The following is a 108,048-nucleotide window of genomic DNA, read 5'->3' as shown; positions in this document are numbered from 1 at the left end:
TGCTCCTAACCGCAGCTTGTTACCTGTATAAAAGACACCTGTCCACAGAAGCAATCAATCAGATTCCAAACTCTCCACCATGGCCAAGACCAAAGAGCTCTCCAAGGATGTCAGGGACAAGATTGTAGACCTACACAAGGCTGGAATGGGCTACAAGACCATCGCCAAGCAGCTTGGTGAGAAGGTGACAACATTTGGTGTGATTATTCGCAAATGGAAGAAACACAAAAGAACTGTCAATATCCCGTGGCCTGGGGCTCCATGCAAGATCTCACCTCGTGGAGTTGCAATGATCATGAGAACAGTGAGGAATCAGCCCAGACCTATACGAGAGGATCTTGTCAATGATCTCAAGGAAGCTGGGACCATAGTCACCAAGAAAACAATTGGTAACACACTACGCCGTGAAGGACTGAAATCCTGCAGCGCCCACACGGTCCCCCTGCTCAAGAATACATATAGATTCCCATCTGAAGTTTGCCAATGAACATCTGAATGATTCAGAGGACAACTGGGTGAAAGTGTTGTGGTCAGATGAGACCAAAATGGAGCTCTTTGGCATCAACTCAACTCGCCGTGTTTGGAGGAGGAGGAATGCTGCCTATGACCCCAAGAACACCATCTCCACCGTCAAACATGGAGGTGGAAACATTATGCTTTGGGTGTGTTTTTCTGCTAAGGGGACAGGACAACTTCACCGCATCAAAGGGACGATGGACGGGGCCATGTACCGTCAAATCTAGGGTGAGAACCTCCTTCCCTTAGCCAGGGCATTGAAAATGGGTCATGGATGGGTATTCCAGCATGACAATGACCCAAAACACACGGCCAAGGCAACAAAGGAGTGGCTCAAGAAGAAGCACATTAAGGTCCTGGAGTGGCCTACCCAGTCTCCAGACCTTAATCCCATAGAAAATCTGTGGAGGGAGCTGAAGGTTCGAGTTGCCAAACGTCAGCCTCGAAACCTTAATGTCTTGGAGAAGATCTGCAAAGAGGAGTGGGACAAAATCCCTCCTGAGATGTGTGCAAACCTGGTGGCCAACTACAAGAAACGTCTGACCTCTGTGATTGCCAACAAGGGTTTTGCCACCAAGTACTAAGTCATATTTTGCAGAGGGGTCAAATATTTATTTCCCTCATTAAAATGCAAATCATTTTATAACATTTGACATGCGTTTTTCTGGATATTTTTGTTGTTATTCTGTCTCTCACTGTTCAAATAAACCTACCATTAAAATTATAGACTGATCATTTCTTTGTAAGGTGGCAAACGTACAAAATCAGCAGGGGATCAAATACTTTTTTCCCCCACTGTAGGACTGAGTAGTACACTAGCACTAATATACTGTATATTGTATCACTTACTAGGACTGAGTAGTATCCTTCAGTATGTGTGACATGCTAGTGGACTAATCAGTACTGTAAAGTAGGCATATTCTACACTTACTAAATCTATCTGTCTCACTGTCTGTCTGTCTCACTGTTTGTCTATTTATCTGTTTTGTGCGTTTTATTTTTTTGTCTGTTTATTTTCATGGATTTGAGCTTTGATCCTTCGGACCGTGACGTGTACTGTGTATGCTGCGAGCATGGGTTTGAGCTGTGATGATTCGGGGCGTGACGTGCTGTGATCCTTCGGGCCGTGACATGTACTGTGTATGCTGCGAGCATGGGTTTGAATCTGACCCACTGCTCTAGCACTATCTCTCCTCCTATCTACTTCTCTCTCTCCAATCCAATAAACACAAAAACTGTGAAAGGAGTCGGCCTTAGCCACTAAGCGACCACTTAGGGCCCCAGGCCTGCTAGGGAGCCCCTGACCAATTTTCAAATATATATTTGTTGAGGAGCTCCGTCATGGTCTCAACTTACTGTTGATAGTTAGAAATGGTAGAATACACAAGGTGGAATTTAGAAATTTGGTCGTGCATCAGCAGTTTTTCTCATTATGTAACCTACCCTCTCCACTTTATCAGCGAACTGTTGTCTAAAGAGCATGCGCCTTTGTCGAAAGAGGATGAGCACATCGGCGTCGTTTGTGATGGGAGCCAAAGATGCACAGTGTGCAGCAGTGGAGGCTGCTGGGGGAGGACGGCTCATAATAATGGCTGGAACGCAGCAAATGGAATGGCATCAAACGCATAGAAACCATGTTTGATGTATTTCATACCATTCCACCTATTCAGCTCCAGCCATTACCATGAGCCCGTCCTCCCCAATTAAGATGTCACCAACCTCCTGTGGTGTGCAGAACAAGCAAGGAGGTAGGCAGAGTCAAGCACAAGATAGCGAGTTCCTATTCACAGGTTTTTGCATATTTCTGTTAGGGAACCACTACTGCAGCGTTTCCCAAAAATGGGGTCGCGAGAGAAACTCTGGAAAAAATGAAAATGGTTCATAGAACCGTGGTTATGTAAGTAACCTCCGAAATCCGCTAAATGCGGTTGTGACAAACAGCTGTTTTCTTCCAACAAATGTGTCTAACTTTTGAACGGTTGGAGTTCTAAGCTATTATGACCCTGTTCCTGAAAGTCAAGACTCTCAGGACTCGTTAGAATAGAGTGTACAGGACTAGGCATCAAATCAGACTGGGGGAAAATGAATATCATCATTGAAAGCAATAATGGTGTTATTTCCTACACATAAGATAATGCACAGTTATTGGATGCTAATCTTCTGAAATTCCCAATACCTTTCTGATGCATTTCAGTCACTTCAAACCATACTGTCTTCAGATTGACAAACTGTCAAAAGTACTGTCAGACTGATTTGTAATAGACTGTTCATAGCCCAACATTGGCTGTTGATTACATCAATAATTTTTTTCAAAATGTGGTCACGGGTCAAAAGCGTTTGCCAACCCCTGGCCTAATGTCTTGCACTCCTAAACAACACAATGTTTAGAACATTTGGCAAAGGGTCAGGTAGACAAAACTTTGTAGAAGTAACAGATTTTAGTTAGGGAACCGAAAACTATTGCGATGGGATGTTTCGTATATGAGAACTAGCAGAACGTCTATTTCATCTTGCTCCATCTATGCCTGCAACTAGACATCCTCTCATCACCATATTTGGTGGTGAGTGGAAGTACCAACTAGATGCTTCTGGTTTTCACCCCATGTGACCCATCTGGATTTCCCCTTTCATCTGTGTTGTAGCCTGATACATTCTACTAGATAGCACTAATGAGCAGGAATTAACCCTGGAGTATATTTGAGCCCTGTTGGTATCTTGCGAGTGTCTGAAAACTAGATGTCAAATCCTTGCCTCCTCTGTCCTTGTTTCTTCCATTCCTTGCCTCTCTTTTTGCTTCTTTTTTTTCCTTGCCTCTCTTTTTGCTTCTTTTTTTTCCTTGCCTCTCTTTTTGCTTCTTTTTTTTCCTTGCCTCTCTTTTTTTGATGTTTCATTCCATTGCTGGTCACACACGGATTGGACAGATGTAAGCTGGACACACCCACAGCACCCTGTCAGGCTGATAGTGCAGCGGGGGAGTTCTGGTTCCGCCTCAGTATGGTTGTGAATAGCTTGAGACTGTAAACAGTGAAAGGATATTTACATGTATAGTATTCACACACTTCCCTCAGTCCAGCTAGTTAGATGTGCAACCACTGACTAACTATAGCTAGGGGTATGTCTCTAGTAATAAATACTGTTGTTTTGGCTGTATGGCATCATTGAATAAGATTACCAATGCTTAGCTAGGTAGCTAGGATATAATTTAGCTAGCCATTTACAGTAACAGCAGTTCATTAATAAGTCAATACACACTATCATTGTTGTGGCTAGCTTAAAAAGTTCAGCTTAAATCTAAAGCAGAAATGTTGAAAGCCCAGCTTATCTTGGCACTGCGACACGGTATGGGCAGCAATTAATAGAACGGAGTTAGAAGGGTGAACAGTTATTTTGAAGGGACAGGAAGTGTTGTCATTTGGCCAATGACAGGAATTCCACATTTAACCCTAGCCACACCAGAAAATAGATCTATCAAGTTGTTTTTTGGGTTTTTAAAAACACCTAGTAAAGTCTGTTTTTCTATTTCTATCCCAAAATTATATCTTTTTTTGCTGTTTTCTTGTTCCCTATTGCTCCGTTTTAACTCGGGAAAATAAAACGGTTAAAACTTTATTTCAATATACAATCAGTTTACTAAGTTGACAAAATGATTATGACTTTACTATTGTAACATACAGTGATGAGAATTCTATTCTCTGGCAGGAGCCTGGGCTTTTGCGGTAGATGGTGGAGTTCTCATCTCTGGACCGCAGGATCGTACATTGGTGACCAGGGTGGGATCCTTTGGATACCTCTATGGGCCATAGGGCACGTGAATGCTCCTAGATAGGCATCAGAGCAAGATGTATAATACTGTACATCACAAGACGTACGTTACTAAACGTCCTCAAATTCGTATGATATTGTAAGACTTATTTCATTGGTAACATTATGTAACATATCATACTAAATGGAGGGATACCAAAGAAACATCCCAAATTATACAAATTGCCCTGAGGTCAGGTTGGACAAGGAGGAAGGGAGGTATAGTATTACTAGGAAACATCATCAAGAGACTTGTTGTTACTCTTGGCCATCTGCTCACCTATTACCACTAAAACAACCATTTCCCCCTGAAAATGCTTACTGTCTGGCCTGTTTGCCCAGTAACTCGATCACTAGCGATCACTAGCCCCTTGTAAACTGATAACATGTTAGCAAATCGCCCCGTCTGTGTCTGCACTAACAAGTGTTCTAGATGGCCAGGGACCATGCTCTTTCCACTGGTCCTGAGAAGGCAGAAAGAAGAGTAGGGAAAGCTGGGACTTCTCCTGAGGCAATTTAAGGAGCGGCAGGTAGCCTAGTGGTTAGAGCATTGGACTAGTAACCAAAAGGTTGCAAGATCGAATCCCCGAGCTGACAAAGTAAAAATGTAATTCTGCCATTGAACAAGGCAGTTAACCCACTGTTCCTAGGCCGTCATTGAAAATAAGAATTTGTTCTTAACTGACTTGCCTAGTTAAATAAAGGTAAAGTAAAAAAATGTGACAGAGATGGAGCCTGTATGTTACACTCCTGCAACTGATAACTCTGCAGAGGCAGACAGGAAGGATGGTGGGTCTCAGTGTTCTCCACCGTTTGAAGAATTCACCTCAGAACACGTGAGGAAGAAGGTAAAGACAGTGGGGTTGAAGGCCACCAAAGAATCACTTTATTCTAATGAAAAAATCTGATTCAGAGTTCCACTTACTGCACTACATATGGAGGGGATGTCAATTATATTATTTGAAATAATATCGTCTCTGTCACTTCTTCTACTGAACATTGCCCTACAGTATATTGCATGACCCTGGGTCTGACTGTGGAAGCTAGGTTGAGCGTTAATACACACAGCCTGTCTTTTCTGTCCCCTGGACAAAGCAGGTGTTGTTTTAATGCGATGCCCCCAGACTTGTTAGTTTGGTGAGGGCAGGGCAGGCCTGCTAATGACTGCCCAGGGGTTCCGGGGGTTACCTGACTGTGCCCACACACAAACACTCGAGTAAGGCGTTGTGAGACTGACAGCTGAACCCAAGGAAGGCCGCTCACAGTGGAAGCCGTGAAGACACAACACCAGAAAACCAACTACGCCATCGACAGACTGCGGGCAATTTGGTAAGAATGTGGGGTGGGTTTTTTAGGCTTATGCCTCCCTGTCCTCAACTCTGAAAGCATCAACACTGCCAGAACTAGAGTAAATAAAGATAATCTAAATCGTGACATATACAGTTAACCTGAACTAGAAGCTGGTGTCTACCATTTACACTGATGTGCTAGATACAAAAAAAGTTGGTATTTTTTACCCCTTTTCCTCAAATTGGTAGTTACAGTCTTGTCCCATCGCTGCAACTAACATACGGACTCGGGAGAGGTGAAGGTCGAGAGTCATGTGTCTTCCAAAACACGACCCTGCCAAGATGCATTGCTTCTTGACACACTGCTCGCTTGTCAACTCAATTGGAAATGTCTACTCGATTGGAAATGTCTACTCGATTGGAAATGTCTACTCGATTGGAAATGTCTACTCAATTGGAAATTACCTTTAAATGTCAATTGCGCTATAACACGAATCTTCTCCAGTCCTGATTGAACCTAAGCCAATGGCTTGATGCCGAAAAGGTTTGTGTTTTGTTCTTTCATTATGATGTCCCAATAAATCAGCTCAAATTAAAAAAAATAAAGCTTCAGTTTAGGATTTTTCCTCATTTTTGACAGTTTGAGGGGTCTCCATTTCTCTTGAGTATTCTTATTTTGTAACCTACACACCTATAACAGACACTATTTGATATAAAGGGCCTTTAAAGAGCGCAGACGACCATCCAGTTCAATAATGACATAAAGGGCCTTTAAAGAGCGCAGACGGCCATCCAGTTCAATAATGATATAAAGGGCCTTTAAAGAGCGCAGACGGCCATCCAGTTCAATAATGATATAAAGGGCCTTTAAAGAGCGCAGACGGCCATCCAGTTCAATAATGATATAAAGGGCCTTTAAAGAGCGCAGACGGCCATCCAGTTCAATAATGATATAAAGGGCCTTTAAAGAGCGCAGACGGCCATCCAGTTCAATAATGATATAAAGGGCCTTTAAAGAGCGCAGACGGCCATCCAGTTCAATAATGATATAAAGGGCCTTTAAAGAGCGCAGACGGCCATCCAGTTCAATAATGATATAAAGGGCCTTTAAAGAGCGCAGACGGCCATCCAGTTCAATAATGATATAAAGGGCCTTTAAAGAGCGCAGACGACCATCCAGTTCAATAATGATATAAAGGGCCTTTAAAGAGCGCAGACGGCCATCCAGTTCAATAATGATATAAAGGGCCTTTAAAGAGCGCAGACGGCCATCCAGTTCAATAATGATATAAAGGGCCTTTAAAGAGCGCAGACGGCCATCCAGTTCAATAATGATATAAAGGGCCTTTAAAGAGCGCAGACGGCCATCCAGTTCAATAATGATATAAAGGGCCTTTAAAGAGCGCAGACGACCATCCAGTTCAATAATGATATAAAGGGCCTTTAAAGAGCGCAGACGGCCATCCAGTTCAATAATGATATAAAGGGCCTTTAAAGAGCGCAGACGACCATCCAGTTCAATAATGATATAAAGGGCCTTTAAAGAGCGCAGACGACCATCCAGTTCAATAATGATATAAAGGGCCTTTAAAGAGCGCAGACGGCCATCCAGTTCAATAATGTTGCAAAAAGAGGTGAAGGTAGTTGTGCTAGACATTCTGTATATAACAGAGGAGGCTGGTGGGAGGAGCTGTAGGAGGACGGGCTCATTGTAATGGCTGGAATGGAATCAATTGAACGGTGTCAAACACCACGTTTCATTTAGTCAAACACCTTGTTCCATTTATTATTTTCCAGCCATTACAATGAGCCCGTCCTTCTATATCTCCTCCCACCAGATTTTAAAATGTGTTCATGCTTTTCTCCTTTGAGAAAACAGCTGTTTCTAAGGGTGTGTGGCTGATTTCAAAACGTTCCCACGATAGGATACACCTGAGCATCCTCTGCTGGAGTAGGCAATCGAGGAGAGAAGCAAACTCCTTTTCACTTATTACCAAAATTGGCACTCCTACATATGGTGACCAAATATTTGTTTCCGTGTCACGGAGGAGAGGACAGAGGAATTGAGGAGAGGAGGTACTTTTGCCAATTGAGAAAAGACCTAAGTGTTTTACTTTCCCAAAGTCTGCCTTCTTCCGTCTCTACTCCACAGATGCAACCTTTGGTAATTTTCTAAACATTAAATTTATTAACCCTACAAATGTTGTTTCAAGCACCTACTTGTTAATTATTTTTTTTATTGGTACACTGTGTGATGTGAAAAATGAACATCAGTCCATAAAAGGTGTCTCTCATGCACCAGATATCCTTGAAGTGATCTGTTTGTGGTGCAAATAGCATAAGCGATTCTTGTCCACACTCCAGTGTGGAATGAATCCAGTGATCCAACACCACCATGAACATGACTGAATCTTTGAGTGTGTTTAACAGTGGTGTAAGGTACTTAAGTTAAAATATTTAGAATACTTAGGTAGTTTTTGGGGTATCTGTACTTTACTATTTATATTTTTGACAACTTTTACTTCACTACATTCCTAAATAAAATGTACTTTTTACTCCATACATTTTCCCTGACACCCAAAAGTACTCGTTACATATTGAATGCTTAACAGGGCAGGAAAATGGTACAATTCACACACTTATCAAGAGAACATCCCTGGTCATCCGTATTGCCTCTGATCTAGCGGATTCACTAAACCCAAATGCTTCCTTTGTAAATTATGTCAAGTGTTGGAGTGTGCCCGACTATCTGTAAAATAAAATTGTGCTTTCTGCTTTGCCTAATATAAGGAATTTGAAATGATTTATACATTTACTTTTGATACTTAAGTATATTTAAAATCAAATACTTTTAGACTTTTACTCAAGTAGCATTTTACTGGGTGACTTTTACTTTTACTTGAGTGACTTTCTATTAAGGCATCTTTACTTTTACTCAAGTATGGCAGTTGGGTACTTTTTCCAACACTGGTGATTAATTTGTTAAGTATTTGAGATTTTAGAACACTAACACCTCATAATTCATAACCGTTTGGACAACCCTCCCCGGCATAGGATAATGAACAATGTGTTTTTCATAAAAATTCTTTATTTTGTCACTGGAGCAAAGGACATTGTTGTTTACATTCAGAACACTGGGGCAGAACATGCTGCGGAGTGGGGCAGGTGTTGGTGCTCTCAGATAGTAATTTGCTCTGGAAGTTTATGGGTTGCAGAGGCTGTCGAGTCCTCCTGGCTGTTATCCACGCCCTGTGTGCAGCCTTTATCATTTGACGGTGTGTTGTCTTTCACGCCATTGGGAGTGTTGGAGTAGGTTGCATCTACACTCTCGTAGGGCTCTGAAGTCCACTGGAAAAACATTGAAAATAATGTATTACTACAATCTGAAATCTGATACATTATACCAGCTAAAAAGCACATTTTTGTAGAGGTTCTGGCCCATGTCTGATTGTGTCCTCAACAACTGTTGACATTAAACGCCTACATAGATAACCACAACATTGTTAAATGGTAATATAATTTCAAGAATTAAGCTTAATAAATGCTACTAAATATATTCTGGGGCGGGAGCTCTGGCTTCTACCTGTGTGGCTCTGCTGGTGGACCGGCAGGAGGGTCCACCCATGGAGGGTCCACCCATGGCGATGTTGACGCTGCTGGACGACTGCGTGTCCGTGGTGTTACCACCCTCGGCTGCTGACAGGCCAGAGATGACAAGGCCACTGGAGAAGCTCCTCTTGCCGAACTGCAGACTGAGGGTGGAGCTGGAGGAGGACACCTGGCTTGAGCGGTGGTGGGCTGCAGCCTGGAGCTGGGAGCTCAGCTGGCCCCCGGCCGTGGAGAGTCGTGGAACCTGGGAGAAGACAGAGGCGATGGAGGTGTTGAAGGACAGCTGGCTGTTGGAGAGGCGCTGCACCAGGCCATTGGCCGAAGCTGACACCTGCTGACTGTCCAGGATGGGTCCTGACTGGCTGGTGACTGGAGGCCGCTGGCTCTGGGGCTGCACTGAGCGGCTCCGGTACTCTCTCCTCCCTGGATGGATGCACATACAGATAAAACGGCCCAGTCTGTGTCAGAACCTAACATGGCAGAACCGTGAACATAGCTGTCAGAACCTAACATAGCAGAACCGTGAACATAGCTGTCAGAACCTAACATAGCAGAACCGTGAACATAGCTGTCAGAACCTAACATGGCAGAACCATGAACAAAGCTACGCAAGGCTCTACTTGAAGTGTAATTCTATCCTGGTAAGGAAACCAATTTAATGTTGTAACTTGGGTGAACTATCCCTTTAAATGTATCATGTGTGCCTCTCCTGTAGAGGACCAAACCTGCAGTGTGCTGCCTATTGGCCTGAGAGGTCCTGTTGGGCCTGGCCTGGTACAGACTCAGGCTCTGGGAGGTGATGGAGTTTGGGTTGTGGCTCAGAGAAGAGCCGCCCCCTGCACAGTCCACATCCTCCATGTTCACACCACTGTTACAGCTGGTCAGGTTATCCTTCCGCACCCTACAACACAAACACCCAGTAGGCCTATGTTACCTTTCTAAACACCTTGACAGCTTTATTAAAATGGAGTTAAAACATTGAACTATAACTGAAGGGCAATGAATCTGGATAAAAAAAAAATCTAAATCTGATCTCAAATGAAAACATGTCCCTATAAGTGGTTTACAGTGCAGGCCACGCCTCACACTAAACATAAAAAGGCCCATAAGCCTAACAGTAGATGGCAGGTATTCAAATGCACTGGATGCAGCTGAACATGTCGCAGCACTTTAGCCCTATATGGTTTGGGAAGTGGTGCTGTCACAGCAGGAAAGGCCCTGGTTGGATTCCATCCATAGGGGAGCAGAGCACAGGCAGACTGACTGATAAAGAAGACCCTCTGTTTCCCCTTGGCCTGCCTCCGGCAGCCAGAACTCACCGCAGCCACTTGGACAAGAGCCAGGTCTTGATGCCGTCCAGGCTGAGAGGGCCGCCCCAGATGCTCCTCAGCTGCTTGTGGGTGCCCATGTAGGAGGTGGTGAGGGGGGACACGTACATGGGGTAGCCCAGCGGCTGGTCGCATGACGAGTTGATCATGTTTCGGAGGGCCTGCTTGGAGTTCTGGATGCTGCCGCGCTCTGGGTTGCGGTTGCGTAAGAACACCAGCTCCTGCTGCTGGCCGGCCCACAGGCCCCTTACACACTCCTTATTGATCTAGAAGAGAGGAGAGGATGAAGAGGGTAGTATTACTGACATCTGAATACACATAACACACCGTCCAACTCCACATTTCTTTACTCTGATTAAATCACCATTTTAATCAACTGGATATGGAAGAACCATTTGGATCAAGTTTCTTTATGTATTAATCAAACCAACAACTCATCCACCCCACACTTCTCATGCTAAACTCTATCAATATGTAGAGTTGATCAGAGTAACTTCATCTCATGTTCCAGACAGCTTGAACTGACAACAATGCTGAATAATTCCAGTTTGACCTATAGTAACATAGCCCCTTCTGTAGATCTGAGATGACTGGATAGATGCAAGAAATATGGTAATAACTTCCGGATAGATGTAATAACATCATATTTATCCAATCCTCTCAGATCTACAGAGGTTGCTACGGAGTAGGGGCTTGGAATTCAGCATGTGTTCAGCACAACTGTACAGGTCTAGGATCAGGTTCCCCTTCCCCAATCCTAAGCTTAAACATTGGTGGGGGGAAATGCAAAACTGACCCAAGATCAGTGTCTAGGGGCAACTTCACCCTATACCATTCATCTCACATGCACCTTGATGACCTTGAAGCTGAGGTGGCGTTTGTAGAGCATGATGATCTTGTACTCGTCCGTACCATCGTCCACCATGTGTCTCAGTGTGAGCAGAGTGTCCCGGCTGGACAGAAACGCCTTCCTCCAGGCTGGGTCACTCTCATGGCAGATCACCAGACTGGTCTTGTAGTTACTAATGGCCTCGTACAAGATGGCTGGCTCCTCTTTCTCCTCCAGACATGTAAAGTGGTCCTGAGAGCAACCAAGGAACAAGAGCAGTAAATATATCACCGTGAGTAAAAGCTTTATTACAGGGATTAACTGAACCACTTTAAGGATGTGATTCAATTAAAGGAGCATTGTCGACAACTTATTGACCTTTAGAATGTAATTTACACTTGAGCCTTTATCCGCAGCATTTACAGCACAGGTGGCGCCTTAATAATGAGAGGACCGGAATAGAATAATAGCTGGAATGACATAAATGGAACAGTATCAAACACAGTTTCCATGTGCTTGATACTATTCCATTACAGCCATAAATATAATCAGTCCTCCCCTCACCAGCCTCCTGCGGTTTACAGTGAATTGCACCTTTTAAAAGCAATTTTTCCAAACAATGTGCCATTGATTGCCACCTGGCTTATATTTGCAGCTCCACTGTACATCAAGGTACACGTGCAGTCCACTGAGAAAGCACAGGAAGAGCTCAAGGTTAAATGTACAGTTACCTACAGTGGGGGAAAAAAGTATTTGATCCCCTGCTGATTTTGTACGTTTGCCCACTTACAAAGAAATGATCAGTCTATAATTTTAATAGTAGGTTTATTTGAAAAGTGAGAGACAGAATAACAAAAAACATCCAGAAAAACACATGCCAAAAATGTTAGAAAATGATTTGCATTTTAATGAGGGAAATAAGTATTTGACCCCTCTGCAAAACATGACTTAGTACTTGGTGGCAAAACCCTTGTTGGCAATCACAGAGGTCAGACGTTTCTTGTAGTTGGTCACCAGGTTTGCACACATCTCAGAAGGGATTTTGTCCCACTCCTCTTTGCAGATCTTCTCCAAGTCATTAAGGTTTCGAGGCTGACGTTTGGCAACTCGAACCTTCAGCTCCCTCCACAGATTTTCTATGGGATTAAGGTCTGGAGACTGGCTAGGCCACTCCAGGACCTTAATGTGCTTCTTCTTGAGCCACTCCTTTGTTGCCTTGGCCGTGTGTTTTGGGTCATTGTCATGCTGGAATACCCATCCACGACCCATTTTCAATGCCCTGGCTGAGGGAAGGAGGTTCTCACCCAAGATTTAACGGTGCATGGCCCCGTCCATAGTCCCTTTGATGCGGTGAAGTTGACCTGTCCCCTTAGCAGAAAAACACCCCCAAAGCATAATGTTTCCACCTCCATGTTTGACGGTGGAGATGGTGTTCTTGGGGTCATAGGCAGCATTCCTCCTCCTCCCAACACGGCGAGTTGAGTTGATGTCAAAGAGCTTCAGATGGGCCTGTATATGTATTCTTGTGCAGGGGGACCTTGCAGGATTTCAGTCCTTCACGGCGTAGTATGTTACCAATTGTTTTCTTGGTGACTATGGTCCCAGCTGCCTTGAGATCATTGACAAGATCCTCCCGTGTAGTTCTGGGCTGATTCCTCACCGTTCTCATGATCATTGCAACTCCACGAGGTGAGATCTTGCATGGAGCCCCAGGCCGAGGGATATTGACAGTTCTTTTGTGTTTCTTCCATTTGCGAATAATCACACCAAATGTTGTCACCTTCTCACCAAGCTGCTTGGCGATGGTCTTGTAGCCCATTCCAGCCTTGTGTAGGTCTACAATCTTGTCCCTGACATCCTTGGAGAGCTCTTTGCTCTTGTCCATGGTGGAGAGTTTGGAATGTGATTGATTGATTGCTTCTGTGGACAGGTGTCTTTTATACAGGTAACAAGCTGCAGTTAGGAGCACTCCCTTTAAGAGTGTGCTCCTAATCTCAGCTCGTTACCTGTATAAAAGACACCTGGGAGCCAGAAATCTTTCTGATTAAGAGGGGGTCAAATACTTATTTCCCACATTAAAATGCAAATCAATTTATAACATTTTTGACATGCGTTTTTGTGGATTTTTTTGTTGTTATTCTGTCTCTCACTGTTCAAATAAACCTACCATTAAAATTATAGACTGATCATTTCTTTGTCAGTGGGCAAACGTACAAAATCAGCAGGGGATCAAATAATTTTTTCCCTCACTGTACATATTCTACTTCAATAAGGGAGAAAGTGAGAAAATGCTATTGTCTTCAAGGTAGAATATTGTGAATACCTGATGGAGCTTAACCTGTTACATCTAGGGGGCAGTAATTTCACGGCTGGATAAAAAACGTACCCGATTTAATCTGATTATTAGTCCTGCCCAGAAACTGGAATATGCATATAATTATTAGCTTTGGAGAGAAAACACTCCAAAGTTTCTGAAACTGTTTGAATGGTGTCTGTGAGTATAACAGAACTCCTATGGCAGGCAAAAACCTGAGATGCTTCTGTTCAGGAAGTACCCTGTCTGAACATTTCTTGCCCTTCTTTATTATCTCTGTCGTTTACAAAGGATCTCTGCTCTTACGTGACACTTCTCACGTCAACAATGGAGTCTCACAGCCCGGGAAAAACAGGAATGATGTCATTCAAAGCCCTGGCTGAAGCACACGAGAGCAAATGCTGAGTGGTCAGTCAATGAACTAAGCCTTAGGCGCGTGACACGCCCCGCCCCCGGCTTTCGGTTTTTTCCTCAGTTTACAGACAGGCAGATTCCCGGTCGGAATATTATCGCTTCTCTACGAGATAAATTGCATAAATATTGGTTTTAAACAGCGGTTGACATGCTTCGAAGTACGGTAATGGAATATTTCGAAATTTTTTGTCATATTTTGCGTCATGCTCGTGGCCGAGATTTAGCGTTGGGATAGTGTCTAGAACGCACGAACAAAACGTCGCTGTTTGGATATAACGATGGATTATTTGGGACCAAACCTACATTTGTTATTGAAGTAGAAGTCCTGGCAGTGTATTCTGATGAAGAACAAGCAAGGTAAGAACATTTTTCTTATAGGAAATGTGATTTTGGTGAAGGCTACACTGGGTGGGTGTCTAAATAGCTAGCCCTGTAACGCCGGGCTATGTACTTACATTATTGCAAAATGTGCTTCATCCGAAAAGCTATTTTAAAATCGGACATATCGAGTGCATAGAGGAGTTCTGTATCTATAATTCTTAAAATAATTGTTATGCTTTTTGTGAACGTTTATCGTGAGTAATTTAGTAAAATCACCGGAAGTGTTCGGTGGGAATGCTAGTTCTGAACGTCACATGCTAATGTAAAAAGCTGGTTTTTGATATAAATATGAACTTGATTGAACAGACATGCATGTATTGTATAACACAATGTCCTAGGTGTGTCATCTGATGAAGATCATCAAAGGTTAGTGCTGCATTTAGATATGGTTTGGGTTTATGTGACATGATATGCTAGCTTGAAAAATGGCTGTGTGATTATTCCTGGCTGGGTACTCTGCTGACATAATCTAATGTTTTGCTTTCGCTGTAAAGCCTTTTTGAAATCGGACAGTTTGGTTAGATAAAGGAGAGTCTTGTCTTTAAATAGCTGTAACATAGTCATATGTTTGAAAAGTGTAAGTTTTCGGATTTAGAGGAGTTTGAATTTCGCGCCCCGCCCATCATTGGATATTGGAGCAGACGTTCCGCTAGCGGAACGTGTAGATGTAAGATTAAGACTCATCCTCACGCCTGGGACCACCACTTTCTGCAGCAGATCCATGTCTGTGAACACCCACTCATCTTTAGTAGCGATACGGAAGTCTCCTTTGAACAGAGTGTTGAACCCATACAAGAAGGACTCCAAACTGAATTAGAGACACAGAGAAAGGGAGCATTGTCAACGTTTTTATCACATTACAGCAACAGAGGGGTAGAGACTCACATCACGTATCACTGTGATACAACAGAGAGCATTAGCTGCCCCCTTCTGGAAAATCAAGGAAACTACAGCTCATTATTACCCTCCTGGAGGGTAATAAAACCCCATAATAAACACAATACAACATCCCTGGAGGGTAGTAAAACCCCATATATAAACACAACACCCCTGAAGGGTAGTAAAACCCCATATATAACACAACATCCCTGGAGGGTAATAAAACCCCATATATAAACACAACACCCCTGAAGGGTAATAAAACCCCATATGTAACACAACAACACAACATCCCTGGAGGGTAATAAAACCCCATATATAAACACAATACAACATCCCTGGAGGGTAATAAAACCCCATATATAACACAATACAACATCCCTGGAGGGTAATAAAACCCCATATATAACACAATACAACATCCCTGGAGGGTAATAAAACCCCATATATAACATCCCTGGAGGGTAATAAAACCCCATATATAACATCCCTGGAGGGTAATAAAACCCCATATATAACATCCCTGGAGGGTAATAAAACCCCATATATATATATATAACACAATACAACATCCCATAGTATATATATATAACACAATACAACATCCTGGAGGGTAATAAAACCCCATATATAACACAACATCCCTGGAGGGTAATAAAACCCCATATATAACACAACATCCCTGGAGGGTAATAAAACCCCATATATATAACAACATCCCTGGAGGGTAATAAAACCCCATATATATAACAACATCCCTGGAGGGTAATAAAACCCCATATATATAACATCCCTGGAGGGTAATAAAACCCCATATATAACATCCCTGGAGGGTAATAAAACCCCATATATAACACAACACAATATCCCTGGAGGGTAATAAAACCCCATATATATAACACAACACAACATCCCTGGAGGGTAATAAAACCCCATATATAACACAACATCCTTGGAGGGTAATAAAACCCCATATATAACACAATACAACATTCCTGGAGGGTAATAAAACCCCATATATAACATCCCTGGAGGGTAATAAAACCCCATATATAACATCCCTGAAGGGTAATAAAACCCCATATATATATATATATATAACACAATACAACATCCCTGGAGGGTAATAAAACCCCATATATAACACAACATCCCGGAGGGTAATAAAACCCCATATTTAACACAACATCCCTGGAGGGTAATAAAACCCCATATATAACACAATACAACATCCCTGGAGGGTAATAAAACCCCATATATAACACAACATCCCTGGAGGGTAATAAAACCCCATATATAACACAACATCCCTGGAGGGTAATAAAACCCCATATATAACACAATACAACATCCCTGGAGGGTAATAAAACCTCATATACAATACAACATCCCTGGAGGGTAATAAAACCCCATATATATAACACAATACAACATCCCTGGAGGGTAATAAAACCTCATATACAATACAACATCCCTGGAGGGTAATAAAACCCCATATATAACACAATACAACATCCCTGGAGGGTAATAAAACCCCATATATAACACAATACAACATCCCTGGAGGGTAATAAAACCCCATATATAACACAATACAACATCCCTGGAGGGTAATAAAACTTCATATACAATACAACATCCCTGGAGGGTAATAAAACCCCATATATAACACAATACAACATCCCTGGAGGGTAATAAAACCCCATATATAACACAATACAACATCCCTGGAGGGTAATAAAACCCCATATATAACACAATACAACATCCCTGGAGGGTAATAAAACCCCATATATAACACAATACAACATCCCTGGAGGGTAATAAAACCCCATATATAACACAATACAACATCCCTGGAGGGTAATAAAACCTCATATACAATACAACATCCCTGGAGGGTAATAAAACCCCATATATAACACAATACAACATCCCTGGAGGGTAATAAAACCCCATATATAACACAATACAACATCCCTGGAGGGTAATAAAACCCCATATATAACACAATACAACATCCCTGGAGGGTAATAAAACCCCATATATAACACAACATCCCTGGAGGGTAATAAAACCCCATATATAACACAATACAACATCCCTGGAGGGTAATAAAACCCCATATATAACACAACATCCCTGGAGGGTAATAAAACCCCATATATAACACAACATCCCTGGAGGGTAATAAAACCCCATATATAACACAATACAACATCCCTGGAGGGTAATAAAACCTCATAACATGAAAGGAATGAATATTTGACAGTTATGGAAGGTTCACCTGTTGGACATGTTATGAGATGCTGTCCCCAAGGATCTCCTGCCCAGCACAGACAAGGCATAGCACAGAGTGATCAGAGGGGAGTCCTCGTCACAGTCCACAGGCTGGCAAAACACAAGGGTCAAAGGTCATCAGTGTTCACATCCTCTGAAATGACCAGCAGCAAAGAAACCAAACGGTACAACATGGGGTCATCAAGACTGCACGTCTTGATAGGGCCCTGTTTTTTCCATGACCTTATCAGGAAGAATAAACTAGTTGCTAGAGTTTTCCTGACCATGAAAAATAAACTAGACTTGGGCATGGAGTTTTCCTTTCTACATGCATGATTGTACTGTTCATTGCAATCTCACATCTCCACTCACCTCCTCCAGTTTGTTGGCACAGTACTGGATCCACTCCAGATAGACGTTACAGAAGCTGGCCCTGGTGACACCCTGGAGGCAGTGGACGTAGTCCTCGTCTGTCTTAACGCTGAACACGGCCGGGTCTCTCTCGATGTGGTGCCACTTGGTGTAGGACACCAGAGCCTTGGTGATAGAGGGATCCTTTATCCACGTCTGCAGCTTCAGGGACTGGATCAGGTAGTAGATTATGCTCTAGAGGTGAAACAAGAGGGAATAAGGATTGATGATGAAATATATATTTTTATGGCCTACTCCTTGCTTGCAAAGGTTTTGAAGCTCAGCAGTTAAGCTCAGACTTAATTGCTTTTCAAATAAAAGCAGTAATGAATTACAAAGATGTTAAAAGTATAAAACTACATGAATATTAAACTGCTTAGATCATAGGTTAAACTCAAGTCTTTATTGTCCGTTACATTTCCATAAGAAGTCAAAAGGTATACAACCTTCAGATAGTAGCTGATAAGCAGTTTGCGCAGGTCGTACACCTGAAGCATGGCGGCAGCGTTGTTCTCGCTGATGCTGTAGCCCTCCAGCAGATACTTGGTGGTGGTGACCTCCCAGGCCAGCCATCGCAGGTTGAAGGCCGCATTGCAGGACAGGACGTGTGGCAGGTGGCCCGGCTCACAACAGCAACAGGAATCGTCCTCCTCCACCCCCTCAGTGATGGCCTCTACCTCCCTCTGCTGGCAGTATGTACCTGGGGAGGAGAAGGGAAAAGGAGATACCTAGTCAGTAGCACAACTGAATACATTCAACCGAAAGGTGTTTTCCACATTTAACCCAACCCCTCTGAATCCGAAGGAGAAGGACCACAGACCATGTTAATGGTGATTGTACATCTGTGGTCGAGATGTAGGGCTTATGATTATTAGAAAACAACTTCAAAGAAAATTTGAATATATATGTTTTTTTTTTAAGAAACTTGTAACATTCAACACAGTCAAGATATTTCCCATATCAGTAGAGTCATCATAGCCACAGTCCCTGCCAGAGCATACAGTACTATGGTCACAAAGGGCTGTGGAGAGAAAGGGAGAGAATGAGAAAGAGGGGGAATGAGAGAGAAAGAGAGAAAGTGGGTGAGAAAGAGAGAGAGAGGAAGTGAGAGGGAGAGATAGAGAGAGGGGGGAAAGAGGGAGAGACAGGCGGAGAGGGAGCGAGAGAGAGAAACATAAATGGGGAGAGCAAGGGAGAGAGGGAGAGAAAGAGAGGGGGAGACGGAGAGAAGAGAGAGGGAGCGAGAGAGATGAGGAGAGAGAAAGGGAGAGAGAGAAGAGAGAGAGGGGAGAGAGAGGAGAAAAAGAGGGAGAGAGAAACATAAATGGGGAGAGCAAGGGAGAGGGAGAGAAAGAGAGAGAGGAAGCGAGAGGGAAATAGAGAGAGGGGGAGATAGAGAGAGGGAGCGAGCAAGAGAAAAGAGAGAGAGGGGAGAGAGAGAGGCGGAGAGAGAGAGAGGAGAGAAAGGGGAGAAAAAGAGGGAGAAATAAATGGGGAGAGAGGGGGAGAGGGAAGAGAGAGGAAGCGAGAGGGAGCAAAAGAGGGGGGAGAGAGGGAGAGAAGGAGAGAGAGGAAGCGAGAGGAAGGGAGAGAGAGATAGAGGGGGAGAGAAAGGGGAAGAGAGGGAGAGAGAGATAGAGGGGGGTGAAAGGGGGAGAGAGAGGCAGAGCGAGAGAGAGGGGAGAGAAAGGGGGAGAGAGGGAGAGAGAGATGGAGGAGAGAGAGGGAGAGGAGGAGAGAGAGGGAGAGAAGGAGCGCCAGAGAAAACAACTTCAAAGAAAATTTGAATATATATGTTTTTTTTTTAAGAAACTTGTAACATTCAACACAGTCAAGATATTTCCCATATCAGTAGAGTCATCATAGCCACAGAGTACCTACAGGTATATACAGTGCAACTGGAAAATATTCAGACCCCTTGACTTTTTCCACATTTTGTTAGGTTACAGCCTTATTCTACAATGTATGAAATTGTTTTTCCCCCCTCATTAATATACACACAATACCCCATAACGACCAAGCCAAAAAAGTTTGAGAAATGTTTGCTAATTTATTTAAAAAAAAATGAAATATCACATTTACATAAGTATTCAGACCCTTTACCCAGTACTTTGTTGAAGCATTTTTGACAGCGATTACAGCCTCAAGTTCTCTTGGGTACAACGCTACAAGTTTGGCACACCTGTAATTGGGAAGTTTCTCCCATTCTTCTATCCAGATGCTCTCAAGCGCTGTCAGTTTGTATTGGGAGCATTGCTGCACAGCTATTTCCAGGTCTCTCCACAGATGTTCCAGCTCTGGCTGGGCCACTCAAAGGCATTCAGAGACTTGTCCCAAAACCACTCCTGCGTTGTCTTGGTTGTGTGCTTATGGTTGTTGTACATTGCTCCGTTCATCTTTCCCTCGATCCTGAGGAGTCTCCCAGTCCTTGCCGGAACTCTAGAGCTCTGTCAGAATGACCATCGGGTTCTTGGTCACCTCCCTGACCAAGGCCCTCCTCCGATTGCTCAGTTTGGCCAGGCAGCCAGCTCTAGGAAAAGTCTTGGTGGTTCCAAAGTCTTGGTACCCTTCCCCAGATCAGTCCTCGGCAAACAATCCAGTCTTGGAGCTCTACGGACAATTCCTTCGACCTCATGGCTTGGTTTTTGCTCTGACATGCACTGTCAACTGTGGGACCTTATATAGACAGGTGTGTGCCTTTCTTAATCATGTCCAATCAATTGAATTTACCACAGGTGGACTCCAATCAAGTTGTAGAAACATCTCAAGGATGATCAATGGAAACAGGATGTACCTTGAGCTCATAGCAAAGGGTCTGAATACTTATGTAAATAATAAATTATATTTGTAATACATTTGCAAAAATTTTGAAAAACCTGTTTGCACTTCGTCATTATATTGTATTGTGTGTAGATTGCTGAGGATTTTTTAAAAATGTTATCCATTTTGTTACGTAACAAAATGTAACACTCAAGGGGTCTGAATACTTTCCGAAGGCAGTATAGGTGTATATGGCTCTGGGTGTGGTATAGTGCTCCTCATTGTGTATTAGTCAGTATCTGACCTCTGAACTCCAAGCCTCGGAGCTGGAAAGTGACCAGGCCATTGCCGATCTCGATGAGGTGAACGAAGGCGTTGAGGTAGTCAGAGGCCAGGATGAAGCAGTCCCCAGAGCTGTAGTTCCCCCAGCGGCCCAGCATCAGGTCACCACACAGAGAGTGCTGCAGAGAGCGCGTCAGATACTCATAGAAGATGGAGTTCAGGTTGTTGTCGTCACATCCTGGAGGAATAAAAGTTTATGTAAAATACACTGATTGACATGACCAACAAAACAACATGTATTAACCATGAGAAGATCATTGTCGAGTTGAGAAATTCGAAATCAGCTTCTCTGGTTAATGTTAATTAGGGAGGACAGCATGATCATATTTATTAAATAAATGTTATATTTTACCTGTCTCTTTATCAACCTGAGATACCAGTCTGCTATTGGAGTTGTCAATACGTTTGGTGCTGCAAAATGGTACCAAACCAAGATTAGGGAGACAGTACATTCATTTACATACAACAAACAAAGTCTAACATACGAGATAATTCTGGTTTCTTCTTAGGACCTGTGTTAGTTATATAAATCCTCAACAATAACTCAGTGACTGGAGTAGAGGTGCTAAACTCTATGTGGCTACGCCTAGACCACTTCGCTGTCAGCTGAGTGTATGACATCATCTCTGAGACGGAAATGTCCTTATAGGGATGTCAACAGGGGCTCTAGGAGGCCACTTGCATATTTTCTGAGTAGATTAGAAACGGACTAACAATTAATTATTGACAGTGACCTCACTCAATGGTTTGGTCATGGACAAACTGATTTGGACGTCCCTCATCCCCCTCTTTATTGATAATGGACTTTCCCTTGTCCCACTTCTGAGGCTGGATAGATGGGGGGCCGTCGACATACTGTGGTGGTTTAGGGGCATATTGTGAGATTCAGACAATAAGCCGTTTTTCTACTTACCCAGTGTCAGATAAACTAATTTGCTACCGTACCTGTAGACTTTCAGTCATTGCTCTAAAACTAGTTAGCATTTTCTAGTGAAACTACCTTTAACTTCCTTCATACTGCATGAAGAAACATAAAAATGGTATCCACAGGTTCATCTGACTCTGGAGAAGTAGATAATCTTACAGTATCCCTTTAAAGTAAGTGCTTTAAAGGGCTTAATGGTGCTTTCTCTCATGCTGCGGGCGATGAAAGGTCATTACTTGTAGTTCCTCTCCCAGAACTTGACAGGCCGTGGGTAGGAGGTGATGAAGATAGCGCTGCCCAGGAAGGGGCTGAGAGGGGTGTAGAACAGAGTTGTGATGAACGTCTGCAGCAGCAACATGGCTGAGTCTGAGCTGCATCATGAAGGAGAACCCCCACAACCAAGGAACAACCATCAGGTATCAACAGGTTTACCATACTCACATACGCTGTCACAGTTTCAGCCAGAGCAACGTCAAAACATGTGGAAGCATGTGTAGTTCATACACACGTCAAAACCAAAGGATACGGGGCACAGCGAAGGGCTGAGCGAATGCGTGGAAGGCACTGCCCCATGCGATCTGCCACGGTGCGATGTAAACCATGATGAAGTTGAGCTTGTGAAGAAGATCGCTGAGCTGTAGAGGAACAAACACCTGCTGTGAGTCACTGACAGACAACAAAGACAGTTCTATTTTAGATTCTAAAAATAAATCCAAGATAATCAAAAGAAAGGCCACTCTACATACGGAGCAGCTGTGTCCGCTGCTTCACAGACCCCGAATAATACTACTGTACATGTTTTTAATCAATTGTAGGAAGTTTGGGAACTGCAAACATAGTGAGTTGCATTCATTTCCTTATTTTATGGTATTCAGAGGTCTATTATTGGGAGAGTGTGTACCAGTCTCTAGTCACATCACAGACTGACCTTGTGGAAGACAATGGACATAATAAAAAAGTCCAGCAGAAAGGTTTCAGAGGCTCTGCTGCAGTCAAACTCGAAGAAGACGATAGTGAAGATGAGAGTGAGGAACTGGAAGCTGGGATTGCAGAAGGAGGCGCGGAGGAGCTTCATCCCAGCAACTGTCATCAACAAGACATCACAGCTGGAGCGAGACACAGAGACCTGAGCAACTCAGGCGCACAGACGGGACACAGCGGAGCAAAGCAAAGGGGTGACATGGAGGGGGAGGGAGGCAGGGGAAACAAATGCACCAATACTAGCTAATACTGTATATACATCACACTTTCTTCCCTAGCAAAGGTCATGCATAGTGGCTGACAAAGTGATATTTCTTTGATTGATGAAGGTACTCAGGGTTTTGTTGCACCTCCAACATGCACAGAGGGGAGTGGTGGAGACCAAGGTTATTATAGTAAATGGAAACTGACACTAAAATGAAAACGAATCATGAAAAAACTCATTTTATCAACGGAAATAAAATCATTAACAAACCTGTTTGAAAAACTAAAATGATACTGAAACTATTATCTTTGACTCGAAAACTACCTCAAATTAAATAAAACCATCATGAATTATTTCCTTTTTTTATTTTTTTACTTTGGGCAAAAATGTAATGGGTTTTTCAAGCTTATTTCTAATGGGGTTTTTAAGCCTCTGAATCTGGCAGAAAAAAGCTGCCAGTAGGTGGCGATGTTTCAAATAGGCCAAGCATCACTATCTATCACTAGTTAACAGGGAAGACATCTGCCACTTTCTAAACACTAAAACTGAAACTAAATAATATCAAAACAAAATCGCTTTTAATCCAACTCAAATTAAGTAAAAACTAGTAAATCAGGATGAAAGAATAAGAGAAATAAAAATGAATAAAAAAACACAAAACTATAATAACCTTGGTGAAGACTATATAGAATAAACCTATGTGGAACTGTGTTTCTGTAAAATGGTTTCCCCAGGTGCTACAGTACATGAAGTTTGGCATTTTAAGTTAATCAAAAAAGTGGGACGGAGGCAAGTTTAAAGTATTTCACACTGTCTATCTGGAAAAACATTAACTCTACATTCTAAACTGAATGTTAGACAGATTGTCTAAACAAACTGGTTTTAAACTGAAAATGGTTCTTAGAAGACCTGGGTCAAATATTTGATTTAGTCTCAGTACAATGGAACCACTGGAATAGTTCCAAAAGTGGAAACCCCAAGCTAAACCCAGAGCACCTCAAAAACTGGATTTGTTCTGACATTTGTGATTTATTGTTTCTAGTGTTTGATTATTATAATATATGTTTGACATTTTTTATGCACTGTAGGAGCAAGTAACACAATCATTTCGCTGCACCCTCATCTGCCAAACCATGTATGAAACCAATAAACCCACTGTAACATCTGCCAAACTGTGTACGTCACCAATAAACCCACTGTAACATCTGCCAAACTGTGTACGTCACCAATAAACCCACTGTAACATCTGCCAAACTGTGTACGTGACCAATAAACCCTCTGTAACACCTGCCAAACTGTGTATGTCACCAATAAACCCTCTAACATCTGCCAAACTGTACGTGATCAATAATCCCTCTGTAATACCTGCCAAACTGTGTATGTGACCAATAAACCCTCTAACATCTGCCAAACTGTGTATGTGACCAATAAATCCTCTAACATCTGCCAAACTGTACGTGATCAATAATCCCTCTGTAACACCTGCCAAACTGTGTATGTGACCAATAAACCCTCTAACATCTGCCAAACTGTGTATGTGACCAATAAATCCTCTAACATCTGCCAAACTGTACGTGATCAATAATCCCTCTGTAACACCTGCCAAGCTGTGCATGTGACCAATAAACTTTGATTTGGATTTGTTTTACTTTCAGTTTGACCCAGGTCTGGGTCTTGGTGTCAGGCAAAGGAGGGAGTGTGTGTTGAATTTGACCCAGGTCTGGGTCTTGGTGAAAGGAGGGAGTGTGTGTTGAATTTGACCCAGGTCTGGGTCTTGGTGAAAGGAGGGAGTGTGTGTTGAATTTGACCCAGGTCTGGGTCTTGGTGAAAGGAGGGAGTGTGTGTTGAATTTGACCCAGGTCTGGGTCTTGGTGAAAGGAGGGAGTGTGTGTTGAATTTGACCCAGGTCTGGGTCTTGGTGAAAGGAGGGAGTGTGTGTTGAATTTGACCCAGGTCTGGGTCTTGGTGAAAGGAGGGAGTGTGTGTTGAATTTGACCCAGGTCTGGGTCTTGGTGAAAGGAGGGAGTGTGTGTTGAATTTGACCCAGGTCTGGGTGTCATGGACAGGGACAGGAGGCAGTATGTGTATAGGAGAAAGGAACTCACTGGATGCCTAGCTTCTTGCGGTGACTGAGTAAGAAGCCATCATTGGTGAGAGCACTCAGAATGATGGCTGGGTAAACAACGTATTTCTCAAAACACAGCAGGCCAACGTACAGACGCTCAAACCACATCAACTGAGCATTGTCTGGAAAATGAAATCAACTTTAATCACAAAACGTAAGAGCTGTTCATTATATTTGCAGCATTTGACACATCTTTATAGTCCTTCTTGGCATGTGAATATGGATCAATGACTACACTGCATGCCTTAGTTTTGGATTTTAAGAGGGGGAATTAAAACTGATATAAATGGGAAATAACCTAAAGGCAACCTTATACAAAGATGAAGGCACAGGGAGGAGGTGGCCCAAATAACTGGGCCCACATATGTGTATAAAACTATAGGCTATTAAATGTAGTGTTTCATCAAATGTTCTATAAAATATGCTAGAGAGACATATGCTAGAGAGACACAAAAGGCCTACTGTAAGAAAGACCACATTGTGTCAGAAAACATTTCAAACATCCAATAAATAAGGCAGGACTGACCTCTGGGCTCATACTGGGAGAACTCATTGCTCTTTAGTACTGGGTGAGAGATCCAGAACCAAGGGTGATGCTTCCGTAACTGAGGTATGAGATAGTGGGTGACAAAGCCCACAGTCCCTGCCAGAGCATACAGTACTATGGTCACAAAGGGCTGTGGAGAGAAAGGGAGAGAATGAGAAAGAGGGGGAATGAGAGAGAAAGAGAGAAAGTGGGTGAGAAAGAGAGAGAGAGGAAGTGAGAGGGAGAGATAGAGAGAGGGGGGAAAGAGGGAGAGACAGGCGGAGAGGGAGCGAGAGAGAGAAACATAAATGGGGAGAGCAAGGGAGAGAGGGAGAGAAAGAGAGGGGGAGACGGAGAGAAGAGAGAGGGAGCGAGAGAGATGAGGAGAGAGAAAGGGAGAGAGAGAAGAGAGAGAGGGGAGAGAGAGAAGAGAGAGAGGGGAGAGAGAGGAGAAAAAGAGGGAGAGAGAAACATAAATGGGGAGAGCAAGGGAGAGGGAGAGAAAGAGAGAGAGGAAGCGAGAGGGAAATAGAGAGAGGGGGAGATAGAGAGAGGGAGCGAGCAAGAGAAAAGAGAGAGAGGGGAGAGAGAGAGGCGGAGAGAGAGAGAGGAGAGAAAGGGGAGAAAAAGAGGGAGAAATAAATGGGGAGAGAGGGGGAGAGGGAAGAGAGAGGAAGCGAGAGGGAGCGAAAGAGGGGGGAGAGAGGGAGAGAAGGAGAGAGAGGAAGCGAGAGGAAGGGAGAGAGAGATAGAGGGGGAGAGAAAGGGGAAGAGAGGGAGAGAGAGATAGAGGGGGGTGAAAGGGGGAGAGAGAGGCAGAGCGAGAGAGAGGGGAGAGAAAGGGGGAGAGAGGGAGAGAGAGATGGAGAGAGAGAGATAGAGGAGAGAGAGGGAGAGGAGGAGAGAGAGGGAGAGAAGGAGCGCCAGGGTGGTTGACTGAATACCAAACCGATGCAAAAACATTTTATTTACGACAGCACAGTAATTATTTCCTGATGAAACAACATTGTTTTATGACGCAAGACATTTATGACACATAGTTTAGGGATGGTGTTTGGCAGTAGGAAACCCACCTTTAGGGACAGGAAGACAGTGCTTGAAGTAATAGCAAAGGTTAAAATGTAGGCAATGGAGCAGACCACAAGATCCGAAAGAAGAATCTCCTTCTGCAAAAGCCAAATCAAATCATCCAATATCACAACAGAATGTAATAGTGTGTTAAAGTCAAACTAAAACGGGGGACAGCGTTTGAGTGGAACAAATCCATTTAGAAGTATAGGAGACAATGCAAGCCTCTTGACTTACCACTGAATTTATGAGCTTCTCAGGAAGAGGGTCCTTGATGTCTTCTGAGTCTTCCTCACTGTCCACAAGAGTGGGCATGAGTTTGGACTTGATCAGAGACCTGTCGTGGTCAACAAAAGAGAATGTCTTTGCACTACCAGCTCTCATGTCAGCATGTTAGCAGGCATTACATTAGGAGGAGGATTAGGCAGCTTACATCAGTACAGTCGGGTCGCTGTTCTGCCCACTCAGATGGTAGGAGAGAACCACCAGCAAGCCACAGAACCCAGAGAACAAGGCTGGGGTGTGCTGTTCATCCCAGGGCTCCTTCAGAATAGAATAGAATCAAATAGAAATTATGATAATGGCACCTAGGCAGAACATCTATTTAAAAATGTTGATGGCCAACCATCCTCCATAAAAACAGAGAACCGCAAATGGTTTCCTCATTCAGGCCTAATATTTGTAAGGATGAATATGGACACATTGCTTTCCTGCAGGCATAGTGGCATACCTTTTCCCATCAGAGAGCCTTCTTAAGGCTATTTACAATGTTTGACTTAAACCCGTCTTACCAGCAGTTTGGAATACTAAATCATCACCCAAGCAGAACAGTGCTTTCACTAGCCTGGAGGAAGAGAGAGCTGCTACCCAAAAAGCTATTTGATTTCTCATGCTTGACTTAGCTGCCTCTGCAGTAAGAAACTGTTCTGTCGCAGTGCAAAGCATATCCTTCACGTAATCATATACACACACACACACACGTCTTTACTCAACAATGAATTCAATCCTACCTTCAGAGCTCCAAAACAGAACCCGTACAGCAAAGATAACGCCGTCAGACTACGGAATATGCTGTACACTGCTGAGTGGAGTCCAGTTGCAGCTGACACAGGAAGTGGATACACAGGCATCAGGTTGAGACGTAAGACTTTGGTGGTACAGTATGCATTAGTTCATGATATTATGAAGATCAACATTAACAGAGAAGAGAGTGCTACTCACCTGTTCCACCAAAGAAATGAATGTCTATTTGTTCTAGCAGGTAAATCATAAAAGTGTTGATTTGTGGGAACAGGCCAAGGACAAATGTGATAGGAAAGCAGAAGGTGAGGCCTGTGGAACATGAAACAGACAGGACTTTACAACTAAGTGTAAGGTTCGTCGTATTAATGGGACCAAAACACAGCGTGAATGTTTATACTCAGCTTCTTTTATTGAGAAGGACCGTGAACACTGAACAAAATAACAAATACCGACGAAGACAGTCCCGTAAGGCTAAACACTATACACGGAACAACTACCCACAAACACAGTGACAAAAACCCCTTACTAAAATATGGCCTCCAATTAAAAGCAACGAAGAACAGCTGCTTCCAATTGACGGCCAAACCAAAAAACCCTGAACATAGAAATAGATTAAATAGACACAGACATAGAAATATACTAACATAGAACATAGCCCCCCCCCCAAAAAAAAACACACTAAACAAACACCCCCTGCCACGCCCTGACCAAACTACAATAACAAACAGCCCCTTTTACTGGTCAGGACGTGACACTAAGATTTTATCATGAAAAAATAAAACACCTCATCTAAAATAATTTCCTTGAGATGACTGGAAATGGTCATAGAAAGGATTTACTGTATGTGACTTACCCACTAAAATGTCTCTCAGGAATTTGAGAGCATCTGCTAATACTATCGGAATGCCATATACAGTGGACACAGGCAGGTCCTTCCTTCTTAACATCTGTTCCAGAATCCAAATAAGGCCACAGAAAATACAGAAATAAGCTGCCCGGCTGTAGGCAACAATCTGATTGTGTCCCTGGAAAACACAAGAGGGGACAGAAATGAAACCTTGAACCGTCTACTTGGAAAAAACGTGGACACTAAACAACCACAAAAAATGTATCTTCACACTTTTAGAATACAGTATGTTCCACTTAAACTCACATGTGTTGGCGAGGCTGCATCAGGTTGCACACTCTGTAAGACAAACAGTTTGTTCCAAGCGTTATTAATGTGACTAACTGATACAGTCAATGACTGACAGAGAAACGTTTCCATCAGTAATGTGTCAGATAAGAAGTACTTAGCTAAAGTGAAATGGGTGGGGCAGTGAAATGGGCGGGGCAGTGAAATGGGTGGGGCAGTGAAATGGGCGGGGCAGTGAAATGGGTGGGGCAGTGACAATGGCATAGTATTATCACACCCTATCACCAATCTGAATTCTGTCAACACAGATAAGCAATGATTACGGTTGATTAGGCCTTATCCCTTGTTACAAAAATAGATACCTTCCTTACCTTTAACAACGAGTACTGGCAGCTAGCAATGACCACGCAGAACTGGAAAACCCAGATGTCTTTGAAGCAGCCGTGGTTGAGCAGGATAAACCCCAGGAAGGCCACCAGGAAGGCCAGGAACACAGCCACTATGTTCTCCACCACATCCTGGTTCCTAAGGGCAAAATCTAAGTAAAGTCTCTGTCAACCAGTTGATCAATCGCTGAGAGATGGAAAAGGAAAGATAAAATTCTATCTTACCTGTCCAATAGCGCCAACAAGGTCAGCCGGTCATACAAGATGTTCACCCACTTCCCAGGAAAAAGCTTAAGCTTGTAGTACAGCTTAGGAGAGGGCTTTTCCTGTGTGGAGGTCTCTGACGACTCATTGATCGAGTCCTCCTCCTGTCAGAGGTGCAATTCAGGTTGCAGTGTAAAAGCAATCTCAATAACACTTGAATTTAATCTTTAGTCATAAGGGTTACATAACATTGACATAATAGATGAAACTGTCATGACTGTTGGTTTCAGCTTATGACAACTGACTACACACTGTCAAGGCACAGATCATGTTTAGATCAGTTCTCATACAGCTACAACATTTCAGTAATAATCATCAGTGCATTTCACCCAGTGTATTTCCTGTCCATCAATCAACTTCCAGCCATGTGCAGCTGGCATTATATCCCTTAACGGCCATCCGATAACTCAAACATGGTGTGTGTGTGTGTGTGTGTGTGTGTGTGTGTGTGTGTGTGTGTGTGTGTGTGTGTGTGTGTGTGTGTGTGTGTGTTTGCGTGTGTGAATTAGCTGCTGAGAGGGACGGTGAGCTATGTGATGTCTGAGCCAGGCAGACAGACACTGTTCAGCTCACAGAGTCACTACAGTGTAGGATCCCCCAACTGGTGGCCCGCAGGTTTGAAGCAAGGTTTGAAATGATCATGTTTTAGTAAAATATTATATCTGTTTGGACTTCTTGCGGTCAATTTGCAGTCTACAAATGATTTGTAATTATGTTCCGGCCCGCTGACCATCTGCTCAAGAAACAATAAGCCCGTGGCTGAATCCCTGCTATAGTGTGATGAATGGCCAGCACTCTGATTTGCAGTGCTGATTCAGACCACTGCTTGGCCTTGGCTGTCTGCGCCCACTGTCTGGGACGAATACTGGTTTATGGGTGGAGTGGGAAGGAGAGGGGAAGGGGGGGGGTGAAGGGGTGGAGGATGGGTAACGTCACTTGGAAGATTTTGTGAGGGGGAAGGGGAGGAGGAATGGGTGGAGGGCAAGAAGGGAGGGGAGAAAGGGGTGTGCTCACCTGAAAGATTTCGGGGTGCGTTCTCCGAGGCCGGAGCCTGTGTGCAGGGATGATGCGGCGCTGGAAGGGGCAGTCTGTGTGTGGGCCCGCCAGCTCGTCCTGGTACTCCGAGGTGGAGGAAGTGGACAGGAGATCACTGGGTACATGACAAGGACGACATGTAAAGGTACCTGAAGTTTTAAAATACTAAAATGTCAAATATGGATAGAACACAACAAGAACTTTATACAAATATTACATATCAAATAAAAAAATTCACCACATGTTGCCTGTGATAAGTTCAGCTCCCAGGGGTAGGTTTAGTGCTCTCTCAGCATACAGCTTACGAGGTCTGTCTCCTTGAATAGAGAACAGACAGAACTTCAAGTTTAAAACACCTACCTGATGTGACATAAGTCATATACACTATGTTATACAATAGCTGGGCAATAATAGCACAGACAATTCACTACTACATTATCCAGGGTTTGTAACGAGTTTGTAGTCTTCAGTGAATTTACGTCACACCACAACATTTTGCACTTACTGTGGACTGTATGGAAGGTATAGGTGTCCTCCTTGTTAGCGGCCTCTGGTCTGCATATGACCTGGAGCATGGAGCTCTCTGACTGAGATGTTTGGGAGGGCAGGAAGTCGTAGTCTGGCTCTTTATCCTGGTCTGTCTGGGGACTGAGAGTAGAGGACAAACTGTACAACGATCAAAACATTTATTAATTTACAATAAAGATCAGATTAAAGAACAAAAGAATGTCAATTGTGATGATGGCCTTAAAATCTAAGAGACATTTGACAAGGTTTACCTGTCTGGAGACACAATGGGGATCTGTGTTTCAGGGATGGTGTGGAGGGTTTCTGTTGTGGCCAGAGTTTTGGGAGGGATTGGATGCTCCTGCTGGCTCTCTGTCTCTGTGTTAGCGTCAGTGACGTCCTCTGAAAAAACAACTTCCCTTTTCAATTTTACCAGTAAAGAATGATTAAAACACAACAGAGACAATAGCTTCTCTGATAAAATGTTATTTACATTTTAGCAGACACTCTTATCCAGAGCCACTTACAGAAAAAACAGAAATACCTTATTTACATAAGTATTCAGACCCTTTGCTATGAGACTCGAAATTGGGCTCAGGTGCATCCTGTTTCCATTGATCATCCTTGGGATGTTTCTACAATTTGATTGGAGTATACCTGTGGCAAATTTGATTAATTGGACATGATTTGGAAAGGCCACACCTGTCTATATAAGGTCACATAGTTGACAGTGCATGTCAGAGGAAAAACCAAGCCATGAGGTCGAAGGAATTGTCCGTAGAGCTCCAGGACAGGATTGTATCGAGGGACAGATCTGGGGAGGGGTACCAAAAAATGTCTGCAGCATTGAAGGTCCCCAAGAAAACAGTAGCCTCCATCATTCTTAAATGAAATAAGTTTGGAACTACCAAGACTCTTCCTAGAGCTGGCTGCCCACCAAACTGAGCAATCAGGGGAGAAGGGCCTTGGTCAGGGAGGTACCAAGTACCAGATGATCACTCTGACAGAGCTCCAGAGTTCCTCTGTGGAGATGGGAGAACCTTCCAGAAGGACAACCATCTTTGCATCACTCCACCAAGCAGGCCTTTATGGTAGAGTGGACAGATGGAAGCCACTCCTCAGTTTGGCACCACTCATCACCTGACTAGAGGTCGACCGATTAATCGGAATGGCCGATTAATTAGGGCCGATTTCAAGTTTTCATAACAATCGGAAATTGGTATTTTTGGACACCGATTTGGCCGATTAAAAAAAAAATAAAAATGTACACCTTTATTTAACTAGGCAAGTCAGTTAAGAACACATTCTTATTTTCAATGAAGGCCTAGGAACGGTGGGTTAACTGCCTTGTTCAGGGGCAGAACGACAGATTTTTACCTTGTCAGTTCGGGGATTCGTTTTTGCAACCTTCCGGTTACTAGTCCAACGCTCTAACCACCTGCCTTACATTGCACTCCACGAGGAGCCTGCATGGCAGGCTGACTACCTGTTACGCGAGGGCAGGTAAGTTGCTATCTAGCATTAAACTTATAAAAATCAATCAATCTTCACATAATCACTAGTTGACTACACATGGTTGATGATATTACTAGTTTATCTAGCGTGTCCTGCGTTGCATATAATCGATGCGGTGCCTGTTAATTTCTCATCGAATCACAGCCTACTTCGCCAAACGGGTGATGATTTAGCACTGTCGTTGCACCAAACCTAACCATAAACATCAATGCCTTTCTTTAAAATCAATACACAAGTATATATTTTTAAACCTGCATATTTAGTTAATATTGCCTGCTAACATGAATTTCTTATAATTAGGGAAATTGTGTCACTTCTCTTGCATTCTGTGCAAGCAGTCAGGGTATATGTAGCAGTTTGGGCCACCTGGCTCGTTGCGAACTGTGTGAAGTCCATTTATTCCAAACAAAGACCAGAATTAATTTGCCAGAATTGTACATAATTATGGCATAACATTGAAGGTTGTACAATGTAACAGCAATATTTAGACTTAGGGATGCCACCCGTTAGATAAAATACGGAACGGTTACGTATTTCACTGAAAGAATAAACGTTTTGTTTTCGAAATGATAGTTTCCGGATTCGACCATATTAATGACCAAAGGCTAGTATTTCTGTGTGTTATTATGTTATAATTAAGTCTTTGATTTGATAGAGCAGTCTGACTGAGCGATGGTAGGCAGCAGCAGGCTCGTAAGCATTCATTCAAATAGCACTTTCGTGCGTTTGCCAGCAGCTCTTCTCAATGCTCCAAGCATTGCGCTGTTTATGACTTCAAGCCTATCAACTCCCGAAAATAGGCTGGTGTAACCGATGTGAAATGGCTAGCTAGTTAGCGGGGTGTGCGCTAATAGCGTTTCAAACGCTACCCGCTCTGAGACTTGGAGTAGTTGTTCCCCTTGCTCTGCAAGGGCCGCGGCTTTTGTGGAGCGATGGGTAACGATGCTTCGAGGGTGGCTGTTGTCGATGTGTTCCTGGTTCGAGCCCAGGTAGGGGCGAGGAGAGGGACGGAAGCTATACTGTTACACTGGCAATACTAAAATGCCTATAAGAACATCTAATAGTCAAAGGTATGGGAAATACAAATGGGTTATAGAGAAATAGTCCTATAATAACCTCAACCTAAAACTGCTTACCTGGGAATATTGATGACTCATGTTAAAAGGAACAACCAGCTTTCATATGTTCTCATGTTCTGAGCAAGGAACTTAAACGTTAGCTTTTTTACATGGCACATATTGCACTTTTACTTTCTTCTCCAACACATTGTTTTTGCATTATTTAAACCAAATTGAACATGTTTCATTATTTATTTGAGGCTAAATTGATTTGATTGATGTATTATATTAAGTTAAAATAAGTGTTCATTCAGTATTGTTTTAATTGTCATTATTACAACAACAACAAAAAAAACGGCAGATTAATCGGCATCGGCATCATTTTTGGCCCTCCAATAATCGGCATCAGTATCGGCGCTGAAAAATCATAATCGGTCGACCTCTACACCTGACCAATACCATCCCTATGGTGAAGCATGGTATTGGCAGCATCATGCTGTGGGGATGTTTTTTATCGGCAGGGACTGGTAGACTAGTCAGGATTGAGGGAAAGATGAACGGAGCAAAGACAGAGAGATCCTTGATGAAAACCTGCTCCAGTGTGCTCAGGACCTCAGACTGGGGCAAAGGTTCACCTTCCAACAGGACAAAGACCTTAATCACACAGCCAAGACAAAGCTGGAGTGGCTTCGGGACAAGTCTCTGAATGTCCTTGAGTTGCCCAGCCACAGTCTGGACTTGAACCCGATCGAACATCTCTGGAGAGACCTGAAAATATCTGTGCAGTGACACTCCCCATCGAACCTGACAGAGCTTGAGAGGATCTGCAGAGAAGAATAGGAGAAACTCTCCAAATACAGGTGTGCCAAGCTTGTAGCGTCATACCCAAGAAGACTTGAGGCTATAATCGGTGCCAAAGGTGCTACAACAAAGTACTGCGTAAAGGGTCTGTGTGAACCAGACTTGTGTATTTTTTATTTTTAATACATTTGCAAAAATGTCTAAAAACCTGTTTTGCTTTGTCATAATGGGGTATAGTGTGTAGATTGATGAGAGTAAAAAAAACGATGTAATCAATTTTAGAATAAGGCTGTAACCTAACAAAATGTGGGAAAAGTCAAGGGGTCTGAATACTTCCGAATGCGCTATATATGAAGAACCCCCCGTGAAGATACATTTCAGGAAAGACAGGAAACCATGCATATGGCTTAACTCACCTTCCTTCACGGCTCTGTCCCCCTCCTCTGTCGCCTCCTCTGGTGGGTTTCCACTGGCTCCTCTGGTGCTGTTAATGGACTCCAGCAGTGACACAAACTCCACAAAGTTGGACTCGTTGGGGATCTGGCCCTCCTTGGCCTCCAGGTCTGACTTAGACGAGGTCATGGTAGTCTGTCTGTTCTGTGATCTGTCCGCAATGAGGACTGCATCCTTCCCACTGTCCATGCTCAGGCCTCGCACGTGTGTCCTGCCCCCCGGGCCGTACTTCCTGAACGTAGACGGGATTCGCAGGAAGCCATCTGCATCCACATTGAGGTCTGGAGGGTCGTTCTCATCAGGGTGGGAGTGAACGTCGATGCCAGAGGAGCTGTTGTCAGCTGTGGTCAACAGGGGGGTGGGGTGTTCCAGGTCTGCCTCGTTGTATTCTAAGTCCCGGCAGTCCAGAGCGGCAGAGTCAGAGCTCATCAACTCTTTGGTGATCTGGCCATCTGGGCTTGGAGTCTGCAGCTGAGCAGGGTCAACCTCAGATAACGATTCCCCTTCATTCTCTGCACCAGTCTGTTCATCATCTTCAGGCGAGTCAAAGGTGATAACAGGAATTTTGATGAGGCAATCGCCAGCAGCCCCTCCATGGTGGCCGATGACCATCTGTGCCTGGGCAGACTCCAGGATGCTCTGCTTGACCGACTCCTCCAGCTCCGCAGCCGTCTGGGCATCACAGCTCATTGTGATGATGATCTTGACTGTGTCGTTCTCGTCCAGGCGGTCTGATGGGCCAGAGTTGTCAACCAAGACAACAGCTATCTCGTCCGAGCAGTATGTCTCCTCTGGCTGGTCATTCTGAGGAGGTGGTGGGAGGGGGTCATCATGCTCCTGAATGACCTCTAGAGAGTTGTTGTCGGGGTCCTGTTGGGGCTGTTTCTCCAGCTCCTTCTGCTCTCTTCTTTCTTCATCACTCCCCTTGGAGGAGGGAAATCCCTCATCAGCAATCTCCCTATGAGCCACATGCTTCTGCTCCCCCAGCAGGAGAGGGGTGGCCTGGTCAGGGTTGGGGCTAGACAGGTCCTCTGGGGAGAGCTCCTCCTCAGGCTGCAGGCTCTCTGTGGGTTGTTTCTCCTCAGGAATAATGTCACTCTGGGCTGCAACAGATACACTAACGTTACAAAGAGCATATTGGCAGGAATTTAGACTCATAAATACCAAAAAATTACATCTCAGTCATTACAATTTCTGCTCTTAACTAACAATAAAGGATATTGGTCTTCTCAGCAACACTTTGCAAAACCAACATGATGAGACAACATTTACTGGAAGCTGATGGCATGCTTATCTGAGCATATTTGAATTTGAATAATGTGCTAGACTAGCATAATGAGTGCTAATCAATATATCACTACATCCATACAATGCATTCCAGGAAGAACATTTCATTCTCACAGTGAGATTTGAGAATAGAAAATCAATTTCCTGCTATAGGGGGGAATCAGACCAGTTTTAAAAACATATGAGAGTACAGTACCTTCAGAATTCTTTAAGTTTTCTGATTTTGGGCACTCCTGTAAGGGAAAGAGATATGGATGATGGTGGAAAGAAAAAGGGGGGAAATGGTGCTCATTAAACAACAAAAAAATTATATTACATAATATATACTGAACACAAATATAAACACAGCATGAAACAATTTCAATGATTTTACTGAGTTACAGTTCATATAACGAAATCAGTCAATTGAAGTACATTCATTAGGCCCTAATCTATGGATTTCACATGACTGGGCAAGGGTGCAGCCATGGGTGGGCCACCCACTTGGGAGCCAGGCCCACCTACTAGGGAGCCAGGCCCACCTACTAGGGAGCCAGGCCCAGCCAATCAGAATTCGTTTTTCCCCACAAAAGGGCTTTATTACGGACAGAAATACTCCTCAGATTCATCAGCTGCCCAGGTGACTGGTCTCAGATGATTCCGCAGGTAAAGAAGCCGGATGTGGAGGTCCTGGGCTGGCGTGGTTACATGTGGTCTGCGGTTGTGAGGCTGGTTGGGCGTACTGCCAAATTCTCTAAAACGACGCTTATGGTAGAGGAATGAACATTAAATTCTCTGGAAACAGCTCTGGTGTACATTCCGGCAGTCAGCATGCCAATTGCACGCTCCTTCAAAAATTTAGACATCTGTGGCATTGTGTTGTGTGACAAAACTGTACATTTTAGAGTGGCCATTTTATTGTCCCCAGCACAAGGTGCACCTGTGTAATGATAATTTTATTGTCCCCAGCACAAGGAGCACCTGTGTAATAATCATGCTGTTTAATCAGCTTCTTGATATGCCATAGCCATCAGGTGGATGGATTATCAAGGCAAAGGAGAAATACTCACTAACAGGGACCTTTTATTTCAGCTCATGAAATATTTATTTCAGCTCATGGGCTAACACTTTACATGTTGCATTTATATTTTAGTTCAGTATAACAAGGGGTAGAACGTAGCTCAAGAGTAGTTAAAATGGTACACTAACCACTCCAATCAACCCAGGGTCCGTCTCTGTCTGTTTTACTGTAACCTGGATGACTGGATTCGGCCTGTTTCTGGTCAACATTGTCATGGCAACACTGTCAGGAACCGTGCTGCTTTTCCTATTTGGAAAGATGTAGAGAGTATTTGGTCATCTGTGGTAGTTCCTTTATCAAAGGATGACGTTTTTCAAGACAAAAGCACTACTTCAAACTATATATACTTTGGAATATATTGGTTATACATTTTGTTTTTATAAACATGCTTACCTTAATTTAGCTGGAAGACATGAATCTGAGGTGTTGCTTTTATTCTCTGCACCTTGGATGACATCAGAGAGACTGCTTGGGGTCACAACGTCGCCTTCATCAAACATCACATGGAGGCGATAGTTGACCATCTTTATGGTGATGAAGAAAATGGTGACTGAGGTGCAGTATATACTAAGTGCCATGGTGGTGGGCGGAAGAGCCTGAGGAAAGAACACACCAACTCCCTCAATATCTCAAAACACCAATCTTGACCAAAAAATTATAATAATTCAAAAATACTTCTTATTCTTCTTCATCACATTGGGCAGAGTGCATCCCACCCTTTCCTCAATAATATGACAAGAAGTCTGAAACATAACCCTTCATCTTGTGTGTAGACTTAACACAAGAGGAGCTATTTGAGGCTGTAATGTAATGTACAGTTGAAGTCGGAAGTTCACATACACCTTAGCCAAATGCATTTAACCTGTTATGGTATAGGGGGCAATATTTTCACGGCCGGATAAAAAAACGTACCCGATTTAATCTGGTTACTACTCCTGCCCAGAAACTAGAATATGCATATAATTAGTCGATTTGGATAGAAAACACTCTAAAGTTTCTAAAACTGTTTGAATGGTGTCTGTGAGTATAACAGAACTCATATGGCAGGCCAAAACCTGAGAATATTCCATACAGGAAGTGCCCTGTCTGACAATTTGTTTTCCTTCTGTTGCATCTCTATAAAAAATACAGCATCTGTGCTGTAACGTGACATTTTCTAAGGCTTCCATTGGCTCTCAGAAGGCGCCAGAAAGTGGAATGAGGTGTCTGCTGTCTCTGGGAGAAGAACAGCAGGAGATTTTGTTAGTGGTCAGCCTGGGAACAGTGACACTGGAGATGCCCGTTCATGAAAATTCTCAATTTTTTTCTTTCAGCCTTTGAATGAATACAACGTCGCCCGGTTGGAATATTATCGCTATTTTATGACAAAAATAGCATAAAACTTGATTTTAAACAGCGTTTGACATGCTTCGAAGTACGGTAATGGAATATTTTGAATTTTTTTGTCACGAAATGCGCTCACGCATCACCCTTCGGATAGTGACCTGAACGCACGAACAAAAACAGAGCTATTTGAATATAACTATGGATTATTTGTTGTTGAAGTAGAAGTCCTGGGAGTGCATTCTGATGAAGAACAGCAAAGGTAATCCAATTTTTCTAATAGTAAATCTGAGTTTAGTGAGCACCAAACTTGGTGGGTGTCAAATTAGCTAGCCTGTGATGGCCGAGCTATCTACTCAGAATATTGCAAAATGTGCTTTCGCCGAAAAGCTATTTTAAAATCTGGCACCGCGATTGCATAAAGGAGTTTTGTATCTATGATTCTTAAAATAATTGTTATGTATTTTGTGAACGTTTATCGTGAGTAATTTAGTAAATTCACCAGAAGTTTGCGGTGGGTATGCTAGTTCTGAACATCACATGCTAATGTAAAAAGCTGGTTTTTGATATAAATATGAACTTGATTGAACAAAACATGCATGTATTGTATAGCATAATGTCCTAGGAGTGTCATCTGATGAAGATCATCAAAGGTTAGTGCTGCATTTAGCTGTGGTTTTGGTTTTTGTGACATATATGCTTGCTTTGAAAATGGCTGTGTGATTATTTTTGGCAGGGTACTCTCCTGACATAATCTAATGTTTTGCTTTCGCTGTAAAGCCTTTTTGAAATCGGACAATGTGTTTAGATTAACGAGAGTCTTGTCTTTAAAATGGTGTAAAATAGTCATATGTTTGAGAAATTGAAGTTATAGCATTTTTGAGGTATTTCTATTTCGCGCCACGCTCTACCATTGGATATTGGTGAGGCGTTCCGTCTGTCCTTAAGAAGTTTTAAGAATGTGAAATGTCAGAATAATAGTAGAGAGAATGATTTATTTCAGTTTTTATTTCATTCAACACATTTCCAGTTGGTCAGAAGTTTACATACACTCAATTAGTATTTGGTAGCATTGCCTTTAAATTGTTTAACTTGGGTCAAACGTTTCTGGTAGCCATCGACTAGCTTCCCCCAATAAGTTGGGTGAATTTTGGCCCATTCCTGCTGACAGAGCTGGTGTAACTGAGTCAGGTTTGTAGGCCTCCTTGCTCGCACACACTTTTTCAGTTCTGCCCACTAATTTTCTATATGATTGAGGTCAGGGCTTTGTGATGGCCACTCCAATACCTTGACTTTATTGTCCTTAAGCCATTTTGCCACAACTTTATGCTTGGGGTATGCGTGGGTTTTTTGTCCATTTGGAAGACCCATTTGCAACCAAGCTTTAACTTCCTGACTAATGTCTTGAGATGTTGCTTCAATATATCCACATAATTTTCCTGCCTCATGATGCCATCTATTTTGTGAAGTGCACTAGTACCTCCTGCAGCAAAGAACCCCCACAACATGATGCTGCAACCACCGTGCTTCACGGTTGGGATGGTGTTCTTCGGCTTGCAAGCCTCCTCCTTTTTTCTCCAAACATAACGATGGTCATTATGGCCAAACAGTTCTATTTTTGTTTCTTCAGACCAGAGGACATTTCTCCAAAAAGTACGATCTTTGTCCCCATGTGCAGTTGCAAATTGTAGTCTGGCTTTTTTATGCCGGTTTTGGAGCAGTGGCTTCTTCCTTGCTGAGCGGCCTTTCAGGTTATGTCGATATAGGACTCATTTTACTGCGAATATAGATACTTTTGTAGCTGTTTCCTCCAGCATCTTCACAAGGTCCTTTGCTGTTGTTCTGGGATTGATTTGCGCTTTTCGCACCAAAGTACATTCATCTCTAGGAGACAGAACGCGTCTCCTTCCTGACCAGTATGACAGCTGCGTGGTCCCATGGTGTTTATACTTGCGTACTATTGTTTGTACAGATGAACGTGGTACCTTCAGGTGTTTGGAAATTGCTCAAAAGGATGAACCAGACTTGTGGAGGTCGACAATTTTTTTTCTGAGGTCTTGGCTGATATATTTTTATTTACATTTATTTTTTATTTCACCTTTATTTAACCAGGTAGGCTAGTTGAGAACAAGTTCTCATTTACAACTGCGACCTGGCCAAGATAAAGCAAAGCAGTGTGACACAAACAACAACAAAGAGTTACACATGGAATAAACAAGCGTACAGTCAATAACACAATAGAAAAAAAGAAAGTCTATATACGGTGTGTGCAAATGGCATGAGGTGGTAAGGCAATAAATAGGCCATAGTAGCAAAGTAATGACAATTTAGCAGAATTAACACTGGAGTGATAGATGAGCAGATGATGATGTGCAAGTAGAAATACTGGTGTGCAAAAGAGCAGAAAAGTAAATAAAAACAATATGGGGGTGAGGTAGGTAGATTGGATGGGCTATTTACAGATGGGCTATGTACAGCCGCAGCGATCGATTAGCTGCTCAGATAGCTGATGTTTAAAGTTACTGAGGGAAATATAAGTCTCCAGCTTCAGCGATTTTTGCAATTCGTTCCAGTCATTGGCAGCAGAGAACTGGAAAGAAAGGTGGCCAAAGCAGGTGTTGGCTTTGGGGGTGACCAGTGAGATATACCTGCTGGAGCGCGTGCTACGGGTGGGTGTTGTTATCGTGACCAGTGAACTGTGATAGACTGCATCCAGTTTGCAGAGTAGGGTGTTGGAGGCTATTTTGTAGATGACATCGCCAAAGGTTTTCCCATGATGTCAAGCAAAGAGGCACTGAGTTTGAAGGTAGGCCTTGAAATACATCCACAGGTACACCTCCAATTGACTCAAATCATGTCAATTAGCCTATCAGAAGCTTCTAAAGCCATGACATCATTCTCAAGAGTTTTCCAAGCTGTTTAAAGGCACAGTCAACTTAGTGTTTGTAAACTTCTGACCCACTGGATTTGTGATACAGTGAATTATAAGTGAATTAAACTGTCGGTAAACAATTGTTGGAAAAATTACTTGTGTCATGCACAAAGTAGATGTCCTAACTGACTTGCCAAAACTATAGTTTGTTAACAAGAAATGTGTGGAGGGGTTGAAAAACGAGTTTCAATGACTCCAACCTAAGTGTATGTAAACTTCCGACTTCAACTGTATGTAACATTATGCTCAAACAGCCAAAGGCGATAATGAAAAACTATTGCCTATGATGATCTGATTGACAAGTCAATGCTCCACCCATATAATGTGGTCATTTGGCTCCTCAGCTACATTCTGAGAAGAGTCATTCGACAAGTCGACCTATCCACTTCTACAACTATTTTCTGAGAAATCAAGAGAATAGAAATTCTGGCCCTTATGAAGTGACACAATCTCACATTCTATGATATAGAGAATAAAATAAGAACTTGAAATAGAGGACAAAACTAATCTGCTTGAAAATGGCTAGAGGTGGGACAATATTACACCATTACATAACAATGACAGTACTCCATCACTTTAACATCTGCACAAATAACCAGAAGGCTTTTGGTCTTCAGAACAGTTCATATGTTGTTGGACCTTTTTTTATCAAATGAATTCTAAATAAACTATGAAACAAACTTTGTGGGTTTTTTACTGATTGAAACCACTCATGTATTTAAGCAGACAAGCGGTACTATTCTGAAACATAGTAGGTCTGATAAGTGTATAGCATTCCTGCAAGATAATAGATGCAATTCCATTACGATGGCAATAAAGGGACACATTAAAGAGCCCACATCTGGTGCCCGAAATAATTATATAGGCTATATTGACTAAATTAAACCAAAACCAAACAGCATTCATGACCTAGGCCCACTAGACACAAATTGGCTCAAATGCGAATGAGTGCCTGCTGTAGGCTTAATATCACATCCAAAAGGGAGAAACGGTTTAGCTGTGCTGCCGCTTGTCTTAACGAACGCTGTGTAGTCAGTGTTACAATGCTTGGAATTCTCTGCTTTTTCATCACTGTGGCAGACATACGTCCCAAATGCGACAATTCCATTTTCTGCCAATACAATTCATTAATAAATAAGCGGAAAAGTTTCAGTGCTGAAGATAAAAATATCGCTCTAAATAAAAATGAGACTGGAATGTTTCTCCACGAGAACCGTGTTTGTTAAAACTAAAAGAACTCTCCGTGATGCGGCAGCGTACTAACACCTTATAGCCTAGACTACACAAGATCTGGGCCTTCGATTTAATTTACTCACCAAATGTAGTAATAGTGGCAACATAAGAAGGAACATCCACAAATAGAGGTGACAGGAGTTATTGAATTTGTTCTGGTCCGGGTCATGGTACCATCCTCCGGTCAATGATGCCCAAACCCCTTGACGCAAAGTCTGTACCAGTTGCGAGCCCATCCTCCTCAACTGCGATGGATTCTACAAACGATGTACCAATGCATATGTAGCCCATTAATTACGCCTCTACCATGTTGAAAATCTAAGCCTTCAGGTTCTATCAAACTATCATTCGCGATTTACTCGCCGCATCATTCCATCCGAATGTCAGGTTTTACATGGTGGGCGGCTGTCTCTAATCCTCTCTTCGTGGGTCCAAGATGCGCAGATCCTGAGAGAGCACGAGCTGTTATAATCCTGAGAGAGCACGAGCAGTTATACAGTGCTGCGTTACTAACCCTCATATGCGGTGTATGAGCTGATCCTGAATCGAATTGAATCGACCTTATGGTTATTGACGTAATTTCCCATTTAAAATTGACTGTAAATCAACATTAAATGTTTTTCACTTCTTTGGGACGAACATTAAATAAACAATATATATATATTTTTTTTTAAGTACTATCCTGATGATTGAATATAAAGCACAAATAGGCCATAAATCACGCAATGTCCCAATGGACAACACAGTCTCACATTCAATTCGTGCATATATGTACATAATGCATTTCAGAAAATTAATGCATGAGTTCTTATAATAATAATCATGATAAAAGGCTTACATAATGTCTATAATATACATTACCAGTCAAAAGCTTGGACACACCTACTCATTCAAGGGTTTTTCTTTATTTTTAGTATTTTCTACAATGTAGAATAATAGCGTCAGACATCAAAACTATGAAATAACACACATGGAATCATGTAGTAACCAAAAACGTGATAAACTAATCCAAATATATGATATATTTGAGATTCTTCAAAGTAGCCACCCTTTGCCTTGATGACAGCTTTGCACACACTTGGCGTTCTCTCAACCAGCTTCATGAGGTAGTCACCTGGAATGCATTTCAATTTACAGGTGTGCCTACTTAAAAGTCAATTTGTGGAATTTATTTCCTTCTTAATGCATTTGAGCCAATCAGTGTTGTATACAGAAGATAGTCCTATTTGGTAAAATACCAAGTCCATATTTTGGCAAGAACAGGAAAGGAAGACCTCGGCAAGACGGAGCTGCTCTTCCTCCCGGGGAAGGACTGCCCATTCCATGATCTCGCCATCACGGATGACAACTCCCTTGTGTCCTCCTCCCAGAGTGCTAAGAACCTTGGCGTGATCCTGGACAACACCCTGTCGTTCTCCACTAACATCAAGGCGGTGACCCGATCCTGTAGGTTCATGCTCTACAACATTCGCAGAGTACGACCCTTCCTCACACAGGAAGCGACGCAGGTCCTAATCCAGGCACTTGTCATCTCTCGTCTGGATTACTGCAACTCGCTGTTGGCTGGGCTCCCTGCCTGTGCCATTAAACCCCTACAACTCATCCAGAACGCCGCAGCCCGTCTGGTGTTCAACCTTCCCAAGTTCTCTCACGTCACCCTGCTCCTCCGCTCTCTCCACTGGCTTCCAGTTGAAGCTCGCATCTGCTACAAGACCATGGTGCTTGCCTACGGAGCTGTAAGGGGAACGGCACCTCCATACCTTCAGGCTCTGATCAGGCCCTACACCCAAACAAGGGCACTGCGTTCATCCACCTCTGGCGTGCTGGCCCCCCTACCTCTGAGGAAGCACGGTTCCCGCTCAGCCCAGTCCAAACTGTTCGCTGCTCTGGCACCCCAATGGTGGAACAAGCTCCCTCACGACGCCAGGACAGCGGAGTCAATCACCACCTTCCGGAGACACCTGAAACCCCACCTCTTTAAGGAATACCTTTGGATAGGATAAAGTAATCCTTCTAACCCCCCCCCCTTAAAAGATTTAGATGCACTATTGTAAAGTGGTTGTTCCACTGGATATCATAAGGTGAATGCACCAATTTGTAAGTCGCTCTGGATAAGAGCGTCTGCTAAATGACTTAAATGTAAATGTAAATGTAAGACCCAGAGTTATCTCTGCTGCAGAGGATAAGTTCATTAGAGTTAACTGCACCTCATCTTGCAGTACAAAAATAAATGCTTTGCAGAGTTCAAGTAACAGACACATCTCAACATCAACTGTTCAGAGGAGACTGCATGAATCAGGCCTTCATGGTCAAATTGCTGCAAAGAAACGAGTACTAAAGGACACCAATAATAAGAAGAGACTTGCTTGGGCCAAGAAAGACGAGCAATGGACATTAGACCGGTGGAAAGCATTGAGAAGGTGGTGTGATGGTGTGGGGGTGTTTTGCTGGTGACACTGTCTGTGATTTATTTAGAATTGAAGGCACTTAACCAGCATAGCTACCACAGCACTCTGCAGCGATATGCAATTCCCATCTGGTTTGCACTTAGTGGGCCTATCATTTGTTTTTCAACAGGACAATGACCATAAATACACCTCCAGGCTGTGTAAGGGCTATTTGACTGAGGAAAGTGGTGGAGTGCTGCATCAGATAACCTGGTCTCACCCAACCTCAACCCAGTTGAGATGGTTTGGGATGAGTTGGACAGCAAAGTGAAGGAAAAGCAGCTAACAAGTGCTCAGCATTTGTGGGAACTCCTTCAAGACAGTTGGAAAAGCATTTCAGGTGACTACCTCATGAAGCTGGTTGAGAGATTGCCAAGAGTGTGCAAAGCCTTCATCAAGGCAAAGGGTGGCTACTTTGAAGAATCTAAAATATATTTTAATTAGTTTATCACTTGTTTGGTTACTACATGATTCCAAATGTGTTATTTCATAGTTTTGATGTCTTCACTATTATTCTACAATGTAGAAAATAGTACAAATAAAGAAAAACCCTTGAATGAGTAGGTGTCTCCAAACTGTTGACTGGTACTGTATATACAAAGTAAATAAAATAAAACATTATTTGTCACATGCGCTGAATATAACGGTAATATATTACCGTGAAATGCTTACTTACAAGCCCTTAACCAACAATGCAGTTCAAGAAATAGAGTTAAGAAAATATTTACTAAATATCCTAAAGTAAAAATAAAATAAAAAGTAAGACAATAAAATAACAATACCAAGGCTAGATACAGGGGGGGTTCCGGTACCGAGTCAATGTGGTACAGGTACAGGTTACTCAAGTTATTTTCTACATGTAGGTAAGGGTAAAGTGACTATACACAGATAATAAACAGCGAGTAGCAGCAGTGTAAAAACAAAGGGGGAGGGTGTCAATGTAAACAGTCCATTTGATGAATTGTTCAGCAGTCTTATGGCTTCGGGGGAGAAGCTGTTAAGGAGCCTTTTGGACCTTGACTTGGTGCTCCGGTACCGCTTGCTGTGCGGTAGCCGAAAGAACAGTCTATGACTTGGGTGACTGGAGTCTTTGACAAGTCACCCAAATCCCATGAGATATGCCTACAAGATATACTTTTATGTATGCCGTTTTGAAGCCATTTGTAGGTATGAAAGACTGGGTTCAACTCCAGGTACAGTATGTCAAATAAAATTGTATTTGTCACATGCTTCATAAACAACAGTTGTAGACTAGTGAAATGCTTACTTATGGGTCCTTTTCCAATAATGCATTTTTTTTAATTTTGTACTTTTACCACTTTTTTTCTCTCCAATTGGTAGTTATAGTCTTGTCCCATCGCTGCAACTCCCCTACGGACTCGGGAGAGGCGAAGGTCGAGAACCATTCGTCCTTCGAAACACGACCCTGTCAAGCCGCAGTGCTTCTTGACACACTGCTCGCTTAACCCGGAAGCCAGCCGCACCAATGTGTCGGAGGAAACACCTTCCAGCTGGTGACCTAAATCAGCTTGCAGGCACCTGACCCGCCACAACGATTCGCTAGAGTGCTAAGGGGCAAGGAAATTTTGCCCCCTCATGTATCTCCGGAAATGGCCGGTTGTGACACAGCCTGGGATCAAACCCGGGTCTGCAGTGACGCCTTTAAGCACTACGATGCAGTGTCTTAGACCACTGCGCCACTCAGGAGGCCCCCAACAATACAGGGTTAAGATAAAGATATAAAATATAATAGAAATGTGCACAAGGAATAAATACACAGTGAATAATGAATAATTGAGGTAGCTATGTACAAATAGGTAGGGGTAAAGTGACTAGGCAACAGGATAGATAATAGAGAGTAGCAGCAGCATATGTGATGAGTGGGAATGTGTCTGTGTGTGCGTGAGTATGGCGTCAGTATGCATGTCTGCACGTGCTATGCACGTGTGGGCATATGTAGTGTGTGTGTGTGTGTGTGTATGTGTATGGTGGGGTGTCAGTGTAACTATGTGTGAGTGTGTGGATAGAGTCCAGTGTGTGTTAATAGAGTCAGTACAAGAGAGTTAGTGCAAAAAAAGGCCAATGCAGGTAGTCCGGGTAGCCATTTGATTAGCTATTTAGCAGTCTTGTTTAGTAGTCTTATGGCTTGGGGGTAGAAGCTGTTCAGGGTCCGGTTGGTTCCAAACTTGGTGCACTGGTAATGCTTGCTGTGCAGTAGTAGAGAGAACAGTCTATGGCTAGGGTAGCTGGAGTCTTTGACAATTTTTGTGGCCTTCCTCTGACATCGCGTGGTGTAGAGGACTTGGATGGCAGGGAGCTTGGCCCCAGTGATGTACTGGGCCATACTCACCACCCTCTGTGGCGCCTTGTGGATGGGTGCCTTGCAGCTGCCGACAAGATGCTCTCAATGGTGCAGCTGTAGAACTTATAGAATATCTGAGGGCCCATGCCAAATCTTTTCAGCCTCTTGAGGGGGAAGAGGAACTGACGTGCCCTCTTCACAACTGTGTGGGTGACCAGTGTATGTGGACCATGTTAATTCCTTAGTGATGTTGATACCAAGGAACTTGAAGCTCTCAACCCGCTCCACTACAGCCCCATCGATGTGGATGGGGACATGCTCTCCCCTCTGTTTCCTGTTGTCAATGATCAGGTCCTTTGTTTTGCTGATGTTGAGGGAGAGGTTGTTGTCCTGGCACCACACTGCCTCATCGCCCTTCGGTGATCAGTCCTACCACCGCCGTGTTGTCAGCAAATGTGTGCCACAGGCCTGTGTTAGCTTGCTGAGCTAAAGCCTAGCTCTTGGCCCTATTTATAACTGGTAATTTTTGGTGGTTATAAAACACTAATATATAACTACTTGACATTCCTTCAATTTTTTTTTTTTATTAGGCTATTAGAACCACCTAAGCTATTTCAGGTCTTAGCCATATTCTTCAAAACCCACGAAAAAAACTTCTTACAGGGCCTAAAAAGTACATGCAATTGTTGAAAATATGGTCTAAAGGGGTTAATAAATAGGCCTAGACAGTTCATTACTGGCCTAAGTTATAGGCCAAATTAATGTAGGCTAGTTTATGAATCATTAATAAACAGTTATTCTTTGGTTTAAGATGTGAATGTCGTGTTGGTGCTTGTCAGATAATGAGTTTACGCATGGCTGCACTGTAATTCATGATTAGCCTACTATTGCTATCATCGATAATATTGCATAATTTTCCATCACAGCGCGCCCTCTTCTGCACACGGAGGCTACTCTCCCAACTGCTACTCCTCGTTTTCCTATAGGGACAGGCATGTCACGTGAGGCTAAATTCACCAATCTGCGTGTAGAACAGAACAGCTCAAGCAGCGTTCGCAAACTTCCCAGGACCAGACAGACGCTGAATAGTGTGTCAGATAGTTCGGATAAGTCTTGTTGGAGCGAGGACGGTGCCGTACGGGTTGTTTTGAGGGAAGTTGCTGAAACGTTTGATATCGTTCGGATCCTAGCGAATCATTTCAACGCAACAAAACGTTCCATTGTTGGTTACACGATATTAGCAGAATGTCTAAAGGTTTTGGACAGCGATTCAACTAACGTTAGCTAAACTTGCCAGCTAAAAGCTAACTGAAAACTTAGTTTGGCAATAGCATAGTTACCAACAATAATATAGCTAATCCTGATGTTGGTGTATAACCCACGTTTATTTCGATAATGTGACTGCAGGTACTGTTTTGGCACTTGATAAACGTCATAGCTCCTGAATTTTCAGGCTAACGTTTGCACGGCTAGCTATGCATTTTTTGCTAGCTACTAAATTAGGTAGCTGCTAACGTTAGCTATGCACTTTTTGCTAGCTACTAAGTTAAGTAGCTGTAATGGGCTTATTTTTCACTCTGTCCGTGTTGGGACTGGGTAAACTTCAATGTATACTTTCTGATAAGTAGCTCGTTAGCTACATAAATATGCTTTGTTTTTTCCAACTAGCGTAACTTTATAGCACGCTAGGTACTAGTTAGCTAGTTTTACCTAGCTAGTTAGTTATCAAAAGTTGACCCACAAAGAAACTCCCTGTGGAGAGATGAAAGTAGCAAACGCGTTTTACCAGGACTTTGGAATACCATGCTGGAACCGTCTTGCCCATTTGTGATATCGTTCTGAACGATTCACGAGCATTCCAATTACAGGTCCTTTGATCGTTTGAGTTTTCGTCAACAGTTTGCACCCTATATGGTGCGGCTACAGCCACCGAGAAATGGATATTTCCAAGGGCGGTTTCCCAAACGGTGATGGGCGACCGAAAGACACGGGAGAGCATGCCTGGACAGATTCCCCCACTGCAAGAGCTTGGGCTCATTCTGCTCCCTTGTCCCGAACGCTGTGGACGGCAGTGTTTGACTATGGAAGTACTGGAGAAGACGAACTTAGTCTGCGGCGGGGGGACGTTGTTGAGGTCCTCTCGAAGGATGCTGCCATCTCGGGAGATGAAGGATGGTGGACGGGTAAAATTAACCATCGAGTCGGGATTTTCCCAGCAAATTATGTTACCTATCAACCTGCCATTTACAGACTTCCAGACGGTAGCACGGTAGGGGTGAGGGAGCGTCCGAGTACTCCCATCCAAATACATTTTAGCGAACTCGTTTTAGAGGAAATAATCGGTGTCGGGGGATTCGGTAAAGTTTACCGAGGGGCATGGAAGGACCAAGAGGTCGCTGTGAAGGCAGCGCGACAGGATCCTGACGAAGACATCACTGCAACTTCGGATGGTGTTAAACAAGAGGCCAAGCTCTTCTCTATGCTACAACATCCCAATATAATAAAACTGGAAGGTGTTTGTCTTGAGGAGCCGAACCTGTGCTTGGTGATGGAATATGCTCGTGGAGGGACTCTTACCCGGGCTTTGACTGGTCGGAGGATACCTCCACACATTCTTGTCAACTGGGCTGTTCAAATCGCCAGGGGCATGCACTACCTACATGAGGAGGCTGTTGTGCCTATTATTCACCGCGACCTGAAATCCTGCAACAGTAAGAAACATATTAATATTACCATCTGCCAAAAATAACCTTGCATCACTTTTCAGAACAGATTATAACAGAGCATGGCCCTAGGTGCACTTGTTTCCAAAAATGCAACTGTGCATGCACTATTACCTTTGGGCACACCCCTCTTGAAACAGTTTGAAGGATGCCGAATCTGGAATGGTCCACAATGTCCTCTACCAACTAAAAAATAATCCTAAAGTTTATGAATACACTTTTACTATTACTAAACTAATGCATGAGGATACAATTGATATTCTACACAACTGAAACATCCATCACTAACTAATGTGTTCTACACATTGGGTAAGCTGCCATATATAAGCCTAGAATGCAAGTGCAGGATAGTGACTACCCATATATAAAATGTATGCATGCATGACTAAGTCGCTTTCAACAGAAGCGTCTACTAAATGGCATCTATTATATGACATTGCATGCATGTTGTTGATAGGCCCACTAGCAACTGAGGGTTGAGGTTGGCATTTGAAGGAATGATTAAGAGCGAGGGCTTCTTCGCCATGACTTTCCCTGTTTAAACTATCACTGAAACCCTCTTGGGCTAGCCTCACATTAATGATGTGCTAGAAAACGATTATGACCATATTCATCAGTCACCTGGCCCAGAGGCATGTTGAAAGAGAACTACTTCATTTAACTAGGCAAGTCAGTTAAGAACAAATTGTTATTTACAATGACGGCCTAGGAACAGTGGGTTGGTTAACTGCCTTGTTCAGGGGCAGAACGACAGATAATTGTTTTTACCTTGTCAGCTCTGGGTTTCGATCTTTCGGTTACTAGTTCAACGCTCTAACCACTAGGCTACCTGGCGCCTAGGTATTGTTGACATATCTGTCCCATCTTGCCTGATTGCGTGACAGTACATTAAGTTAGCAAAGCAGTAATGTTTGACATTTTGGGAAGTGCAGATTACATTTTTGGAAGTGCAGATTCATTGTGACTGCGATGAAATTGCACCATCTCTGCATTCCATTCCTTTCCACAGTCATTCAGCACAGACAACATTCCCTCTTTAAACTCTGTTGTTTTTCAGTCACCCGTATAGACTCCAGAGGCCTGTACAAGCAGCTGAGACTGAGCTGTCTCCTCCATCTGTTTGGCATGTGGCTGATCCCCACAAACACAGATCCTCTTCAGGGCATGTGAAAACAGCTGCTTGTCGGTCTGACATGTGCTGATCCCCACAAACGCAGATCCCCTTCAGGGCATGTGAAAACCAGGCAGGACCCTAGAGAAGGATCTGTGTATGCAGGGGGGACGCTCGAAAGGAAAGGATGTGAAATAAGGTCTATGTTTGCTCAGCTGGGTTCCCTAATGTTGTCTCAAATATAGCCCCTGCTTTACTAAACACTCAACTTCAAACCATGTCATCAGTCTTTTTTAAATTATTTTTTTACTCTACATTTATTTAACTAGGCAAGTCAGTTAAGAACAAATTCTTATTTTCAATGACGGCCTAGGAACAGTGGGTTAACTGCCTTGTTCAGGGGCAGAACAACAGATTCGTACCGCTCAGGGATTCGAACTTGCAACCTCTCAGTTACTAGTCCGATGCTCTAACCACCAGGCTACGCTGCCGTCTAGGCTATGTGCTCCTAAATTTCCCAAAGCATCTCATATTAGGCCTATATGGCCCATGTGGAAATCAAACCCACAATCCCGGTGTTGCAAGAACCGACCTTCTGAGCCTCTGGAAAAAATCCTGAAGATTTTAGAACTGAAACATGCTACAGTTAACTTTTAGGCCTGTTTCAGCAGGTGATAAGATTTCCAGACTAAAATGTTTATGTGGCGTTGTTTACTTTTTCATACTGCCTCGGAGTCGTCCCTCTGAATAATGCATGAGAAGGTTTCAGAGGAGACTATGACTGTGGCTACATACTTTAAAGTGAGACCTCTGAGTTGTGTGAAACATGATTCTGGCGACTGTCTGTTCTCTGGTGTCTCACATCAGGCTCTGCTTTCACCGAAGGTGAACCTTGTTCGGCAATCCATCTGGCTGCATTTTATTTTTCACCAGGGAATCATTCACATGTCTACATAATCACTGTCGGATGGGGGTGTGGGCTAACCAAACAAACCCAACCTCTTTTTATTGAACATGGTAATTCCATGGTAAGTTTTTTCCCACCTCACTTTATAATGTATGCCAAATAAAAAGCATTAATTTCAAAGTTTAACAAACCATGCAACTCTATGTACAAGGACTACTTTGAACAATTCACCAGGAATATTGCTCAACACATTTACTGGTAGAACTGTGCAGGTGCAATGTTTGGTAACAGAATAATGGTCAAATCTCCCTCTGTTTTTTTTGCGACCGCTCGTTCCAAAAACGGTTAAATATTAAGATTCAAAGATGTCTTAAGAAAGAATGGAGTGTCAGCTATGACAAGACACCTTGAGTTAGTAATGATATTTTTTGGTTATTGAACTATAGTAGGTGAAGTGGATTTACATCCGGTAACAGAATTACGGTAACTGCACTGCTAACACAAGGTAGTGTTTTATTTTTCCACATTATTGTGTCAAATAACACTTGCAGCTGACTTTAATTGGAAAATATAACATGTTTGTTTAGGTGCGCACTGAATTCACCGACCCAAGCCACCCCCCCACCCACCCACCGGGAACTACACTTTCTCGTTTCATACTTTTAAACCAGTTACTCAGGACACCAGCCACAAATAAGGCAGCCTAAAGGGCAATTCATCTGTGGGATATCATTGTGAAGGTTTCTCTTGAGCATGCATTGTGAGAGGAGGGCTAATGCAGTGCACAAACTTTCACAACCTACCTTTTATACCTTCAGAAGTGATCAACCTACAATTGACTTAGTGTAGTATAACACACACTGATTTGATCAATGATTATCTTAAGGGAATATCAAAAAGTGTGTGAAATTGTGTCTTTGTGTTCCCTAATCTTTTAATACCTCTCGGTCGAAGGAGGAATGCTGCTAATAAGGGGCAAAAGCTTAACATAAGTTTGCACAATGGAGTGGTCAAGCACTAGTTGCTAGGTGATGGCAGCCACAAGAATGTCCACACTCCCGGGTCTGAAAGGCTTATTTTGATTATATTTGATCTCCACAACAGCTGCAACTCTCTTTATTTTTATTTTAACACAATAGGTTGTTCCTTCCTGCTAATTGGGGCTGTAGAGTAGGGAGGTACTGTAGGTGGAAGCAATGTTCATTTGGCAGACAGGGCACAGCACATTGAAACGTGGCCTCTTGCCAGCCCTCCTAACACTTTCATTTTGTAGTTTCGGCTACAGAGATGTGAAGGTTAAAGAATTTCAAGATTCTCGCTCCAGAAGGCATGCACTTGAAATGAAACCAGGGAACAATAGTGTTCTATTGGAAGTCACAGTGTTATCCTGTGGATCCAAGTCATGGTTATTGTTGTGTCTAGCTCTCACGTTTACACCCCAACCTATAAAATAGGTACTGAAAATATATAGGCCAATTCAGAGGAGGGCATAAGTAAGCTGAGCATAACCATAGAGTGCAAGGCAACTTTTTTTTGTCCCTTCCTTGAAATTAACCACATTAATGCGTAGTTAGCCTACTACAGGCTTTTTCTGAAAGGACAACTGGAAATGCTTTGAATATTATTTTTATTATGGCCACTTAGGAACCGCTTATTGTCAGGCACCTTGCATAGCCCAACAGCTGGTGAAAACCTGACTGACTCAACCCAGTATTCTGTACAAATGAGGCATTATCACCTTGAGCTGGTACTTTTACGGCTAACTTTTTGTATATAGTGTGGTAGAAACACACAAGACTAAGCAAAGGGAAATGGAGACGAGCTTAAACTGCTCTATTTTATAGGCTCTCATTGAACCAGTGAAACATGTTTGAAATGGAATAGGCCTAGTTTCTTCCTAGAAGCCTGTTTTGGATATTGCGCCACTGGGGCATATTTGTTTGAATCTAAGTGAAGGTAGAAGCTGTTTCAGTTACAGTATAATGTTTATCTACTTCAAATAACAGAACAGAAGACACAAATAGTCCTCCTACACTGCCATAGCTCTCCACCATATTGTTGCTGTTCTGCTCTAGTGATTCTGTTACATTACCCTCCTCCAGATGTAGCCTATTTGCTACATTAACCTCCTCCAGATGTAGCCTATTTGCTACATTAGCCTCCACCAGATGTAGCCTATTTCCTACATTACTCTCCACTAGATGTAAACTATTTGTTACATTACCCTCCACCAGATATAGCCTATTTGCTACATTACCCCCGCCAGATGTAGCCTATTTGCTACATTACCCTTGCCAGATGTAGCCTATTTGCTACATTACCCTCCCCCCAGATGTAGCCTATTTGCTACATTACCCTCCCCCCAGATGTAGCCTATTTGCTACATTACCCCCCCCCCCCAGATGTAGCCTATTTGCTACATTACCATTCTCCAGGTGTAGCCTTTGTTTGTGCTTTGTTGTCACCCTCCCATTTGGCAAGTTCGTGACTGTGAGCTGGCAGTAGAGTCAAGCCTGCCCACAATACCTTATCTACTGTAGGCTCTATTCTGGAGTAGATGATTATTAAATATCAACACTAAGGACATGGGAAAGTTTAAGGGTTCCCCTGTAAAAATGAAATATGTGTTTAGTCTTTGGATAATGGCTTTTTGTTAGAATGGCCAAGTTGGCTGTGGTGTTGGTATGGAGTAGTGACGCACCGATATTACATTTTTTGTCCGATACCAGTATCCGATATTTTCCTTGCAAAAAAAAACTACCAATAAGCGACATTTAAAATGTTATTGGCCTTTTAAGCATTCTAGTACAGTTAAATAGTTAACACACACACATGGATGCAGCGGTCAAAGGCACTGCATCTCAGTGCAAGAGGTGTCACTACAGTCCCTGGTTCGAATCCAGGCTGTATCACATTCGGCCAGATTGGGAGTCCCATAGGGCAGCGCACAATTGGCCCAGCGTCGTCCGGGTTTGGCCGTCATTTTAAATAAGAATTTGTTCTTCACTGACTTGCCTAGTTAAATAAAGGTTACACACACACACCACAATGACCAAAAAGTTATTTTGTTGGCATTTACGTATGTCCCCATTACCAGTAAAACATAATCAAAACCTATTTCTTCCACTTACATGCTGTGCTGTTTCGTTGTTCATTTGTTTGGTCGTTTCATTCTCAACCAGGATTTCTCATACTATGGGGACGCCGTTTGGGTCTTTGCGTGTCAAATAACATTATTTGACGTGTCAAATAAGCTTGTTGACCAATCAGGACCTGAATATGACTGCATGTCACATAATAATTTAACGTGTTCATAATTTTTTTACGTAGTTATTACACATTGATTACACTATCACTTGTATTTCATATGTCACAATGATTCATCGATACGTATGCTATGATGCTGGTAAAGTTGTCTCGCTCACCTAAAGTGGTGGTCATAAAAAAAAGCTAGCTAGCTCATGGATGCAAACGATGTTCTTCCCCAAAAACATAGGAAAACGACATCTGTTTCAGTAGCTATAGTTAGTTAAGTGTCATCTAAAATAACCCTAATTTATAAGACAGTTCTTATTTGATTAATGGTGGAAGCTAGCCACAATAAGGATTAGCCACAATAGTGGACTTTGCGGTTAGCCTTCAAAATAAAAGAATGTCATTGACAGTGATACAAATGAATACAAATAGTAGAATTATGCCATAATTGAATAGATCATGCTAAACGAGGTTGGAATGTTGTTTATATAAAATCAAGAAAATACAATAATTTGTTAATTTGACAAATCTGTTGAAATCACACTGGATGTATTTTACTTTAGAATTGCTTTGGGGGCATACTTACCTACTTACAGTGCCTTGCAAAAGTATTCATCCCCCTTGGTGTTTTTGCTTTTGTTGCATTACAACCTGTAATTGAAATGTAATGGACATAAACAAAATAGTCCAAATTGGTGAAGTGAAATGAAAAAAAAAACTTGTTTCAAAATCAGGGTTGGGTTATAAAAAAAGATCTGAAACTTTGAACATCCCACGGAGCACCATTAAATCCATTATTAAAAATGGAAAGAATATGGCACCACAACAAACCTGCCAAGAGAGGGCCGACCACCAAAATTCACGAACCAGGCAAGGAGGGCATTAATCAGAGAGGCAACAAAGAGACCAAAGATAACCCTGAAGGAGCTGCAAAGCTCCACAGCGGAGATTGGAGTATCTGTCCATAGGACCACTTTAATCCATGCATTCCACAGAGCTGGGCTTTACGGGAGAGTGGCCAGAAAAAAGCCATTGCTTAAAGAAAAAAATAAGCAAACACGTTTGGTGTTCGCCAAAAGGCATGTGGGAGACTCCCCCAACATATGGAAGCAGGTTATCTGGTCAGATGAGACTAAAATGTAGCTTTCTGGCCATCAAGGAAAATGCTATGTCTGGCGCAAACCCAACACCTCTCATCACCCCGAGAACAACATCCCCACAGTGAAACATGGTGGGGGCAGCATCATGCTGTGGGGATGTTTTTCATCGGCAGGGACTGGGAAACTGGTCAGAATTGAAGGAATGATGGATGGCGCTAAATACAGTGAAATTCTTGAGGGAAACCTGTTTCAGTCTTCCAGAGATTTGAGACTGGGATGGAGGTTCACCTTTCAGCAGGACAATGACACTAAGCATACTGCTGAAGCAACACTCGAGTGGTTTCAGGGAAACATTTAAATGTCTTGGAATGGCCTAGTCAAAGCCCAGACATCAAACCAATTGAGAATCTGTGGTATGACTTAAAGATTTCTGTACACCAGCGGAACCTATCCAACTTGAAGGAGCTGGAGCAGTTTTGCCTTGAAGAATGGGTAAAAATCCCAGTGGCTAGATGTGCCAAGCTTATAGAGACATACCCCAAGAGACTTGCAGCTATAAAGGAAAAATACAAATACATGGGGTATCAGTCTACTCAGTGACACCCAGAGAACATTACGATCGTAGCTCTTATTGCGGGACTCTGAAACCTATATGTATTAAACACTATTCCAGAGGGAAAACAATACTGCGTGGATTTTTTTGGAGTCTGATAACTCTGAGGATGATATTGGGAAAAATTATATTTTGTATTGATCAGACTGATACCCCCTTTCATTGATCCCCAATCCTTAGGTAAAGCTATACAGTGCAATATGAATGTCAATACACACAATAGGCTGGAGGTGATTTCACACAGTCACAGTCCCGCGTTAAGAGCTACATCGCTAATATTTACGTAAACTCTTCAGTTGTGTTCTGTGGGTGTCACCGAGTAGACTGATACCCCATTTCATTGCTTCACATTCCAACCTTGTTTAACGTTATCTAGTCGAAATATGGCATGGTGTGGCTAGCTATTTATTTCCATGAACTGAAGTTCAATTTCAATAGGCAAACAACAAGTGGCTACCTAGCTAATACTTACTCACAAGGAGTTTCTGCTGGTCATTGTTTTCAGGCTGGTTGTATTGGTGCTAGCTAGGTACCAAGCTAAAAGCTAGCTACTCCAGAAGTTGCGGTCAAACAAATAATGCTATATTACCAACGCGGTATTGTAAACACATCGTTCGTGGCCGGTGTTTGCTTCTTTGCAGACTTTTTTGTTCAGCTTTGACAGTGATACCAGCCTGAAACTCTTTCTAAAGACTGTTGACATCTAGTGGGAGCCCTAGGAACTGCAATCGGGGACGATTTCACCCTATCATAAAAGTGCCAGCCATTGAAATCAGTGGTATGCGGAATTTCTTTTTTTGAATGGTTTGTCCTCAGGGTTTCGCCTGCCATTTCAGTTCTGTTATACTCACAGACATTATTTTAACAGTTTTAGAAACTTTTGAGTATTTTCTATCCAAATCTACCAATTATATGCATATCCAAGCTTGTGGGCCTGAGTAGCAGGCAGTTTACTTTGGGCACGCTTTTCATCCGGATGTCAAAATACCGCCCCCTATCCCAAAGAAGTTAAGGGCTTGTAAGTAAGCATTTCACGGTTATGTCTACGCTTGTATTCGGCGCATTTGGCAAATAAAGTTTGATTTGATTTGCACAATCTATAAATACTTCTTCGAGCTCTGTGAAGTTGGTTGTTGATCATTGCTAAACAGACATTTTCCAGTCTTGCCATTTAATTCAAAACTGTAACTTGACCACTCGAACATTCAATGTCGTCTTGGTAAGCAATTCCAGTGTATATTTGGGCTTGTGTTTTAGGTTATTGTCCTGCTGAAAGGTGACATTTCTCCCAGTGTCTGTTGGAAAGCTGTCTGAACCAGGTTTTCCTATAGGATTCTGCCTGTGCTTAGCTCTATTCCGTTTCTTTTTATCCTAAAGTCAATAGTCCTTGCCGATGACATACCCATAACATGCTTGAAAACATGAAAATGGTACTCAGTTAAGTGTTGTATTTGCCCCAAATATAGCACTTTATATTCAGGACATAAGGTACATTTCTTTGACACATTTTTTGCAGTTTTACTTTAGTGCCTTATTGCAAACAGGATGCATGTTTTGGAATATTTTTAGTCTGTACAGGTCTCCTTCTTTTCACTCTGTCATTTTGGTTAATTGTGGAGTAACTACAATGTTGCTATTCTAGGGCTGTCCCCGACAATTTTTTTATACGTTCTTTAATTTGTAAAGTGTATTTTTACATATGTAGACACACCCTGTGTGTTTTAATAAAATCAACTATATGCATTGAGCTTGTCTGATGCTTTAAGCTCACTGTTAGATGAAATAAGACACAAATGACTCCAGAGGGAGCCAGAGATCTCGGACCCGACCATTCTCCTCACGCTCCTACTGGCTTTTGCAGATTCTGCCGCTACTCTCCAGAAGTTGCCGGTAATAGGCTACATGACGAGTCTGCATTGCAACCTTTCTCATGTGGAATGCCAATTTATCATACCATTTCTACTGATATGCATGTCAGTTATGGTTTTCATATGCACACTTTCCTGGAACAGTTTCATTTCATTTATAATAATGTATTTTATCTCAAAATCATTGTTGTGGTTAATCAAAATTGTATCGAAATGAAAATGATACAAACCTAAAAAGTTACTTCTGTTGCCATTGCCAACTATGTAAAAATAGCTAATACATCCAACAAATAAAAACATTGCAGCTTGCAATGTTCATTAAATAGTACCCGCAAAACACCAGTCTCAACGTTAACAGTGAATAGGCGACTCTGGGATGCTGGTCTTCTAGGCAGAGTTGTAAAGAAAAAGCCATATCTCAGACTGGCCAATAAAAAGAAAAGATTAAGATGGGCAAAATAAAACAGACACTGGACAGAGGAACTTTGCCTAAAAAGCCATTACTTTTTCTTTGCAACTCTGCCTAGAAGACCAGCATCCCAGAGTTGCCTCTTCACTGTTGACGTTGAGACTGGTGTTTTGCGGGTACTATTTAATGAAGCTGCCAGTTGAGGACTTGAGGCTTCTGTTTCTCAGACCAGAAACTCTAATGTACTTGTCCTCTTGCTCAGTTGTGCACCGGGGCCTCCCACTCCTCTTTCTATTCTGGTTAGAGCCAGTTTGCGCTGTTCTATGAAGGGAGTAGTACACAGCCTTGTACGAGATCTTCAGTTTCTTGGCAATTTGTCACATGGAATAGCCTTCATTTCTCAGAACAAGAATAGACTGACGAGTTTAAGAAGAAAGTGCTTTGTTTCTGGCCATTTTGAGCCTGTTATCAAACCCACAAATGCTGATGCTCCAAATACTCAACTAGTCTAAAGAAGGCCAGTTTTTTTTGCTTCTTTAATCAGTACAACAGTTTACAGCTGTGCCTACATAATTGCAAAAGGGTTTTCTAATGCTCAATTAGCCTTTTAAAATGATAAACTTGGATTAGCTAACACAACGTGCCATTGGAACACAGGAGTGATGGTTGCTGATAATGGCCCTCTGTACGCCTATGTAGATATTCCATAAAAGAAATCTGCCGTTTCCAGCTACAATAGTCATTTCCAACATTAACAATGTCTACACTGTATTTCTGATTAATTTGATGTTATTTTAGTGGGCAAAACATTTCCTTTTCTTTCAAAAACAAGGACATTTCTAAGTGACCCCAAACTTTTGAACAGTAGTGTAGTTATTTAGGCTTTCAATAACAAAGGGGTTGAATACTTATTGACTCAAGATATTTCAGCTTTTCACTTTTTTTTTACATTTGTAAAAATGTCTTTAAACATAAATCCACTTTTACATTATGGTGTGTGTGTGGGTAGGCCAGTGACGCAAAATCTAAATTTAATCAATTTTAAATTCAGGCTGTAACACAACAGCATGTGGAACATGTCAAGGGGTGTGAATACTTTCTCAAGGCACTGTAGGTATACAGCATGTTTAAGACCTGGGGACAGATCTATTATAATGCTGTCATTTTCCCCATTTGATCATCATGAAAAATCAGAATTTTTATTTTGTTTTATATACCTTGAAGATATCCCATTGTGGTTCACCAAATGCCTAACCAACCCACTCCTCTCCTTCTAGTTTTATTACTTGAAAAAATCGAGAACGATGACATTGGAAGGAAGACCTTGAAGATCACAGACTTTGGCCTGGCCAGAGAGTGGCACAACACCACCAAGATGAGTGCTGCTGGCACGTACTCATGGATGGCCCCTGAAGTCATCAAGTCCTCTCTCTTCTCCAAAGGCAGCGATGTCTGGAGGTAAAACTAACAGCACGCTCCTGGGAAATTCCATGCTAACGGAATTACGCTGAGACTTATTCACTTTATAATGTATGCCAAACAAAAAACATTCATTTCAAAGTTTAACAAACCATACAACTCTACGCACAATAACTACTTTTAACAATTTACAATAAACTTTACAAAAACACATTTCCAGGAAAAATTGTGCAGATGCAAAATTTGATTACAGAATAAAACTGAGGTCAATTTTACTGTGATTCTGTTACCAAACTTTGCATCTGCACAATTTTTCCTGGAAATGTGTTTTTGTAAAGTTTATTGTAAATTGTTAAAAGTAGTTATTGTGCGTAGAGTTGTATGGTTTGTTAAACTTTGAAATGAATGTTTTTTGTTTGGCATACATTATAAAGTGAAAAATCGAGTCTCTGCATAATTATGTTACCATGGATTGCTCTCCCTCTACTCCCTTTTCCAAACAGGCCCATGTCAGACTGGAATCAATAGGCTTTTAGGAGATGAGGATTTGGAAAGGAGGCATCATGATACTACTTTTATTTTCAGACATTTAGAAACATTTGTCCTGACCTATTTCTGATAATAAGTGCTTTCGTTGTTATTTTGTTCAAACCAAAACAGTTTTTATCAGATTACAACTTTTTGTACATTCTGTGCTACTAGGATGTGCAGTATAGCCTACAGTAGCCCTGAACACCCTCCACTAATAACAACAATCTGCTGCATCTAGAGCTTACATTAATTACATGATAAGTGATGACTGTAGGCTTGGTGCTTAATCAAAACAGGATCATTGTTTGCACTGTACTGGTAAACAACATTTTACTGCCATTATTTTGCATTCAACACGTCCATTATTTAAGAACAAGATCTAGTAAATGGCAGCCCTAGGCACAACAAAGGTTTAGGCAATGTGAATTTGAGTGTTATCATGTGTTATAATAGTGGGAATGTATACTATACTATCACTGTACTATCGTTGTACTATCACCATGCTGTACTATCACCTAGGGCTGGGCGATATGGCCAAAATATTATATCACGATATATATATTTTTTTTAAAGACGGTATTTTTAGTTTTTGAATAATAAAAGTTGTACATTTGCTTAATGAGTAGTGAGTGATCCTAGTGCTTTATGAGTAGTGAGTGATCCTAGTGCTTTATGAGTAGTGAGTGATCCTAGTGCTTTATGAGTAGTGAGTGATCCTAGTGCTTTATGAGTAGTGAGTGATCCTAGTGCTTTATGAGTAGTGAGTGATCCTAGTGCTTTATGAGTAGTGAGGGATCCTAGTGCTTTATGAGTAGTGAGTGATCCTAGTGCTTTATGAGTAGTGAGTGATCCTAGGGTGGCAACACATACATTCTTAGTGATTTCAATGAATCTTCCTCTATTCTGATTGTTTTATACTGTTCAATTCAACTTCAACCAAAACAAATTTCAGCACTTTTATCATTTCTGCATTTTCTGCAATCAATTGCAGTGGTGGAAAAAGTACCCAATTGTCATACTTGAGTAAAAGTAAAGATACGGTAATAGAAAATTACTCAAGTAAAAGTGAAAGTCACCCAGTAAAATACTACTTGAGTAAAAGTCTAAAAGTATTTGGTTTTAAATATACTTAAGTATCAAAAGTAAATGTAATTAATAAAATGTACTTAAGTATCAAAAGTAAAAGTATAAATAATTTCAATTTACGGATAGCCAGGGGCACACTCCAACACTCAGATATAATTTACAAACAAAGCATTTGTGTTTAGTGAGTCCTCCAGATCAGAGGCAGTAGATGACCAGGGATGTTCTCTTGACAAGTGTGTGAATTGGACCATTTTCCTGTCCTGCTAAGCATTCAAAATATAACAAGTACTTTTAGGTGTCAGAGAAAATGTATGGAGTAAAAAGTACAGCATTTTCTTTAGGAATGTAGTGAAGTAGTACTTGAAAGTATTTTTACTTAAGTAGTACTTTGAAAGTATTTTTACTTAAGTACTTTACAACACTGCTCAAATGAGATCATTTCCACACTGCCACGTAGGGCTGCACGATATGGGCAAATAATCTAGAACTTAACCAAATGTTGCAATTGCGATTTGACTTGCGAATTAGAGCAAAACTGTTGGAATCATGGAAATAGAATGGCTATTCTAATTCTATAGTTAGAATATAATAGTGGGCACTTTGAATACAGTGTTGTTTGAGATGACAACAAATTAAAATGCCAGGGAGGAGTTATTGGGACAGGGTAGGAACTAAAGTGTTGATGATTGTTTCTAGGGGACCCTATAAGCTTTGGCTACATTGCATGTTTTCTCTTAGCTACTTCATGTAGCTAACATATTCTTGCTTTGCATATTCCTTTTTGATTTAGACGATGCTGTTGCACAAACAACATGCTGATTTAGGTCTACACCATCGCTGGTATTATCAGGCAGTATTAGCTAGCTACGTTTGCTCTTACTCAGTACATTTATTAGCTAGCTATTAGCATTAGCGGCTAACAATTAGCGTCTCACAAGATTTAGGGCAACTTGCTAAGAAAAGACAAACTAGCTGTTTGCTGATGTAAGAAACACAAACTAATAGTGTCATTATAGAACGCTAGTGGATTTATATTAAGAAGCAAAGTGAAAACATCGTTGTTGTCGTCAACATTGTTGCATGCGCTGCCATGACCATGCAGACTGAATGCAAGTGGATTTATATTAAGAAGCAAAGTGAAAACAGCATTGTTGCCTGTGCTGCCATGACCATGCAGACTGAATGCAAGTGGATTTATATTAAGAAGCAAAGTGAAAACAGCATTGTTGCCTGTGCTGCCATGACCATGCAGACTGAATGCAAGTGGATTTATATTAAGAAGCAAAGTGAAAACAGCATTGTTGCCTGTGCTGCCATGACCATGCAGACTGAATGCAAGTGTCTCGTGGTTGAGGAACATCAAATGCACTCCTTGAGTGACAGAGGGCGTGGCTAGGTCTGTGTGGAAAGTGGTGCAGAGGGAGATGACTCAAGTAGCGAAGTAAACTATAACAATTGACATTACACATGGCGTATCACATTTAACAAATCAAACATTCAAATACCGTTATAGAAGGTAAAGTAAAAACCCAAACCGGTCCCTGCATCAATATTGTATATCGTAAACTGCCCAGCCTTACTTTCACCATGCTATACTATCACCATGATATAATATCACCATGCTTTACTATTGCCATACTTTACTATCGCCATATTTACTATCACCATGCTATACTATCACCATACTCTACTATCACCATACTTAGGGACCTCACCATACTATACTATCACCATACTTGGGGACCTCACCATACTATACTATCACTATACTTTACTATCGCCATACTTATTATAGTATGGTGAGGTCCCTAAGTATGGTGATAGTATAGTATGGTGATAGTATGGTGAGGTCCTTAAGTATGGTGATATTGTGATAGTGTGTGTCTTAGACCACTGCACCACTCGGGAGGCCTACTATCACCATGCTACGCTATCACCATACAATACTATCACCATACATCAGGACCTCACCATACTATACTATGACCATACTTAGGTGCCGATACGATATGTATTTCAATTCTCACAATTCTATATGTATTGCAATTCTCACAATTCTATATGTATTGCAATTCGATACTGTGATTTTATTGTAATTCGATTTTTCCAAACATATTGTTCACTATATGTCTGCTGCAGAAGGACAAGAGTCATGACAAAAAAAGTTTTTATTATTCATGTAAATTAAAGTGCTGAAAACAAATTGGCTCACTATTTAAAAAATAAGATGGAGAATAAGCTACAGTCGTATGAAAAAGTTTGGGCACCCCTGACAATTTTCATGATTTCCATTTATAAATAATTGGATGTTTGGATCAGCAATTTCATTTTGATCTATCAAATAACTGATGGACACAGTAATATTTCAGTAGTGAAATTAGGTTTATTGGATTAACAGAAAATGTGCAATATGCATCAAAACAAAATAAGACAGGTGCATAAATTTGGGCACCCCAATAGAAAAATCACATCAATATTTAGTAGAGCCTCCTTTTGCTAAAATAACAGCCTCTAGACACTTCCTATAGCCTCTAATGAGTGTCTGGATTCTGGATGAAGGTATTTTGGACCATTCCTCCTTACAAAACTTCTCCAGTTCAGTTAGGTTTGATGGTTGCTGAGCATGGACAGCCCGCTTCAAATCATCCCACACATTCTCAATGATATTCAGGTCTGGGGACTGGGATGGCCATTCCAGAACATTGCACTTGTTCCTCTGCATAAATGCCCGGGTAGATTTTGAGCAGTGTTTTGGGTTGTTGTCTAGTTGAAATATCCAGCCCCGGCGTAACTTCAACTTTGTGACTGATTCTTCAACATTATTCCCAAGAATCTGCTGATATTAAGTGGAATCCATGCGACCCTCAACTTTAACAAGATTCCCAGTACCGGCACTGGCCACACAGCCCCACAGCATGATGGAACCCCCACCAAATTTTACTGTGGGTAACAAGTGTTTTTCTTGGAACGCTGTGTTCTTTTGCCGCCATGCATAACGTCCCTTGTTATGACCAAATAACTCAATCTTTGTTTCATCAGTCCACACCACCTTATTCCAAAATGAAGCTGGCTTGTCCAAATGTGCGTTTGCATACCTCAAGCGACTCTGTTTGTGGCGTGTGTGCAGAAAAGGCTTCTTCCGCATCACTCTCCCATACAGCTTCTCCTTGTGCAAAGTGCGCTGAATTATTGAACGATGCACAGTGACACCATCTGCAGCAAGATGATGTTGTAGGTCTTTGGAGGTGGTCTGTGGGCTGTTTTTGACCGTTCTCACCATCCTTCGCCTTTGCCTCTCCGATATTTTACTTGGCCTGCCACTTCTGGCCTTAACAAGAACTGTGCCTGTGGTCTTCCATTTCCTCACTATGTTCCTCACAGTGGACACTGACGGCTTACATCTCTGCGATAGCTTTTTGTAGCCTTCCTCTAAACCATAATGTTGAACAATCTTTGTTTTCAGGTCATTTGAGAGTTGTTTTGAGGCCCCCATGTTGCCACTCTTCAGAGGAGAGTCAAAGAGAACAATAACTTGCAATTGGCCACCTTAAATACCTTTTCTCATGATTGGATGCACTTGTCTATGAAGTTCAAGGCTTAATGAGCTCACCAAACCAATTGTGTGTTCCAATTAATCAGTGCTAAGTAGTTACAGGTATTCAAATCAACAGAATGACAAGGGTGCCCAAATTTTTGCATAGCCTATTTTTCACATCTGATTTAATTTCATACAACTTAATATTGCTACACTAAAAATCTTTGTCTGGACAATACCCTAGTACTTAGCTTTTATTAGAAAATGAATGGCATGCCACTGTGATCATTTTCTGTGACGACAGAGTAAATTAATATGCAGCCTCAGAGGGGTGCCCAAACTTTTTCATACGACTGTATGAAGGAAAATACTGGAGTTTTGGTGCAGGTACAGCCAACTAGTGCAAAATTGATATTGTCAAAACGATCAAATTTTTTGTCAAACATAATATCCCAATATGTATCTATAGTTTTTTTCCCCCCCATCACTATAATAGTGCTGTAATAACAGTGTGTTGTTAGGACATTGTACTCACTATATCTGTGTTCTCTTCTAGTTATGGTGTTCTTTTATGGGAGCTGCTGACAGGAGAGGTGCCTTACCGTGGGATTGATGGGCTGGCTGTGGCCTATGGTGTGGCTGTCAACAAGTTAACCCTCCCTATTCCATCCACCTGCCCAGAACCCTTCTCCAAGCTCATGGAAGGTGCAGTCACCAAGTCAGACCATCCATCTGCTGTTGCCATTCCTCAACCTACTTTTCAAGAACAATTCATGTTGCCTGAAGTAGCTGCATTCATTGGATGATATATTGTTGTTCAAGAATGTGTGTGTGTGTGTGTGTGTGTGTCACACAACTAGATAATGGTGTTAATTTACTTGTCAAAGTTCCAGAACATTGATCTGTCTTGGTTCCAACTTGTGTATCTCAGAGTGCTGGGAGCAGGACCCCCACATCCGGCCGTCGTTTGCCTCCATCCTGGAGCAGCTAACAGCCATAGAGGAAGCAGTGATGGCCACCATGCCCCAGGACTCCTTCCACTCCATGCAGGAGAACTGGAGGGTGGAGATCCAGGAGATGTTTGATGAGCTCAGGACAAAAGAGAAGGTACAGATGTAGGATCTTAATTTGATCACTCATTTGTTGCTGAGAATTTTCCTGCACCGCAGGAAATACACATAATTTCGTGATTTACATAAATTCACTGAAAACCCACACTAACACACAGTTATATTTACAGTATTGCACTTTTAATGTAGCCTACTTTTGGCCAGCTAATAGCCTAACCACCGATCAAACAACATTATGGAGTAAACGTTCAAATCTTGTTGCTGCAAATGTCATCTCTCTCCCTGTATGTCTTTGTTCAGTTGATCAGCTTAAGGGGGATGTATTCCCAAACAGCGCCTCTCACCATTCACATGGCATTTTCTGTACTCAGGACACATTGAGAGAAATTGTGCAATGTATTTTTTATTTTGCTTAAGTACATTTGTCCTGTTCATAACTTACACTCATCCTTTGTGACTCATTAAGTAGATATGTTGTATAGGTAAACCTCTAATATGAACCCAATGTGGGAACAAGACCTTTCCACTGTGTAAAGTACAAGGTTAGAAGCACGTGGAAGGCAGCGGTGCAATAAACCTGTAGTTAAGGGAGTGCTTTGATCGGCTTTGATTTTAATTGGTTACTTTCTGTAGGCGAGCTAATCGTATCTTTAACAAAACAAGCTATTAGCGTTGATGGTTTTAAGTATTTCCCCTTGGTAATGCGATAAGCTGCTTTCCTTATTCCCTCCTCGTTAAATCAAATGGGATTTGTAATTGCTGTATTGAGAATGCCCTTTCCTGCAACTTCAGCTGAATCGTTAAGCATCAAACTTGGCAAATGGTGCAATATACCAAAGCTCTCCCAGGGATTGTCTAGTATGTCAATTCTTCATGTTGTTTCCCCATATGACACTGGTTCATTTAATTACCTCTAAAAGGATAACGATGTAACGGAAGCACAGATAGTCACACACTGTTCCTACTGAGTTTGAGTTTCTACATTTCATTGTTAGGGGTTGCATATGATCTGAAACACTTATCCATATATATTTTTGAGGGGCTTTAAGTCTGACCCTAGGCCTGTAGGTAAAGTGAGGTTCAGCTTGCTTCATGTATATTTCTGAGGGGCAGAAGTCTGACCCTAGGCCTGTAGGTAAAGTGAGGTTCAGCTTGCTTCATGTATATTTCTGAGGGGCTGAAGTCTGACCCTAGGCCTGTAGGTAAAGTGAGGTTCAGCTTGCTTCATGTATATTTCTGAGGGGCAGAAGTCTAACCCTAGGCCTGTAGGTAAAGTGAGGTTCAGCTTGCTTCATGTATATTTCTGAGGGGCAGAAGTCTAACCCTAGGCCTGTAGGTAAAGTGAGGTTCAGCTTGCTTCATGTATATTTCTGAGGGGCTGAAGTCTGACCCTAGGCCTGTAGGTAAAGTGAGGTTCAGCTTGCTTCATGTATATTTCTGAGGGGCTGAAGTCTGACCCTAGGCCTGTAGGTAAAGTGAGGTTCAGCTTGCTTCATGTATATTTCTGAGGGGCTGAAGTCTGACCCTAGGCCTGTAGGTAAAGTGAGGTTCAGCTTGCTTCATGTATATTTCTGAGGGGCAGAAGTCTGACCCTAGGCCTGTAGGTAAAGTGAGGTTCAGCTTGCTTCATGTATATTTCTGAGGGGCAGAAGTCTGACCCTAGGCCTGTAGGTAAAGTGAGGTTCAGCTTGCTTCATGTATATTTCTGAGGGGCTGAAGTCTGACCCTAGGCCTGTAGGTAAAGTGAGGTTCAGCTTGCTTCATGTATATTTCTGAGGGAGGGGCAGAAGTCTGACCCTAGGCCTGTAGGTAAAGTGAGGTTCAGCTTGCTTCATGTATATTTCTGAGGGGCTGAAGTCTGACCCTAGGCCTGTAGGTAAAGTGAGGTTCAGCTTGCTTCATGTATATTTCTGAGGGAGGGGCAGAAGTCTGACCCTAGGCCTGTAGGTAAAGTGAGGTTCAGCTTGCTTCAAGTATATTTCTGAGGGGCTGAAGTCTGACCCTAGGCCTGTAGGTAAAGTGAGGTTCAGCTTGCTTCATGTATATTTCTGAGGGGCAGAAGTCTGACCCTAGGCCTGTAGGTAAAGTGAGGTTCAGCTTGCTTCATGTATATTTCTGAGGGGCTGAAGTCTGACCCTAGGCCTGTAGGTAAAGTGAGGTTCAGCTTGCTTCATGTATATTTCTGAGGGGCAGAAGTCTGACCCTAGGCCTGTAGGTAAAGTGAGGTTCAGCTTGCTTCATGTATATTTCTGAGGGGCTGAAGTCTGACCCTAGGCCTGTAGGTAAAGTGAGGTTCAGCTTGCTTCATGTATATTTCTGAAGGGCTGAAGTCTAACCCTAGGCCTGTAGGTAAAGTGAGGTTCAGCTTGCTTCATGCGTCATTTTGCAAAACTTCTTTCTTCTGTAACTACAAAGTGAAGTTTTGAGTCCAGATATAGGGCTATTGTTTTTCTGTTCTTTTTAACACTGAAATGATTGTATATTTTTTTCTACCTCACAAGTTGCAACATTGTTACACAACATATCTCATTACACTCCAGTGGGTTTGTAAAGCTGCTTTGCAGAAATCATTCATTTAAGGATTATTATGTTTTCTGAGAGGAACCAAAACAAAATCCAAATGCTGCTCTACGTAATAGTTCAAGTGATTTTGTCAACCCTACTCATTCACAACCTAGTTGACGATCAAGCGATGGAAGCCTCTTACCCAGTCAGTCAAAGGACCCTCTACATCTCTGTGGATGTGCCTCAGAAACTGAGGGCCCCCTTTAGCTTGTGATCTTTGGCTTAGTCATCCTCTCCCTGAGCACCACAACATTTCTGCAAAGCTCCACAAAGCCAGTTGAGATTTACAACTTGTGAGTGCTGGCCAGCCTCTCTTAAAGGAGCTTTCCTTCAGTAAGGGCTATGCTTCAGGGCCATGCAGCACTACAATGGGCCCACTTCGCTGTTACTGCAGACAGAGGGCCTGGGACAGCTCTGTGGACTGAGTGGCTGGGGGTCACAGGCCACTCTAGCCTAAAGCTAATGCTTTGTTTTTCTACCACCCAGAGTAAGTTCACTGATTGTGAAGGTTGGGGGGGAAGGGCACTGATCACTGCTGTGTTTGCAGAGAACTTTGTTTCTGATCATTTACAAGGAGCTCAATCTGATAAAAATACGTGAACAATGAAGGTATGCAAGTTATTTTTAGTAGAAATGACAGACAGAAGGGCTAAGGAAATAATGCACTGCCTAGAACCTGTGTGTGGATCATTATGGTAGTGTTTCCCCTACTATTGTATAGCAAGGGCGGGCACCCCTGCCTGATACGTTAAATACCTATCCAGGCGTTGTAAGATCTGGCATGCGTCAGCAACGCCTGGGCAGAGGAACGCGGCCCTTATCATACAGAGTTGTCCATCTATTCGTCTGACCCTCCATGTGTTCCTGTAGGAACTGCGTTCGCGGGAGGAGGAGCTGACGCGTGCGGCTCTGCAGCAGAAGTCCCACGAGGAGCTGCTGAAGAGGAGGGAGCAGCAGCTGGCGGAGCGGGAGATCAATGTGTTGGAGAGGGAACTCAACATCCTCATCTTTCAGCTCAACAAGGACAAGCCCAACGTCAAGAAGAGGAAGGGCAAGTTCAAACGCAGCCGCCTAAAACTCAAGGACGGCAACCGCATCAGCCTGCCCTCAGGTGGGTGCTTCTGTCTGTCTGTTTCTGACTCTCTTTCTGTCTTGTCGGGTTGGCTGATAGTCTGTCTTTCTCTTTGTCAAAGTCAGTGTTACTCTTGAGTTGACAAAAAGTTCAATAGATTTACACTGATCTTTATTTATTTAGAAGCTCCGTTAGAATCTATCATAGAAGTATGACAGCATACTAACAAGACATCATGTAGGACAGCATACTAACAAGACATAATGGAGGACAGCATACTAACAAGACATCATGTAGGACAGCATACTAACAAGACATAATGGAGGACAGCATACTAACAAGACATAATGGAGGACAGCATACTAACAAGACATAATGTAGGACAGCATACTAACAAGACATCATGTAGGACAGCATACTAACAAGACATCATGTAGGACAGCATACTAACAAGACATAATGGAGGACAGCATACTAACAAGACATAATGGAGGACAGCATACTAACAAGACATAATGTAGGACAGCATACTAACAAGACATATTGGAGGACAGCATACTACCAGACATCTTGTAGGACAGCATACTAACAAGACATAATGTAGGACAGCACACTAACATGCCATCATGTAGGATAGCATACTAACAAGACATATTGGAGGACAGCATACTACCAGACATCATGTAGGACAGCATACTAACAAGACATCATGTAGGACAGCATACTAACAAGTCATCATGTAGGACAGCATACTAACAAGACATCATGTAGGACAGCATACTAACAAGACATAATGTAGGACAGCATACTGACAAGACATCATGTAGGACAGCATACTAACAAGACATAATGTAGGACAGCACAATATAACAAGACATCATGTAGGACAGCATACTAACAAGACATCATGTAGGACAGCACAATAATAATACATAATGGAGGACAGCATACTAACAAGACATCATGTAGGACAGCATACTGACAAGACATCATGTAGGACAGCATACTGACAAGACATCATGTAGGACAGCATACTGACAAGACATCATATAGGACAGCATACTGACAAGACATCATGTAGGACAGCACACTGACAAGACATACTGTAGGACAGCACACTAACATGCCATCATGTAGGATAGCATACTAACAAGACATAATGTAGGACAGCACACTAACAGACATCATGTAGGACAGCATACTAACAAGACATCATGTAGGATAGCATACTAACAAGACATATTGGAGGACAGCATACTACCAGACATCATGTAGGACAGCATACTAACAAGACATAATGTAGGACAGCATACTAACAAGTCATCATGTAGGACAGCATACTAACAAGACATAATGTAGGACAGCATACTGACAAGACATCATGTAGGACAGCATACTAACAAGACATCATGGAGGACAGCATACTAACAAGACATCATGTAGGACAGCATACTGACAAGACAATGTAGGACAGCATACTAACAAGACATAATGTAGGACAGCATACTGACAAGACAATGTAGGACAGCAGACTAACAAGACGTAATGTAGGACAGCATACTAACAAGACGTAATGTAGGACAGCATACTGACAAGACATCATGTAGGACAGCATACTGACAAGACATCATGTAGGACAGCGTATTAACTAGACAGCATAACAGCTTTGACTAAGACTAGTCAAAGCGGAACTACTTTTGCTCATTGGTCGTTGCATCCCAGTCTTTTGACAGACGTTACAATACCTTTTTATGTTACGTAGTCTGTCAACAAGAGATTACACCAATGGTCAAAGTGACCGACCAGCCTTACCTGTGCCTCTGTTTTCTAGATTTCCAGCACAAGATCACAGTGCAGGCGTCAACCTCCATGGACAGTAGGAGTCTGAACACCAGCCCCCCCAGCAGCCCCACACTCATACCCCGCCTCCGGGCCATCCAGTGTAAGTACACCTCAGACAATCCAACATACTGCAACACGACAGACCTGGGTCAGATACATAAGTATCAAATAAAGTATGTGCTTAAGTGTGCTGTGAAACAAAGCTTTGTACATGTGCTTTATCATGGCATCCAGTGCCTTCAGAAAGTATTCATGCCTCTTGATTTATTCTGCTTTTTGTTTTGTTACAGCCTGAAATCAAAATTAATTAAATAGATCATGTTTCTTATCTACACACGATACCCCATCATGACAAAGCAAAAACATGTTTTTAAAAATGTAAATGTATTCAATTAAATACAGAAATATCTAATTTACATAAGTATACACACCCTTGAGTCAATACATGTTACAATCACCTGTGGCAGCAATTACAGCTGTGAGTCTTTCTGGATAAGAGCTTTTGTACACCTGGATTGTACAATATTTGCACATTATTCTTTAAAAAGTTGGTTGTTGATCATTGCTAGTCAGCCATTATCAAGTCTTGCCATAGATTTTCAAGCCGATTTTAAGTCAAAACTCTATCTAGGCCACTCAGGAACATTCAATGTCATCTTGGTAAGCAACTCCAGTGTATATTTGGCTTGTGTTTTAGGTTAATGTCCTGCTGAAAGGTGAATTTGTCTCCCAGTGTTTGTTGGAAATAGGGCTGTCCCCGTCCCCAAAAAATATTGGTCGACCAAATGTTGTCTGTTCTTTCAACCAATTGACTGGTTTACATTTTTATACGAGTATAAGCATTGAGTTTGTCTGATGCTTTAAGCTTATGGTTTGATGCCTCACGAGGGTGCCAGACAGCTAGATAACCAGAAGGAAAAAAAACTTAACCTGACCCAACTATTCTCCTCCCGCTCCTGCTTGCTTTCACAGATTCTGCCATTACTCTCCTGAAGTTGCCGGTAATAGGCTACACGAGGAGTCGACAACCTTTCTCATGTTGAATGCCAATTTATCTTACCATTTCTACCGATATGCATACCAGCTATGGTTTTCATATGCACATTTTCGTGAAAGTTTAATTTATAATAACGTCTTCATATCTCAAAATCATTGTCATGTGGTTAATCAAGATTCTATCCAAATTTAGATGAACATGATACAAACCTAAAAAGTAACTTCTATTGCCATTGCAAACTATTTAAAAGTAGCCTACATAAAGCCAACAAATAAAAACATTGCAGCCTGCAGGTAGAAAATATCCTGATAAAAATAAATATCCTATAAATCACATTGGCTACCCATGGCCTGTCTGCAATGAACTTGAGTCATTGTATCAACTATTAAATTGGGTCCAGCCCTGACCTTACACTAGCTAACTTGCAACATTGTATAAAATATTCTGGGCCCTCAGTTTCCCCAGGCCAGTGAGCCTGAGACAGACACAGCTGTAGGCTATTTGCGCAAGAGATACGAAGCAGGGCTTGACTTGGGCAGTAGCTCACCGGAGCCGAGTACCAGCACCTCAAATGTTCTACTCCTTTAGCTCCTGTTCCTCTTATAGAATATTAGCTCCTGCACCTAAATAGAAACAGTACCAGCACCCAAAATGAGTACTGGAACCTATTTCAGTCCAAGTCAAGCACTGTTAAGTAATCACGTAGGCCTATATTATGATGTTTCCACTGGATCAGAGCATGACATTTTTCGCTTTCACGCTGAGTGGTTATTGAAAGGGAGAGAGCTGGAAAGATTTGTCAAGTAGCCTATAGGCCTACTTCTATGCGTGTGCATTGTTACTCAACATTGACATGAGTGCTCCAAACAAAAGACAATGACTAAATATACAAAACAAACCAAAAACTTGTTTCTCACAAGTGTAGCATAGCTTTAATGTGTCCACGCAAACAATGAGAACAGGAAGACTGGAATAATAATATTGAATGCATTAAAATAAATTACCTTAACCAAAGTAACAAACATTGTAGATTAGAAATTATAGGAATTAACTGTGAATGTACTGCTGGTGATTATGTAATGTGGAATTGATATACACTAACAATCAAATGCAAACAATTCACACAATGAAGTTATGAAACTGAATTTGCACCTATCGGCAGGAGAGAGCGCATTCTGGAGAGAGAAGTGCATTGTGCATCTGGTCGCATGGTCAATCCGACGTCTGCTTTGGCCATGCAGCATTTACGGTGATACGACCTCAGCAGAAGTCAGGGCATTCATACTTCTTGCGCTTCATGGAGAAGTGCAGAGCTGTTGTCAAGGAAGTGAGTTTGTGTTTATACAGGATGTACTGCCCCCGCCTACTGTCAACCAATCATGCGAAGTTATACAGAGCCCTCGGTATTGTTACAGCCTAACAACCAAACAATCAACCATTCGACTAATTAGGGTCAACCTTAGTTGGAAAGCAGACTGAACCAGGTTTCCTCTAGGATTTTGCATGTGCTTAGCTCGATTCCGTTTATTTAAAAAAATAAAATAAAAGCATACCCTGTATTTTGATAAATTGTATATAATATTGATTTATTATTGAAAGGTGGTGTGCTTTCTGGGGCCACGTAACTGCCGTAGCAGCATCCAAGTGAGTGCTTCATTTTGGATGTAGTGAACGAGTAGCTAGCTAGCTATCTACTACGGAGTCCAAACTTCATCTCAGTTCTACTACAGAAAAGCCAGAGACATCTTGATGACAGCGCACTTCCTGCCTACCTCCCTCCGATGACCACACAAGCCATAAACTTTCTAATGACTGTCATGATGTTGTGGTGTTGTTTTTCTAAATTTTCTAAATTGGTGATTTGAAACGCTTAGAGATTCTTTGAAAAGTACTACATTATATATACAAAAGTATGTGGACATCCCTTCAAATTAGTGGATTCGGTTATTTCAGCCACACCCGTTGCTGACAGGTGTATCAAATCGAGCACACAGCCATGCAATCTGCATAGACAAACATTGGCAATAGAATGGCCTTACTGAAGAGCTCAGTGACTTTCAACATGGCACCGTCATAGGATGCTACCTTTCCAACAAGTCAGTTCGTCAAATTTCTGCCCGGCTAGAGCTGCCCCGGTCAACTGTAAGTGCTGTTATTGTGAAGTGAAAACATCTAGGAGCAGCAACTGCTCAGCCGCGAAGTGTTAGGCCACACAAGCTCACAGAACGGGACCGCTGAAGCGCATAAAAATTGTCTGTCCTTGGTTGCAACCCTCACTACCGAGTTCCAAACTGCGTCAGCACAAGAACTATTCGTCGGGAGCTTCATGAAATGACCGAGCAGCTGCACACAAGCCTAAGATCACCTTGCCCAAGCGTCGGTTGGAGTGGTGTAAAGCTCGCTATTGGACTCTGGAGCAGTGGAAATGCGTTCTCTGGAGGGATTAATCACGTTTCACCATTTAGCAGTCCGACGGATGATTCTGGGTTTGGCAGATGCCAGGAAAACACTACCTGCCCCAATGCATAGTGCCAACCGTAAAGTTTGGTGGAGGAGGAATAATGATCTGGGGATGTTTTTCATGGTTCGGGCTAGGCCCCTTAGTTCCAGTGAAGGGAAATCTTAACGTCACAGCATGCAATGACATTCTAGAAGATTCTGTGCTTCCAACTTTGTGGCAACAGTTTGGGGAAGGCCCTTTCCTGTTTCAGCATGACAATGCCCCCCCCCCCCCCCCCCCCCCCCCGTGCACAAAGCAACGTCCATACAGAAATGGTTTGTAGAGATCTGTGTGGAAGAACTTGACTGGCCTGCACAAGGCCCTGACCTCAACCCCATTGAACACCTTTGGGATGAATTGGAACGCCAACTGTGAGCCAGCCCAACATCAGTGCCCGACCTCACTAATGCTCTTGTGGCTGAATGGAAGCAAGTCCCCGCAGCAATGTTCCAGTGTAAAGCCTTCCCAGAAGAGTGGGGGCAGTTATAGCGGCAAAGGGAGGACCAACTCCATATTAATGCCCATGATTTTGGAATGAGATGTTCAACGAGCAGGTGTCCACATACTTATATACACTACATAAAAAAAGTATTATTATTTTTACCTATAACATGATGCAGCCACCACCATGCTTGAAAATATGGAGAGTGGTACTCAGTGATGTGTTGGATTTGCCCCAAACATAACACTTTGTATTTAGGACTTGAAGATAAATTCTTTGTCAAATAAAGCACATGTAGCAGTTTTACTTTAGCGCCTTATTGCAGACAGGATGCATGTTTTGGAATATTTGTATTATTTACAGGCTTTCTTCTTTTCACTCTGTCATTTGGTTTAGTATTGTGGAGTAACTACAATGTTGTTGATCCATCCTCAGTTTTGTCATGTCACAGCCATTAAACTCTGTAACTGTTTTAAAGTCACCATTGACCTTATGGTGAAATCCCTGAGCAGTTTCCTTCCTCTCCGGCAACTGAGTTAGGAAGGACGCCTGTATTTTTGTAGTGACTGGGTGTATTGATACGCCATCCAAAGGAATATTCAATGTCTGCTTTTTTTATTTGTACCAATCTACCAATAGGTGCCCTTCTTTGCGAGGCATTGGAAAACCTCTCTGGTCTTTGTGGTTGAATCTGTGTTTGAAATTCACTGCTCGACTGAGTGACCTTACAAATAATTGTATGTGTGGGGTACAGAGATGAGGTAGTCATTAAAAAATCAGGTTAAACACTATTATTGCACACAGAGTGAGTCCATGCAACTTATTTTGTGACTCTAAGCGCATTTTTACTCATGAACTTATTTAGGCTTGCCATAACAAAGGGGTTGAATACTTGTTGACTCAAGACATTTCAGCTTTTAATTTGTAAACATTTCTAAAAACATAATTCCACTTTGGGATTATTGTGTATTGTGTGTAGGCCAGTGACACAATCTTAATTTAATACATGTTATATTCAGACTGTGGTAAAATTCAAGGGGTGTGAATACATTCTGAAGGCACTGTAGCTGTTATGACTGGGTAAGCTTCCCTCTCTAACCTCTGTTCTGGTTCTGCATGAATGTTTTCTCCCTCTAGTGTGCGCCCGAATTGACAGTATCCGAAGGGACAGTATGTATGTGTATCACCAAGATGTGGATATCATCAGCGAGTGCCAGCCCTCTACTGGGGTTAGGAAGAAAGGCAAGCAACTGGCATTGTTGGGATGTGGCCATTCTGTCTGCTGTGGGTGCACCGGCTAACGTGTTTCTCAACGGCTAGGGTTCTAACAACAAGACTACCAGCTGTTGTCTGTGCTTCTGGCTACTAAGACAATTTGATGGACTGTCATCATTGCTGATTTCAGAAAATGTACTTGGGTTTATCCTCTGAAAAGCCCAGGATGTTTCAGGGTTTTTACTACTACTAATAATAATAATATAGGTTTGCTTTGAAATGAAGGACACGTTGGGATGCATCCGAGGTCGTTTGTAACCTCTACTGTTTATCACCTGATCACAGGTGTTCTCTTCATTTGCAACCCAACGTGTTCTTGAAATGTTCACAGATCTATATACAGAGTATTTTTGATTTCCTAACCAGTGTTCAGCTGCAGTGATTATATGAATATTTCACATTGCGGTTGATGGTGGAGGTTATCTTCTCAAATCATCCAGTCCTCTAAATGCTACTCAAGTAGTTGAAGACTAAATTATATTGAGACCCTTTACTTTTCTTAAATAATTCCCTATTTCTTCTAAAATAAGTTTAATTTTAAAAGTATTTGTCACCACACCTTGTTATTGGATTTTGAACTTATTCTAGAAGAAATAGGGAATTATTTAAGAAAGTGCAAAGGTGCCAATATATTTGGCTGCAACTGTATCTTCTGTTGGCCTTGACACTCAGATTTGTCACTGGTGTATTGGAGTACTCTGCCAGTTGTTGACTGATGTCCTCTCCTTCATCACAGTGACTCTGGACGAGAGCAACAGGACATGGGGACGAAGCACCATCTACAAGCCGGAGGAGTTTGATGACGTCAAGAAGGGGATTAAGAAGAAGGGGCGAACGTGGGGACCGAGCTCCGTTCAGACCAAGGAGCGGGGAAACTGTGCTGAAAGGTACAGGACATTAGTTTTTCTTTTCATCTCCGTTCAGTATTTCTTCTGTCATCTTCATTGTGTCTGTGTGGGTTGTTTGATGAAACTGACTTGTCCTGGCAGAGTGAGGCCACTATCTGATGGAAACAACCCCTGGTCCACCAGTCTGGTGAAGTCCCAGAAGTCCGTTCCGTTGGCTGCATTGTTTGCAGAGCAGCAAGGTGAGGGGAAATGTGTCTTCTAATATAATCAGATGCAACACAACAAGACCATTTCTTAGTCCCTGTCAACAGCCTGCCTCTGTCCTCGTCCTTCATGTTCAGGGACCAGTAAAGGAGAGATGTGCTTGCCAGATGGATCGGACAACACCAAACCAAAGCAACTGAAGTTCCCCAATCAGGTGTACATCGATCTACCTCTGTGGAAAGATGAGAAGCAGCAGGGGGGCGAGGGGACGGCAGGAGGCTGCCCTGGGGAAAGCCTGGAGGACTCCAGTACCACCTCAGCCAGCTCCACCAGCACCACCCCCCAGCACACCCCCACCAACAGCCTGAAGAGGGCCTCCGCTCGCCGCCGGACAGACACAGTACTCTACGGCTGTGCCTCTATGCTGGCCTCGGTGGCATTGGGCTTTGACCTGCGTGACGTGCTCAAGGCCCCACCGGCAGACGACCCTGAGCCTCAGCCCAGCGTGGAGAAGAAAAAGAAAGAGGGTCTGTTCCAGCGCGCCACACGCTTCCCTGGTGGACGTTCTTCCCATAAGGAGGAGGCAGCCTCTCAAGGCCCCATCAACCTCATCTCCATGTCTTCCATCTCAGAGTATAACTCCACCAAGAGCCTCCTGCGGTCAGCCTCAGAGGGACCAGAGCCCAGCCCTGTGAAGGAAGTGGCCCCTGTCAGCCTGTCGCACCCCAGGCCACAGCCCAGCAGCGGCTCCCAGCCACAGGTTCCAGAGGCGCCCGGCCGCAGGGTGACACGTAGAGACTGTATATATTCAATGCAGTAGTGTTTAATTGTGAGGTGACACCACTGTACAAATGATCCGTGAACAATGAAACAGCCTCTGTTTCTCCTTTCTGTCCCCAGCTAACGGTACATCTGGCTCTCTCACAACTTCATCGGGACAGTCTTCCACCATGACCTCTCAGAAGAAGAAGTCTGACAGGGTGGACACCCCTAAGAGAGCAGCCAGTGGGGAGACTGTCACCTCCAGGTCCCGGCCTTTGTCCCTCCGGGGCAAACCCCACTCCTGGGATCTCCTGAGGGGCCGCAACAAAAGCTACTCCCTGGGCCACTATTCTGGAGAGAAGAGCGCCAGGAGCCTCAACATCGTCCTCTCCTCCGCCGAGGTCAAGATGGACTGTTCTCTGCTGGATATGGACACGGAGGGGCAGAAACGTGACTGCACCGTGCCCCTCTGTCGAATTCAGAGCGGCCCCAGTCGCTCCTCCGTCTTCGAACTAGAGAAAAAATTCTTGTCATAGCAGAAATAAACTGCCTTATTACCAGGATCCAACCTCTAAGTAACGTTTATGAGTTGGATCAACAAGTCTTATTTGACATTCCAGGGCATTCCACTGCCCTCCTGTGGTTTAACCCGAATGTAGGCCACTGCTGCTGAAAACTTTATTTATTATGTAATATTTTCATAGGTAATTTAATATTGGAAAAACGTGTTTCAATAGCATCAGATTGATTGAACAACGAAGGAACACATTTAATTTTTTGTTGTTGCAGAAATGTTTACATTTTTGTGTGCACACACTGGTTAGGACCATGGCATCTTAAGTTACAAAATGATGCTTACGTTAAAATGTTAATTTGCTTTTGTCTGTGGATCTTTTATTCTCTGTTTTGATTTAATGCTGGTAATTATTTTGTATTGTATTGATTTTGTTTTTATAGTGACAGATACAACAGTGTTTATTTTAGGATGAGTTCTGTCCAATGTCTGAGAGGTAATATTGAAGTCAACATGTGGCGCAACTGACAGATTTACAAATGTAGGATCTTAATTTGAGCCAGTTTGCTACAGCAGGAAAATAATCCTGCAACAGGGTGATCAAATTAAGGTCCTACATCTGTAACAGCGCAACCAACAACAATGGAGAACCTAGTCTCAACACTGAAACACTAAACCAGGCCTGGTCAGCTTCTACTTTACCACTATACGTCAAGCCTTACCAGCAGCTGGACCAGAACCAGTACTGTACATAAAGACTATTCAGCTTTATTAGCTGCTATGGTTTATGTGGAATATGACCATTTGGCTCAAAATCAGTTCACATGGGGGTTAGTCTACCTAGGTTCCTGTGAAAACACTTTTGAGGAACAGAGATGGAAATTAAATATATTTCAATACTTGTTTGAGTAACAGTTCAATGCTGTATTCCTTAGCAATCATTTTCATATTAACATAAAAAGCTGACAGGAACTGTCTCTGATGCCACTAGACTACACAAATTGTTATCATCTGAATATTCAGTCCCCATTTAAGTACCATGCAAGTCATTAGTAACGAGCAACAAGTAAAACTGTCCGTAAATATCCAATTTATTGTTGTTCGTCCCCGTTTACAAAGAATACCGAATGTTAAATCTCTCTTTTTGTAGTTCTGTTTAAATCATGAGCACTTTCTCTTTATTTAAATCGACATTCTTAACAGTGCATCCCAGACAGCTGTTGAAGTCAGTACAACTGGAAGAATACCTTTAGTTTTTTTACACTGCCTTTGAGATCAAATCTCATCACTGTCAAAGCTGGAGTCCTTGCTATATCCTGACATGTTAAGCATTCCATTAATTGAACAACAACTTCAGTTTTTTTTTGCCTTATCTTCCTTTTTATTAGCGTTGTGTTAGCTCTGTGTGGGAGGAAAATGGTTCAAGCGATTGAGACGACAACATACAGTACATACTGATCAAACCTGTTTATCAGTGTTTTTGTTCACACCACAGAATCCCAGCGTTGTTTTATCTTCATGTATCCCCATGTTAACAGGAATACGTCAGTTGACCTCAACCTTCTTACTTTTATACTCTAAAGCGTACTTAAACCACTTCAAGAATAGCTGTCTGATTAGAATGATAGGTCTTTGAACCAGTGTGAATCCTCAAACCCTCCAAGTTCTTTCTGGAAATGTAAATCAACTCAAGATGACCATACCAAACAAATGTGAATCCATACCCTCTTTACCTTGTGTAGTGTCAATGCCTAGAAATCAAGACCAAAATGCCTATTTTTGTTGTCTTAGTATCTTGGAACGGAAATGGTCTGAAATACAGTAATTATGATGAAATAGTATTCTCTGAAATGTTTCATGTTGGGTCTCAAATCAATTAATGAATTATGCTGCAAGTAGTCTCACTGTGGGAGGCACATATTATTTTGCAGACATGCAGTATGACATGTCTTCTCAATAACCTGCGTGGACCAACAGCTGCAATAGTGCTGTGTAGATGTTATGAGGACAAGGCCAAGGAAACTCTGGTGACGTGACCACTTTTCGTGACTCCTCTGAGTGTAATAACCTTTAGTAGGATGACTAGGTGATGATGATGATATCCAGCCTCTGGAGGACCATGTAAGCCAATAGTTTAGTCTCATACAGTACGGCTCATGGCTATGATAGTTTGCACTGTGCTTGTGTAGTTGGAGTGATGTTGTACTCAACAAGCTGCACGATACACGGGAAGGAGCTCTGCTGTTGATCTGCAGACAGTCTCTGTGTTGAGGGACAAAACAACATAAGGTCTCCTGTTCCCAAAACTCACCAAAGCTCAAAGTTCATGAGACACAGATTTTTCATACTGTATTTTTAACCAGCCATTTGGTTTGAAATTATTTAAGTCAAATTGACAAATGTATTTTATTTTTAAAAAGTTTCTGTTACATAGTACCCATGTATATACTTTTATTTGTGACCTAGTGTATGTACAGTATTCTAGTTTTTTGGTCTCAGAATAAATCACCTGTATGGTGTTTTAAGGAACAAAGTTTACCCCTCAGGAGTGGCTGAGGTTAAATCAGTAAAGAAAATGTATGATTTTAAAACAAAACATATTATACATGTATAATACACATGGCAGCCCCCCGCACCGCTCTGATTCAGAGGGGTTGGGTTAAATGCGGAAGACACATTTCAGTTGAATGCATTGTTGTACAACTGACTAGGTATCCCCCTTTCCCTTCATTTGATGGTTATATGGTTAGAAAAAACCATGGTCTGAGAACATTGGCATTCTGTTACAAATCAATTCAAAACTATGTCTGAGCATAATAGAAAGTTTAATTTCCCTAAATTGTGTGGGGTTAAAACTACTGACGTTGCATGCGTGACACTAAATAATTCAATGTATTGTATGAGTCTATCCCATGTCATGCTCCATATAGGTTGGTGAAAACGGAACCAAATCTACACTCTTAGAAAAAAAGGTTCTGGATAGAACCATAAAGGGTTCTATGCTTGCTTCATATGTGGCACCCTTAAAGGTTCTATATAGAACCCTCTTGTTGGGTTGTTTGGTCAGAACCCCTGGGGTTCTTCACTGAACCACAACTGGTACCATATAGAACCTTTAGGGGTGCCATATGAAGCAAGCATAGAACCCCTTTTGGTTCTATCCAGAACCTTCTGTTCTAAGACGGTATAGTGATGTTTAAGATACAATATGAGGTAGAATGTAAAGATCAAATTCTCCATCTTACACAAAATTATTTATTGTAAGATCTAATTTTGCAATTTATGAATTGTAGATTTGAATAGTTTTTCTTGACACATGTCCCTTGTTTCAATAAAGATCTCAAGGATATGTTGATCAAAGCAAAATGAGTAGACTATTTGAATACAGACAGTGGAATTAATCATTTTATATTTTATTTTTAACATTTTGGACACAGACACTTATCCAGAGTGACTTAGTCAGTGCATTCAACTAAGGTAGGTAAAACAACCACATCAATCAACTAAGGTAGGTAAAACAACTACATCAATCAACTAAGGTAGGTAAAACAACTACATCAATCAACTAAGGTAGGTAAAACAACTACATCAATCAACTAAGGTAGGTAAAACACCTACATCAATCAACTAAGGTAGGTAAAACAACTACATCAATCAACTAAGGTAGGTAAAACAACTACATCAATCAACTAAGGTAGGTAAAACAACCACATCAATCAACTAAGGTAGGTAAAACAACTACATCAATCAACTAAGGTAGGTAAAACAACTACATCAATCAACTAAGGTAGGTAAAACACCTACATCAATCAACTAAGGTAGGTAAAACAACTACATCAATCAACTAAGGTAGGTAAAACAACTACATCAATCAACTAAGGTAGGTAAAACAACCACATCAATCAACTAAGGTAGGTAAAACAACTACATCAATCAACTAAGGTAGGTAAAACAACCACATCAATCAACTAAGGTAGGTAAAACAACTACATCAATCAACTAAGGTAGGTAAAACAACTACATCAGTCAACTAAGGTAGGTAAAACACCCACATATCAGTCAACTAAGGTAGGTAAAACACCCACATATCAGTCAACTAAGGTAGGTAAAACAACCATCAGTCAACTAAGGTAGGTAAAACAACCATCAGTCAACTAAGGTAGGTAAAACAACCACATATCAGTCAACTAAGGTAGGTAAAACAACCATCAGTCAACTAAGGTAGGTAAAACAACCATCAGTCAACTAAGGTAGGTAAAACAACCACATATCAGTCAACTAAGGTAGGTAAAACAACCACATATCAATCAACTAAGGTAGGTAAAACAACCACATATCAGTCAACTAAGGTAGGTAAAACAACCACATATCAGTCAACTAAGGTAGGTAAAACAACCACATATCAGTCAACTAAGATAGGTAAAACAACCACATATCAGTCAACTAAGGTAGGTAAAACAACCATCAGTCATTTCAAGTAAAAACATAATTCAATAAAGCAGCTATCAAAGCTAGTACGACAAGTGCAAGAAAGATATTGATTGATTTATTATTTGAATTATTGATTCATTACATTCGTTGATTACATATCAATGTAATCGAACACAGGAGACTGCACATGAATCCCGTTAAATGACTGTAATTTACTGGTTTTCTATTGAATTCTGTGGGAGCCTGACATACAGGCTTGTTTTGTCCCTCAACACAGACTGCAAATCAACAGCAGAGTTCCTTCCTGTGTACCTTCCTGTGTACCTTCCCGTGTACCTTCCCGTGTACCTTCCTGTGTACCTTCCTGTGTACCTTCCCGTGTACCTTCCTGTGTACCTTCCCATGTATCTTCCCGTGTACCTTCCTGTGTACCTTCCTGTGTACCTTCCCGTGTACCTTCCTGTGTACCTTCCTGTGTGCCTTCCCATGTATCTTCCTGTGTACCTTCCCATGTACCTTCCTGTGTACCTTCCCATGTATCTTCCTGTGTACCTTCCTGTGTACCTTCCCGTGTACCTTCCTGTGTACCTTCCTGTGTACCTTCCCGTGTACCTTCCTGTGTACCTTCCTGTGTACCTTCCCATGTATCTTCCTGTGTACCTTCCTGTGTACCTTCCCATGTATCTTCCTGTGTACCTTCCTGTGTACCTTCCTGTGTACCTTCCTGTGTACCTTCCCATGTATCTTCCCATGTAGCTTGTTGAGTGCAACACCACTCCAACTACACAAGCCCGTTAGGCTATTAGATATATATATCTAGACATTCAGGCTTCCCGTGCACTGTGCTTGTGTAGTTGGAGTGATGTTGTACTCAACAAGCTGCACGATACACGGGAAGGAGCTCTGCTGTTGATCTGCAGACAGTCTCTGTGTTGAGGGACAAAACAAGCTACGGTCTCCCACCTAGTCTCATACTGTTCTGTCATTGGTGTCTACTCATGGTTTTATGTACAACATTTGGCACCAAAGCATTTTGTGAAGGATCCTAAAGTGCATCCCTGTGCAGTACCTGAGATAATAGTGGATACGTCAGTGTATATTTCCGGACTGGTTAGGTTGTCACAGTATCATGGGGCTACATTTTACCCTGCAGGAGGAAATAACACAGAGGAGAGAAACTTTAAACTGTCCCAAAGCTAAAACCGAAAACAAATCCGTTTGGCTTTAACATGTCAATGATCTAAAAATAACAAACAAGGTAGTTCTTAAATCAAAGGAAAGATTTGACAAAGCTAGGGCACAACTCACGACTCACCGCATCTGAATATCTCTGGGGAGAGATTTCTCTCCCTGATGACTTTCCCCTCAGTTTATCATCTTTTGTCCTGGCCGACAGCCTTTTTTTAACAGCCTTTCTCCCCTGACTCCCTAGGGTCAACACTGACTGTACAACCGGTCTACACACTAAGGCCAGACTCCCGTTTTGGTACTCACACTTTCCTTTGGACAAAGTATTGTTGGTCGTTGGTAGAGTTGGCATGTTGCTTCCAGTGCAAGACACTTCTGTAGTCCAGGGAGTGGAATTTCACCTCCTGTGGGGCGAAGACATCTAGAGGAGTATACTTTGCCTGAAATGGAGACCAGTGTCATGAAGCAAGACTTTTTCACCTAACTGTAAGAGAGATACACATTTAAGGCATTTGATATTCATGCAACATGCATCATGTTGAATACTAAGACAGGACTTACTCTGTGAGCAGCGACGGAGGAAGAACAGCAGTAGAACAGGGATCAGGACGAATGCATTGTGTGTATTGTTGTGAAATTGTTAGATATTACTGCTCTGTTGGAGCTAGAAACACAAGCATTTCGCAACACCCGCAATAACATCTGCTAAACATGTATGTGACCAATAAAATTAGATTTTGATTTGATTTGATTCCATGTTAGCTGTAGTAAGGTATTATGACATACAGACCCGGCTCAGCACTGTGTCTGACATACAGACCTGGCTCAGCACTGTACCTGACATACAGACCTGGCTCAGCACTGTACCTGACATACAGACCTTGCTCAGCACTCTGTCTGACATACAGACCTGGCTCAGCACTGTACCTGACATACAGACCTGGCTCAGCACTGTGTCTGACATACAGACCTGGCTCAGCACTGTGTCTGACATACAGACCTGGCTCAGCACTGTGTCTGACATACAGACCTGGCTCAGCACTCTGTCTGACATACAGACCTGGCTCAGCACTGTACCTGACATACAGACCTGGCTCAGCACTGTACCTGACATACAGACCTGGCTCAGCACCGTGTCTGACATACAGACCTGGCTCAGCACTGTGTCTGACATACAGACCTGGCTCAGCACTGTGTCTGACATACAGACCTGGCTCAGCACTGTACCTGACATACAGACCTGCCTCAGCTCTGTACCTGACATACAGACCTGCCTCAGCTCTGTGCCTGACATACAGACCTGCCTCAGCTCTGTACCTGACATACAGACCTGCCTCAGCTCTGTGCCTGACATACAGACCCGGCTCAGCACTGTACCTGACATACAGACCCGGCTCAGCACTGTACCTGACATACAGACCTGGCTCAGCACTGTACCTGACATACAGACCTGACTCAGCACTGTACCTGACATACAGACCCGGCTCATCACTGTACCTGACATACAGACCTGGCTCAGCACTGTACCTGACATACAGACCCGGCTCAGCACTGTGTCTGACATACAGACCCGGCTCAGCACTGTGTCTGACATACAGACCTGCCTCAGCTCTGTGCCTGACATACAGACCTGCCTCAGCTCTGTGCCTGACAGCACTGTGCCTGACAGCTCTGTGCCTGACAGCTCTGTGCCTGACAGCTCTGTGCCTGACAGCTCTGTGCCTGGCAACAAACTGACATTGATTTTGTAGTTCATATTCCCTGTAGCTCAGTTGGTAGAGCATGGTGTTTGCAACACCAGGGTTGTGGGTTCGATTCCCACGGGGGGCCAGCACAGAAAAAAAAAAATTGTATGAAATGTATACATTCACTACTGTAAGTCGCTCTGGATAAGAGCGTCTGCTAAATGACGTAATTGTAATTGTAATTGTAAATCGTCCCACTTATGAAGATAGAGAATAAACTTTGTGATAATATAAATTAGCAATATGAATTTATGTAACCCCTACTGCACTGTCATATGTATATACTCAATGCTACTGCACTGTCATATGTATATACTCAATGCTACTGCACTGTCATATGTATATACTCAATGCTACTGCACTGTCATATGTATATACTCAATGCTAGTGCACTGTCATATGTATATACTGAATACTACTGAATATTATATGCTATATATACAAAAGCATGTGGACACCCCTTCAAATGAGTGGATTCAGATATTTATGCCACACCCTTTGCAGACAGGTGTATAAAAGCTCACCGCCATGGGACTCTGGAGCAGTGGAAATGCATTCTCTGGAGTGATGAATCACGCTTCACCATCTGGCTATCCGACGAATCTGGGTTTGGAGGATGCCAGGAGAATGCTACCTGCCCGAATGCATAGTGCCAACTGTAAAGTTTGGTGGAGGAGGAATAGTGGTCTGGGGCTGTTTTTCATGGTTTGGGGAAGGGCCCTTAGTTTCAGTGAAAGGATTTTTTTACGCTACAGCATAAAATGACATTCTAGACAATACTGTGCTTCCAACTTTGTGGCAACCAGGCCTAATCGAGCCAGGCCTAATCGCCCAACATCAGTACCCGACCTCACTAATGCTCATGGCTTGAACACAGGGCATGGAACAGATGAAAAGCTGACCTTTACCATAATTCCTCACTCCACACTTCAACTTTGTAGTAATTACCATTTATGGCAATTTGTCCACACCTGTGACAAAGCATAAATTAATTAACCCCAATGACCTTCAGAGTCAAAGGAGACTTTGCAGTTGATCAAAACGTACTACCTTTTGCATTATCATAAAAATACCAATGATTCTATATAAGATGTGCTATGATTTGTTTCATGAAAGTATATAATATCCCATTCTGTTCTATATTATGAATATCCCCGTGTGAAAACCATGGTGATTCAGAAGTTTTCAAGAATATTCAATGAATGTGCAGGCATTAGAAGGGTTAAGAAGAATGCTTTTGTTGAAGAATCCTGACAACCTTTGACCTGGTTGCCTTGGAGCCATTTTGGAGCGTCCCCAGCTGTTCTGTCCCACCACAGTTTCACGGCGGCCTTCCTTTCTCCACCTGCTCCCCCTGAGAGCCAAGCTTTCATAACGGCCCTGAGACTCCCACTTCGATTCTCAGAGCTAGAACAATGGGAATATCTGATTTACTTTTTCACTGGTAGGAATTAAAGGCAGTGGAATTGGCTCCTCTTACTAGAAGCTATTCTTCCTGATGCACAGTTAGGCCATCCCATTTAGAGAAAACAGGTAGTGCTTGCTTATAATGCAAAACAAAAGCAAACAGACATCCGGCATTTCTTCCTTATTTAGTAGTAGTGAGGTACTTTGAGGTAGCGGAGACTGAAAAACAGCTTCTACCTCAAGGCCATCAGACTGTTAAACAGCCATCACTAACATTGAGTGGCTGCTGCCAACATACTGACTCAACTCAAGCCACTTTAATAATGGAAAAATAGAGGTAATAAATGTATCACTAGCCACTTTAAACAATGCCACTTATATAATGTTTACATACCCTACATTACTCATCTCATATGTATATACTGTACTCTATACCATCTACTACATCTTGCCTATGCCGTTCGGCCATCACTCATTCATATATTTTTATGTACATATTCTTATTCATTCCTTTACACGTGTGTGTGTGTATAAGGTAGTTGTGAAATTGTTAGGTTAGATTACTTGTTAGACATTACTGCATGGTCGGAACTAGAAGCACAAGCATTTCACTACACTCGCATTAACATCTGCTAACCATGTGTATGTGACAAATACAATTTGATTTGATTTATTGCCTTTTAAGGTCTGCTCCACTATTCATTCAATTCTACCTGTTGCTTGGCTTGGTTGAAATATCTACTTCCCTTCTACAGTAGAATCTCAAAAATGTATGTACATTTTAAAGTATTTTGTCTGTAATGTCTTTTGTTATATGTCGGACCCCAGTAAGACTAGCTGTCGCCAACGCTTAAACGCTAGTAAAACTATATGCATGCTTTTCAACCGATCGCTACCCACCCGCCCGACTAGCATCACTACTCTGGATGGTTCTGACTTAGAATATGTGGACAACTACAAATACCTAAGTGTCTGGATAGACTGTAAACTCTCCTTTCATACTCATATTAAACATCTCCAATCCAAAATTAAATCGGCTTCCTATTTCGCAACAAAGCCTCCTTCACTCACGCCACCAAACATACCCTCGTAAAACTGACTATCCTACCAATCCTCGACTTCAGCGATGTAATTTACAAAATAGCCTCCAACACTCTACTCAGCAAACTGGATGCAGTCTATCACAGTGCCATCCATTTTGTTACCAAAGCGCCTTATACCACCCACCACTGCGACCTGTATGCTCTCGTCGGCTGGCCCTCGCTACATATTCGTCGCCAGACCCACTGGCTCCAGGTCAACTATAAGTCTTTGCTAGGTAAAGCCCCGCCTTATCTCAGCTCACTGGTCACAATAACAACACCCACCCGTAGCACGCGCTCCAGCAGGTATATCTCACTGGTCACCCCCAAAGCCAACACCTCATTTGGCCGCCTTTCCTTCCAGTTCTCTGCTGCCAATGACTGGAACGAATTGCAAAAATTGCTGAAGTTGGAGACATATCTCCCTCACTAACTTTAAACATCAGCTATCTGAGCAGCTAACCGATTGCTGTAGCTGTACACAGCCCATCTGTAAATAGCCCATCCAATCTACCTATCTCATCCCCATATTGTTTTTTACTTTTTTGCACACCAGTATTTCTACTTGCACATCACCTGCATATGTATCACTCCAGTGTTAATTTGCTAAATTGTAATTACTTTGCTACTATGACCTATTTATTGCCTTACCTCACGCAATTTGCACACACTGTATATATACTTTTTTTTCCTATTGTGTTATTGACTGTATGTTTGTTTATTCAATGTGTAACTCTGTGTTGTTGTTTGTGTCGCAGTGCTTTGCTTTATGTTGGCCAGGCCGCAGTTGTAAATGAGAACTTGTTCTTACCTGGTTAAATAAAGGTAAAATAATATTTTTTTTAAAATTACAAAAATTTGGCATCGGCTAATGGGGATTCTAATAAGTTAAATACATTTAAATTAATTTACATGAAAATGTCATTCAGCCTTCTCTGAAAGCATAACAATTTGTTTGATGTTTAAAATCTGTATTAACATAGTAATTACATTAATACATTTAAATGCTTTTATTGTATATGTCACGGTTGTCGAAAGGAGGAGCGGACCAAAGTGCAGCGTGTGTCATTCCACATTTTATTTATACTGTGAAACTATGCAATACATAAACATAAACTAGAGAACAAAACAACAAACCGTGACGCAGAGGTGAAACACACTACTCAAATCAAATCAATTGTATTTGTCACATACACATGGTTAGCAGGTGTTAATGCGAGTGTAGCGAAATGCTTGTGCTTCTAGTTCCGACCATGCAGTAATATCTAACAATTTCACAACAACTACCTTATACACACAAGTGTAAAGGAATGAATACGAATATGTACATAAAAATATATAAATGAGTGATGGCTGAACAGCATAGGCAAGATGTAATAGATGGTATGGAGTACAGTATATACATATGAGATGAGTATTGTAGGGTATGAAAACATATAAAGCAGCATTGTTTAAGGTGGCTAGTGATACATTACATAGGGATGGCAAGATGCAGTAGATGGTATAGAGTACAGTATGTACATATGAGATGAGTAATGTAGGTTATGAAAACATTATATAAAGTGGCATTGTTTAAAGTGGCTAGTGATACATTTAATTACATCAAGATGGCAAGATGCAGTAGATGGTATGGCGTACAGTATATACATGTGAGGTGAATAATGTAGGTTATGTAAACATTATCTAATATAAATAATATAAAGTGGCAAGTGATAAATTGATTACATAAATGTTCCCATTATTAAAGTGGCGTGAGTTGAGTCAGTATGTTGGCAGCAGCCACTCAATGTTAGTGATGGCTCTTTAACAGTCTGATGGCCTTGAGATAGAAGCTGTTTTTCAGTCTCTCAGTTCCAGCTTTGATGCACCTGTACTGACCTCGCCTTCTGGATGTTAGCGGGGTGAACAGGCAGTGGCTCGGGTGGTTGTTGTCCTTGATGATCTTTTTGGCCTTCCTGTGACATCGGGTGGTGTAGGTGTCGTGGAGGGCAGGTAATTTGCACCCGGTGATGCGTTGTGCAGACCACACTACCCTCTGGAGAGCCTTCCGGTTATGGGCGGAGCAGCTGCCATACCAGGCGGTGATACAGCCCGACAGGATGCTCTCGATTGTGCATCTGTAAAAGTTTGTAAGTGTTTTTGGTGACAAGCCGAATTTGGTTGAAGAGACGCTGCTGCCACCACACGCTGTCTGTGTGGGTGGACCATTTCAGTTTTTCCGTGATGTGTACGCCGAGGAACTTAAAACTTCCCACCCTCTCCACTACTGTCCCATCAATGTAGATAGGGGGCTGCTCCCTCTGCTGTTTCCTGAAGTCCACGATTATCTCTTTTGTTTTGTTGACATTGAGTGCGAGGTTATTTTCCTGACACCACACTCCGAGGGCCCTCACCTCCTCCCTGTAGGCCGTCTCGTCGTTGTTGGTAATCAAGCCTACCACTGTAGTGTCGTCTGCAAACTTGATGATTGAGTTGGATGCGTGCATGGCCACGCAGTCATGGGTGAACAGGGAGTACAGAAGAGGGCTGAGAACGCACCCTTGTGGGGACCCAGTGTTGAGGATCAGCGGGGTGGAGATGTTGTTACATACCCTCACCACCTGGGGGCGGCCCGTCAGGAAGTCCAGGACCCAGTTGCACAGGGCGGGGTTAAGACCGAGGGTCTTGAGCTTAATGACGAGTTTGGAGGGTACTATGGTGTTAAATGCTGAGCTGATGAACAGCATTCTTACATAGGTATTCCTCTTGTCCAGATGGGTTAGGGCAGTGTGCAGTGTGATGGCGATTGCGTCGTCTGTGGACCTATTGGGTCGGTAAGCAAATTGGAGTGGGTCTAGGGTGTCAGGTAGGGTGGAGGTGATATGGTCCTTGACTAGTCTCTCAAAGCACTTCATGGTGACGGAAGTGAGTGCTACAGGGCGGTCGTCATTTAGCTCAGTTACCTTAGCTTTCTTGGGAACAGGAACAATGGTGGCCCTCTTGAAGCATGTGGGGACAGCAGACTGGGATAAGGATTGATTGAATATGTCTGTAAACACACCAGCCAGCTGGTCTGCGCATGCTCTGAGGACGCGGCTGGGGATGCCGTCTGGGCCTGCCGTCTGGGCCTGCAGCCTTGCGAGGGTTAACACGTTTAAATGTTTTACTCACGTTGGCTGCAGTGAAGGAGAGCCCGCAGGTTTTGGTAGCGGGCCGTGTTAGTGGCACTGTATTGTCCTCAAAGCGAGCAAAAAAATTGTTTAGTCTGTCTGGGAGCAAGGCATCGTGATCCGCGACGGAGCTGATTTTTCTTTTGTATTCCGTGACTGACTCTAGACCCTGCCACATTCCTGTCGTGTCTGAGCCGTTGAATTGCGACTCCACTTTGTCTCTGTACTGACGCTTAGCTTGTTTGATTGCCTTGCGGAGGGAATAGCTACACTGTTTATATTCGGTCATGTTTCCGGTCACTTTGCCCTGATTAAAAGCAGTGGTTCACGCGTTCAGATTTGCACGAATGCTGCCATCAATCCACGGTTTCTGGTTGGGGAATGTTTTAATAGACGCTGTTGGTACGACATCACCGATGCACTTGTTAATGAACTCGCACACCGAGTCAGCGGGTTCGTCAATGTTGTTGTTCGCAGCAATGCGGAACATATCCCAGTCCACGTGATCGAAGCAATCTTGAAGCGTGGAATCCGATTGGTCGGACCAGCGTTGAACAGACCTGAGGGTGGGAGCTTCCTGTTTTAGTTTCGGTCCTTCTTCTTACCAGAGAGATGCTTGTTTCTGTCGGCGCAATGCGTGAAGAAACCAGGTGGCTGTACCGACTCAGATAGCGTGTCTCGAGTGAGCCATGTTTCCGTGAAACAAAGAACGTTACAGTCTTGGATGTCTCTCTGGAATGCTACCCTTGCTCGGATTTCGTCTACCTTGTTGTTAAGAGACTGGACATTGGCGAGTAGTATGCTCAGGAGCGGTGCGCGATTTGCCCGTCTACGGAGCCTGACCAGAAGACCGCTCCGTCTGCCCCTTCTTCTGCGGCGCCGTTGTTTTGGCTCGCCGGCTGGGATCCAATCCATTGTCCTGGGTGGTGGGCCAAACAGAGGATCAAACAGTTCCTCCCGACTGTATGTAGTAAAACCTAAGATTGCCTGGGGTAACAATGTAAGAAATAACACATAAAAAAGCTAAATACTGCATAGTTTCCAAGGAACGCGAAGCGAGGCAGCCATCTTTGTCGGCACCGGAAGTAAGTAACCTCCTCAAAAACAATCTCCCACAAACCCAGGTGGAAAAAAAACCCTACTTAAGTATGATCTCTAATTAGAGACAACGAGGACCAGCTGCCTCTAATTGGAGATCATCCCAAACAAAACCAACATAGAAATACAAAACTAGAACATGAACATAGAAGGCTCCTGGCTGCAGGCCGTCTCAGGAGGTTTCGGGCTGCAGGCCATCTCAGGAGGTTTCGGACTGGGAACTGTCGCCGGAAGCTCCGGACTGGGAACTGTCGCCGGAGCTCCGGACTGGGAACTGTCGCCGGAAGCTCCGGACTGGGAACTGTCGCGAGTGCGACAGTGCGGGGAGGTAGCACAGGACGCAACGGACTGATGTCACGCTCCTCAGCACGCCCGCTCCTCAGTGCTCTCAACGCCAGCACCTCTCTCCGGAATCTTGCGTCGAGCTCCTCACTCGACTCCCTGACTGGCTCTGGTTCACCCCTCGGCTCTCCACGGTAATCACGGAAAGTTGGCTCAGGTCTCCACCCTGACTCTGCTAATCTCCCCGTGTGCCCCCCCCCCCCAAAAAAAAATGTTTTGGGGCTGCCTCTCGCACTTGCCTCGTGGTTGGTATAGTGCCTCATAATATCGCCGCTCCGCCTTCGCTGCCTCAATCTCCTCCTTAGGACGGCGATAATCCCCAGCCTGACTCCAGGGTCCTTTCCCGTCCAGTATCTCCTCCCAGGTCCATTCCTGTTTCTCCTGGGCACGCTGCTTGGTCCATTGGTGGTGGGAGATTCTGTCACGGTTGTCGAAAGGAGGAGCGGACCAAAGTGCAGCGTGTGTCGTTCCACATTTTATTTATACTGTGAAACTATGCAATACATAAACATAAACTAGAGAACAAAACAACAAACCGTGACGCAGAGGTGAAACATACACTACTCAAAAACAATCTCCCACAAACCCAGGTGGAAAAAAACCCTACTTAAGTTTGATCTCCAATTAGAGACAATAAGGACCAGCTGCCTCTAATTGAAGATCATCCCAAACAAAACCAACATAGAAATACAAAACTAGAACATGAACATAGAAATAGAAAACATAGAAAAACACCCCCTGTCATGCCCTGACCTACTCTACCATAGAAAATAACATCTTACTATGGTCAGGACGTGACAGTATATTATGCAAAGAAAATACAAAAAACTAAGGGAAGTGATAGGGGAAGAGATTTTAAAAAGATTAAATACAACAGCCTTATCATTAATTTTAAAAATGTGATTTTAGCTACTTGAAAAGTTCAATAAAGATAGTTCACAATGAAAATAACTAAATGATAAGGTACGAGACAGCAATCCCCTGTTGTTTTATTTCCTATTGTTCACCTAATACCTTCTTTTTATTTATTTATTTTTTGACCTTTTTTGCCTGTAAGTAAGCATTTCACTGGAAGGTCTATACCTGTTGTATTCGGTGCACGTGACAAATAAACTTTGATTTGATCATTAGTTCATTGTCTGTTTATTGTCTGTCCTCCTATAACTCCTCTCACCAGCCTCCTCTGGCTCTCAAACCTCATTATATTCCCTTGCTACCTTACAAAAACATTCATGTCACAAGTAGGCACAGTCACCCCCAAAGCCAATTCCTCCTTCGGCCGCCTTTCCTTCCAGTTCTCTGCTGCCAATGACTGGAACGAATTGCAAAAATCACTGAAGCTGGTGACATATCTCCCTCACTAACTTTAAGCATCAGCTGTCAGAGCAGCTCACAGATCACTGCACCTGTACATAGCCAATCTGTAAATAGCCCATTCAACTACTTCATCACCATATTGTTATTTATTTTATTAATTTTACTCCTTTGCATCCCAGTACCGCTACTTGCACATTCATCTTCTGCACATCTATCACCCCAGTGTTTAATTTGCCATACTGTAATAATTTTGCCACTATGGACTATTTATTGCCTCACCCCCCTTATCCTACCTCATTTGCACACACTGTATATAGACTTTCTCTATTGTATTATTGACTGTATGTTTGTTTATTCCATGTGTAACTCTGTGTTGTTGTTTGTATCGCACTGCTTTGCTTTATCTTGGCCAGGTCGCAGTTGTAAATGAGAACTTGTTCTCAACTAGCCTACCTGGTAAAATAAAGGTGAAATATATATATATATATTTTTTAAGTCAGTCTAAATTTAAAAAATGTAATTGGTAGCAGTGGTGCTCCAAACTTTAAAATGTTAGGAGCACCACATGAAATTTAAGAGCACTAGAAAATTTGATTTTTTTTTAAATTGATTGAGCTACAGCTTATATTGGGCCTATATGGGCCTCCAGGGCACCTAGAGCACCCGATGTTACTGTTAAATAGCCATCATTAGCCGGTCTCCACCCAGTACCATGCCCTGAACTTAGTCACTGTCACTAGCCGGCTACCACCCGGTTACTCAACCCTGCACCATAGAGGCTGCATGGAATCACTGATCACTTTAATAATGTTTACATGCTGCTTTACTCATCTCATATGTATATACTATATTCTAATCTACTGTATTTTAGTCAATGCCACTCCGACAGTGCTCGTCCTAATATTTATATATTTCTTAATTCCATTATTTTAGATTGGAGTGTGTTGTGAATTTTTACTGCACTGTTAGAGCTAGGAGCACAAGCATTTCGCTACACACGCAATAACATCTGCTAAATATGTGTATGTGACCAATAAAATAAATGGGATTTGATTTTAATTCTAGCTATTTTTGAGGAACATGTGCCCCAGAAACTAATATGTAACACTTTAAATATATGTGTTTATTATAAAAGAATACCTGTCACAAAAGTCATTTGTGGAATAGTAAGTTTCTACATTGCGTAAAAGCAATATTTTCTTATTGAGATGCATTACATTACACTGTCTCTTTAAATACATCAGGTTTGCGATGACATCATGCAAGATATGTCATTCATCCATTGCTTTGATCATTGATCTCCTAAAGAAGCTTTCTGTGACCCCAAATGTTTGGATAGACTGATAGCATAGAGCAGGGCTCTCCAACCCTGTTCCTGGAGAGCTACTGTCCTGTAGGTTTTCATGTAGTCAACTGGGTGAGACTTCCATCTTCATTGGCTGATCCCTCCTGGTGACCCTGTTGGAGTCATGTCCGGGTCATCAGGAGTGATGGATTCAAATGGATTACTTTAAAATGGAGATAGCCTCAATGGCAATGCCCATGCTGTTACAGACGCTATAATGGCACACATACAAAGGTGAGTCCTCTATCTCTATGGTTGTTAGCTAGCTAACCAATTTGGCAGGACTCTCCAACCCTGTTCCTGGAGAGAGACCCTCCTGTAGGTTTTCACTCCAAACCTAGTTGTAACTAACCTGATTCAGCATGCCAACCAGTCAATCAGGCTCCTGAGTGGCACAGCATCTCAGTGCAAGAGGTGTCACTACAGTCCCTGGTTCAAATCCAGGCTGAATCACATCCAGCCGTGATTGGGAGTCCCATAGGGCGGCGCACAATTGGCCCAGCGTCGTCCGGTTTTGGCCGGTATAGGCTGTCATTGTAAATAAGAATTTGTTCTTAACTGACTTGTCTAGTTAAATAAAGGTTAAATAAATAAATAAAATAATGTTAATTATTAGAATTAGGTGTGCTAGATTAGGGTTGGAGCTAAAACCTACAGGATGGTAACTCCAGGAACAGGATTGGAGAGCCCTTCAATGGTATAACATCACTGAACAAAGTGTAAACAAATGGTTAACGACGTTGACATGTGAGCAGTTTTAGAACGGCCCATGACATGGTTTATGCATGTAAAATGCGGTCCCGGTGATCTGCTACAGGAAGATAAAAATGTAGCGCCAGTAATATGGGTCAGATCTTTTGACCAGGTTAGGATACACCAGGGGTGTCAATCTCATTCCGTGGTGTCTGCGGGTTTTAGTTTTTTCCTTTCGACCAAGACAACCAGGTGAGGGGAGTACCTTACTAATCAGTGACCTTATTTCATCAATCAAGTACAAGGGAGGAGTGAAAATCGGCAGAAGGAGTTTGACACGTGGTCTAGAAGGCTGTTTTTGCTGTTGCAATGGTGCAACCACGACGAAAACAAATCTGTGCTTTACAGCCCCGGGCACAGTGAAAGAGTCTCTGGACAAGAGGAAATTGATACCCTGCTCTTCCCCCAAACAGATTCAGGGGCCAAGCAAATGCCCAAACTGAGCATGTTCAAAGAAACATTTCTATTTTTCATGATTGCGTTTTGTAAGTTATTTTCTTAAATGATTGTAAATACTGTTTATATTGTGTTGGAATTGTAAATACTGTGAATGTGACTATGCAGGGCTCCTTTGTAAAATATGCCTTGGATTCAATGGGATTTTCCTGATTAAAATAAAAATGATCTTGAGCAGCCTGGTCTCAGACCAAAATGTATTATATGTAACTAAAATCTGTGCCACTTCATTTAGTATGCTGTTACGTTGTTTGACCAATAGAGTACTACAGTAAGCCTAGTGGTCAAACAGGGAAATGATTCCAATTATTTTCCCACCATTTTTCCCATAGGTGATTTTAGAAACACTTAAGAGCTGTGTTTCAAGTAGGCTTACCCTGATCTTGTGTCCCCAGGACTAATTTCCTCTATCGCAGGTCTATGGGGTCAGTCAGTCTGACAGCTCAAAGTCCCTCTCCGGGTTCCCACCCCCTCGTTACCTCCAGTGAAGAGCCTGAACCCTTGTTGGGTGACATTACCACCCCACCGCTCCTCTCCTGGTCCTTCAGTCCAATGGGGAGGTGGAGGACTTCTTTCTGAGGGGTAGTGATGACTGAGGCTCTCATCTGGCACAGATTCCACCGGGATCTGCAGCAGGTGGGAGCCACCAGTTTGTGCCTCACTCAGAATGTCTCTCTCAGGGTGCATAGGGGATCCACCTGCACAGTGTGACAGCATGGAAGCCTACCAGACAATGAGAAAACATTCAGTCTGTGGGTGAAATATGTTTTTAATGTGCTATTGTCTTGACAGTGTTTGCAGGATGTATCATATTTCCCAATGTTGAAGACTGACCTGAGCCCATTTGAATCTGTTTATACTTGTATAATTAGCCTAGCAGTAGTAATTATGTTATGGGTTAGATGGAATGATCTATGTGCATAGTATTTGGGCAGAGGGAAAGTACTGTGTCTGAGGGCCAGAATAATTCCATAAGTGTTGAATAGGAGCCATGTGTCTAGAGCTGATAGATCATAGTTACTGTTCTATAACACTGTCTAAAATCTTAACTGGTTTATATCATTATATACTGTTAATATGAATATACAGTTGGTATATTCTTAGATTGAAAGTAGTGTTAGGTTTAAGCTCTTTGTGTATGAGAAGTGTAATGTGTACTCCCAATAACTCAAAGCCTCGTCTGACTGATAAGAAGTCCTGTGAAAGGAGGAGAGTATGTAGGTTCTGGACTCAAGCTGGGCCACGACAACACCAACAGGAGGAACATACTTGTTTCCCAGCAAGAGAGTTTGATTGTTTATTCTGGAAATACAAGGGGACTGCACCTAGTCAGAAGATAGAAATATATGCGCTTGTGTGACCTGTAGAGGTGCTATGCAGCTGCAACACCCAGTGGTGAATAAATCTAGTTTTAGTTTCTCGGAGTCCATCTGGATTATTGTACCAGAAATTAGAACCGAACACCAATAACTGCCTGGTATTGTGGCAACAAACATTTCATATTCACTAGCTATGCACTATACTGGATAGCCTATTTGGTGAAACATATCAACATACATTTTACAGTAGCTTGGTGGTAGTTTAAGTAAATTCAAATCTAGGTATTGTTTTCAGTAGTAAATTACTTTGTTTGTTGTGCAGCTAACTACACAACTCTTTTGGCAAAACTAAAACATCCGTGAAGTAGGAAATTATTTCCTTTTTCAGACATCAGACCTGCCTAAATCTCGCTTGAAAATAATTTGTGTGTTTAATAAGCTAAAGTACACATTCTGTTAAAATGTGACCCCCAAAGTGGTCTGTCTTGCAATTTGTCATCTATGACATTTTACAAATGATAATTTTTCACGAAGTAGTGAACTACTTTTTCTAAGTAGCCTATATATATATATATATATTTAAGTTATCTTTAGTGTAGCTTACCTTTTTCCAGTGTGAAGTAATTAGTAGCTTGGTAAACTATATTTTCAGAGTAGCTTCCCCAGTACTACAAATACAGTATAGCAGCATAACATAACAGCAATTCAATCTATCCAGCTGATGTTGCAATACCCTGCATACAGTATCTAAGAAATACAGATATTTTACTGATTGTTTTATCCTAAAGAGTCCACTAGAGGGTAGGCTAATAAAACTCAAACAGAAACGTGTTGACCACTCTTTGTCTTGAGTTACCTCCATAACGTTAGAAAGCTGGAAATCAAAGTTCCCTGCAGCTTGATTCCATTGGAACAATAATTCACTGACACACTAAGGGAAGTTACAAGAATGTCAGAGGCTTGTGATTAAAAACCATTCAAAGTATTTGGCTTGTAGGGTTTGACAGAGTCACCTCTTAATTGGAGACTGCCCATTTACATTTACATAAATGTGCCTAATTTGTTTACTAATAACTTTTCATGTTCAAAATTGTGCACTCTCAAACAATAGCATGGTATTATTTCACTGTAATAGCGACTGTAAATTGGACAGTGCAGTTAGATTCATGTTTTGAGCAAGCGTCAGGGCTCTTATCAAACTCCCCTGGTTAGAAGATACTATATAGGGCTGACAGATGCGTCACAAATCACCTGGTAACTGCAGCAGGCGCCATGTAGGAAGACCAGTCAGTCTGGTGGAAGTCCCCCAATCGTTCACGTGGCTGGCTGAGTTTTGCTATCACCGGAAACTTCACGAACATTGAGCATTCTTTCATTTTTCTAAGGACCCAGACAATGGAGGCAGTGGGAAAACCTATTCAATATCACCAGCTAGATAACTTCATATTAGCTATTTGGCTACCTATCTTAATGCATTTATTGTTGTAACTCAAAATGCATTTGTAGCTAGCTAGCTAGCAGCCATGGAAGAGGGTGAAAGGATTAGCCAGAAGTTCCAGCTGTCAGAAGGGAGAGTAGGCTACTCTGGATAGGACAGGTAACGTTGTGGGAGGACATTATTAAAATATTCTCCAGTTCCAGTCCCTAGAGGGGAAAACAGGACATAGAGCTATAGCAACATCATATTCAGTGCTGTTTCATTTGAGTATAATGAAGCCTGTGTCTTTGTAATGTTTTCTGTCCTTAGATACAGAGAGCTATAAAACCCTGTCTGCAGATGAAGAGGTCCCAATGAATGTCCCAAGAGAATAAGGGTACATCCTTGTATACCATGGATTACATGTGTACCTATGGTAGCACATGTTGTGAAAAAAAATACAATTTAAAAGTCACAATGTATTAACCTATTACAACTGGAGCAGGCCAACCCTGCTGGGTGTGCAGACTTCTGTTCCAGCCCAGCATTCAATTTATCAAACCTTAGACAAACCTTTTTTTATTCACCTGAAATGATGCTTTAATAATAATGCCCTACTTGTTACTAATATTTCTAACCTTTTCATATGAGTTAGCTTACTTGTACACTTTGAAGTGTTGATTCTTTGAAGTGAAGTGTTTAAACTTGTTTTAATTGTTAACTTAAAACTCATATTCAAGATGAACTAGTGTCAATGTGATTAATCACAGCTCACAATCCTACAATAAAGAGGGGAATTGAATCTGTCTCAATAAAGAGGGGAATTGAATCTGTCTCAATAAAGAGGGGAAGGGAATCTGTCTCAATAAAGAAGGGAAGGGAATCTGTCTCAATAAAGAGGGGAAGGGAATCTGTCTCAATAAAGAGGGGAAGGGAATCTGTCTCAATAAAGAGAGGAATCGGACACTAATTTGTCTGTGTTGTATTCTTACATTAACATGAACTTTTTGTTCAGTCATAAGCTCTCCAATTAGTTTTATTTGATTATCAATTTTTTGGGGGATTATAGCCATGTGAACCCATTTTGCAGATGATAATGGCATGTAACACCAATGCAGACATAGGCCATCACTTAGCAGTGATTCCCAACTCCAGTCCTTGAGTACTTCCAACAGCACACATTTTTGTTGCAGCCGAAGACAAACATGCCTGATTCAACTCATTGAGGTCATGATGATTAGTTGACAAGTTGAATCAGGTGTGTTTGTCCGGGGCTCCAATAAAACTGTCTACTGTTAGGGGTACATGAGGATTGGAGTTGGGAAACACTGGCCTACAGTATGACGACATTAGCCTTATGGGCATTTGCAATGCACCCCTTGACATTGTGCATCTGAAGCAGAGAATGGCTTAAGTCACACATTGTTTACATGTTGTTGAGCTACAGTAGGATATCGCATTGTGCCATGGTGAAGTTTACCCAAGGTACAGATCTAGGATCAGCTTCTCTCGGGCCCTCCCCCAATCCTAACCTTAACTATTAGTGGGAAAATGCAAAATTGACCCAAGATCAGCGCCAAGGGGCAACTTAGCCCGGTCTACACCCACCACACTAGCTAGGTGAGCTTTATTTATCTTGGCCAGTGCGCCGCTAGGCAGATCCACACAGTACGTAGGACAGGCAAGCTACACACACAGCAAACCTAACAAAACCTAATAAAAACTACAAGTACCATGCATATATCACCTCTACTGAAAGCGTGGGTTTATGGCATAAGAAATTCCCTAATCCTGACATCAGGAAAAGTTTATTCCAACTCCTTTTCCAGTTCTGTAAACGCTGTCCAGTGGTGTTTTCCAGCAAGTCTGGTAAGTTATCACATTTTTATTATAAACTGTGTGGTTCGAGCACTGAATGGTGATTGGCTGACAGCCGTGGTATATCAGACCGTATACCATGGGTATGACTGCTCTAATTACCTTGGTAACCAGTTTATAATAGCAATAAGGCACCAAAGGGGGTTTGTGGTATATGGCCAATAGACCACGGTTAAGGGCTGTATCCAGGCACTCCGCGTTGCGTCGTGCTTAAGAACAGCCCTTATCCGTGGTCTATTGGCCAAATGCCACACACGCTCGGCCCTTACCGCTTAATTATGCAGGCTTATGAATGTAATGTATAAATAAAAGTTATTTTTCACAAAGAAATGCACCATACCACAAACAGCTGTTTTCCCTGTTAATAGGCTATTACTCAATTTAAATTAGGTTACCATGTCTGGGAAAAGAGGGTGCATTTTCCTGTATCTCTTTTGTAGCCCTACTAGCAGCACTGACTTGTTCTAGGCCTAATACATTCTGACATTTCAGACAAAAGTATGATTTTATCAGATTATTAACATCCTCCTGATGAGCAAGGTACTTAACACTATAGCTAACCCTGTAAACAACACATTTCACTGCACCTATCCGGTGTATGTGACAATAAAACATATTTTAATTTATTTGATTATTATTGATAATTATATATACTTTTCAATTGTAATTGAAATGTTGATGAAATTCTTGCTTTTTTGCTGTAACGAAATGGCGAAGGCCCTAGAACTGGTTGTCAAGCTAAATCCTTCAGACCTGACTGGTGTCCTTTTCATCCCGTTTACAGGAAACTTGCCCTTTCTGACCCCATTACTCCATTGGAGGTATTGAATCTTCCCTTTGATTAGCTGAGGGTAATTGGCCAAAGCGTGAAATTCTCAAAATAAAAACAATTTATCCTTTTGGAAACCTTAAACACTCAACTTAATTATCATCCAAAAATAACTTGTCACACTCTTCGTCGTCTGATAATGAGAAATCATCGTGGGAGAAAGTGGACCAATACGCAGCGGGTTGCGTGTTCAACATCATATTTATTAAATACGTTGAACACGGAAAAAACAGAAATGCAGAAAACACGACAGGAGACAGTTTTGCAGGCTAAGACAACTAGCAGTGCAAAATCAACTACCCACAAAACCCCAGGTGAAAACAAGCTCCTTATATATGACTCTCAATCAGGAACAACGAAGTACAGCTGTTCCTGATCGAGAGCCACACAGACAACAAAGAAATACACAAACCAGAAAACCCTAGAAAACCAAAAACCAGAACATACACCCAAACCCCGGAACACATAAATATAACACCCCTCTACACTACACATAACCCCCCTGACCACATAAAACAAATACCCTCTGCCACGTCCTGACCAAACTACAATAACAAATACTCCCTCTACTGGTCAGGACGTGACATAACTTTACAAATACAAAATATACATGTACTGTAAACTCTAGTTATTGTTTTTTGTTTTATTTTATTTTATACAGAACAAAAATATAAATGCAACATGCAACAATTTCATAGATTTTTCTGAGTTACAATTCACATGAGGAAATCAGTCAATTGAAATTAATTCAGGTTCAGGTCTGCGGTTGTGAGGCCGGTTGGACGTACTGCCAAATTTTCTAAAACAACGTCGGAGGCGGCTTATGGTAGATAAAGGAACATAAAATTATCTGGCAACAGCACTGGTGGGCATTCCTGCAGTCAGTATGCCAATTGCATGCTCCCTCAAAATTTGAGACATCTGTGGCATTGGGTTGTGTAACAAAACTGCACATTTTAGAGTGGCCTGTTGTCCCATATCAGGTGGATGGATTATCTTGGCAGGGGAGAAATACTCACTAACAGGGATGTAAACAAATTTGTGCACAGAATTTGAGAGAAATAAGCTTTTTGTGCACATGGAAAATATCTGGGATATTTTATTTCAGCTCGTGAAACATGGGACCAACACTTTACATGTTGCGTTTATATTTTTGTTCAGTGAACAATACAAAACATACACATACAAAAGACAACATACTAAAAAACATCAACAACATCACTCCTGCTCAGACCCACCTACTCTCACTCCTACCTCCATGCCTGCACTATCTCCGCCATGTCCTCAAATTGCACCATTTGGTTCCTCTCTGTCGCCTACGCTTTTTCCATATTTAGATAATGAAGTATATGATTTTTCCATTGTCTTGACGATAGAGGATTGGTCGATTTACAGTTTTTAAGTATACGTTTTTTCAAGATAATTGCCGAGAAGAGTACTGTCCAACCTATCAGGTATCTCACTGCACCCTCATATGACGTCTTGGAATAAGCAGACAGATGGATTAAAAGTGTATTTACATTGTAATACTCCTGACAGCCAACTTTCTAACTCTACCTAACTCCATAAATCCTCGTCTTAGTCTGTCTTTCAATCCAAGGCCCTCTTGTGGTTTTCAGTTATTTTGCAGAATGAATATTCTGTCATCCCTCAAAGCAACACCTCCAGACAATCAGGTAATTACAGCAGGTATGAGGCTAATATCTGCCAATATGTCACCAGGTGGCCTGAAAAAACAAGCCTATGTGGAGAGACACAGGAATGCTACAAGTACATAGATAAATTACTTGATAGCTGTACTGTGGGAGTCATCTTTGAGTTCCAGGATGAACTGTTTGTATTTAGTGTTCATTCTGTTGTTGACAGATGTGACCCTGTGCTAACAAGGCTCCGGAGCCAATATCCTCCCTTCCATCTGGTCAGGACAGCCTCAAACAGCCAATTGAGCAGCTCAGTCTGGACGGAGCTACAAACATAACAAAGACAGTCTGTGATTGGACGTTCTCTCTTCATCGGCCAAAAACTGCTTAGTTTGGTCCCCCAGTCTCTGGCTGGGGAACAGGATCCATTTCATAAAGGGATCAGAGGCATCGTCTTGGCCTGACTTCAATGAGGTGTGCCTCCATCTAAATGGATTGTGTGGTCTGTCACCCCCCCCCCCCCCACACACACACACACACACATACACACATAAACACATACATACACAGATGAGTCCTAATCATGCTTGCTGGAGATCGTTGGAGATGTCGGACCTCAGGCACCTTAGTCAGGCTCTGTTGTCCTGCTTGATATGGATGGTGGTGTCCGGCCTCCATCCATCCATACTCAGGCCAGAGTTTAACTGATATATGTGACTGACCACAGCCTGTTATACTGTGCTTGTGTCCATGAGCTGGTGGCCTGTGGTGTCAGCAACCCCAGAGAGTGTACCTATAAGAACCACCTGTTCTCTGTGCTGCACCGGGCAGACAGCTCCAGTTTAGATGGTGCCAATGGCCAATGGCGCAGACTCAAGATGGCGCCGACAGAGAGGGCTGCCTCGCTTCTAGTCCTTAGGAAACTTTGCAGTATTTTGTTTTTTTTATGTATTATATCTTACATTGTTAGCCAAGAAAATCTTAAGTGTTATTAGTTATTACAAGCATTTCGCTACGCTACAAGCATTTCGCTACACTCGCAATAACATCTGCTAACCATGTGTATGTGACCAATAACATTTGATTTGATAGTGCAAATAAGACTCCTGACCGTCTGGTACACGTGCCCGCTCAACGTGGCCCTCCTGCTGAATAACGCAGAGGTGTGGCATCTTACACTGATCAAGTGCAAATCTGTAGGAGACAAGACAGCCTTCTAGGACTCTTTCACAGTACAGCATCTGCAGAGGCTGACTGTGTCATACACCTTGTGGCTGTCTGGCCAGACACATGACATCATACTGGGGAGGGACGTGGGTGCACCTTACTACAAAGAGACCGGGCTAGGGATCATCCACAGCTCAGTGCTCCTGGGAGAATCCAATGTGAAGGCCTATACCATTCAAACCAATATAGACAGCAATGAATCCTCCCTTCCCCAGATCTCTAAAGTCAAGCTACCAGAGACTTCCTGTATATTTGTAACTTTTATATACTAATGCAGATTCCTTTTTTCTCTGCTAACATTGCCAATGTACCTAACATTGCCACTACCTATGTCTGCCACTGTGTGCAATCTTCATAATCACTGTTGACCAAACAGAATGTTTCTCCTTTTGGTCATTTCAATATGATAAGGTCAGGATTCAATCATTGCCGATGGTGTATTTTCACAATTTCCATCTTGGAGTGGGTTTGATTTGCACAGCACAATGTCTCACATGGTGCCATTACTTCTTGTCATTTTCACAGTAAGGAAATGAGACAGGGAGACAGCCAAGTGGAAGAAACAGTGGGAAGGGTGGACACAGGGATTGAACCCTGTTGTTACCACTACACCACGGCTCTGCACAGATAGTCCCATTACTTTAAAGACAGTATGTTCTGCCGTTATTCCTCTAAACATCAACAGACTTGAAGATGGGAAGACTGAGTTGTCCAACACTGGCTCACTGCCATACATGGACCCTTCTTTCCACTGGTGCCAAAAGTTCTGTTCCCCCAAAGGGAGACATGTATGCAGCCTGCTCCTGTCTCTTTCTGCTTGACGCTTCATTTTTCTGCCGGCATCTCTGTTCGGCGAGTTAAGTTTTTCTACCAGTCAAAAACGTGTGCCTGCTGGGTGCACAGTGCAAGCACATATGAGGGTAATATGAACCTGGTTTGATGACAATGTTTACTAATTTCGAACATACCCATAAATTAAGCAATAGAAATCAGGCCATTATGACAGGGAACACATCCTGATTGTATACGGCTT

The 108,048-nt window shown here is 42.3% G+C and overlaps 2 protein-coding genes across 8 annotated transcripts; one reads left to right on the top strand and one right to left on the bottom strand.

The window, feature by feature from the left end:
• Positions 1-8,674: 8,674 nt before the first annotated feature.
• LOC115152843 (pecanex-like protein 2) lies at positions 8,675-43,496 on the bottom strand. Of its 4 annotated transcripts, none has more exons than XM_029697715.1 (35): positions 43,079-43,493; positions 37,901-38,103; positions 37,636-37,753; positions 36,644-36,680; positions 35,124-36,263; positions 31,606-31,735; positions 31,332-31,492; positions 31,065-31,143; positions 30,806-30,941; positions 29,753-29,895; positions 29,513-29,666; positions 29,160-29,192; positions 28,860-29,031; positions 28,205-28,315; positions 27,994-28,085; positions 27,417-27,526; positions 27,221-27,320; positions 26,989-27,081; positions 25,916-26,066; positions 25,370-25,511; positions 23,007-23,184; positions 22,605-22,713; positions 22,315-22,444; positions 21,506-21,564; positions 21,116-21,331; positions 18,498-18,751; positions 18,013-18,246; positions 17,648-17,751; positions 15,159-15,289; positions 13,696-13,709; positions 11,403-11,624; positions 10,535-10,809; positions 9,941-10,116; positions 9,190-9,638; positions 8,675-8,954 (listed from the first exon to the last, which is right to left on the bottom strand). In XM_029697715.1, exons 1-35 carry the CDS (start codon positions 43,229-43,231, stop codon positions 8,784-8,786), a joined length of 6,180 nt encoding a protein of 2,059 aa, XP_029553575.1. In that variant the 5' UTR covers positions 43,232-43,493; the 3' UTR covers positions 8,675-8,783. The 4 variants fall into 4 exon arrangements, with proteins under 4 accessions (XP_029553575.1, XP_029553574.1, XP_029553576.1 ...); XM_029697714.1 differs by having other exon boundaries at positions 11,394-11,624; positions 43,079-43,492; XM_029697716.1 differs by having other exon boundaries at positions 11,394-11,624; positions 31,332-31,474; positions 43,079-43,492.
• A 5,310-nt stretch (positions 43,497-48,806) lies between these two features.
• Positions 48,807-83,758, top strand: LOC115152842 (mitogen-activated protein kinase kinase kinase 21). Of its 4 annotated transcripts, none has more exons than XM_029697710.1 (11): positions 48,807-50,455; positions 61,008-61,188; positions 66,858-67,006; positions 67,233-67,408; positions 70,807-71,047; positions 72,840-72,950; positions 77,927-78,031; positions 78,801-78,951; positions 79,054-79,151; positions 79,254-79,916; positions 80,017-83,758. In XM_029697710.1, exons 1-11 carry the CDS (start codon positions 49,681-49,683, stop codon positions 80,412-80,414), a joined length of 3,048 nt encoding a protein of 1,015 aa, XP_029553570.1. In that variant the 5' UTR covers positions 48,807-49,680; the 3' UTR covers positions 80,415-83,758. The 4 variants fall into 4 exon arrangements, with proteins under 4 accessions (XP_029553570.1, XP_029553569.1, XP_029553573.1 ...); XM_029697709.1 differs by having other exon boundaries at positions 79,224-79,916; XM_029697713.1 differs by lacking the exon at positions 77,927-78,031.
• The last annotated feature ends 24,290 nt before the right edge of the window (positions 83,759-108,048 follow it).

Source organism: Salmo trutta, chromosome 18, assembly GCF_901001165.1.
Source record: "Salmo trutta chromosome 18, fSalTru1.1, whole genome shotgun sequence".
NCBI lineage: Eukaryota > Metazoa > Chordata > Actinopteri > Salmoniformes > Salmonidae > Salmo > Salmo trutta.
Note: the sequence above shows the minus strand (reverse complement) of the source record. Positions and strands in the feature narration are given on the sequence as shown.

Coding starts and splice junctions, on each gene's coding strand:
- LOC115152843 (XM_029697714.1), bottom strand. CDS start 43,231: ATGGGCTCGCAACTGGTACAGACTTTGCGTCAAGGGGTTTGGGCATCA. Junction 38,104..43,078: donor TGCCACTATTACTACATTTG/GTGAGTAAATTA, acceptor TTCTTTCCTCAG/GCTCTTCCGCCCACCACCAT. Junction 28,086..28,204: donor TCATTTCTTTGGTGGAACAG/GTGAGTAGCACT, acceptor TTCCTGTGTCAG/CTGCAACTGGACTCCACTCA.
- LOC115152842 (XM_029697709.1), top strand. CDS start 49,681: ATGGATATTTCCAAGGGCGGTTTCCCAAACGGTGATGGGCGACCGAAA. Junction 67,007..67,232: donor CTTCTCCAAGCTCATGGAAG/GTGCAGTCACCA, acceptor TGTGTATCTCAG/AGTGCTGGGAGCAGGACCCC. Junction 67,409..70,806: donor AGCTCAGGACAAAAGAGAAG/GTACAGATGTAG, acceptor GTGTTCCTGTAG/GAACTGCGTTCGCGGGAGGA.